The sequence below is a fragment of the Myxine glutinosa genome, chromosome 5, assembly GCF_964187855.1.
Source record: "Myxine glutinosa chromosome 5, kmMyxGlut1.1, whole genome shotgun sequence".
In the NCBI taxonomy this organism is placed as follows: Eukaryota; Metazoa; Chordata; class Myxini; order Myxiniformes; family Myxinidae; genus Myxine; species Myxine glutinosa.
In genome coordinates this window covers 6,143,913-6,288,091 of record NC_136265.1, presented here as the reverse complement: position 1 = coordinate 6,288,091, position 144,179 = coordinate 6,143,913, and the positions used below count along the sequence as shown (strand labels likewise).

The window sequence follows — 144,179 nt, the reverse complement described above, 5'->3', positions numbered from 1 at the left end:
CCAACAAGGACATCATGTGATATCAATGTAATTATACATGACCAACAAGGACATCATGTGATATCAATGTAATTATACATGAAGAACAAGGACATCATGTGATATCAATGTAATTATACATGAAGAACAAGGACATCATGTGATATCAATGTAATTATACATGAAGAACAAGGACATCATGTGATATCAATGTAATTATACATGAAGAACAAGGACATCATGTGATATCAATGTAATTATACATGAAGAACAAGGACATCATGTGATATCAATGTAATTATACATGACCAACAAGGACATCATGTGATATCAATGTAATTATACATGAAGAACAAGGACATCATGTGATATCAATGTAATTATACATGAAGAACAAGGACATCATGAGATATCAATTTAATTATACATGACCAACAAGGACATCATGTGATATCAATGTAATTATACATGAAGAACAAGGACATCATGTGATATCAATGTAATTATACATGAAGAACAAGGACATCATGAGATATCAATTTAATTATACATGACCAACAAGGACATCATGTGATATCAATGTAATTATACATGAAGAACAAGGACATCATGTGATATCAATGTAATTATACATGAAGAACAAGGACATCATGTGATATCAATGTAATTATACATGAAGAACAAGGACATCATGTGATATCAATGTAATTATACATGAAGAACAAGGACATCATGAGATATCAATGTAATTATACATGAAGAACAAGGACATCATGTGATATCAATGTAATTATACATGAAGAACAAGGACATCATGAGATATCAATTTAATTATACATGAAGAACAAGGACATCATGTGATATCAATGTAATTATACATGAAGAACAAGGACATCATGTGATATCAATGTAATTATACATGAAGAACAAGGACATCATGTGATATCAATGTAATTATACATGAAGAACAAGGACATCATGAGATATCAATTTAATTATACATGACCAACAAGGACATCATGTGATATCAATGTAATTATACATGAAGAACAAGGACATCATGTGATATCAATTTAATTATACATGAAGAACAAGGACATCATGTGATATCAATGTAATTATACATGAAGAACAAGGACATCATGTGATATCAATGTAATTATACATGAAGAACAAGGACATCATGAGATATCAATTTAATTATACATGACCAACAAGGACATCATGTGATATCAATGTAATTATACATGAAGAACAAGGACATCATGTGATATCAATGTAATTATACATGAAGAACAAGGACATCATGAGATATCAATTTAATTATACATGACCAACAAGGACATCATGTGATATCAATGTAATTATACATGAAGAACAAGGACATCATGTGATATCAATGTAATTATACATGAAGAACAAGGACATCATGAGATATCAATTTAATTATACATGACCAACAAGGACATCATGTGATATCAATGTAATTATACATGAAGAACAAGGACATCATGTGATATCAATTTAATTATACATGACCAACAAGGACATCATGTGATATCAATGTAATTATACATGACCAACAAGGACATCATGTGATATCAATGTAATTATACATGAAGAACAAGGACATCATGTGATATCAATGTAATTATACATGAAGAACAAGGACATCATGAGATATCAATTTAATTATACATGAAGAACAAGGACATCATGTGATATCAATGTAATTATACATGACCAACAAGGACATCATGTGATATCAATGTAATTATACATGACCAACAAGGACATCATGTGATATCAATGTAATTATACATGACCAACAAGGACATCATGTGATATCAATGTAATTATACATGAAGAACAAGGACATCATGTGATATCAATGTAATTATACATGGAGAACAAGGACATCATGAGATATCAATTTAATTATACATGAAGAACAAGGACATCATGTGATATCAATGTAATTATACATGAAGAACAAGGACATCATGTGATATCAATGTAATTATACATGACGAACAAGGACATCATGTGATATCAATGTAATTATACATGACGAACAAGGACATCATGACATATCAATGTAATTATACATGATTGACAAGGACATCATGACATATCAATGTAATTATACATGAAGAACAAGGACATCATGACATATCAATGTAATTATACATGAATAACAAGGACATCATGAGATATCAATGTAATTTTACATGAATAACAAGGACATCATGAGATATCAATGTAATTATACATGAAGAACAAGGACATCATGAGATATCAATGTAATTACACATGAATAACAAGGACATCATGACATATCAATGTAATTATACATGAAGAACAAGGACATAATAACATATCAATGTAATTACACATGAATAACAAGGACATCATGACATATCAATGTAATTATACATGAAGAACAAGGACATCATGACATATCAATGTAATTATACATGAAGAACAAGGACATCATGTGATATCAATGTAATTATACATGAAGAACAAGGACATCATGAGATATCAATGTATTTTTACATGATTGACAAGGACATCATGAGATGTCAATGTTATTATAAATGAAGAACAAGGACATCATGAGATATCAATGTAATTTTACATGAGTGACAAGGACATCATGAGATATCAATGTATTTTTCCATGATTGACAAGGACATCATGAGATATCAATGTATTTTTACATGATTGACAAGGACATCATGAGATATCAATGTATTTTTACATGATTGACAAGGACATCATGAGATATCAATGTATTTTTACATGATTGACAAGGACATCATGAGATATCAATGTATTTTTCCATGATTGACAAGGACATCATGAGATGTCAATGTATTTTTACATGATTGACAAGGACATCATGAGATATCAATGTATTTTTACATGATTGACAAGGACATCATGAGATATCAATGTATTTTTACATGATTGACAAGGACATCATGGGATATCAATGTATTTTTACATGATTGACAAGGACATCATGAGATATCAATGTATTTTTACATGATTGACAAGGACATCATGGGATATCAATGTATTTTTCCATAATTGACAAGGACATCATGAGACATCAATGTATTTTTCCATGATTGACAAGGACATCATGAGACATCAATGTATTTTTCCATGATTGACAAGGACATCATGAGATATGAATGTATTTTTCCATGATTGACAAGGACATCATGAGATATGAATGTATTTTTACATGATTGACAAGGACATCATGAGATATCAATGTATTTTTCCATGATTGACAAGGACATCATGAGATATCAATGTATTTTTTACATGATTGACAAGGACATCATGAGATATCAATGTATTTTTTTTATATGAAGAACAAGGACATCATGAGATATCAATGTATTTTTACATGATTGACAAGGACATCATGAGATATCAATGTATTTTTACATGATTGACAAGGACATCATGAGATATCAATGTATTTTTACATGATTGACAAGGACATCATGAGATATCAATATTTTTTACATGATTGACAAGGACATCATGAGATATCAATGTATTTTTTTTTATATGAAGAACAAGGACATCATGAGATATCAATGTATTTTTCCATGATTGACAAGGACATCATGAGACATCAATGTATTTTTCCATGATTGACAAGGGTATCATGAGATATCAGTGTATTTTTACATGATTGACAAGGACATCATGAGATATCAATGTATTTTTCCATGATTGACAAGGACATCATGAGATATGAATGTATTTTTCCATGATTGACAAGGACATCATGAGATATGAATGTATTTTTCCATGATTGACAAGGACATCATGAGATATGAATGTATTTTTCCATGATTGACAAGGACATCATGAGATATGAATGTATTTTTTTAACATGATTGACAAGGACATCATGAGACATCAATGTATTTTTCCATGATTGATAAGGACATCATGAGATATGAATGTATTTTTCCATGATTGACAAGGACATCATGAGACATCAATGTATTTTCCCATGATTGACAAGGACATCATGAGATATCAATGTATTTTTCCATGATTGACAAGGACATCATGAGATGTCAATGTATTTTTCCATGATTGACAAGGACATCATGAGATATCAATGTATTTTTATATGAAGAACAAGGACATCATGAGATATCAATGTATTTTTCCATGATTGACAAGGACATCATGAGATATCAATGTATTTTTCCATGATTGACAAGGACATCATGAGATGTCAATGTATTTTTCCATGATTGACAAGGACATCATGAGATATCAATGTATTTTTCCATGATTGACAAGGACATCATGAGATGTCAATGTATTTTTCCATGATTGACAAGGACATCATGAGATATCAATGTATTTTTACATGATTGACAAGGACATCATGAGATATCAATGTATTTTTATATGAAGAACAAGGACATCATGAGATATCAATGTATTTTTCCATGATTGACAAGGACATCATGAGATATCAATGTATTTTTATATGAAGAACAAGGACATCATGAGATATCAATGTATTTTTCCATGATTGACAAGGACATCATGAGATGTCAATGTATTTTTCCATGATTGACAAGGACATCATGAGATATCAATGTATTTTTCCATGATTGACAAGGACATCATGAGATGTCAATGTATTTTTCCATGATTGACAAGGACATCATGAGATATCAATGTATTTTTACATGATTGACAAGGACATCATGAGATATCAATGTATTTTTATATGAAGAACAAGGACATCATGAGATATCAATGTATTTTTCCATGATTGACAAGGACATCATGAGATATGAATGTAATTTTTTTTACATGATTGACAAGGACATCATGAGATATCAATGTATTTTTACATGATTGACAAGGACATCATGAGATATCAATGTATTTTTATATGAAGAACAAGGACATCATGAGATATGAATGTAATTTTTTTTACATGATTGACAAGGACATCATGAGATATCAATGTATTTTTCCATGATTTACAAGGACATCATGAGATGTCAATGTATTTTTCCATGATTGACAAGGACATCATGAGATGTCAATGTATTTGTCCATGATTGACAAGGACATCATGAGATATCAATGTATTTTTCCATGATTGACAAGGACATCATGAGATGTCAATCATGGAAAAATACATTGACAAGGACATCATGAGATATCAATGTATTTTTCCATGATTTACAAGGACATCATGAGATGTCAATGTATTTTTCCATGATTGACAAGGACATCATGAGATATCAATGTATTTTTCCATGATTGACAAGGACATCATGAGATATCAATGTATTTTTCCATGATTGACAAGGACATCATGAGATATCAATGTATTTTTACATGATTGACAAGGACATCATGAGATATCAATGTATTTTTACATGATTGACAAGGACATCATGGGATATCAATGTATTTTTACATGATTGACAAGGACATCATGAGATATCAATGTATTTTTACATGATTGACAAGGACATCATGGGATATCAATGTATTTTTCCATAATTGACAAGGACATCATGAGACATCAATGTATTTTTCCATGATTGACAAGGACATCATGAGACATCAATGTATTTTTCCATGATTGACAAGGACATCATGAGATATGAATGTATTTTTCCATGATTGACAAGGACATCATGAGATATGAATGTATTTTTACATGATTGACAAGGACATCATGAGATATCAATGTATTTTTCCATGATTGACAAGGACATCATGAGATATCAATGTATTTTTTACATGATTGACAAGGACATCATGAGATATCAATGTATTTTTTTTATATGAAGAACAAGGACATCATGAGATATCAATGTATTTTTACATGATTGACAAGGACATCATGAGATATCAATGTATTTTTACATGATTGACAAGGACATCATGAGATATCAATGTATTTTTACATGATTGACAAGGACATCATGAGATATCAATATTTTTTACATGATTGACAAGGACATCATGAGATATCAATGTATTTTTTTTTATATGAAGAACAAGGACATCATGAGATATCAATGTATTTTTCCATGATTGACAAGGACATCATGAGACATCAATGTATTTTTCCATGATTGACAAGGGTATCATGAGATATCAGTGTATTTTTACATGATTGACAAGGACATCATGAGATATCAATGTATTTTTCCATGATTGACAAGGACATCATGAGATATGAATGTATTTTTCCATGATTGACAAGGACATCATGAGATATGAATGTATTTTTCCATGATTGACAAGGACATCATGAGATATGAATGTATTTTTCCATGATTGACAAGGACATCATGAGATATGAATGTATTTTTTTAACATGATTGACAAGGACATCATGAGACATCAATGTATTTTTCCATGATTGATAAGGACATCATGAGATATGAATGTATTTTTCCATGATTGACAAGGACATCATGAGACATCAATGTATTTTCCCATGATTGACAAGGACATCATGAGATATCAATGTATTTTTCCATGATTGACAAGGACATCATGAGATGTCAATGTATTTTTCCATGATTGACAAGGACATCATGAGATATCAATGTATTTTTATATGAAGAACAAGGACATCATGAGATATCAATGTATTTTTCCATGATTGACAAGGACATCATGAGATATCAATGTATTTTTCCATGATTGACAAGGACATCATGAGATGTCAATGTATTTTTCCATGATTGACAAGGACATCATGAGATATCAATGTATTTTTCCATGATTGACAAGGACATCATGAGATGTCAATGTATTTTTCCATGATTGACAAGGACATCATGAGATATCAATGTATTTTTACATGATTGACAAGGACATCATGAGATATCAATGTATTTTTATATGAAGAACAAGGACATCATGAGATATCAATGTATTTTTCCATGATTGACAAGGACATCATGAGATATCAATGTATTTTTATATGAAGAACAAGGACATCATGAGATATCAATGTATTTTTCCATGATTGACAAGGACATCATGAGATGTCAATGTATTTTTCCATGATTGACAAGGACATCATGAGATATCAATGTATTTTTCCATGATTGACAAGGACATCATGAGATGTCAATGTATTTTTCCATGATTGACAAGGACATCATGAGATATCAATGTATTTTTACATGATTGACAAGGACATCATGAGATATCAATGTATTTTTATATGAAGAACAAGGACATCATGAGATATCAATGTATTTTTCCATGATTGACAAGGACATCATGAGATATGAATGTAATTTTTTTTACATGATTGACAAGGACATCATGAGATATCAATGTATTTTTACATGATTGACAAGGACATCATGAGATATCAATGTATTTTTCCATGATTTACAAGGACATCATGAGATGTCAATGTATTTTTCCATGATTGACAAGGACATCATGAGATGTCAATGTATTTGTCCATGATTGACAAGGACATCATGAGATATCAATGTATTTTTCCATGATTGACAAGGACATCATGAGATGTCAATCATGGAAAAATACATTGACAAGGACATCATGAGATATCAATGTATTTTTCCATGATTTACAAGGACATCATGAGATGTCAATGTATTTTTCCATGATTGACAAGGACATCATGAGATGTCAATGTATTTTTCCATGATTGACAAGGACATCATGAGATATCAATGTATTTTTCCATGATTGACAAGGACATCATGAGATGTCAATGTATTTTTCCATGATTGACAAGGACATCATGAGATGTCAATGTATTTTTCCATGATTGACAAGGACATCATGAGATATCAATGTATTTTTCCATGATTGACAAGGACATCATGAGATGTCAATGTATTTTTCCATGATTGACAAGGACATCATGAGATATCAATGTATTTTTCCATGATTGACAAGGACATCATGAGATGTCAATGTATTTTTCCATGATTGACAAGGACATCATGAGATATCAATGTATTTTTCCATGATGGACAAGGACATCATGAGATGTCAATGTATTTTTCCATGATTGACAAGGACATCATGAGATATCAATGTATTTTTTTAAATATGAAGAACAAGGACATCATGAGATATCAATGTATTTTTCCATGATTTACAAGGACATCATGAGATGTCAATGTATTTTTCCATGATTGACAAGGACATCATGAGATGTCAATGTATTTTTCCATGATTGACAAGGACATCATGAGATATCAATGTATTTTTCCATGATTGACAAGGACATCATGAGATGTCAATGTATTTTTCCATGATTTACAAGGACATCATGAGATATCAATGTATTTTTCCATGATTTACAAGGACATCATGAGATATCAATGTATTTTTCCATGATTTACAAGGACATCATGAGATGTCAATGTATTTTTCCATGATTGACAAGGACATCATGAGATGTCAATGTATTTTTCCATGATTGACAAGGACATCATGAGATATCAATGTATTTTTCCATGATTGACAAGGACATCATGAGATGTCAATGTATTTTTCCATGATTGACAAGGACATCATGAGATATCAATGTATTTTTCCATGATTGACAAGGACATCATGAGATGTCAATGTATTTTTCCATGATTGACAAGGACATCATGAGATATCAATGTATTTTTCCATGATGGACAAGGACATCATGAGATGTCAATGTATTTTTCCATGATTGACAAGGACATCATGAGATATCAATGTATTTTTTTAAATATGAAGAACAAGGACATCATGAGATATCAATGTATTTTTCCATGATTGACAAGGACATCATGAGATATCAATGTATTTTTATATGAAGAACAAGGACATCATGAGATATCAATGTATTTTTTCCATGATTGACAAGGACATCATGAGATGTCAATGTTTTTTTCCATGATTGACAAGGGCATCATGAGATATCAATGTATTTTTCCATGATTGACAAGGACATCATGAGATATCAATGTATTTTTCCATGATTGACAAGGACATCATGAGATATCAATGTATTTTTCCATGATTGACAAGGACATCATGAGATATCAATGTATTTTTCCATGATTGACAAGGACATCATGAGATATCAATGTATTTTTATATGAAGAACAAGGACATCATGAGATGTCAATGTATTTTTCCATGATTGACAAGGACATCATGAGATATCAATGTATTTTTCCATGATTGACAAGGACATCATGAGATATCAATGTATTTTTCCATGATTGACAAGGACATCATGAGATATCAATGTATTTTTATATGAAGAACAAGGACATCATGAGATGTCAATGTATTTTTCCATGATTGACAAGGTCGCAAGATCACAAATGAACATGGTGAATAAGACTTTAAAATGGATTCATGGTATAATGAAGGAAGTTCTCGGTTGGGAACAACAAACCCAAACCCACAGAGGTGATTCTTCTCGAGGTTAGTCAGCAGATGTTCGGCCATGTTGAGTAATCTTGAGGAGAGACCTTCTGCTCGGTCTTCTTGACCTATGTGATTGTACGGTTGAGCATTACCTTGACCTGTCAGGTTACCAGCTGGATTTCAATAACTTGCTTTACTTTGTCGATGGTGGCATGTTCATGCCCACATGGCTGAACCCGCAATGTTTTTTTCCCAGCAGATGGCCAAAGACCCCTGGACCGTCTCTACGCCTCGCACACCGAATCGAAATGGCGTAAAAAGCGCAAAATGTAGCTCGGATTCGAACCCGGAACTTCGAACCCATAACATCCTGATCCCGCTATCGCCCCATAAAGAATCCTTTGTGATGTGAACCAGGGGACATGGCTGATGAGAAATGAAGGCTAATGTTTCGCATGTCCATGACTCACTGCGCCATTGCCGGCCCTTTCGTTCCAGCAGCTCCAAGAACAGGCCCCCTGGGACCTCGGAGGGGCCGACTCCGGAGGCCGTGGGCTTATCCGGGGGGCCGGGTACGTGTAACGCGATGCCACGCCATGTCCCAGTTTGATTCCTGTTGAGGGCAGCATTCCGACATGAAATCAGGACATGCTGCGGATCATGCGTGGAGCCATGGCTCACGAGGACGAGTGAAGCTGCATTTGCACCTGGATGCTCATACCCAGGGTTCTAGTTTTGTGATTACCTTGTGGAGATAATGGTCCACATAGACCACGGGATGGATTTTGGTGAAGAGGAAACCCATAAACAGGTGGCCATGTCTAATCTCCTTTCTCTTTAAACTCAAACTTTTGTTTCTCATATTTTATATTTCACTTTCACCTTTCCACCTCCTTTCTCAAAGTCACACTTTGTTTGCTGGACTTTGAGGTGCCATTTGGGCCTAGCAGAGAGCGCAAAGTCCAAACTGACCACTCGGTATGTAAAAGGTTGTGATACCTAAGATTGAACTCACTTCTGAGGATGTCCCGGAACAAAGGTATCTGCTTCACCTCAATTTTGTACACATAGTCGTGTTAGATTGCGATGAAACCAAGGGAATGTCTCCAAATTGTAACACACAATAACATCTTCGGTGTTAACACCTGATGATCAACTTTTGGTTTTAAGGAATAAGTTTCAGGGACCTGAGAGAACTTGAAGTTGACCTTGAACCTGTGACCACTCAGGTGACAATGGGGGTGTCCCAGTGGATGTCACACAAGAATGTAAATGGTTTGGTTAAGTTGGTTGTCACTTCGGTTGAGACAAACATTGCTGAAAGTTGTCTGCCATCTCAGAAAGTTGTCTGCCATCTCAGAAAGTTGTCTGCCATCTCAGAAAGTTGTCTGCCATCTCAGAAAGTTGTCTGCCATCTCAGAAAGTTGTCTACCATCTCAGAAAGTTGTCTACCATCTCATAAAGTTGTCTGCCATCTCAGAAAGTTGTCTGCCATCTCAGAAAGTTGTCTGCCATCTCAGAAAGTTGTCTGCCATCTCAGAAAGTTGTCTGCCATCTCAGAAAGTTGTCTGCCATCTCAGAAAGTTGTCTACCATCTCAGAAAGTTGTCTGCCATCTCAGAAAGTTGTCTGCCATCTCAGAAAGTTGTCTGCCATCTCAGAAAGTTGTCTGCCATCTCAGAAAGTTGTCTGCCATCTCAGAAAGTTGTCTGCCATCTCAGAAAGTTGTCTGCCATCTCAGCCACTCATTCGGTGATCCATCTTGCACCGATGATGCTGCACGTGTACCTGACCAAGGCAACGCAGGCCTCCGCTTCGGCCCGTCTGTCCTGCGGTGCCTGGTTTGTCCGTCGACGTCGATTGCCGACCGGTCCGAGGATCCTTGTGGAATGAAACATGACGGTTCTGGACTAAATGAGTTCAAAATAAATTAAAAGTAGAATTTCCATTTTGAGACGAGTTTACGGAATAGCGCCCTCTCGTGGTTGAGTTTGTCGTTACACCACAATGGTGTTTTTAATTGTTTTTATTGACCATGACTTACCTGATAACCTGAGTACCTGGAAATATTAAACTTTTATCATATGTAAAATATTGCACATACATGTTTCTTTGTGCAAGTCCTCTATGAACTGGCTGTCTTCCTGATGATGACATGAACCTCACCCTTCTCTCCACCAACCCTCCCCAATCACCCCCTCTCTCTCTCATCCTCTCCCTCCCCGCATGTGCAAAACAAACTGATTGTAAAATTTCCAGCTCCTCTTCTCATTGGCTGTCCCCCCAGTGTGCGGCTCTGTGATTGGTCACTGCTGGCAAGCAATCCTCTCGGCGGGAGTATAAAAGAGGTCAATTTGCGTGGTGGCTTCACATCGAGGTCTTGTCACCGGAGTGCAACCAAGGCCATAAACTCCTCTCCAAGGACCTTTCTGAAGACCATCACGGGCAATCCACATGAGGATCTTCGATCGTCTCAACAATTGCATCCTCAATCCACCACTTGCCCATTGAAGCAACTACCAACACCACCTGCCGCCAGGTGAGCTGACACCACCAAGCCCTCCCCAAGTGTGTGAGCAATTCTCTGGTTGGTTGAACCACATATTTCCTTCCCGAGGGATGATGCTGTGATCTTTAGCGGGATTAGTGGACCCATGTACATCTCAGATGATTGTACAAGGGACATCTGGCTTGATGATTCCCAATTGGAAATGACATGTACATGTACAAGCAAGTACCACGTGTTTGAAAACTAATTAATTGATGTTGTATACAATGGAATCACATATTATAACTATTATATTTATATTCCCATGTGCATTGTTTGTTGGATATTTGCAGGATGACCCACAGGTACGCACACCCATCTCTAAGCCGTTTACCTTGGGTTCGAATCCCGACCCAGCTATAAACTGCCATCCTGGTGATATCTCTTGATGTCAAACAGGTATCCCGTCTACCGGCATTAGTTCGTTGACATTAAAGGTCCCACGGTGTGCTTTACCGAGAATAGGCGAGTTATCGCCGGCACCCTGATCAAATTGCTAGTTCCGGCTCCATATAACTGTTTATTCGAGCATCAGGCCTCGCCAGCTGATTCGTTAAAACACTTGGGCCCAATTCTTCCAGCCAGCCCCACAAGAAGGTGGGAAGATTTGTGGCCGGTAAACTAGTAGTTGAAGATTATTTATTTCAATATTATTGTTTTTTATACAAAGTCGAGGCTCGTGGAAGAGCTGTAACACAGAATGGACAGAACATAGGGGAAATGGGGGTGTGGGGGTGAGCAGTGTCTGCATTTTGAGAGTTTCAGCAGTGGAGGTGAGCCGTGTCTGCATTTTGAGAGTTTCTGGAGTGGAGGTGAGCAGTGTCTGCATTTTGAGAGTTTCAGCAGTGGAGGTAAGCCATGTCTGCATTTTGAGAGTTTCTGGAGTGGAGGTGAGCAGTGTCTGCATTTTGAGAGTTTCAGGAGTGGAGGTGAGCAGTGTCTGCATTTTGAGAGTTTTCGGAGCGGAGGTGAGCCTTGTCTGCATTTTGAGAGTTTCAGGAGCGGAGGTGAGCAGTATGTGCATTTTGAGAGTTTCTGGAGTGGAGGTGAGCCGTGTCTGCATTTTGAGAGTTTCTGGAGTGGAGGTGAGCCTTGTCTGCATTTTGAGAGTTTCAGGAGCGGAGGTGAGCAGTGTGTGCATTTTGAGAGTTTCTGGAGTGGAGGTGAGCCGTGTGTGCATTTTGAGAGTTTCTGGAGTGGAGGTGAGCAGTGTCTGCATTTTGAGAGTTTCAGGAGCGGAGGTGAGCAGTGTGTGCATTTTGAGAGTTTCAGGAGCGGAGGTGAGCAGTGTCTGCATTTTGAGAGTTTCTGGAGTGGAGGTGAGCCGTGTCTGCATTTTGAGAGTTTCAGGAGTGGAGGTGAGCCGTGTGTGCATTTTGAGAGTTTCAGGAGTGGAGGTGAGCAGTGTGTGCATTTTGAGAGTTTCTGGAGTGGAGGTGAGCAGTGTCTGCATTTTGAGAGTTTCAGGAGTGGAGGTGAGCAGTGTCTGCATTTTGAGAGTTTCTGGAGTGGAGGTGAGCCGTGTCTGCATTTTGAGAGTTTCAGGAGTGGAGGTGAGCCGTGTGTGCATTTTGAGAGTTTCAGGAGTGGAGGTGAGCAGTGTCTGCATTTTGAGAGTTTCAGGAGCGGAGGTGAGCAGTGTCTGCATTTTGAGAGTTTCTGGAGTGGAGGTGAGCCGTGTCTGCATTTGGAGAGTTTCTGGAGCGGAGGTGAGCCGTGTCTGCATTTGGAGAGTTTCTGGAGCGGAGGTGAGCCGTGTCTGCATTTGGAGAGTTTCAGGAGCGGAGGTGAGCAGTGTCTGCATTTTAAGAGTTTCTGGAGTGGAGGTGAGCCGTGTCTGCATTTGGAGAGTTTCAGGAGCGGAGGTGAGCCGTGTCTGCATTTGGAGAGTTTCAGGAGCGGAGGTGAGCACTGAGCAGTGTCTGCATTTTGAGAGTTTCTGGAGCGGAGGTGAGCCGTGTCTGCATTTGGAGAGTTTCAGGAGCGGAGGTGAGCAGTGTCTGCATTTTGAGAGTTTCAGGAGCGGAGGTGAGCCGTGTCTGCATTTTGAGAGTTTCATGAGCGGAGGTGAGCAGTGTCTGCATGTTGAGGGTTTCACCAGAAGGGGTTGACGGTGGACCGACCATGGACACTTATCAGGGTTGTTTCAGCCTTGCACCATAATGGAAGTTTGTAGTCGGTTATTGTCCCATCATATGTAGAATCGACCAAGCGGCTGAAAAGGTCCTCGATGTGCCTTGAACCTTGTTTTAAAGAACACGCTTTAACATTGATGTAAATAACACCTGGAGGAGACTTGAGATCAAACGACTGACCAAATACACCACTGGAGTATCAGGAGGAATCCAAACAGATAAAGATGGAGTCATCAGGAGGCAATGTTAGCACAGGTAAACACCTATTAATGGATATATATTCATGAATTTAGTGCGTGGATGATGTGATAAAAGAGTGAAATGATGTGAGATGGGGGGTGGGGTGGGTGTTGTGAGAAATTGTCAGATGGTGGTTTGAGGGTGAGGAGGTGAGAGGGTGGTTTGAGGTTGAAGTGGTGAAACATTGTGAGATGGTGGTTTGAGGTTGAGGAAGTGAAACAGTGTGAGATGGTGGTTTAAGGGTGAGGAGGTGAAACATTGTGAGATGGTGGTTTGAAGTTGAGGAGGTGAGAGGGTGGTTTGAGGTTGAGGTGGTAAGATGGTGGTTTTAGGGTGAGGTGGTGGTTTTAGGGTGAGGTGGTGAGATTGTGGTTTGAGGGTGATGTGGTGGTTTTAGGGTGAGGTGGTGAGATTGTGGTTTGAAGGTGATGTCGTGGTTTTAGGGTGAGGTGGTGAGATTGTGGTTTGAGGGTGATGTGCTGGTTTTAGGGTGAGGTGGTGAGATTGTGGTTTGAGGGTGACGTGGTGGTTTTAGGGTGAGGTCGTGAGATTGTGGTTTGAGGGTGATGTGGTGGTTTTAGGGTGAGTAGGTGAGATTGTGGTTTGAGGGTGATGTGGTGGTTTTAGGGTGAGGTGGTGAGATTGTGGTTTGAGGGTGACGTGGTGGTTTTAGGGTGAGGTAGTGAGATTGTGGTTTGAAGGTGATGTGGTGGTTTTAGGGTGAGGTGGTGAGATTGTGGTTTGAGGGTGACGTGGTGGTTTTAGGGTGAGTAGGTGAGATTGTGGTTTGAAGGTGATGTGGTGGTTTTAGGGTGAGGTCGTGAGATTGTGGTTTGAGGGTGATATGGTGGTTTTAGGGTGAGGTGGTGAGATTGTGGTTTGAGGGTGTCGTGGTGGTTTTAGGGTGAGGTGGTGAGATTGTGGTTTGAGGGTGATGTGGTGGTTTTAGGGTGAGTAGGTGAGATTGTGGTTTGAGGGTGATGTGGTGGTTTTAGGGTGAGGTGGTGAGATTGTGGTTTGAGGGTGACGTGGTGGTTTTAGGGTGAGGTGGTGAGATTGTGGTTTGAGGGTGATGTGGTGGTTTTAGGGTGAGGTGGTGAGATTGTGGTTTGAGGGTGACGTGGTGGTTTTAGGGTGAGGTGGTGAGATTGTGGTTTGAAGGTGAGGTGGTGGTTTTAGGGTGAGGTGGTGAGATTGTGGTCTGAGGGTGACGTGGTGGTTTTAGGGTGAGGTGGTGAGATTGTGGTTTGAGGGTGACGTGGTGGTTTTAGGGTGAGGTGGTGAGATTGTGGTTTGAGGGTGATGTGGTGGTTTTAGGGTGAGGTGGTGAGATTGTGGTTTGAGGGTGACGTGGTGGTTTTAGGGTGAGGTGGTGAGATTGTGGTTTGAGGATGATGTGGTGGTTTTAGGGTGAGGTGGTGAGATTGTGGTTTGAGGGTGACGTGGTGGTTTTAGGGTGAGGTGGTGAGATTGTGGTTTGAAGGTGAGATGGTATTTGAAGGAGATGTGATGATGTGATTTAAGTATGATGACGTGTGAGTGAAAACTTGAAAGATGTGTGAAGGTACAAGGTAGGAATGATGTAAAGGTGAAGGGTGTGTGCGCGGGAATATAATCCATGCTTTAAAATCTTTCCTTATAAGAACAATTTGTTTGGCGACACGTCACATGACAGCAGGGACAATATTCGAGTCCGATATCCATTGCTCCGGATCGACTTCAAACTCCAATTGCAGCTAAAATAATCCATCGCTCCAGATCGGGTCCAATGTCCAAGCCCAGACAGAGCTGATGGACAATCCATCGCTCCAGATCGGGTCCAATGTCCAAGCCCAGACAGAGCTGATGGACAATCCATCGCTCCAGATCGGGTCCAATGTCCAAGCCCAGACAGAGCTGATGGACAATCCATCGCTCCAGATCGGGTCCAATGTCCAAGCCCAGATACAGCCCATGGACAATCCATCGCTCCAGATCGAGTCCAATGTCCAAGCCCAGACAGAGCTGATGGACAATCCATTGCTCTCGATCGGGTCCAATGTCCAAGCCCAGATACAGCTCATGGACAATTCATCGCTCCAGATCGAGTCCAATGTCCAAGCCCAGACAGAGTTCATGGACAATCCATCGCTCCAGATCGGGTCCAATGTCCAAGCCCAGATACAGCTCATGGACAATCCATCGCTCCAGATCGAGTCCAATGTCCAAGCCCAGACAGAGCTGATGAACAATCCATCGCTCTCGATCGGGTCCAATGTCCAAGCCCAGATACAGCTCATGGACAATCCATCGCTCCAGATCGAGTCCAATGTCCAAGCCCAGACAGAGCTCATGGACAATCCATCGCTCCAGGCCTATCCAAGCTCCTCCTCCCCCTATTCCCTCCACACCCATTGTTTGTCCAAGTCTCCCTCCATTTTGTCCTTCAACTCTGCTGTTGGTGTTTCCCTCCCTCTGCATTGCTTCTTTTTGTTCGGTTGTATCCCGATCCATTCAGTGTTCTATCCATTCCATGAGTCTTGATTTTTTTTTTTTTTTTTTTTAATACGGAATCGAGGCTCATGAAAGAGCGAACATTTATTTCACAAACAAATCAACCAGACAAACAAAATATATAAAAAGAGGGAGCGGAAGACAAGATGGGGAGAGAAGGGGAAGCACACAAACACAACATTTGAGAGCAGGGACATCGGGAGATGTTTTGGAGGGAGAGGGCTTGGGGGGCGGAGGCGTGGGAAGGGAGGGGGGGGGGTGGGAGAAATATAAAACACAAGGACACCAAGGACTTCCAGGACAGAAGTCGGTATTTCAAAAAAGTGGATTTGGGGTGAAATTAGCGGGGGTAGAAAAGATGAAGGTTTTGGATGGGGGAAGATAAGAGATGGTGGTGAACAGCTGTTTTAAAGACCTGGAGGGAGGAGTGGGATTGAAGAGAGTGAGGGAGTTTGTTCCAGAGGCGGGAGAAAAGAGGAATGAAGGAGTGAAGGTGAGCAGAAAGTCTTGATTTTGGCAGTTTAACCATATGGTTGCAGGCAGATCTTGTGCGACCTGTAGGAATATTTGTGGGACAGAGCCCAGAGAGAGCTGGGGGACCAAGGCCGGAGAGGAGTCGGTAGAAGACGGAAAGACCACCAACCTGCCTGCGGTGAGTGAGTGAGAGGCCCTTGGAGTTAGCTTCATCGCGGGAGATTCCAATGATTCTGAAAGCTTTGGTTTCCACAGCGTGAAGACGAGCTAGGTGTGAGGCAGGAGCCCCAGCCCAGAGGGGGGAACAGTATTCCATTGAGCTGTGCATGAAAGCCTTGTATGTGGTGAGGAGCTCAGGTGTGCCAAGGAAGGACTTCGCACGACGGAGGATGCCCAGTCGGCGACTCGCTTTGGAGGCCAGCTTGGAAATGTGGTTTTCCCAGGAAAGATCACGGCAGATGGTGAGACCCAAAAGCTCGACAGAACTTCTTGGAGACGATTGTTCAGATTGTGGATGGGAGGGTTGTCCAGTCGGTGTTTTCGGAGAGACATAGTGAGAGTGTGAGATTTGTCAGGATCTGACAAATTTTGAGGAGATTTGCGGCCGATTCTCGATGTAATAAAGAAACACAGCACGCGGACATTGATGGCCATTTCTGCCCATGGTTTTTACAACACGCCGGTCCAGTTTCATGTTTAAAAACCTTGTGTGTGTGAGGATCGTGGTGGAGGGTCAGAGCACACCACAAACACCACTTGTTATGTCGAATATACTCTCATACTTTAGGAAACACTGCGGCATTCTCACACTTACAAATCCACGTTTGCGAGTGAGAGCAGCAATAATGTTGTGGTTTAAAATGGCGACTGAATCTTTCTTTGAGGAAAAACAATTTTAGTGTAAAACATCATTGTTTACAAAACGTATTTCTTCAACAATGCAATTATCGAGGCTCATAAAAGGGCAGAACAACAGGTGGTATTGGATCAACAAATAGTGTGGGAGAACAACAAACGAATGGGTGGCTGGGGCAATAGGGTATCAGTGGGTATACCTGAATGGTAGTAGGGTGGGGGAATAGGGTATCAGTGGGTATACCTGAATGGTGGTAGGGTGGGGCAATAGGGTATCAGTGGGTATACCTGAATGGTAGTAGAGTGGGGGAATCGGGTATCAGTGGGTGTAGCTGAATGGTGGTAGCGTGGGGGAATCGGGTATCAGTGGGTGTAGCTGAATGGTGGTAGCGTGGGGGAATCGGGTATCAGTGGGTGCAGCTGAATGGTAGTCGAGTGGGAGAATCGGGTATCAGTGGGTGCAGCTGAATGGTGGTAGAGTGTGGGAATAGGGTATCAGTGGATGGAGCTGAATGGTAGTAGAGTGGGGGAATCGGGTATCAGTGGGTGTAGCTGAATGGTGGTAGCGTGGGGGAATCGGGTATCAGTGGGTGCAGCTGAATGGTAGTCGAGTGGGAGAATCGGGTATCAGTGGGTGCAGCTGAATGGTGGTAGAGTGTGGGAATAGGGTATCAGTGGATGGAGCTGAATGGTAGTAGAGTGGGGGAATCGGGTATCAGTGGGTGTAGCTGAATGGTGGTAGGGTGGGGGAATAGGGTATCAGTGGGTGCAGCTGAATGGTAGTAGAGTGGGGGAATCGGGTATCAGTGGGTGCAGCTGAATGGTGGTAGAGTGTGGGAATAGGGTATCAGTGGGTGCAGCTGAATGGTAGTAGAGTGGGGGAATCGGGTATCAGTGGGTGTAGCTGAATGGTGGTAGGGTGGGGGAATAGGGTATCAGTGGGTGCAGCTGAATGGTGGTAGGGTGGGGGAATAGGGTATCAGTGGGTGCAGCTGAATGGTAGTAGAGTGGGGGAATCGGGTATCAGTGGGTGTAGCTGAATGGTGGTAGGGTGGGGGAATAGGGTATCAGTGGGTGTAGCTGAATGGTGGTAGCGTGGGGGAATCGGGTATCAGTGGGTGTAGCTGAATGGTGGTAGCGTGGGGGAATCGGGTATCAGTGGGTGCAGCTGAATGGTAGTCGAGTGGGAGAATCGGGTATCAGTGGGTGCAGCTGAATGGTGGTAGAGTGGGGGAATAGGGTATCAGTGGGTGGAGCTGAATGGTAGTCGAGTGGGGCAATAGGGTATCAGTGGGTGTAGTGACACTCAGTAGTGGAATTGGGAGAGACCATGAGGTGATGGTGAGCAGCAGACTTGAAATCCTGGAGGGAAGAGCTCAAGACAACAGACTCACAAACCCTGTAGGTCAATAAAGAGGGGTTTGAAAGGATGGAGGTAAGTGGAGTATTGGGGAGGATAACGTGTGACCTGGAGTGGCAGGTGTGGGGTGAAATGAGGTGTGCAGCAAGAGCAAGACTACAATAGAGCAGGTACCGGTAATGGCAGTTAAAGTTGTTGTGATTAAATTATACAGACGTGACTACTTTTTATCCTCACTTGTGAATGGATGCAGTAGTGTTGTCATGTGTCTCTCCTGGTCTCCAGAAACGCATGATCAATGGAGGTGTTGGACCCTTTCTGCATGGCCACGCATCTCGAGGAGCAGACCCTTACCTCGGCTCCTCTTCCCACTCACGAATTCTTCGAAAACTTCGATGCCAGATTCGTCATGATGGGGGCGGCCGCGGCCGCAGTTGTTGCGCGAGTTGGAGATCTCGAACACAACGAGCATGAGGATGACGATGAGGACGATGAAGAGGAAGAGGATTCCCAGGATGACCACGTGCTCGCTCCTCCCAGTCACCATACCCCTGGTGCAGGAGGTCGTTGTCTGGCGTGGGCTTGTAAGGCCTGTAAGCGTAAGGCGAGCTCGGCGGAGAGGCGAAGGGCAGCCACTCTGAGGGAAAGGAGGCGGTTGAGGAGGGTGAACGAAGCTTTTGAGGCGCTCAAGAGGTGCTGCTCCGGAAACCCTCACCAGAGGCTGGCAAAGGTGTGACTGGGGGATTGAGATCATTGAATTGAGATGAGGTGGGAGGAAACCCCATCAATGGGAGGAGAGAGGAAACAAAATGGGGGAACAGTGGAAGGTTGATGAGGTAGGAGGAAAGCCCATCAATGGGAGGCGAGCGGAAATAAAATGGGGAAACAGTGGAAGGTTGATGAGGTAGGAGGGAAGCTCATCAATGGGAGGAGAGAGGAAAGAAAATGGGGGAACAGTGGAAGGTTGATGAGGTAGGAGGAAAGCCCATCAATGGGAGGAGAGAGGAAAGAAAATGGGGGAATAGTGGAAGGTTGATGAGGTGGGAGGAAAGCCCATCAATGGGAGGAGAGAGGAAACAAAAAGGGAGAACAGTGGAAGGTTGATGAGGTAGGAGGAAAGCCCATCAATGGGAGGAGAGAGGAAACAAAAAGGGAGAACAATGGAGGGTTGATGAGGTGGGAGGAAACCCCATCAATGGGAGGAGAGAGGAAACAAAATGGGGGAACAGTGGAAGGTTGATGAGGAGGAGGGAACCCCATCAATGGGAGGAGAGAGGAAACAAAATGGGGGAACAGTGGAAGGTTGATGAGGTAGGAGGAAACCCCATCAATGGGAGGAGAGAGGAAACAAAATGGGAGAACAATGGAAGGTTGATGAGGTAGGAGGAAAGCCCATCAATGGGAGGAGAGAGGAAACAAAATGGGGGAACAGTGGAAGGTTGATGAGGTGGGAGGAAAGCCCATCAATGGGAGGAGAGAGGAAACAAAAAGGGAGAACAATGGAAGGTTGATGAGGTGGGAGGAAACCCCATCAATGGGAGGAGAGAGGAAACAAAAAGGGAGAACAGTGGAAGGTTGATGAGGTAGGAGGAAAGCCCATCAATGGGAGGAGAGAGGAAACAAAAAGGGAGAACAATGGAAGGTTGATGAGGTGGGAGGAAACCCCATCAATGGGAGGAGAGAGGAAACAAAAAGGGAGAACAGTGGAAGGTTGATGAGGTGGGAGGAAACCCCATCAATGGGAGGAGAGAGGAAACAAAAAGGGAGAACAGTGGAAGGTTGATGAGGTAGGAGGAAAGCCCACCAATGGGAGGAGAGAGGAAACAAAAAGGGAGAACAGTGGAAGGTTGATGAGGTAGGAGGAAAGCCCATCAATGGGAGGAGAGAGGAAACAAAATGGGGGAACAGTGGAAGGTTGATGAGGAGGAGGGAACCCCATCAATGGGAGGAGAGAGGAAACAAAATGGGGGAACAGTGGAAGGTTGATGAGGTAGGAGGAAACCCCATCAATGGGAGGAGAGAGGAAACAAAATGGGAGAACAGTGGAAGGTTGATGAGGTAGGAGGAAAGCCCATCAATGGGAGGAGAGAGGAAACAAAATGGGGGAACAGTGGAAGGTTGATGAGGTGGGAGGAAAGCCCATCAATGGGAGGAGAGAGGAAACAAAAAGGGAGAACAATGGAGGGTTGATGAGGTGGGAGGAAACCCCATCAATGGGAGGAGAGAGGAAACAAAATGGGGGAACAGTGGAAGGTTGATGAGGAGGAGGGAACCCCATCAATGGGAGGAGAGAGGAAACAAAATGGGGGAACAGTGGAAGGTTGATGAGGTAGGAGGAAACCCCATCAATGGGAGGAGAGAGGAAACAAAATGGGAGAACAGTGGAAGGTTGATGAGGTAGGAGGAAAGCCCATCAATGGGAGGAGAGAGGAAACAAAATGGGGGAACAGTGGAAGGTTGATGAGGTGGGAGGAAAGCCCATCAATGGGAGGAGAGAGGAAACAAAAAGGGAGAACAATGGAAGGTTGATGAGGTGGGAGGAAACCCCATCAATGGGAGGAGAGAGGAAACAAAAAGGGAGAACAGTGGAAGGTTGATGAGGTAGGAGGAAAGCCCATCAATGGGAGGAGAGAGGAAACAAAAAGGGAGAACAATGGAAGGTTGATGAGGTGGGAGGAAACCCCATCAATGGGAGGAGAGAGGAAACAAAAAGGGAGAACAGTGGAAGGTTGATGAGGTGGGAGGAAACCCCATCAATGGGAGGAGAGAGGAAACAAAAAGGGAGAACAGTGGAAGGTTGATGAGGTAGGAGGAAAGCCCATCAATGGGAGGAGAGAGGAAACAAAAAGGGAGAACAGTGGAAGGTTGATGAGGTAGGAGGAAAGCCCATCAATGGGAGGAGAGAGGAAACAAAAAGGGAGAACAATGGAAGGTTGATGAGGTGGGAGGAAACCCCATCAATGGGAGGAGAGAGGAAACAAAAAGGGAGAACAGTGGAAGGTTGATGAGGTAGGAGGAAAGCCCATCAATGGGAGGAGAGAGGAAACAAAAAGGGAGAACAGTGGAAGGTTGATGAGGTAGGAGGAAAGCCCATCAATGGGAGGAGAGAGGAAACAAAAAGGGAGAACAGTGGAAGGTTGATGAGGTGGGAGGAAACCCCATCAATGGGAGGAGAGAGGAAACAAAAAGGGAGAACAGTGGAAGGTTGATGAGGTAGGAGGAAAGCCCATCAATGGGAGGAGAGAGGAAACAAAAAGGGAGAACAGTGGAAGGTTGATGAGGTGGGAGGAAACCCCATCAATGGGAGGAGAGAGGAAACAAAAAGGGAGAACAATGGAAGGTTGATGAGGTGGGAGGAAACCCCATCAATGGGAGGAGAGAGGAAACAAAAAGGGAGAACAATGGAAGGTTGATGAGGTGGGAGGAAACCCCATCAATGGGAGGAGAGAGGAAACAAAAAGGGAGAACAGTGGAAGGTTGATGAGGTGGGAGGAAACCCCATCAATGGGAGGAGAGAGGTAACAAAAAGGGAGAACAGTGGAAGGTTGATGAGGTGGGAGGAAACCCCATCAATGGGAGGAGAGAGGAAACAAAAAGGGAGAACAGTGGAAGGTTGATGAGGTAGGAGGAAAGCCCATCAATGGGAGGAGAGAGGAAACAAAATGGGGGAACAGTGGAAGGTTGATGAGGTGGGAGGAAAGCCCATCAATGGGAGGAGAGAGGAAACAAAAAGGGAGAACAATGGAGGATTGATGAGGTGGGAGGAAACCCCATCAATGGGAGGAGAGAGGAAACAAAATGGGGGAACAGTGGAAGGTTGATGAGGAGGAGGGAACCCCATCAATGGGAGGAGAGAGGAAACAAAATGGGGGAACAGTGGAAGGTTGATGAGGTAGGAGGAAACCCCATCAATGGGAGGAGAGAGGAAACAAAATGGGAGAACAGTGGAAGGTTGATGAGGTAGGAGGAAAGCCCATCAATGGGAGGAGAGAGGAAACAAAATGGGGGAACAGTGGAAGGTTGATGAGGTGGGAGGAAAGCCCATCAATGGGAGGAGAGAGGAAACAAAAAGGGAGAACAATGGAAGGTTGATGAGGTGGGAGGAAACCCCATCAATGGGAGGAGAGAGGAAACAAAAAGGGAGAACAGTGGAAGGTTGATGAGGTAGGAGGAAAGCCCATCAATGGGAGGAGAGAGGAAACAAAAAGGGAGAACAATGGAAGGTTGATGAGGTGGGAGGAAACCCCATCAATGGGAGGAGAGAGGAAACAAAAAGGGAGAACAGTGGAAGGTTGATGAGGTGGGAGGAAACCCCATCAATGGGAGGAGAGAGGAAACAAAAAGGGAGAACAGTGGAAGGTTGATGAGGTAGGAGGAAAGCCCATCAATGGGAGGAGAGAGGAAACAAAAAGGGAGAACAGTGGAAGGTTGATGAGGTAGGAGGAAAGCCCATCAATGGGAGGAGAGAGGAAACAAAAAGGGAGAACAATGGAAGGTTGATGAGGTGGGAGGAAACCCCATCAATGGGAGGAGAGAGGAAACAAAAAGGGAGAACAGTGGAAGGTTGATGAGGTAGGAGGAAAGCCCATCAATGGGAGGAGAGAGGAAACAAAAAGGGAGAACAGTGGAAGGTTGATGAGGTGGGAGGAAACCCCATCAATGGGAGGAGAGAGGAAACAAAAAGGGAGAACAGTGGAAGGTTGATGAGGTAGGAGGAAAGCCCATCAATGGGAGGAGAGAGGAAACAAAAAGGGAGAACAGTGGAAGGTTGATGAGGTGGGAGGAAACCCCATCAATGGGAGGAGAGAGGAAACAAAAAGGGAGAACAATGGAAGGTTGATGAGGTGGGAGGAAACCCCATCAATGGGAGGAGAGAGGAAACAAAAAGGGAGAACAGTGGAAGGTTGATGAGGTGGGAGGAAACCCCATCAATGGGAGGAGAGAGGAAACAAAAAGGGAGAACAATGGAAGGTTGATGAGGTGGGAGGAAACCCCATCAATGGGAGGAGAGAGGAAACAAAAAGGGAGAACAGTGGAAGGTTGATGAGGTGGGAGGAAACCCCATCAATGGGAGGAGAGAGGAAACAAAAAGGGAGAACAGTGGAAGGTTGATGAGGTGGGAGGAAAGCCCATCAATGGGAGGAGAGAGGAAACAAAAAGGGAGAACAGTGGAAGGTTGATGAGGTGGGAGGAAACCCCATCAATGGGAGGAGAGAGGAAACAAAAAGGGAGAACAATGGAAGGTTGATGAGGTGGGAGGAAACCCCATCAATGGGAGGAGAGAGGAAACAAAAAGGGAGAACAGTGGAAGGTTGATGAGGTGGGAGGAAACCCCATCAATGGGAGGAGAGAGGAAACAAAAAGGGAGAACAGTGGAAGGTTGATGAGGTAGGAGGAAAGCCCATCAATGGGAGGAGAGAGGAAACAAAAAGGGAGAACAGTGGAAGGTTGATGAGGTGGGAGGAAACCCCATCAATGGGAGGAGAGAGGAAACAAAAAGGGAGAACAGTGGAAGGTTGATGAGGTGGGAGGAAACCCCATCAATGGGAGGAGAGAGGAAACAAAAAGGGAGAACAGTGGAAGGTTGATGAGGTGGGAGGAAACCCCATCAATGGGAGGAGAGAGGAAACAAAAAGGGAGAACAGTGGAAGGTTGATGAGGTAGGAGGAAAGCCCATCAATGGGAGGAGAGAGGAAACAAAAAGGGAGAACAGTGGAAGGTTGATGAGGTGGGAGGAAAGCCCATCAATGGGAGGAGAGAGGAAACAAAAAGGGAGAACAGTGGAAGGTTGATGAGGTGGGAGGAAAGCCCATCAATGGGAGGAGAGAGGAAACAAAATGGGGGAACAGTGGAAGGTTGATGAGGTGGGAGGAAAGCCCATCAATGGGAGGAGAGAGGAAACAAAATGGGGGAACAGTGGAAGGTTGATGAGGTAGGAGGAAAGCCCATCAATGGGAGGAGAGAGGAAACAAAAAGGGAGAACAGTGAAAGTTGGATGAGGTAGGAGGAAAGCCCATCAATGGGAGGAGAGAGGAAACAAAAAGGGAGAACAGTGGAAGGTTGATGAGGTGGGAGGAAACCCCATCAATGGGAGGAGAGAGGAAACAAAAAGGGAGAACATGGGAAGGTTGATGAGGTAGGAGGAAAGCCCATCAATGGGAGGAGAGAGGAAACAAAAAGGGAGAACAGTGGAAGGTTGATGAGGTGGGAGGAAACCCCATCAATGGGAGGAGAGAGGAAACAAAAAGGGAGAACAGTGGAAGGTTGATGAGGTGGGAGGAAAGCCCATCAATGGGAGGAGAGAGGAAACAAAAAGGGAGAACAGTGGAAGTTGGATGAGGTAGGAGGAAAGCCCATCAATGGGAGGAGAGAGGAAACAAAAAGGGAGAACAGGGGAAGGTTGATGAGGTAGGAGGAAAGCCCATCAATGGGAGGAGAGAGGAAACAAAAAGGGAGAACAGTGGAAGGTTGATGAGGTAGGAGGAAAGCCCATCAATGGGAGGAGAGAGGAAACAAAAAGGGAGAACAGTGGAAGGTTGATGAGGTAGGAGGAAAGCCCATCAATGGGAGGAGAGAGGAAACAAAAAGGGAGAACAGGGGAAGGTTGATGAGGTGGGAGGAAAGCCCATCAATGGGAGGAGAGAGGAAACAAAATGGGGGAACAGTGGAAGGTTGATGAGGTGGGAGGAAAGCCCATCAATGGGAGGAGAGAGGAAACAAAAAGGGAGAACAGGGGAAGGTTGATGAGGTGGGAGGAAACCCCATCAATGGGAGGAGAGAGGAAACAAAATGGGGGAACAGTGGAAGGTTGATGAGGTAGGAGGAAACCCCATCAATGGGAGGAGAGAGGAAACAAAATGGGGGAACAGTGGAAGGTTGATGAGGTAGGAGGAAACCCCATCAATGGGAGGAGAGAGGAAACAAAAAGGGAGAACAGTGGAAGGTTGATGAGGTCGGAGGAAAGCCCATCAATGGGAGGAGAGAGGAAACAAAATGGAGGGAACAGTGGAAGGTTGATGAGGTGGGAGGAAAGCCCATCAATGGGAGGAGAGAGGAAACAAAAAGGGAGAACAGGGGAAGGTTGATGAGGTAGGAGGAAAGCCCATCAATGGGAGGAGAGAGGAAACAAAATGGGGGAACAGTGGAAGGTTGATGAGGTGGGAGGAAATCCCATCAACGGGAGGAGAGAGGAAACAAAATGGGAGAACAGGGGAAGGTTGATGAGGTAGGAGGAAAGCCCATCAATGGGAGGCGAGAGGAAACAAAATAGGGGAACAGTGGAAGGTTGATGAGGTAGGAGGGAAGCCCATCAATGGGAGGAGAGAGGAAACAAAGGAGGGAAACCCCATCAATGGGAGGAGAGAGGAAACAAAAAGGGAGAACAGTGGAAGGTTGATGAGGTGGGAGGAAACCCCATCAACGGGAGGAGAGAGGAAACAAAATGGGAGAACAGTGGAAGGTTGATGAGGTAGGAGGGAAGCCCATCAATGGGAGGAGAGAGGAAACAAAATGGGGGAACAGTGGAAGGTTGATGAGGTAGGAGGGAAGCCCATCAATGGGAGGAGAGAGGAAACAAAATGGGGGAACAGTGGAAGGTTGATGAGGTGGGAGGAAACCCCATCAATGGGAGGAGAGAGGAAACAAAATGGGGGAACAGTGGAAGGTTGATGAGGTAGGAGGAAACCCCATCAATGGGAGGAGAGAGGAAACAAAATGGGGGACCAGTGGAAGGTTGATGAGGAGGAGGGAACCCCATCAATGGGAGGAGAGAGGAAACAAAATGGGGGAACAGTGGAAGGTTGATGAGGTAGGAGGGAAGCCCATCAATGGGAGGAGAGAGGAAACAAAATGGGGGAACAGTGGAAGGTTGATGAGGTAGGAGGAAACCCCATCAATGGGAGGAGAGAGGAAACAAAAAGGGAGAACAGGGGAAGGTTGATGAGGTAGGAGGGAAGCCCATCAATGGGAGGAGAGAGGAAACAAAATGGGGGACCAGTGGAAGGTTGATGAGGAGGAGGGAACCCCATCAATGGGAGGAGAGAGGAAACAAAATGGGGGAACAGTGGAAGGTTGATGAGGTAGGAGGGAAGCCCATCAATGGGAGGAGAGAGGAAACAAAATGGGGGAACAGTGGAAGGTTGATGAGGTAGGAGGAAACCCCATCAATGGGAGGAGAGAGGAAACAAAAAGGGAGAACAGGGGAAGGTTGATGAGGTAGGAGGGAAGCCCATCAATGGGAGGAGAGAGGAAACAAAATGGGGGAACAGTGGAAGGTTGATGAGGTGGGAGGAAACCCCATCAATGGGAGGAGAGAGGAAACAAAATGGGGGAACAGTGGAAGGTTGATGAGGTGGGAGGAAACCCCATCAATGGGAGGAGAGAGGAAACAAAATGGGGGAACAGTGGAAGGTTGATGAGGTAGGAGGAAAGCCCATCAATGGGAGGAGAGAGGAAACAAAATGGGGGAACAGTGGAAGGTTGATGAGGAGGAGGGAACCCCATCAATGGGAGGAGAGAGGAAACAAAATGGGGGAACAGTGGAAGGTTGATGAGGTAGGAGGAAACCCCATCAATGGGAGGAGAGAGGAAACAAAATGGGGGAACAGTGGAAGGTTGATGAGGTGGGAGGAAACCCCATCAATGGGAGGAGAGAGGAAACAAAATGGGGGAACAGTGGAAGGTTGATGAGGTAGGAGGAAACCCCATCAATGGGAGGAGAGAGGAAACAAAATGGGGGAACAGTGGAAGGTTGATGAGGTAGGAGGAAACCCCATCAATGGGAGGAGAGAGGAAACAAAATGGGGGAACAGTGGAAGGTTGATGAGGTAGGAGGGAAGACCATCAATGGGAGGAGAGAGGAAACAAAATGGGGGAACAGTGGAAGGTTGATGAGGTAGGAGGAAACCCCATCAATGGGAGGAGAGAGGAAACAAAATGGGGGAACAGTGGAAGGTTGATGAGGTAGGAGGAAACCCCATCAATGGGAGGAGAGAGGAAACAAAATGGGGGAACAGTGGAAGGTTGATGAGGTAGGAGGAAACCCCATCAATGGGAGGAGAGAGGAAACAAAATGGGGGAACAGTGGAAGGTTGATGAGGTAGGAGGGAAGCCCATCAATGGGAGGCGAGAGGAAACAAAATTGGGGAACAGTGGAAGGTTGATGAGGAAACACTGGAGACATGAGACTAATTGATGTTTTGATAGGACGGAAGGGAGCCTGTGGAACAACGAGGTGCAAAATGCCAGTGGGTGGGGGATGAGTATGGAGAGGGAGGGAAGTAAAGAGGTATGAAGAGGAAGAGAGGGGGGGGGTGATGAATATGGTGGGGAATGAGGAGTATGGTGGGGAATGGAGTAAGGGGGAATGATGGGAATGATGAATAAGGTGGGGGATGGAGTAAGGGGGAATGATGAGGGGAATGATGAGGGGGAATGATGAGGGGAATGATGAGTATGGTGGGGAATGGTGTAAGTGGGAATGATGGGAATGATGAATAAGGTGGGAGATGGAGTAAGGGGGAATGACGAGGGGAATGACGAGTATTGTAGAGGATGGAGTGAGGGAGGAATGATGAGGAAGGGGGAATGGTGAGGAAGGGGGAATGGTGAGGAAGGTGGGTGATGGAGTGATGGGGAATGATGAGTATGGTGGGGAATGGAGGATGGAGGAAGGGGGAATGGTGAGTAATGTGGGGGATGGAGTGAGGGGGAATGATGGGAATGATGAATAAGGTGGGGGATGGAGTAAGGGGGAATGATGAGGGGAATGATGAGGGGGAATGATGAGGGGAATGATGAGTATGGTGGGGAATGGTGTAAGTGGGAATGATGGGAATGATGAATAAGGTGGGAGATGGAGTAAGGGGGAATGATGAGGGGAATGACGAGTATTGTAGAGGATGGAGTGAGGGAGGAATGATGAGGAAGGGGGAATGGTGAGGAAGGGGGAATGGTGAGGAAGGTGGGTGATGGAGTGACGGGGAATGATGAGTATGGTGGGGAATGGAGGATGGAGGAAGGGGGAATGGTGAGGAAGGGGGAATGGTGAGTAATGTGGGGGATGGAGTGAGGGGGAATGATGGGAATGATGAATAAGGTGGGAGATGGAGTAAGGGGGAATGATGAGGGGAATGACGAGTATTGTAGAGGATGGAGTGAGGGAGGAATGATGAGTACGGTGGGGGATAGAGGATGGAGGAAGGGGGAATGGTGAGGAAGGGGGAATGGTGAGTCAGGTGGGTGATGGAGTGAGGGGGAATGATGGGAATGATGAATAAGGTGTGGGATTGAGGATGGAGGAAGGGGGAATGGTGAGGAAGGGGGAATGGTGAGTAATGTGGGGGATGGAGTGAGTGCAATGAAGAGGTGAATGATGAGTATTGTAGAGGATGGAGTGAGGGGAATGAGGAGTATGGTGGGGGCTGGATATAATGAGTGTGCGAAGGGAGTATTGAGTAAGGAGTACTGAGTAACAGGATGTGGTACAAAGTGTAAAAACGATGAGCAAGTGAAATAAGTGATGACGTTCCACACTCAGGTATTTATGTGTAAAATAGATTTCCAGGAATTAGAAAGATAAGGAGGGGTCTTGGAAAGGAAACCGGAGAGATTACCGGACACATGCAATGGAGATTAGTTAAGCTTGAGTTCTGAGAGTTATTAATAAATGGTTTATTTTTAACAAATGATAACTTGATTTTTCTTGTTTTATTAACCAATGAAATGATTAAGGTAGTGTTTTATTTGGTGATGAAATGACTAATTTAGTGATTTATTGAGTGATTAAATGACTAATTTAGTGTTTTATTAAGTGATTAAATGACTAATTTAGTGTTTTATTAACTGATGAAATGACTAAGTTAGTGTTTTATTAAGTGATTAAATGACGAATTTAGTGATTTATTAAGTGATTAAATGACGAAGTTAGTGTTTTATTAAGTGATTAAATGACTAATTTAGTGTTTTATTAAGTGATGAAATGACGAAGTTAGTGTTTTATTGAGTGATTAAATGACTAATTTAGTGTTTTATTAAGTGATTAAATGACTAATTTAGTGTTTTATTAAGTGATTAAATGACTAATTTAGTGATTTATTAAGTGATGAAATGACGAAGTTAGTGTTTTATTAAGTGATTAAATGACTAATTTAGTGTTTTATTAAGTGATGAAATGACTAAGTTAGTGTTTTATTAACTGATGAAATGACTAAGTTATTGTTTTATTAAGTGATGAAATGACTAAGTTAGTGTTTTATTAAGTGATGAAATGACTAATTTAGTGATTTATTGAGTGATTAAATGACTAATTTAGTGTTTTATTAAGTGATTAAATGACTAATTTAGTGTTTTATTAAGTGATTAAATGACTAATTTAGTGATTTATTGAGTGATGAAATGACTAATTTAGTGTTTTATTAAGTGATGAAATGACTAATTTAGTGTTTTATTAAGTGATTAAATGACTAATTTAGTGTTTTATTAAGTGATTAAATGACTAATTTAGTGATTTATTAAGTGATGAAATGACGAAGTTAGTGTTTTATTAAGTGATTAAATGACTAATTTAGTGTTTTATTAAGTGATGAAATGACTAAGTTAGTGTTTTATTAACTGATGAAATGACTAAGTTATTGTTTTATTAAGTGATGAAATGACTAAGTTAGTGTTTTATTAAGTGATGAAATGACTAATTTAGTGATTTATTAAGTGATGAAATGACTAAGTTAGTGATTTATTAAGTGATGAAATGACTAATTTAGTGATTTATTGAGTGATTAAATGACTAATTTAGTGATTTATTAAGTGATTAAATGACTAATTTAGTGTTTTATTAAGTGATGAAATGACGAAGTTAGTGTTTTATTGAGTGATTAAATGACTAATTTAGTGTTTTATTAAGTGATTAAATGACTAATTTAGTGTTTTATTAAGTGATTAAATGACTAATTTAGTGTTTTATTAAGTGATTAAATGACTAATTTAGTGATTTATTAAGTGATGAAATGACGAAGTTAGTGTTTTATTAAGTGATTAAATGACTAATTTAGTGTTTTATTAAGTGATGAAATGACTAAGTTAGTGTTTTATTAACTGATGAAATGACTAAGTTATTGTTTTATTAAGTGATGAAATGACTAAGTTAGTGTTTTATTAAGTGATTAAATGACTACGTTATTGTTTTATTAAGTGATGAAATGACTAAGTTATTGTTTTATTAAGTGATGAAATGACTAAGTTAGTGTTTTATTAAGTGATTAAATGACTACGTTATTGTTTTATTAAGTGATGAAATGACTAAGTTAGTGTTTTATTAAGTGCTTAAATGACTAATTTAGTGTTTTATTAAGTGATGAAATGACTAAGTTAGTGTTTTATTAACTGATGAAATGACTAAGTTATTGTTTTATTAAGTGATGAAATGACTAAGTTAGTGTTTTATTAAGTGATTAAATGACTACGTTATTGTTTTATTAAGTGATGAAATGACTAAGTTATTGTTTTATTAAGTGATGAAATGACTAAGTTAGTGTTTTATTAAGTGATTAAATGACTACGTTATTGTTTTATTAAGTGATGAAATGACTAAGTTAGTGTTTTATTAAGTGCTTAAATGACTAATTTAGTGTTTTATTAAGTGATGAAATGACTAAGTTAGTGTTTTATTAACTGATGAAATGACTAAGTTATTGTTTTATTAAGTGATGAAATGACTAAGTTAGTGTTTTATTAAGGAGTGAAAGGACTAATCTCTGTGGTTGTGTCCCAGGTAGAGATTCTGCGGAATGCAATCAGTTACATCGAGGCCTTGCAGGGAGTGTTGAGGGGAAATGGAGGGGTCACTACAGAAGGTCACGTGTTTGAATCATCTGTCTCAAGTCCACGATCCATTTGCTCTGAAAGCTTGGTGAGCTTTTAATACTGAAATTTAACTTATAATGGGGTCTATAGGGTCTTCAGGGTCATAAAGTGTTTTGAGGATCATAAAGGGTCTTCGGGTCATAAGGCTTTTTTCAGGGTCTTAGACCCTTTAGACCCTTCAAAACCAACCCTGAGAGGTTGAAGGGGTCTTAAAGGGTCTTCGTAGTCTTAAGGGTGTAAAGGTTTAAAGGGTATAAAGGGGATTAAAACGTCCATCGTTTAGCAAAGGTTTTAATTCCAAAAGATGTAAGGGTATGTGAAAGGTATGTTCACATTGGCCGTAATTAAGAAAGGTAATTATTAGATGTAGTCCAGGTCTTCTAAAAAGTAATTGATAGATGTACTCAGGTGTCGATCAAGACCTCACAGTTCACCAGTGTTTTTCAGTTTTACATACAGTATGTATGTATGTATGTATCTATGTGTCTATATACAGTATGTATGTATGTATGTATGTATGTATGTACAGTCACGTGAAAAAGTAAGTACACCCCATGTAAAGTTTTGACTTTTTCAACATATTTCAACAAACAGCTATTTGATCTTCAACAATATTGATAGATAAAGGTGATATAATATAACAAATATCATGAAACATTTACATTTTGCAGTCCATTGTATAATTTAAATAAACATAAATGCAAATTTCGCAAGTGGAAAAAGTAAGAACACCCTTGGCTCTAATAGGTGGTATTGCCCCCTTTGGCAGAAACAACCTCAAGTAAGCGTTTCTTATGACTGTCTAACGGTCTCTGACATCGACTGGGAGAAATTTTTGCCCACTCCTCCATGCAGAATTCTTTCAGCTGTGCGATGTTTGAGTAGAGGGGTCAATATATGGTTGAACCTCCAAAAAATTGATACAAAAGGTTTTTCAATGGATTCTGGTACCATTGGGCATGCTAAATAACATACTAAAAATCTAGTAACATCTGACTTCCGGAAAGGGGTCATTTTCAAGATGGCGTCCAAGATGGCCGCCCGGGAGCTTAAAATGGCCATATCTCAATTATTATTCAACCTAGAAAGGTGGTTTTGGTGTCTAACCCTATGTTTTAGGGCCCAAGGAATCCAATTGAATCAATAAAATTACCATCAGTTAATTATTTATTGACAAGTCCAAGATGGCATCCCAAGGTGACATCCTGATCCACTAAAATGGCTCTGTCGAATAGTAGTCAACCTAGAGAGATATTTTCAGTGTGTATACCTAGGTTTAAGGCACCCAGGAAATCATCAAAATTACTTAAATAAGCACAAAGTAATCAGGTAATCCAGTAAGCCAGGTTCACCAGCCCATTAGGCATTTGTTGTCTTACACAGTTAGTCGCTATTCAGCGTCATCCTCCGACTCACCAGCTAATGAACCAAGTGTGTGTTTCAGATTGGAGATAAGAGTGTAATGTGTCGACACCACTGCCACCTGTGACTCCAGTCCACAGTATTCAGTGATCATTACAGACAAAGGTTTGTACAAAGCTTGAGAGGTTATGGCAAGGGACAGACTATTTTACATTGGGGAGGGGGGGGGGGGGGGACTGAAAAATCTGACAAACAATTTATTTTCATCTCAAAAGGAATTAGTATATTATTTGGTACATGTATGCATAAACAAAATCCATATTTTTTAGACATTTCCAAAAGAAATGGTCTCTTGAAGGTCATTCATTGTAAGTGCTCCACTGCCTGCAAGACACTCCGCTGCTCTTGTAGACGATATGGACTACCATGTACGACTGCCTGTGGACCGTGCCAACTTGAAGAATGTGACAATCCACACAAGTTTCTTCCAGAGGAGTCGGAGGATGACGATGAATAGCGACTAACTGTATAAGACAACAAATGCCTAATGGGCTGGTAAACCTGGCTTATTGGATTACCTGATTATTTTGTGCTTATTTAAGTAATTTTTATGATTTCCTGGGTGCCTTAAACCTAGATATTCACACTGAAAATATCTCTCTAGGTTGACTACTATTCGACAGAGCCATTTTAGTGGATCAGGATGTCACCTTGGGATGCCATCTTGGACTTGTCAATAAATAATTAACTGATGGTAATTTTATTGATTCAATTGGATTCCTTGGGCCCTAAAACCTAGGGTTAGACACCAAAACCACCTTTCTAGGTTGAATAATAATTGAGATATGGCCATTTTAAGCTCCCGGTGGCCATCTTGGACGCCATCTTGAAAATGACCCCTTTCCGGAAGTCAGATGTTACTAGATTTTTAGTATGTTATTTAGCATGCCCAATGGTACCAGAATCCATTGAAAAACCTTTTGTATCAATTTTTTGGGGGTTAGGTGAGTTTTTTTCTTATATTGACCCTACTAGAGGGGTTTCTTGCATGCACAGCTCGTTTCAAATCCCCCCACAACATATGGATGGGATTTAGATCCGGGCTTTGAATTGGCCATTCCAGAACCCTCCATTTCTTTCTTTTCAGCCATTTCTTGGTGGATTTACTGGCATGTTTAGGGTCATTGTCATGTTGCAAGGTCCATCTTCGGTTGAGCTTCAACTTACCGACAGATGGCCTCACATTATCCTTAAGCCCCCTCTGGTACAATGAAGAATTCATAGTGGATTCCATGATGGTGAGCTGCCCAGGCCCTGATGCAGCAAAGCTGCCCCAAACCATAATATTTCCACCACCATGCTTTGCAGTTGGTATCAGGTTCTTGTGGTCAAATGCTGTCTTTGGTTTTTGCCAAACATATCTTCTGGTACTGCGGCCAAATAGCTCCACCTTTGACTCATCTGTCCGGAGCACATTGTTCCAGAAGTGCTGGTCTTTGCCTAGGTGTTCATTGGCAAACTTTAGTCTTGCCCTGATGTTCTTTCTGGGCAGCAAAGGTTTCCTCCTGGCACACCTCCCATGTAGTGGTAATTCCCTGCTTGTCGTAAAAGGCGACAAAAAGGGTTGGCGGCAGGAAGAGCATCCGGCCGTAAAACATTGCTTCAAAAAGGGGACCAAAAAACAACAACAACCACGGTCCCCGAAAAAGGCCAACCCTCGCTTTGCGGGGAAAAAATGGCCTCTAAGGGTGGTTTTTACACCTCCCATGTAGATCAAATTTGTGCAGCCTCTTTCTAATGGTGGACTCGTGCACTTTGACATCAACAGTGGCAAGAGCTACCTGTAGGTCCCGTGATAACATTCTGGGGTTCTTAGAGACTTCTTTCAGCATCTTGCGGTCTGCTCTCGGGCTGAACTTGCTGGGGCGGCCTGGCCTGAACAAGTTGGCAGTTGTTTGGAATCTTCTCCACTTGTCGATGATCTTCCGGACATTCGAATGATTGATTTCAAATTGTTTGGAGATCTTTTTAAATCCCTTCCCAGACTCGTAGGCATCTATAACCTTCTTTCTGAAGGCCTCAGAGAGCTCTTTTGATCTGGGCATGGTGACGCCGCACACTTCAACAACAAAGAGCAAACCAAACTAAATGTCTGAGGTTTAAATAAGACAGGTTCCTCCAAGATCCTCTCTAACGATGTTCTAATCATTTGCACCTGAGCTGGTGCACCTGATTCTAATTTTAGGTATTTGAAGTAGTGATAAATGTAGGGGTGAACTTACTTTTTCCACATGCGAAATTAGCATTTATGTTTATTTAAATTATACAATGGACTACAAAATGTAAATGTTTCATGATATTTGTTATATTATATCACCTTTATCTTTCAATATTGTTGAAATGAAGATCAAATAGCTGTATGTTGAAATATGTTGAAAAAGTCAAAACTTTACATGGGGTGTACTTACTTTTTCACGTGACTGTCTAGTGTATATATATATGTGCCAAATAAGGGGTGCAATAATGATGAGGGTAATGAAGAATGCAAAGGGTGGATAAGATGGATACATACACAATTTGGGAACAAAGAGTGTTCCAAGCTGAAGGAAACAGGACTTCATACATTACCATACTGTATGTATCTCCTCGTAATCCCCTAATTTCTCGAGATGTTTAAGTTACTGAAAGGTATAGACAACATCAGTACAGAGGAGTTCTTCAGCAGAATAGACAGTGATCAGACCAGGGGCCATAGCCTGAGAGAAAAGTAGACGAGAGGACGAGAGGGTAAGGGGTCTTTCCCTCAGGGAGTAGTTAATGCATGGAATGGTCTCCCTGGAAAAGTAGTGGCAACAGAAACAGCACATAAGTTTAAGTTGGAATTAGATCGGTGCCTGGAAGTTGGAGTGGTATCCGGATATTGGCAAGTCTTGTCGGTAGTTTGAGCATGGATGGGTGGTTGTGCGCATCTGTGCTGATTGTGACGTCCTCAATGGATTTATCAGCATCATTGAGGACATCACAATCTCTCACACACATCACAATCAGCACAGATGTAGCAATCTAACACCATCATTTATATGAAAACGTACCAATGAAGTTCGTGCAAATGAGATTATAAACGATGGTTAATCAAACCACTTTTGCTTTGTTAATTTCACCACCACGAACCAGAATTTATGAACAAACTCTCAGGATGATTCGATCAGGATTCAACTTGAAATGGGAATATTTTTGCACAATGTGGGATTGCGTTCGACATTGCTCCAATATGTTGGTGTGCTCAATGTACATCATGTGTGTCATGTGTCTTGTGTGTACAGATGGACTTTACAAGTCATGCTTGTGAAATCAGCAGGAAGCACGCTGATGTATCGAAGACCTTTTGCCTCCTTGAAGGTGAGATCATAGCAAAGCTCGTTACTACCTGAAGAAAGGCTTCCTCTCTGAAGTTGTGCTGTTTCAAAAGGGAGTTTCAAGGCTGGTATAGCTATTTGGACTGCATCATCACATAGGAGCTCTCAGTTGAGAAACTTTCCTTATCCGGTTGTGACCTCCTCGCTCAGTCACATGGTGTAAGGGAGGGCGGGTTATTAATAACGCATTGGTACTGCAGTCTGGAGGGGCTAGTGGAACCTATCAATGGTGGGACCTGGGACTGACAGGGAAGAGAGGGGAAGTTCAGCTTGAAGTGTACGCACACACACACCGGACTCAGCTGGTTTTGTGTGCAGTGGAGGGAAGACCAGGAGTACGGGGTAAGGCCGGACCGATACGAGGCTGCTCTGGCCCCGGTCGAGATACCTGACGGCCTACGAGCTGGGTCACGGAGGGTGAAATTCTGGTGGAGGAGGTTGGAAGTGGGGAGTTAAGGTAGGATAGTGTGTTGAAATAGAAAAGGCTGCGGACCCCTTACAGGCAAATCCCTGTCTGTGCAGCTACACCATGCAGCCGGAATGTGTGCTGATAAAAAAAAAGACTACTTCCTCAAATGGGACAAAACATCATTTCATAATGAGGCAAACATCTGCACTGGGGTGAAGAGCTGTGAAGTTGCTACCTGCCACACAACCACCAAAGGTAAAACTCCAGATGAGAAGCTCAAATAAGGAAAGCTGGAACTTGTAGAAAAAAGAAATCATCCTTTATTACAAAATGCATTCCATGCATGAAACTTGGGGGATGAAACGGAAAGGAAAAGTATTATTGGACCAAATGAAGTCGACAAAATTGGCTGGTGAATCAGAGACGTGACCCCGTTGTACGCATTTCAAAGAGTGGTGTCAATGATCCACAAATATCCGAGCAAATATAGAATAGAAGAAATTTAAACTCTGGGCAGACAGCAAATAGCAAGAGAGAGAAGGATCAAGGGAATATTGCTGCGGTGGCACCTGGAGGGGCTGTGCAACAAAGCTGAAGCTCGGACTTAGTACCAGAGGCGGAGACCAGGTACAACAGAAAGAAACGACAACGGCACTTGGTAGAGCGCATACCTCCACCAGGCTGAACAGTTTTTGTTTTGTATCCCACTGATAGGCCGGATCTGCACCTGAACCAAAAGCTAATTGGCTTGTTCTTGTCAACTAACCAACTCATCCAGGTAGTTTTGTCCACAACTTTTGTTAGACAACCCATCCACAACTTTTTGAGATATTGTTACATATCGTTTGTGGCCCTGTCTCTCAATGGTAAAGAATCACTTTAAAAATCATATCTGTAGCAACACAAAAAATCAAAAACAATTCATCCTTGTCGCACACCCAATCCGTCCACCAAGTTTTGTCTAAATCCGTCCAAGACCTTTTGAGATAGCGTATTATACTCGTATATAGTTTTGGGCTCCTTCTCAATGGTGAAGAATCACATAAAATGTTGTATCTGGATCTGGATCTTCACCACATTCAAATCCATTCATCCCTGTCACACCCCCAACCTTTCCACCAAGCTTCATCTGAATCCGTCCATAACTTTCTGAGATAGCGTATTATACTCGTATATAGTTTTGGGCTCCTTCTCAATGGTGAAGAATCACATAAAATGTTGTATCTGGATCTGGATCTTCACCACATTCAAATCCATTCATCCCTGTCACACCCCCAACCTTTCCACCAAGCTTCATCTGAATCCGTCCATAACTTTCTGAGTTATACTGCTCACAGACAAACAAACAAACAAACAAACACGAAAGATGTCGTGCAGAGCATAATACTTGTGAAAACAAATTTGACCTTAATTGGTGGTTGAATTTGATGACCAAATATGCAAGTCCTCTTCAAATTCCAAGTCCACCAATGGAAATTGATGTTTTTACAAATTAGGCCTATTGACCTTTAGACCAAAAAGAATTGGTGGTTGAATTAAATGACATGATATGTCAACCCTGTTCAAATTATAAAGTCATTCCGATGAAAATTGACAATTTTAGAAATGTGGCCTATGTTGACCTATTGACCTTTAGATCAAAATAATTGGTGGTTGAATTAAATGACATGATATGTCAACCCTGTTCAAATTAGAAAGTCATTCGGATGAAAATAGACAATTTTAGAATTTTGGCCTATGTTGACCTTTTGACCTTTAGACCAAAAATAATTGGTGGTTGAATTAAATGACATGATATGTCAACCCTGTTCAAATTAGAAAGTCATTCGGATGAAAATTGACAATTTTATAAATTTGGCCTATGTTGACCTTTTGACCTTTAGACCAAAAATAATTGGTGGTTGAATTAAATGACATGATATGTCAACCCTGTTCAAATTATAAAGTCATTCCGATTAAAATTGACAATTTTAGAAATGTGACCTATGTTGACCTATTGACCTTTCGACCAAAAATAATTGGTGGTTGAATTAAATGACATGATATGTCAACCCTGTTCAAATTATAAAGTCATTCCGATGAAAATTGACAATTTTAGAAATTTGGCCTATGTTGACCTATTGACCTTTAGACCAAAATAATTGGTGGTTGAATTAAATGACATGATATGTCAACCCTGTTCTAATTAGAAAGTCATTCGGGTGAAAATTGACAATTTTAGAAATTTGGCCTATGTTGACCTATTGACCTTTAGACCAAAATAATTGGTGGTTGAATTAAATGACATGATATGTCAACCCTGTTCAAATTAGAAAGTCATTCGGATGAAAATTGACAATTTTAGAAATGTGGCCTATGTTGACCTTTTGACCTTTAGACCAAAAATCATTGGTGGTTGAATTAAATGACATGATATGTCAACCCTGTTCAAATTATAAAGTCATTCCGATGAAAATTGACAATTTTAGAAATGTGGCCTATGTTGACCTATTGACCTTTAGACCAAAATAATTGGTGGTTGAATTAAATGACATGATATGTCAACCCTCTACAAATTAGAAAGTCATTCGGATGAAAATGGACAATTTTAGAAATTTGGCCTTTGTTGACCTATTGACCTTTAGACCAAAAATAATTGGTGGTTGAATTAAATGACATGATATGTCAACCCTGTTCAAATTAGAAAGTCATTCGGATGAAAATGGACAATTTTAGAAATTTGGCCTTTGTTGACCTATTGACCTTTAGACCAAAAATAATTGGTGGTTGAATTCAATGACATGATATGTCAACCCTGTTCAAATTAGAAAGTCATTCGGATGAAAATTGACAATTTTAGAAATTTGACCTACGTTGACCTTTTGACCCCCAAAACAATAGGCGTATTGCTTATGACCAACTCCACCATTTAGTGAAGTTTCGTGAAGATCGGTTTAAAATTTTGACCTGTAGGCCATTGACATACAAATTAGAAATCACTCGTCGAGCAACACTTGGTGAAACAGAACGAGTCAAAACTGTTGCGGCGAATCCTCCACTGTCAGGGCTGGGAAATACGAGGCAAAGAGGGACTCGGGTTACCTGTGAATACCTGTTCAACAAAATCAGACGAAAAATAAGTCTCCATTCCTCAGGCTGTGGTTAAAGAGAGAGTGAATAAATTGTCTTTTCACAACCGTGGCTGATGTGTGTTTGTTTGACGTGTACCAAGCTAACCACAGCAGCACCTTTCGTTTCCGACATTTCAGCCAAAATGTGTTTTAAACGTTATGACGTTGACATTCAAACTTTCAAATTCATACGCTGAAGAAACCTGTTGGTTTTATGTCTGAGATTCCGCAATGGTGAAATTCAACAATGACCGAAAACGCATTTTGTTTTCAGACCCCCATTTGAATTTGACCCTCAACTCTGAGGCCTATGATCAACATTAACATGAAATGTGGCTTGCTCTAGACTATCTAGAGAGAGCAAGTTTGTTCCGATCGGAAAAACATTAGTCAAGTTATGGTGAACATGTTAAATTGTATACAATTAGGTCATGACCTTAAAAATAGGTCAAGGTCAAAAAATTGTCAACCCGCATACTTTATTGCCATTATTGATGTAAAATTTCATTCTCAAAGTCCCAACTGGCTCCGAGATGCAGCTCGGACGTTGGAAGTAGAAGAAAACCTAAATAGTGCTTTGGTACTCCAAGGAGTCTGAGAACCTCTGAGGGCCCATTAAAATTGACGGCGCTAACTGAAGAAACAAACCCTACAACCGGTGTAGGCCTTCCCTACACGGCCTGACAAGAAAACTACAGTGAGGCCAACAGCAGGAGAAAACACTCGCACGCACACGCACACTCGAAAAAACACCCACAAGCACATGCACAGGAGAAAACACCCACAAGCACATGCACGGGAGAAAACACACTCACACACATGCATACTCGAAAAAACACCCACAAGCACATGCACAGGAGAAAACACCCACAAGCACATGCACACTCAAAAAAACACCCACAAGCACATGCACACTCAAAAAAACACCCACAAGCACATGCACAGGAGAAAACACTCGCACGCACATGCACACTCAAAAAAACACCCACAAGCACATGCACACTCAAAAAAACACCCACAAGCACATGCACAGGAGAAAACACTCGCACGCACATGCACACTCAAAAAAACACCCACAAGCACATGCACAGGAGAAAACACCCACAAGCACATGCACAGGAGAAAACACCCACAGGCACATGCACAGGAGAAAACACTCGCAAGCACATGCACACTCTAGAAAACACTCACACGCACATGCACAGGAGAAAATACTCACACGCACATGCACACTCGAGAAAACACTCGCACACACATGCACACTCGAGAAAACACTCGCACGCTCATGCACACTCTAGAAAACACTCGCACGCACATGCACACTCAAGAAAACGCACGCACATGCACACTCGAGAAAACACTCGCACGCACATGCACACTCGAGAAAACACTCACATGCACAGGAGAAAACACTCGCACGCACATACACACTCGATAAAACACTCGCACGCACATGCACACTCGAGAAAACACTTGTACGCACATGCACACTCGAGAAAACACTCCACACGCACATGCACACTCGAGAAAACACTCGCATGTGCACACTCGAGAAAACACTCGCACGCACATGCACACTCGAGAAAACACGCGCACGCACATGCACAGGAGAAAACACTCACATGCACATGCACACACGAGAAAACACTCACACATGCACAGGAGAAAACACTCACATGCACATGCACAGGAGAAAACACTCGCACGCACATGCACACTCGAGAAAACACACACACATGCACACTCGAGAAAACACTTGTACGCACATGCACACTCGAGAAAACACTCCACACGCACATGCACACTCGAGAAAACACTCGCATGTGCACACTCGAGAAAACACTCACACGCACATGCACACACGAGAAAACACTCACACATGCACAGGAGAAAACACTCACATGCACATGCACAGGAGAAAACACTCACACGCACATGCACACACGAGAAAACACTCACACATGCACAGGAGAAAACACTCACATGCACATGCACAGGAGAAAACACTCGCACACACATGCACAGGAGAAAACACTCGCACGCACATGCACAGGAGAAAACACTCGCACGCACATGCACACTCGAGAAAACACTCGCACGCACACACACTCGAGAAAATTGCTCGATAATTCCTTCTTCTCCCAGTTTATTGCTTACATCCGTTGCTATCATTTGATGAGTTTATATTATTATTAGGTTTACTCTCCATGAAATGGAGAGTAACCTATTAATTATTATTCCCAAAATTTTTCTTATTATTCTTCCACCCTATTTTGCATCTCCGAAAACTTTAAAATTAAGTTTCTCAGCATCCGCTGGTCGGATTGACTGGAATTTTTCATCGAATGATCGGCTAGGCACGTAGAATTTTTTAATGCTAATTATGACGTCATAGGTCACGTGGTATGGGCGCCATCTTGGAAAACACCTTCAACTTTGCCCCTCTATATCTCCGAAACGGCTGAATGGAAAAATTTGAGTAATGACTCATTCTAAAGAACTTTGCAATGGGACCAAAAAACGTGTTTATTTAGTATATCAAAAATGCTAACGTTAAGAGGTTAGAATTCGTCAAACACATCGTTGCTCCCATGAAAATGATATTTTTTCCCCAGATCCTTAGTTTAAAAAACTCAGAAAGAATTTTTTTTCGAAGTCACACGTCACATGGTTCGGCCGCCATATTGTTTTTCGTGAAACACACGAAAACCCCTTTTTCTCCAACGGCTGAACAGATCGAGCCCAAACTTGGCATGCAGAGTCGCATACCCACGACGAACAAAAAGTCAGTCTCAGACTATATAAATAATTCTGTCTCTGTATCGCTGTCTCTGTATCGCTGTATCGCTTTTCTATCTAAATCTTTTCTATATGTCTATTTATAAAAATCGCTTTTTCTGCAGTCATTGCACGGATTGACAGGGAATTTTCACCACAGGTGCGCCTGGGCATTAAGAATGTTTTCAGGATAATTATGACGTCACAGGTCACGTGGTACGGCCGCCATCTTGGGAGAACCGAAAAATTTTACATCTCTATATCTCCAAAAGTCCTGCGTAGAAAGGATTGAGACATATCTCATTGTAAAGAACTATCCATTGAGAATAAGCCTTGTGAATGATGATGTCATATGTGCCTCCATTATGACGACATAATTCGACAAGTACAAAACTTCATCCGATCAGGATGAAATTTTTTGAGCACATCAAGGGATAAATTAGTGGAGAAAAAAAAAAAATGATGATGTCACAGGCGGCTCCGTTATGACGTCATAATTCGACAAGTACAAAACTTCATCTGATCAGGATGAAATTTCTTGAGCATCGTCTCGGGATAAATTGATGGAGAAAAAAAAATGATGATGTCATAGGTGCCTCAATTTTGACGTCATAATATGACAAATACAAAACTTCATCCGATCAGGATGAAATTTCTTGAGCATTTATCAAGGGATAAATTGATGGAGAAAAAGAAGAATAATGTGAAAGCGGGGTTGTTATAAAGTGTGTGTGTGTGTGTGTGTGTGTGTGTGTGTGTGTGTGTGTGTGTGTGTGTGTGTGTGTGCGTGTGTGCGTGTATGGGGGGAGGGTGGGTGGGATGTGTGTGTGTGTGTGTATATGTGGGGGGGTGTTGGATGTGTGTGTGGGGATGTGTGTAGGGGGGGGGATGTGCGTGTATGGGCATGGGGGGAGGGGGAGTGCGATGTGTGTGTGTGTGTGGGGGGGGGGGTGGGGGATGTGTGTTTGCGGGGTGCGGGATGTGTGTGTGGGGGGGTGTCTCTGTGTGTGGGGTTGTGTGTGTGTGGGGGTGTGCGTGTTTGTGTGTATGGGGATGTGTGGATGGGTGTGTGTGTGTATCGGGGTTGTATCGAAGGGGGGTTGTATCAAAGCATGTCCAATGAAAGTGGGGTTGTATGAAAGCGGGAAGGCGGAGTTAACCGGTCATCACTGCCAGGAGTTGTAAAGTGGCAGTTTTAGTTATTATTATTATTATTTTTTGGATACACAATTGAGGCTCGTATAAGAGCGAACACATTGAACATGAAAACATGCACAGACACATAAAACATGCAATGAAGGGAGCGGGAGACAAGAGGGGGAGAGAGAGGGAAGCACACAAGCACAACAACAGTAGAGAACAGGGACGTTGGTAGATCTGTGGAAGGGGGAGGGCTGGGGGAGGAGGGAGGAATACATGGTATAAAGCAAATAAACACTTCTAGGAATTTCAGGAAAGAAGTTGGGAATTGAAAGAGGTGGATTTGGGTTGTTTTACCGCGGGATTTTTCAGTCTCGATATGACAATCACCCTGAACGCATCTTCCTGTTTAGGTTCCCTTCGATCCAACAGAACGTCCAGCTTGGACTGTCTGTCCAGCATCGTGGAACGGATCTCCACTAGCCCTCCCACCTCTTCCATCATCTACCAAGCTCTATAACCTCTCGTTCGCTTTCTTGTCCACGTTATCGCATCGTCCTGATGTTCAGCAACTTTCCACACCGGAATAACCAAACAAGAGCTTCGTGTAATCCGCCATTTCAAAACCAGGATCTCCTGGCGTGCTTGAAGAACTGGTTCCACAACTCAACAATCCAGGAATGACCAATGACCGAACTACCTGCATTTAACCACGTGGTAAACTGGCACTGGCCTTGCTTGTGGCTCTGAGGACACAACAGGTAGATAGATGGTCGTAAAGTCTGAAAACATTTCCCTAAAAGAGTTACAAGTGGTTGGAGGAAACGACTTGATCCTGCTTGATGGGGACCAGACCCCAGTGCACGTGGAAACTGTTCGTGATGAAAGGCCTTGGTGTTGTACCTCTGAACATACATGTTGTACCTCTGAACATACATGTTGTACCTCTGAACATACATGTTGTACCATCGTCCAAGTGAAATTTCCCCAATGAAGTCCGATTGTTACCACTGACAGACTTCCGCAGCTGTATAAATGTATAATCTTTGAGTTAAACTTGATAATTTAAATGTGTATATTTTATTACCCATACATGACCTATACCATGATCTATACCATGACCCATACATGACCTATACCATGATCTATACCATGATCCATACCATGGCCCATACATGACCTATACCATGATCTATACCATGACCCATACCATGACCCATACCATGATCTATATCATGATCTATACCATGACCCATACATGGCCCATACATGACCCATACATGACCTATACCATGATCTATATCATAACCCATACCATGACCCATACCATGACCCATACCATGGCCCATACATGACCCATACCATGGCACTTCATTGAACATTTCATTGTAGATTGCACCTCAACAAGCACCTGTATCTCTATCTCTGCTGGAATAAATGATGTCACAATCTGTGGTTGAACGTCACAAAGATCCGGCCTGAGCTCCTGAGCCTCGGTGTCTGCGAGGTGGACGTTTGCGAGGGACACACTGACGCCTTGTCTTCCTCATTAGTCTGATGGTTGCAGAACCAGTGGTTATTTTTGCACCCTGTTGTTCTCCAGTTACAAGCGATGCCCGCGTCACCTGTCTGGAGATAAATGTGGAGCAGCAACCGGATTGAAGGAGTTTGAGCTTGAATAGAAACAGCATTTGAAGCAAAACTTGCATCTCTGGCTTGTGTGTTCTCTCCAAGTGGCCAATGAATGTTTATATATTTCGAGTAAAATGCTGTATATTTGGGCTCGGTGGAATTAAGGAGGGAAGGGGAAGGTTGGGGAGGGGTATATTTATCATTTTTGTTACTGGAATCACCAAGCACAAACACTAACCATCGAAGATGGTCATTTAACATGGAGCCGATGATGGTGGAACCTTGGAACCATCTTTATGATCCTTGAAACTCCAGAAGCAACACGGGTTCTGTTTCTACAAACTGAATGCCCACGGGATGTGGTACATGCGGGACATGGTGGGCATGGTACATACGGGACGTGGGGCACACTAGACATGGTATACACTGGATGTGGTAAGTGCGGGGCATGGTATGTGCGGGACATGGGGCACACTAGGCATGGTACATGCGGGGAATGGTACATGCGGGACATGGTACGTGTGGGACATGGGGTACACGAGACATGGTATACACTGGATGTGGTACGTGCGGGGCATGGTATGTGCGGGACATGGGGCACACTAGACATGGTATACACTGGATGTGGTAAGTGTGGGGCATGGTATGTGCGGGACATGGGGCACACTAGACATGGTACACACTGGATGTGGTACGTGCGGGACATGGTGCACACTAGACATGGTACACACTGGATGTGGTACATATGGGACATGGGGCACACGAGACATGGTACACACTGGATGTGGTACGTGCGGGGCATGGTACGTGTGCGACATGGGTCACACTATACATGGTACACACTGGATGTGGTACGTGCGGGGCATGGTGCACACTAGACGTGGTACGCACTGGATGTGGTACGTGTGAGGTGCACTGGATGTGGTACATGCAGGAGGTGGTACGTGTGGGATGTGGGGATGGCTGGTCGTGATACGAGGACTGAGTGACAGGTACACATGGTGCTGGTTCACCCATTTTGTAGGTCCGATTCTAATTTTGACCGCAGACATGAAAATGTCACCTCCGCCTGGTTAAAAATGTCTTCTGGCCCAATCCCATGGCAGTTTGATTCATCTCGCTTCACCCCCTGGCACGCACGTCTGCCCTTCGCTGACAACAACTTATCACACAACTGGCATCCTGTCTCGTCCTGGTCTTAGCACTATTTTCACAATCTTCGTCGTGATCCTCCTTTTTCTCCTCTGACGTCATAATCCTGTTTCGTGCTTTCCTCTTTATCAAAGTCCTCTTAACCGATGATAAGTCACATTTGCATATCGTAATTAACTTTTATAATTATCAAAAAGTACAATAACTATAAACTTGGAGGAAATGTCAGCTTGTTAAACCATTTTAATAAATTCACTTATATCACCTTGAACGAGCATGTTTATGCAAATGACAAGCAATTCAAGGTGGTTCACAAGAAACAAATGTTAACTTGTTAACAAAATGAAAGAACGTGATGAACATTTAGTCATTCCGACTGGTTGTCTGATCACGTGTTTATTGCGTGATCATGCAAGCATGTTGTCTTTGTGCTGATTGTTAGTAATGGGTTCACTAATCAGATCATAAATTAATAATGGTCTCGCTAAACAGATCATAAATTAATGGGATTCACCAATCAGATCATAAATTAATAATGCACTCGCTAATCAGATCATAAACTAATGGGTTCACCAATCAGATCATAAATTAATAAGGGGCTCGCTTATCAGATCATAAATTAATAATGGTCTCGCTAAACAGATCATAAACTAATAGGATTCACCAATCAGATCATAAATTAATAATGCGCTCGCTAATCAGATCATAAACTAATGGGTTCACCAATCAGATCATAAATTAATAAATGGGCTCGCTAATCAGATCACAAACTAATGGGTTCACCAATCAGATCATAAATTAATAATGTGCTCGCTAATCAGATCATAAATTAATAATGGGCTCGCTAATCAGATCGTAAATTAATAATGGGCTTGCTAATCAGATCGTAAATTAATAATGGGCTCGCTAATCAGATCACAAACTAATGGGTTCACCAATCAGATCATAAATTAATAATGGGCTCGCTAATCAGATCACAAACTAATGGGTTCACCAATCAGATCATAAATTAATAATGGACTCGCTAATCAGATCATAAATTAATAATGGGCTCGCTAATCAGATCGCAAATTAATAATGGGCTTGCTAATCAGATCGTAAATTAATAATGGGCTCGCTAATCAGATCGTAAATTAATAATGGGCTCGCTAATCAGATCATAAACTAATGGGTTCACCAATCAGATCATAAATTAATAATGCACTCGCTAATCAGATCATAAACGAATGGATTCACCAATCGGATCGTAAATTAATAATGGCCTCGCTAATGAGATCGTAAACTAATAATGGGCTCGCTAATCAGATCACAAATTAATAATGGACTCGCTAATCAGATCACAAATTAATAATGGGCTCGCTAATCATATCATAAACTCATGGGTTCACCAATCAGATCATAAATTAATAATGGGCTCGCTAATCAGATCACAAATTAAGAATGGGCTGGCTAATCAGATCGTAAATTAATAATGGACTCGCCAATCAGATCATAAATTAATAATGGCTTCACCAAACAGATCATAAATTAATAATGGGCTCGCTAATCAGATCACAAATTAATAATGGGCTCGCTAATTAGATCATAAATGAATAATGGGCTCGCTAATCAGATCGTAAATTAATAATGGATTCACCAATCAGATCGTAAATTAATAATGGACTCGCTAATCATATCATAAACTTATGGGTTCATTAATCAGATCATAAATTAATAATGGTCTCACTAATCAGATCATAAACTCATGGGTTCACCAATCAGATCATAAATTAATAATGGTCTCGCTAATCAGATTGTAAATTAATAATGGGCTCAGGAATCAGATCCCAAATTAATAATGGGCTCGCTAATCAGATCCCAAATTAATAATGGGCTCGCTAATCAGATCGTAAATTAATAATGGACTCGCTAATCAGATCATAAATTAATAATGGATTCACCAATCAGATCGTAAATTAATAATGGGCTCGCTAATCAGATCGTAAATTAAGAATGGGCTCACTAATGAGATCCCAAATTAATAATGGGCTTGCTAATCAGATCGTAAATTAATAATGGGCTCGCTAATCAGATCATAAATTAACAATGGGCTCGCTAATCAGATCGTAAATTAATAATGGGCTCGCTAATCAGATTGTAAATTAATAATGGACTCGCTAATCAGATCATAAATTAACAATGGGCTCGCTAATCAGATCGTAAATTAATAATGGGCTCGCTAATCAGATTGTAAATTAATAATGGATTCACCAATCAGATCATAAATTAATAATGGACTCGCTAATCAGATCATAAATTAATAATGGGCTTGCTAATCAGATCACAAATTAATAATGGGCTCGCTAATCAGATCGTAAATTAATAATGGGCTCGCTAATCAGATCGTAAATTAATAATGGTCTCACGAATCAGATCATAAATTAATAATGGGCTTGCTAATCAGATCATAAATTAATGGGTTCACCAATCAGATCACAAATTAATAATGTGCTCGCTAATCTGATCATAAACTCATGGGTTCACCAATCAGATCATAAACTAATGGGTTCACCAATCAGATCATAAATTAATAATGCGCTCGCTAATCAGATCATAAACTAATGGGTTCACCAATCAGATCACAAATTAATAATGCGCTCGCTAATCTGATCATAAGCTCATGGGTTCTCTAATCAGATCATAAATTAATAACAGGCTCGCTAATCAGATCATAAACTCATGGGTTCACCAATCAGATCACAAATTAATAATGGGCTCGCTAATCAGATCATAAAGTAATAATGGGATCGCTAATCTATCTTCTATCTATATATATAAAATAAAGTTTTTGTTTGTTTGTTTGTTTGTCTGCACGCGCTAATCTCCTGAACGGTGAAAGATAGGAGGAAACCTCTGAAACAAAAAATGTCTTGACCGGCCCCGGGAAGGTTATAGGCTAGGTGGCGAGGCCGGTCGAGGCCGCTTTGGCAGGGCTGGGCCCATTTTGCAATAAATCTTCTTCTTCTTTCAAAATTCTCTTGAAGTACAACGTATGCACTTAATAGGAATATCTGACTGATTGCAACACATGCTTTCAAAATTCTCTCTTGCGGGGGGTAGGAGGATGTCAGTTGCTGTACATAGAGGCCGGACATGGCGATGTTCGTGCCTTTATTTTATTTCTGCACGTTTTAAAACTAAAATGTGATACGCTCTACAAACTCTTAATCTGAACTGAATTTCAAAATTTAAATAGCGGAATTGAGCTAAACAGCAGTTCCAACTGCCAAACCAGAAAGCATCTGACAATGCAAAGCCCATCCACGTCCGTTTGTATTCAGACAACTTCTTCTTCTTCTTCTTCTTCCATATGCTCAAAATAACAAAAACAGTTTTTTTTTAAAATACAAAATGAAAATTGATTATTTTATGCAGCCTTGACCTTTGAGCTTTAAATCTAAAAATAACAATCTGCTTCTTGCTTTTGATTGGTGAACAAATTGATTGACCCAATATGCAAATTCTTAAAAATTGAGGTCAATCGCATGAAAATTGACGACTTTGTTATGTTGACCTTTGACCTTTTGACAAAATTATTAATTTGTCTTCTCCATATTCTAATAATATAGCTTTGATGAAAATTCAATGACAAAACTCAAATGGTAAAAAGGTAACAGCCTTAACACGGACACTATGGACTCTGCACACACATACGGACACGCACAGACACGCACAGACACGCACACACACACACACACACACACACACACACACACACACACACACACACACACACACACCATTCAAAGACTTATGGGAAGTTACGAGGGGCAGCAATTTGAGATCTTGCCCCGAGCGTCATTTTTCCTCTGCTCCGCTGTACCTGCGATCTCTTTTTAAAATTCCCTCTAGATGATGGACCCAGAATGCATATATATTTGAATATGATTAACCACCACTTGGTGAACGCTATTCAGGCTGCTTTTGCGAGCCATGGTGTTACAATAGACAGAGATTCCTCTCCCCCTTCCCCCCCTCCCCCTTCCCCTGCTCCTTCTGCTACCCTTTCCCCTTCCCCTCCTCTCCTCTCTCCCCCTTCCCTCCCCCTCTCCTCACCCCTTCTCCTTCCCTCCCTCCCACTTCCTTCCCATCTCCCCTCCCTCCCCCTACCCTCCCCTCCCCCCCCCTCTCCTCCTCCTTACCCTTCCCTTTTTTTTGTTTTTGGATACAGAATCGAGGCTCGTGTAAGAGCTAACACATTGAACGTAAAAACATGCAAAGACACACATAAAACATACAATGAAGGGAGCGGGAGACAAGAGGGGGAGAGAGGGAAACACACAGGCACAAGCATAGAAGAGAACAGGGACGTCGGTAGATCTGTGGAAGGGAGAGGGCGAGTGGAGGAGGGTGGAGTCCACAGTATAAAGCAAAAGAACACTTCTAGGAATTTCAGGAAAGAAGTTGGGGATTGAAAGAGGTGGATTTGGGGTGTTTTAACGGGGGTAGAAAAGATCAAGGTTTTGGATGGGGGAAGATAAGAGATGGTGGTGAACAGCTGTTTTAAAGACCTGGAGGGAGGAGAGGGATTGAAGACAGTGAGGGAGTTTGTTCCAGAGGTGGGAGAAAAGAGGAATGAAGGAGGGAAGGGGTGCAGAGAGTCTTGATTTTGGCGGTTTCACCATAAGAGGGTTGCAGGCAGATCTTGTGTGTGCTGCAGGCATATTCGGGGGACAGAGCACAGACAGAGCAGGGGGAGCAAGGGTGGAGAGGGTTCGGTAGAAGACATAAAGACCACCAACCTGCCTGCAGTGAGTGAGAGAAAGGCCCTCAGAATCAGCTTCATCGCGGGAGATTCCAATGATTCTGAAAGCTTTGGTTTCAACCGCGTGAAGACAAGCTAGGCGTGAGGCAGGAGCACCAGCCCAGAGGGGAGAGCAGTATTCCATTGAGCTGTGCATGAAAGCTTTGTATGTGGTGAGGAGCTCAGGTGTGCCAAGGAAGGACTTCGCACGATGGAGGATGCCCAGTCAGCGACTCGCTTTGGAGGCCAGCTTGGAAATGTGGTTTTCTCTTCCCCCTCTCGCTTCCCCCTTCCCCTACTCTTTTCCCTTCCCCTCCCCTCCTCTCTTCCCCTTTCATCCCCCTCTCCTCACTCCTTCCCCTTCCCTCCCTCCCCCTTCCTTCCACTCTCCCCTCCCTCCCCTTCCATCTCTCTCCTCCCCCTCCCCTTCTCCTCCACAACCTCCTCTCCTCCCCTCTCTACCTCCCCCCCCCCCCCCCACCTCTAAATATCTCGGCACCTTTTGACAAATATCTCGTCACCTTTTGACAAATATATCAGGCACCTTTTGACAAATATCTCAGGCACCTTTTGACAAATATCGCGGCACCTTTTGAGGCACCTTTTGACAAATATCTCAGGCACCTTTTGACAAATATCGCGGCACCTTTTGACAAATATCTCAGGCACCTTTTGACAAATATCTCAGGCACCTTTTGACAAATATCTCAGGCACCTTTTGACAAATATCTCAGGCACCTTTTGACAAATATCTCAGGCACCTTTTGACAAATATCTCAGGCACCTTTTGACAAATATCTCAGGCACCTTTTGACAAATATCGCGGCACCTTTTGAGGCACCTTTTGACAAATATCTCAGGCACCTTTTGACAAATATCGCGGCACCTTTTGACAAATATCTCAGGCACCTTTTGACAAATATCTCAGGCACCTTTTGACAAATATCTCAGGCACCTTTTAACAAATATCTCGGAACCTTTTGACAAATATCTCAGGCACCTTTTGACAAATATCTCAGGCACCTTTTGACAAATATCTCAGGCACCTTTTGACAAATATCTCAGGCACCTTTTGACAAATATCTCGGCACCTTTTGACAAATATCTCAGGCACCTTTTGACAAATATCTCGGCACCTTTTGACAAATATCTCAGGCACCTTTTGACAAATATCTCAGGCACCTTTTGACAAATATCTCGGCACCTTTTGACAAATATCTCAGGCACCTTTTGACAAATATCTCAGGCACCTTTTGACAAATATCTCAGGCACCTTTTGACAAATATCTCAGGCACCTTTTGACAAATATCTCAGGCACCTTTTGACAAATATCTCAGGCACCTTTTGACAAATATCTCGGCACCTTTTGACAAATATCTCAGGCACCTTTTGACAAATATCTCGGCACCTTTTGACAAATATCTCAGGCACCTTTTGATAAATATCTCGGCACCTTTTGACAAATATCTCAGGCACCTTTTGACAAATATCTCGGCACCTTTTGACAAATATCTCAGGCACCTTTTGATAAATATCTCAGACACATTTTGACAAATATCTCAGGCAACATTTGACAAATATCTCAGGCACCTTTTGACACATATCTCAGGCACCTTTTGACAAATATCTCGGCACCTTTTGACAAATATCTCGGCACCTTTTGACAAATATCTCAGGCACCTTTTAACAAATATATCAGGCACCTTTTAACAAATATCTCGGCACCTTTTGACACATATCTCAGGCACCTTTTGACAAATATCTCGGCACCTTTTGACAAATATCTCGGCACCTTTTGACAAATATCTCGGCACCTTTTGACAAATATCTCAGGCACCTTTTAACAAATATCTCAGGCACCTTTTGACTAATATCTCAGGCACCTTTTGACAAATATCTCGGCACCTTTTGACAAATATCTCGGCACCTTTTGACAAATATCTCGGCACCTTTTGACAAATATCTCAGGCAACATTTGACAAATATCTCAGGCACCTTTTGACAAATATCTCAGGCACCTTTTGACAAATATCTCGGCACCTTTTGAGGCACCTTTGGACAAATATCTCAGGCACCTTTTGACAAATATCTCAGGCACCTTTTGACAAATATCTCAGGCACCTTTTGACAAACATCTCAGGCACCTTTTGATTAATATCTCAGGCACCTTTTGACAAATATCTCAGGCACCTTTTGATAAATATCTCAGGCACCTTTTGACAAATATATCAGGCACCTTTTGACAAATATCTCGGCACCTTTTGAGGCACCTTTTGACAAATATCTCAGGCACTTTTTAACAAATATCTCAGGCACTTTTTAACAAATATCTCGGCACCTTTTGACAAATATCTCAGGCACCTTTTGACAAATATCTCGGCACCTTTTGAGGCACCTTTTGACAAATATCTCAGGCACCTTTTGACAAATATCGCGGCACCTTTTGACAAATATCTCAGGCACCTTTTGACAAATATCTCGGCACCTTTTGAAGCACCTTTTAACACATATCTCAGGCACCTTTTGACAAATATCTCAGGCACCTTTTGATAAATATCTCGGCAACTTTTGACAAATATCTCAGGCACCTTTTGACAAATATCTCAGGCACCTTTTGACAAATATCTCAGGCACCTTTGGACAAATATCTCAGGCACCTTTTGACAAATATCTCAGGCACCTTTTGACAAATATCTCAGGCACCTTTTGACAATTATCTCAGGCACCTTTTGACAAATATCTCAGGCACCTTTTGACAAATATGTCAGGCACCTTTTGACAAATATCTCAGGCACCTTTGACAAATATCTCAGGCACCTTTGGACAAATATCTCAGGCACCTTTTGACAAATATCTCAGGCACCTTTTGACAAATATCTCAGGCACCTTTTGATAAATATCTCAGGCACCTTTTGACAAATATCTCGGCACCTTTTGATAAATATCTCGGCACCTTTTGGCAAATATCTCGGCACCTTTTGACAAATATCTCGGCACCTTTTGACAAATATCTCAGGCACCTTTTGATAAATATCTCAGGCACCTTTTGACAAATATCTCGGCACCTTTTGACAAATATCTCAGGCACCTTTTGACAAATATGTCGGCACCTTTTGACAAATATCTCAGGCACCTTTTGACAAATATCTCAGGCACCTTTTGATAAATATAGATCTCAGGCACCTTTTGATAAATATAGATCTCAGGCACCTTTTGACAAATATCTCGGCACCTTTTGATCAATATCTCAGGCACCTTTTGACAAATATCTCAAGCACCTTTTGACAAATATCTCAGGCACCTTTTGATAAATATAGATCTCAGGCACCTTTTGACAAATATCTCGGGACCTTTTGACAAATATCTCAGGCACCTTTTGACAAATATCTCGGCACCTTTTGACAAATATCTCAGGCACCTTTTGACAAATATCTCAGGCACCTTTTGACAAATATCTCGGCACCTTTTGACAAATATCTCGGCACCTTTTGACAAATATCTCGGCACCTTTTGACAAATATCTCAGGCAACATTTGACAAATATCTCAGGCACCTTTTGACAAATATCTCAGGCACCTTTTGACAAATATCTCGGCACCTTTTGAGGCACCTTTTGACAAATATCTCGGCACCTTTTGACAAATATCTCGGCACCTTTTGACAAATATCTCGGCACCTTTTGACAAATATCTCAGGCACCTTTTGACAAATATCTCAGGCACCTTTTGACAAATATCTCAGGCACCTTTTGACAAATATCTCAGGCACCTTTTGACAAATATCTCAGGCACCTTTTGACAAACATCTCGGCACCTTTTGACAAATATCTCAGGCACCTTTTGATAAATATCTCAGGCACCTTTTGACAAATATCTCAGGCACCTTTTGACAAATATCTCGGCACCTTTTGACAAATATCTCGGCACCTTTTGACAAACATCTCGGCACCTTTTGACAAATATCTCAGGCACCTTTTGATAAATATCTCAGGCACCTTTTGACAAATATCTCGGCACCTTTTGACAAATATCTCGGCACCTTTTGACAAATATCTCGGCACTTTTTGAGGCACCTTTTGACAAATATATCAGACACCTTTTGAGCTTGAAGGAAATATCTCAGGCGCTCTCATGTCCTGGAAACGAAGACAGTGCAAGGAATTTGTTGTGTTGGATTAGGACGAGGAGAAGCAGAGGAAAGCTGGCAAGGTATTGACATTTATTTGAATGGTGGGCGAGGGATGACGGGTTCAGTAAGAAATGGTGAGGGGTGGAGGGGAGTGTGGGGCGGGGGGGGGGGGGGGAAGAAGGGGAGAAAGAGAGAGGGATAAACAGCTGCACGACCAAATGAGGAGAATGAGAGACCATATCTGTATACCTATAAATATATATATATATATATATATTTAAACCTCATCCTGTGGTTCGAGGAGTCGTCGAAGTGAGTTATATCGTTCAGGTTGGCGAGGTGAACGAGGGAAAGGTAGAGTTAGGCGGGAACGAGACAGCCAAACAGTTAGACCCCGAAGCTTGACAGGTAACAAGGTGCAGCCATGAGTCAGAACTACAGCAATGTCTCCTCCTCGTACCAGCGATACTTTGGAGGAGGACCCAAGATGTCGTACTCCCATCGAGCTTTTTCTGGAGCTAGACCAAGCATGGCAGGTAGTCGTGTTTTTGTCTCAAAAAACCGAATGTTGGGCGGTAGCTCATCCTACCACCTCGGTGGTGGTGGCGGCGGCGGCTCATCCTACCACTTAGGTGGTGGTGGTGGCGGCGGCGGCATGGCAGGTGGAAGTTACAGCTATCAGAGGGTCTCAGGTCTTGGATCCGGAGCTGGTGCTGGGACCGAGCTGGATTTCTCACTCAACGACGCCGTGAACACAAATTTCATGGAGACCCGCAAGACCGAAAAGGCCGAGATGCAAGATCTCAATGATCGCTTCGCTTCGTACATCGACAAGGTAAATAACAACAACAACAACAACAACAACAAAATAAATGATGACATTTGCAATGGAGGAGTGCAAGGAGGCACATTGTGTGTGTGTGTGTATATGTATGTATATGTATGTATATGTATGTATGTATGTGTATATGTGTGTATATATATATATATATATATATATATATATATATATATATATATATATATATATATATATATATATATATACATACATACATATATATGCGCATGTATATATGTATGTACATATGTGTATGTTATATATGTATGTACATATGTGTATGTATATGCATGGATATATGTGTATTTATGTATATGTATGTATGTATGTGAATGTATACGTATGTATATATGTGTATGTATACAGTCACGTGAAAAAGTAAGTACACCCCATGTAAAGTTTTGACTTTTTCAACATATTTCAACATACAGCTATTTGATCTTCATTTCAACAATTTTGATAGATCAAGGTGATATAATATAACAAATATCATGAAACATTTACATTTTGTAGTCCATTGTATCTATCTATAATTCCATTAATCTCTGTGTGTATGTGTGTATGTGTGTTTGTATGTGTGTTTGTATGTGTGTTTGTATGTGTGTATGTTTGTCTGTGACCGCTGTTTCTCGACAACTACCGGTCCGATATACTTGAAACTTGCCAGGTATATTGCTGGGGACCCGAGGATGTGCCTTTTCAAGGTTTCATATTAATCAGACAAGTAGTTACCGAGCTATGGCGATTTCTTTACCAAACACTGCAAGCCGTTCGCTTTGGACCAAACCATTGCATGTAAATAGAGGGGGGGGTTCTGTGGTCGTTGCGAATGGACCAAACCATTCATGTAAATAGAGGGGGGGGGGGTTCTGTGGTCGTTACTGCCACGTGGTTTCAAAGTTTTTTTTTGTTGTTGTTGTTTGCACGCATGTTTTTTTGCACCCACGTACGGGCACGCCATAGCATGTTTACACACACACACCCCTACACAATTTTTTTTTTTTTTTTTTTTTGGCAAGGAACGGGCACCCACGTACGGGCACGTCCTAGCTTATATATAGTACGGGCATGCCCTAGTCTATCTATAATTCCACTAATCTCTGTATGTGTGTTTGTTTGTTTGTTTGTTTGTTTGTCTGTGACCGCTGTTTCTCGACAACTACCGGTCCGATATACTTTAAACTTGCCAGGTATATTGCTGGGGACCCGAGGATGTGCCTTTTCAAGGTTTCATATTAATCGGAGAAGTAGTTACCGAGCTATGGCGATTTCTTTACCAAACACTGCAAGCCGTTCGCTTTGGACCAAACCATTGCATGTAAATAGAGGGGGGGGGGGGGTTCTGTGGTCGTTGCGAATGGACCAAACCATTCATGTAAATAGAGGGGGGGGGGGTTCTGTGGTCGTTACTGCCACGTGGTTTCAAAGTTTTTTTTTGTTGTTGTTGTTTGCACGCATGTTTTTTTGCACCCACGTACGGGCACGCCCTAGGATGTTTACACACACACACCCCTACACAAATTTTTTTTTTTTTTTTTTTTTGGCAAGGAACGGGCACCCACGTACGGGCACGTCCTAGCTTATATATAGTACGGGCATGCCCTAGTAATTTAAATAAACATAAATGCAAATTTAGCATGTGGAAAAAGTAAGTCCACCCCTACATTTATCATTACTTCAAATACCTAAAATTAGAATCAGGTGCACCAGCTCAGGTGCAAATGATTGGAACATCGTTGGAGAAGATCTTGGAGGAACCTGTCTTATTTAAACCTCAGACATTTAGTTTGGTTTGCTCTTTGTTGTTGAAGTGTGCGGCGTCACCATACCTAGATCAAAAGAGCTCTCTGAGGCCTTCAGAAAGAAGGTTATAGATGCCTACGAGTCTGGGAAGGGATTTAAAAAGATCTCCAAACAATTTAAAATCAATCATTCGACTGTCCGGAAGATCATTTACAAGTGGAGAAGATTCCAAACAACTGCCAACTCGTTCAGGCCAGGCCGCCCCAGCAAGTTCAGCCCGAGAGCAGACCGCAAGATGGTGAAAGAAGTCAAACAACCCCAGAATGTCATCACGGGACCTACAGGTAGTACTTGCCACAGTTGATGTCAAAGTGCACGAGTCTACCATTAGAAAGAGGCTGCACAAATTTGATCTACATGGGAGGTGTGCCAGGAGGAAACCTTTGCTGTCCAGTAAAAACATCAGGGCAAGACTAAAGTTTGCCAATGAACACCTCGGCAAAGACCAGCACTCTGGAACAATGTGCTCTGGACAGATGAGTCAAAGGTAGAGCTATTTGGCCACAGTACCAGAAGACATGTTTGGCAAAAACGAAAGATAGCATTTAACCACAAGAACCTGATACCAACTGTAAAGCAAGGTGGTGGAAATATTATGGTTTGGGGCAGCTTTGCTGCATCAGGGCCCGGGCAGCTCTCCATCATATAATCCACTATGAATTATTCATTGTACCAGAGGGGGCTTAAGGATAATGTGAGGCCATCTGTCAGAAAGTTGAAGCTCAACCGAAGGTGGACCTTGCAACATGACAATGACCCTAAACATACCAGTAAATCCACCAAGGAATGGCTGAAAAGAAAGAAATGGAGGGTTCTGGAATGGCCAAGTCAAAGCCCGGATCTAAATCCAATCGAGATGTTGTAGCGGGATTTGAAACTAGATGTGCATGCAAGAAACCCCTCAAACATCGCACAGCTGAAAGAATTCTGCATGGAGGAGTGGGCAAAAATTTCTCCCAGTCGATGTCAGAGACTGGTAGACAGTTATAAGAAATGCCTACTTGAGGTTGTTTCTGCCAAAGGGGGCAATACCACCTATGAGAGCCAAGGGTGTACTTACTTTTTCCACATGATAAATTTGCATTTATGTTTATTTAAATTATACAATGGACTACAAAATGTAAATGTTTCATGATATTTGTTATATAATTTGTTATTATATCACCTTTATCTATCAATATTGTTGAAATGAAGATCAAATAGCTGTACGTTGAAATATGTTGAAAAAGTCAAAACTTTACATGGGGTGTACTTACTTTTTCACATGACTGTACGTATGTATATATGTGTATGTATGTATGTATGTATGTATGTATGTATGTGTATGTATCTGTATGTATGTATGTATGTATATGCATCTGTATGTATACATGAGTATATATGTGAATGTATTGTCATGTCTACCCTGTAGTGAAGACCTCAAGGGGACAGATGACCAAACGAGCTTTAACTCTGAGGCGTCTACCCAACTATGGCGGTACCTTTTGCATGCGCGGGGGGGGGGGGGGGCGGGTCGTCGAAGGCGCATTGGCATAAATGTATCCGCCCCCCCCCCCCAAGGAAAAAAAATTCCATTGATACAGCAAATTGTCCATTTCATCAAGATTACAATTGACAATCTTGATCAAAGCTCGGGTCAACAGGAAGAAAAGTGATGATTTTTCAGATGAAAAATGATGATTTTGGAAGGTTGACCTTGAGTTGACCTTTGACCTATTGCCCTCAAAAATAGTAAATTTCCCTATTTAGTGACTCAATGTGCAAATGCTGTTCAATTTTCAAGTCAATTGCATGAAAATTGAGGATTTTAGAAATTTGGCCTATGTTGACCTTTTGGCCTACGTTGACCTCAAAAACACTAGGTGGTTGAATTCAGTGACCAGATATGCAAGTCCTCTTCAAATTTCAAGTCAATTGGATCCAAATTGAGGATTTTAGAAATTTGGCCTATGTTGACCTTTTGGCCTATGTTGACCTCAAGAATACTTGGTGGTTGAATTCAGTGACCAGATATGCAAGTCCTCTTCAAATTTCAAGTCAATTGGATGAAAATTAAGGATTTTAGAAATTTGGCCTATGTTGACCTTTTGGCCTAAGTTGACCTCAAAAACACTAGGTGGTTGAATTCAGTGACCAGATATGTAAGTCATCTTCAAATTTCAAGTCAATTGGATGAAAATTGAGGATTTTAGAAATTTGGCCTATGTTGACCTTTTGGCCTACGTTGACCTCAAAAACACTAGGTGGTTGAATTCATTGACCAGATATGCAAGTCCTCTTCAAATTTCAAGTCAATTGGATCCAAATTGAGGATTTTAGAAATTTGGCCTATGTTGACCTTTTGGCCTATGTTGACCTCAAGAATACTTGGTGGTTGAATTCAGTGACCAGATATGCAAGTCCTCTTCAAATTTCAAGTCAATTGGATGAAAATTAAGGATTTTAGAAATTTGGCCTATGTTGACCGTTTGGCCTAAGTTGACCTCAAAAACACTAGGTGGTTGAATTCAGTGACCAGATATGCAAGTCATCTTCAAATTTCAAGTCAATTGGATCAAAATTGAGGATTTTAGAAATTTGGCCTATGTTGACCTTTTGGCCTATGTTGACCTCAAAAATACTTGGTGGTTGAATTCAGTGACCAGATATGCAAGTCCTCTTCAAATTAAGTCAATTGGATGAAAATTGAGGATTTTTGAAATTGGGCCTATGTTGACCTTTTGGCCTATGTTGACCTCAAAAACACTAGGTGGTTGAATTCAGTGACCAGATATGCAAGTCCTCTTCAAATTTCAAGTCAATTGGATCAAAATTGAGGATTTTAGAAATTTGGCCTATGTTGACCTTTTGGCCTATGTTGACCTCAAAAATACTTGGTGGTTGAATTCAGTGACCAGATATGCAAGTCCTCTTCAAATTTCAAATCAATTGGATGAAAATTGAGGATTTAAAAAATTTGGCCTATGTTGACCTTTTGGCCTATGTTGACCTCAACATAGGCCAAAAGCGTCACTTCAGCAAAAGTGACTTTGCTGAAGTGGTGGTTGAATTCAGTGACCAGATGTGCAAGTCCTCATCAAATTTCAAGTCAATTGAATGAAAATTGAGGATTTTAGAAATTTAGCAAAGTTGGTGACCTTTGGCTTATGTTGACCTTTTGACCCCAAAAATAAGGCTTCTTGCTTTTGACCAACTCTACCATTTGGTGAAGTTTCGTGAAGATCGGTTGAAAATTGTGACCTGTAGGCCGGTGACAAACAGTCAAACAAACAGACAGACAGAACCACAAACGCAACCGACCAATATACTTGAAAAATCTTCGATTTTGCAAGTAATAAATGTGGTGTGGTGTGTTGGCTGGTACTCAGCTCCAGAGAGAGAGATAGAGATAGAGATAGAGAGAGAGAGAGAGAGAGATAGAGATAGAGATAGAGATAGAGAGAGAGAGAGATAGAGATAGAGAGAGAGAGATAGACTTTGACTTTTGACGTCCTTTTATTCCAAAAATTATAAAGTGCATGGATGTACAGTGTATAAAATCAACAAAGCCAAAAACAAGAGAAAACGATGAAGCGAGGAAACAATACAGATATATGCGTTGATCAGATCAACTTTTACCGAAAACAAATGCAATCTTCTGCAGCAATACTATGAATTGTAGAAATTATGAACAATCAAGAGAAAAATAATACCAACTCGTTTTGGCGGACTTCACAGACACTTTTCAAACACCATTTTTCCACAAATCCATCAATTTCGCCCATGCTCTTGGAAAACTCAAACTCATGTTTTAGCCTTGCAGCACACAGTGCATTGAAAAACGTCATGACCTTGCATTGATGAATGGGCTTACCATTCCGCTTCTCCTTTCTGGACAGGTAAGTAGCAAGCTTTGCTGTAGCTACAAAAAAGCACAACAGTTCATATTCCTTGTTGTGTTGCCGTCTCTTTTTGAGCCCAAAAATAAAGGATCGAAAAGTAAATCTGAAATTCATTTTGAACGACACAAAGTCTAACCATTCAAATAAAGGAAAAAGTCTTTCACAACCAATAAAAAAATGAAAAACATCCTCATTTACAGAACAAAATGGGCAACATGCAGATATTGGGGCAAAATTCCATACATATGTATTACATGGGATGATCCAGTGGGCAAGGCGCCACTGAAGATCACCTGTTCTTTTGTTGATCAGCTTACTATACATTGATTCCCATACAGGTTCATTGGGGGGCCCGGCAGGGAGTAGCCTCTTCCATCGTGCTACTCCATTTAGCGGAGGAATACCAAGAACTTGAGATAACCACCACCTATACAGGCTCTTGCTGCTCTCAGCATGCAATACACTTGTCCCTGTGCTAACAGGTGGAAGTTCCTTGGGAAAGCAGTCAAAAATCAGTTTCGGAAACGGGGACTCGTTGGGGTGTCCAAAAGTATTCCGAGTCCAAAGTTTCTGTAGCTGATGACGTTTTTGAACAACTTTCCTTAAAATCGTTCCAATTGTCCTCTTGGACCGAATCGCCGTCAAGGTTGAAATTTCCTCCACATTCCTCCACCCGACACCGGAGTTTGGCCGAAGGTGCCATACTTTATTTATGCCTGCCTCAATAAAGCGTTGGCACAAATGACGACTCTTGAGAACATCAGGGAAGAGAGGATTGAAGAACAGGGGTTCAACCTCGAACATCCCTGGGGAGTAAGTGTCTGCTTTACGGCTCACGGAAAGTCTTTCCCAGGCACTGAAAAGGCTCTGGTAAAATATGGGGAGCGTTGATGTATTCACGTACTTGAGGTGAGTCAGGAATACTTCGAGACCATAGCCGAGTCTACCCGCCTGCTGTAAAATATGGCAAGCCAAGGCATGGTTTGGCAGGTTTTCACCAAATAGGAGGCGTTGAATGGAGCACAGGCGAAAAGCCATGAGACGGGATCTCACGTGAACAAGGCTCTGACCACCTTCAGATGAAGTAAGGCATATTACACTTGGCCGCAGCCAATGATGGCCTCCCCCAAAAAAGTCCACAAGTTTGGCCTGTATCCTGTCCAGCAGCACTTCTGGTGGTTGCAGGCAAATAAAGCGATGCCACAACGTTGTAGCAACCAAGTTGTTTGCCACTAAGACTCGGCCCTTAAATGAGAGGTGCGGTAGGGCTCTTTTCCACAGGTTCAGCCTCCTGTCTATTTCTCCAGTCACACCTTCCCAATTCCTTTTCTCAAATTGTGTAGAGCCCAGGGACACACCAAGGTAATCAACACCATCTGTTTTCCACTCCAAGTTTTCTGGAAGAGCAGGCAGATGTGTTGAGACAGGTAGGCAGCTATTAAGGTATGGCACCCAAAGAGCTTTGCTTTTCGTCCAATTAACCTTCAGAGATGAAGCCATGAAAAAGGTTCTTAAGGACTTTACAAGAGCAACAATGTCTTGGTGGTTTTTTATAATGACGCAAACATCATCTGCATAGGCCGATATAGTCATTGGTGGGCTTCCAGGAAAACAGGTCAGGCCAGAGATATTCTTTCTCAGTGTGCAAAGAAATGGCTCCATTGCTAACGCAAAAAGCAAACCTGAGACTGGGCAACCCTGCCGTACCCCCCTCTGAACCTTTATGGGGGGAACCAGTTCATTGTTCACCTTAATTACACTGGAGATGTCAGTGTACAATAGAGTTATAAAGGCCCTGAAAATTACCCCAAACCCACATGCTTCAAGAACATGGCACAAGAAAACATGGTCAATGCTGTCAAAGGCTTTTTCAAAGTCTAGAAAACATATTCCAAAATCATTTTGGTCATGGCGAGCATACATTAAATCCCGCACGAAAAAAATGTTGTCGTAAATCGAACGACTGGGGATGCAGAATGTCTGATCAGGTAAAACCAGATCACCAATGACTTTTTTTAAGCGATTTGCCATTGCTTTCGAAAACAATTTATAGTCAGTACACATTATTGAAACCGGTCTCCAATTCTCCATCCGCCGGAGGTCTCCTGACTTTGGAAGAAGACTCACCACTGCTCTCCTTAGGCTTAGTGGCATTACACCTTTTCGCAAGGATTCTTGGATTACAATCAATAGTTCTGGGCCCAAAATGTCCCAAAATTCCATGTAAAACTCAGCTGGCAGGCCATCAATTCCCGGAGCCTTTCCAGATTCCATTCCAACCAGGGCACGCTGTAATTCATCAAGGCTTAAAGGCACATCCAGCTCCAGGCGTTGAGTCTCAGTTAGGGTTGGGAGATGGGAGGTAAAACATTTTATTTTATCCTCATATATATCTTTTTTAGCAAATAGTTCAGAATAATACTTTCTAATAGTGATTTTTACCCCATCAGAACTTGTAATTTCATTCCCACTGGGGTCCTTAACTGATAAAATAAGCTGGGGAGGCTTCGTTTCAGCTTCTAAGTGAAAGAAGGCTTTGCTAGGACTATCTGATACTTTAATGCTTTTTACTCTCAGTCTAACTAGTAGTCCTGCAGCCTTCTCCTGTAATAGTTCCCGGAGTTGGGTCCTTTTTTCAAGGAGCAATTTATAATTTGTCTCATTTTCCTGCTCTGCCATTTTGTTTTGCAGTTTTAGAATTTCGGTTTCCAACCGTGCCAATGTGATTTGATTTTCATGAGTGATGTGGGAATTAAACTGTTGACAAAACAGTCGTATATGAGTTTTCATATTATCCCACCAAAGGTTAGTAGAAGCAAAGAGGGGCTTTTTTCCAACTATTGCTATTGTGATAGAATTTCGTGTATGACTCACAGGACTCCAATGACCGGACTCAGGTTTACAAAAGGTCTTTGTTTATTATTCACTTCATTCCATTTACCAAATAATACCGCATTATTCAATGGCTGAGATTAACTCTTTTCCATGGTCCTTTTCGTTCGGCTGATGTTCCTCCGCCATGGTCCCGTTCGTCAGAGCTCCTCGCAGCAAGTACTCTCGACTCCAGCCGCAGCTCCCGCTTATATGGACCAACTCGACTTAATCCTCTGTCCGCTGAACTCGTAATCTCTTCTCCGCTGACGTTACTGGTCGCCTTCCTGGCGCCAGCTAGCCCCCCCTGTTGTGAGTTCCATTTATCAAACAATAGGGGGGTGCTCCAGCCTGGGGCTGTGACCAGGTGTTTCAAGAGATTATCATGTTCGTGCACATTCCTAACTCATTTACAAACTCGTCCTTCACAGAGTTTGCATGTAAAATGTATTTGCTTTGTTACCAGGTTAATTAATAAGTTACCAGTGCCAATTAATAAGTTACGCTGAGTTACACTTCCACAATTCCCTCATCTTTTTGTTTTTTGTTTATATTAACCATTAATCTAAACATCAATATAAGTAAATAATCAATCACTACAAGTAAACATCATTACAAGTATAAGTAAATAATCAATCACTACAAGTAAACATCATTACAAGTATAAGTAAATAATCAATCACTTTGGTAATCAAATTCCCTTGGGCATACACCGTCATCCTGCAAGAATCACAAAACATTTCGTTGGTCATTGACTCCTTCCATATCGTTCAATCTATTGCATTTGCATCACAAATATATTTTCAAAACAACACTTCACCATCACCAAGATACAACAATTTCACTTCATTTTCAAGTTTTGTAAAGCATCTGCACCATCTGGCAAAAAACGTTTTCCTCCACACAAATGTTGACTTTGTTTGAAAGGAAGGGCTGATCACTTGTGTTTGAATCCTGGTATGAAACATTTTCTCCGAATGTCTTCATAGCTCCTGCACTACTTCGTGTAGGATTTCGCTGTTGTGGTAACATTGCGGAGTCATAGGCTGACCCTGCTCTCCTTGTAGCATTCTTGCCACTTTTTGCTGTAAACCATAGTAATTCCTGAACACGGCCTTCACCCAGTTGTAGTCGACTTGCCTCCTCCCTCATTGTGAGTGGGCAGCAAGTATTGGTGTGACGTTGATTGGCCAGCAAGATGTGGAACAGGGATGCCGGATGCATCCACAATGATGTTGGGACCATGGTGTTCAGGTCATTCATGGTCCTTACCAGGAGCAACCAGCAGAATCGTGCACAGCTGTTGTGACAAGGGCACAGCCGTTTTTTGCAGCTCCATGCTGGTTCCCCGGACGTTGGTGAAGTAATAACATATGTCCCCGCATTTCACAGAGGTTGCAGGTAAAATGTCGTTGTCCTGCAACTTCTGATGTGGTGAATGTTCGAAGGCTTCGAACAAGAGTAAGTGATCGCCTTTCTTTCATATGTTGCAGTGTGATCCAGGCAAATGGTCACATAAATTTCCTTGGTGAAGGTAAGCATTCATCTCCAAGTTACACGGGAGAATGTCTTCATCATTCTTTGAGAAAGAGGGTGTATGCCACGATTAACTTCATTTTTTAGCCACAAATTTTCTTTCTCGACCTTCTTCCCAATTCCGTTAGCAATCCCTCCAAACTGTGATCTCGTCTTATCCTTATGCTCAGTCACATCTGAATCTGCTTTCCGCACACACTGGATCAGATAGGGTACATCTTACCATGAAATCAGCATAATCATGTATATCTTCCGACAGTTTCACATTCAACAATTTGTTGTTTTTTCCTTAACACAAACGTTATATTCATTTATATGCGTCACACAAATAATATTCAATCAGGTATGTATTTTATTACTAATCTAAGAATAGCATTGTATATGATTACAATCACAAACGGGAATATCTAATTCCCAACAACAATTTTCCCAAACCAACAAATTAAGCATAATGTATTATTACCATAATTCCTCTCCACTTTTTCTTTTCCCTCTGTTTTTCTAACAGTGTGTCACTCGTGGTGATATGAGTTCACTGATATTGTAATTGACACAACTCATAACATTGTCGTTATGCCATTATCTTAATTCTACTGTTTATGTCGCCATAAAAGTCTTCCTTTTCTGGTTTCACACTTCTTTCCTCATTTGTCACTTCATGCGTTATCATCGTGTTGTTGGTTACCTTATTCAAACACACCGTCACTAAGGCTTTCAAGCAAGCCACCACTAAAACAATTGCCAATATAACTACTAAACCAACAAACAAGTCTGCTACTCCTTGTATATATTCATACCTATGACATAGTTATATGTCGATGACATTTAACATTATATACCAAACTAACAAGCTTCCTAAAAGGTAAATAAAGAAAATCCCTTAATATGTAACATAATCAGATTATTTGTCTTGCCCTGATCCCCCTATCTCCCGGGGTTGAACTCAATCCCCTGATCATGAGTGTAGTTGTGATACATTTTTCACTCATGTTGTATTAATATCAGCAGGTAATTGTATGTCATGTAGGCAAATAAATGTCACTATCCCAAGTAGGAATATCACATGTTGAAAATGTAATGTTTATCAATGCAAGGGGTGTTAAAATGTAATTCAAATGACTGTAAATCACGACTATCATTTATCTACCACTGAATGTTCTGCTGGGCTGCTAGGTGCAGCCTCATTTTCTGTGGGATCGTCCACCTTAGCCCCATGTCCTTGTTTGCAATGAGGGGCATGAATCCAACTTTCTATTTTGGGTCCATATTTTTTTTTTCTATTCTTATCAATCTCCTATGGTTTATCAATTTGTTCCAAAACACTGCAACCAAAGGTTTTAACCAAAGCTCTACCAAACTATTTCCAATTTGAACTCAAAATGCTAATTAAACAACAATTCAAAGAATTAACTTCAATGGGTCAACAAACTCATTTTATAAACAGATCTCATTTTCCCATCCAATAATTTTCCTTGCCAAATGTCATATTGCAACACTTTAATAAACCTTCGAAAAATGTCTCCCAAATCAATAAATTCCCTTTTTACTTCCCAAATACTCATCTGTAAATTACATATTCAATTACAGTTTTTTCCTATTTGTTCGGCCTAAATGGCCACTGAAGTGGCTGCCAACATGCAGTACCGTTTTTATCTACCAAGCAAGTATTCGTCCGCATAAGATCTCTACCAAAATGTTGTTTGTAAAAACAAATCTGGGATTTCTGATTACATGGATGCACACTCTCAGGACATTTCAGGCTGCTTGTTAACAATCCACTACGATTAATTAATTCCTTTACCCACAATCAAATAATTAGTACAAATTGAGGATATTATCCCTATCACATTCATTTATAGATTCATTATGTTGGATCTAAATTTTCTCCCACTGCTGCAAGGAAGAACAATAGCTCTAATAAGTCTTTGTAATATCTCACTTCATTTACCCAGCATCGAAGAATTTATTTACTATCCATTCCCATCTGTTAACCAGTGACTTTGTTTGAACTCCAAAACTTAATTTGATGAATCCCATGTGTATGGTACCACTTATTGAAACCCCTACTTTTGTAGAAAGTATCCAAGTAAGTGTTTTAATACACCCCCTTAACTGTTGCTCATCCATTTCTATGCACCCAGTGAGTACTACTGACACCAGTATGCCAATATAGGTGTGCGAGATTAACAAATATGTTGCAGGTACATGTAACAGCGCGTTCTGAGTATAAATAACGTAACAGCGCGTTCATGTCTGCCCCTTGGTTTAAGATGCACAATGCATTCCGTTTTAAAACTCACAATAGTTCCAATCAGCAAGATTTTCTTTACTATTTTCCCATATCATCTATGCCTAATACACATCCATACATGCAGCACAATTTATATGCTGATAAAATTCAAGTTTATATATATATATATAAATCCATGAGCAGAGTATTCTGGGAAGTCAGTGTAAGACCTCTCCCAAATTTGGATAATTTTGTACTCCCTCATTTCCTTTTATGAAGCTCATATCCATAAATAGCTGTTATTCTCATATAAATTCTATCAAAAATGGAATCCCAAAATTACTCACAATTTTACTATTAATTAATGGCTGCTCATAACCCAGCACATCAAATTTTTTATATTCCATTTCCCTTGACAAAAGAGATAATGTTCATAATCAAATTATATTTCTATTTTATTTTACGGATTCTCTGGATATTCAATCCCATCCACATATCCCAATCCCATCCACATATAACTATCCATTTCCAGACAGGCACACTGTCGGTGTCAACAATCTTGTAAGATTGATACACAAAAACACACACACACATGCATTATGCATATTTGTTTGCGTTGGAACCATTATTTACAGATCAGATGGGTGTCAATTTTATTTCAATTTCATAAAATTTGTCAATCAAATTCAAAATGCTTATAGACAAATGAACCAAAAGTCCATTCTTAGAAAACCTTTATGATGTCAAATTGAAATTACCCTTTCTGCCTTCACAATAATCTATCCAAATTTTGACTACACACCCATTTGCATGTCAGTCGACCATTGACCTATCAATTGTGCGGAACAATAGTCCGAAATTCCCACCTGATCATCATGTGACTCTTGTCACTTAGTTTCAAAAATTTGCAAAGCAATTGTTCCAACTTTGTAAATTTAAAATTGTGTGCCCAACATAAAAGATCCAATTTCGGCATGTGATCAATTAATTACTAATTTGCTTACAAGCAAAAGAAAAAATGAATAATTCTTGCTCCGAAAACTTTTCAGACCCAAGAATCATTGACAGTTATTCATGTTTGTCCAGTAATCGAATCTGTTGAGGCCAATCATCATTTGGGATTTGCAGCAATGAAGGCCTAATCATTGTCTGAGGTACCGGTACGTACTGGTACCCTTGATCTTGGTTTGCCCCATGACCTTGTCCTCCTGTTGACATACGGACATCTTCTTCTCCAATGTCCCATCTTTCCACACTCGAAACACCGGTTTCTGTCGTTTCCTGGTCTGTGCACCTGTGCATTTGTATTGCTGGGCTGCATCTCTACATTCCTGAGTTGCCACTGCAATCTCTCGTTGTCTCCTGAAACACGAAAAAATTCTCTGTACCGTCCTTTTTTGGGGAGACAACTGGAAATCAGATGGGACAACCGTCACTTTCATTCCTAATTTCGAGGGCAGTTGTGCATTTGTCTCCTGCACTGTATCCTGTATCCTTTTTATTTTAAGTTCTAGATCCGTTATCCGTTCTTGCTGTTCCCGTTGTCTGGATTCACCATCCCAAAGATGGAATGCAAGCCAGTCTACCGTTAGATTCTGTCTCTTCCTGGCTTTCAATATTTGTTCCAATCTTTCCAATCGACTTCGCTCAAATGTACCATCTCTTGGAAACTCCTTATCATGTCCCTTTGTCCACAAATACCAATTCTCGACCTGCCTTATAGCTTCTGCACCATAACGGTCGTACATATGATGTGTACAAGTACCTTTTGGTGGACTCTCTGGTTGTCCTTGTGTATTCTTGCAGGCTCCATTTCCCATTCTGCCTTTTATCAAAGTAGCGTTGGATGTGTTGTAGTTTGTTCCTCTAAAGCTTCACTCGTACCTCCAGGAAGGGTCTCTCCACCTGTTCACACGGTGATTTCCAGAGAATCTCCCTCAGCCGTGGCTTTTGCACAATCCAATCTCACAGATCAGTATTTGCAGATGAGCCGGAGGGTCAGTATGAAATGGGTGAATCCTCAGGTGTCCGCTCTGTTTGACGGGGAAATCACACAATGGTAACCGCACATACATATCTGTATATAAACTCACCACCTTGCTCAATTTTCCCAGGTTGTCTCCACATTGATAATATCTCGCAAAGATATCAAAGCTTCTTTCTTGAGACCGCATTTTCATCAATCAAACAATCAATATATTCAATTCAATTTATTCAGTTCAATTTATGCAATTAAATTCAATCAATTAGATTCAATCAATTAACAATTCAATCAATTATTCAATTTCAATTAATTCATCAATATTCATCAATAAATCAAATTAATCATTTTGAATGACTCCTTGCATAAGCCCTTTCCCCAATGATGTCAGGACAGGTCCATCCATTGACTGAGATCGACTCATCGGTCGTCACCTCTGGTTCGTACCTCATGTCAATTGATGAATCACCGTCCTGTCCTAGGGTCATATCTGACATATTTCCCCATTTTGCCTGGTCTCCACAAATTTTCTTTGCAACCACTAAAGGCAACTCATCCTTCATTCGTGAGACAGCCAAAATGGATGGCAGATATTAAGGTTCATTGGAAAAAAATCTCATCATTTTTTCCTTTAATAGTACCCAAAATCTCTTGGCAATTTAAATTTCGTAAAACTACTGAAATAAGACTGTAAAATTCCTTCAATCATGCTAAATTTTGAAGCTCCATTGCTTGTAACACCCAATTTATCCCATAGGGCTTGAAAGTTCTTTCCCAAGTTCATGCAATCATTCTGCATTTGAACCCTATGATATCATTCATAATAATCATCATGATTTTATAGTCATGGTCATATCATAATCATCTATTTAAAACGAACATTTCCTTTATCACCACAATTATGTGGTATAATCAACAATAGAATAAAACTGTACATAGCAACAGGCTACCTCATGGCCACTCAGTATACCTATTGACAATAAGTCATAACAATATCGAATAATCATTGAACAATTCAAAAATCGCTTCCACTGCTCCAGCCGCAGCATTCGTCATTTTGTTTGCTCATCCGCATGACCAAAACGAAATAAAGGGAGCTCAACCATTACACAGCGCTTTTAATGGCGCATGCCATAGAAACTCAACGCAATTTCGACTCAGCCAGAAAACGAGCAAATTTTGCAGGATGTTAACTGGAATTAGTCGTGAAAATATATCCAAAATACACAAAAAATACACATCCACAAAATAAACAACAAACCCAAACAAACCCAAGGTCGACCCTCTTACACAGTAAATTACATCATTTCAGCATCGTATTGATTGCTGAAATATTCCAGGGTTTATACATACCTTAAAAGAGGTATGCGTGGTGTTGCCCCCTCCCACGTTTATTCCAGGGTTTATACACACCTTAAAAGAGGTATGCGTGGTGTTGCCCCCTCCCACTTTTAATTCCTCATTAAATTCCTCATTAAATTACTTATTAAATTACTTATTAAATTACTCATTAAATTACTCATTAAATTACTCATTAAATTATTCGTTAAATTACTCATTAAATTACTCATTAAATTACTCATTAAATTATTCGTTAAATTACTCATTAAATTACTCATTAAATTACTCATTAAATTACTCATTAAATTACTCAGTAAATTACTCATTAACTTAACTTACATAGTTTCAGCATTGTATTGATTGCTGAAATATTCCAGGGTTTATACACACCTTAAAAGAGGTATGCGTGGTGTTGCCCCCTCCCACTTTTAATTACTCATTACATCGTTTCCATTAAAAAAACATCGCTTCTACTGCTCCAGCCGCAGCATTTGTCACTTTGTCTGCTCATCCGCATGACCAAACCGAAATAAAAGGAGCTCAACCATTACACAGCGCTTTTAATGGCGCATGCCATAGAAACTCAACGCAATTTCGACTCGGCCAGCAAACGAGCAAATTTTGCAGGATGTTAACTGGAATTAGTCGTGAAAATATATCCAGAATACACAAGAAATACACAAAAATACACTCCCACACAAATAAACAACATTTATTCCGTTTAACAGAACAAACATTTCCTCTATCATGACATGCATGTCTTCAAAATTATATGCCCAAGAGAAAAAGTAAAATTAATTAAAACTGCGGGCAGTGATGATCCGGGGACAATACCGCTCCATCCTGATTGGACGAGTGCGTGCTAGAGTCGTTAACAACGACAGTCCAGATCCGATTGTTCAAAATTTAAACTCAATCGATCGAAAAATGAACGCAGGGATGCATTTTAAAGGTGCAGTGGCACTAACTGAGTTGCCACGAATATGGCCACGAAATTGCCAATATGGCCATCACAAAATATTTTCCTTAATCAATTGGCTCATAGCATAACCAATCTGCAAGTATTTCATCCGAAGATGTATCTCTCAGGAATTTTAATTAAATAAGTCATTTATAAATCAACGAGTTAATTTATTAAATGATTAATCAATAAATCAATATTTTCCTTGACAGCCACATCACTTGGTCAGTGTCATGTCCAAATATCAGCTTCCTTACTCAAAAGGTGCCTGAGTTAATGTAATGTAATTAATGTAATTAATAAATGTAATGTAATGTAATGTAACAACAAGTTCCAACAGCAAGTTCCAACAGCAAGTTCGAACAACAAGTTCCAACAGCAAGTTCCAACAACAAGTTCCAACAAGTTCCAACAGCAAGTTCCAACAGCAAGTTCCAACAACAAGTTCCAACAACAAGTTCCAACAGCAAGTTCCAACAGCAAGTTCCAACAACAAGTTCCAACAACAAGTTCCAACAAGTTCCAACAACAAGTTCCAACAGCAAGTTCCAACAACAAGTTCCAACAACAAGTTCCAACAACAAGTTCCAACAAGTTCCAACAGCAAGTTCCAACAACAAGTTCCAACAACAAGTTCCAACAACAAGTTCCAACAACAAGTTCCAACAACAAGTTCCAACAGCAAGTTCCAACAGCAAGTTCCAACAACAAGTTCCAACAGCAAGTTCCAACAACAAGTTCCAACAGCAAGTTCCAACAACAAGTTCCAACAACAAGTTCCAACAACAAGTTCCAACAACAAGTTCCAACAACAAGTTCCAACAGCAAGTTCCAACAGCAAGTTCCAACAGCAAGTTCCAACAACAAGTTCCAACAACAAGTTCCAACAACAAGTTCCAACAACAAGTTCCAACAACAAGTTCCAACAGCAAGTTCCAACAACAAGTTCCAACAACAAGTTCCAACAAGTTCCAACAACAAGTTCCAACAGCAAGTTCCAACAACAAGTTCCAACAACAAGTTCCAACAACAAGTTCCAACAAGTTCCAACAGCAAGTTCCAACAGCAAGTTCCAACAACAAGTTCCAACAACAAGTTCCAACAACAAGTTCCAACAACAAGTTCCAACAACAAGTTCCAACAGCAAGTTCCAACAGCAAGTTCCAACAACAAGTTCCAACAGCAAGTTCCAACAACAAGTTCCAACAGCAAGTTCCAACAACAAGTTCCAACAACAAGTTCCAACAACAAGTTCCAACAGCAAGTTCCAACAGCAAGTTCCAACAACAAGTTCCAACAGCAAGTTCCAACAGCAAGTTCCAACAGCAAGTTCCAACAACAAGTTCCAACAGCAAGTTCCAACAACAAGTTCCAACAACAAGTTCCAACAAGTTCCAACAACAAGTTCCAACAGCAAGTTCCAACAACAAGTTCCAACAGCAAGTTCCAACAACAAGTTCCAACAGCAAGTTCCAACAACAAGTTCCAACAACAAGTTCCAACAACAAGTTCCAACAGCAAGTTCCAACAGCAAGTTCCAACAACAAGTTCCAACAGCAAGTTCCAACAACAAGTTCCAACAGCAAGTTCCAACAACAAGTTCCAACAACAAGTTCCAACAACAAGTTCCAACAACAAGTTCCAACAACACGTTCCAACAGCAAGTTCCAACAGCAAGTTCCAACAACAAGTTCCAACAACAAGTTCCAACAACAAGTTCCAACAACAAGTTCCAACAGCAAGTTCCAACAACAAGTTCCAACAACAAGTTCCAACAAGTTCCAACAACAAGTTCCAACAGCAAGTTCCAACAACAAGTTCCAACAACAAGTTCCAACAACAAGTTCCAACAAGTTCCAACAACAAGTTCCAACAACAAGTTCCAACAACAAGTTCCAACAAGTTCCAACAGCAAGTTCCAACAGCAAGTTCCAACAACAAGTTCCAACAACAAGTTCCAACAAGTTCCAACAGCAAGTTCCAACAACAAGTTCCAACAACAAGTTCCAACAGCAAGTTCCAACAGCAAGTTCCAACAACAAGTTCCAACAGCAAGTTCCAACAACAAGTTCCAACAGCAAGTTCCAACAACAAGTTCCAACAACAAGTTCCAACAACAAGTTCCAACAGCAAGTTCCAACAACAAGTTCCAACAACAAGTTCCAACAAGTTCCAACAACAAGTTCCAACAGCAAGTTCCAACAACAAGTTCCAACAGCAAGTTCCAACAACAAGTTCCAACAGCAAGTTCCAACAACAAGTTCCAACAACAAGTTCCAACAACAAGTTCCAACAGCAAGTTCCAACAGCAAGTTCCAACAACAAGTTCCAACAGCAAGTTCCAACAACAAGTTCCAACAGCAAGTTCCAACAACAAGTTCCAACAACAAGTTCCAACAACAAGTTCCAACAACACGTTCCAACAGCAAGTTCCAACAACAAGTTCCAACAACAAGTTCCAACAACAAGTTCCAACAACAAGTTCCAACAACAAGTTCCAACAACAAGTTCCAACAGCAAGTTCCAACAGCAAGTTCCAACAACAAGTTCCAACAGCAAGTTCCAACAACAAGTTCCAACAGCAAGTTCCAACAACAAGTTCCAACAACAAGTTCCAACAACAAGTTCCAACAACAAGTTCCAACAACACGTTCCAACAGCAAGTTCCAACAGCAAGTTCCAACAACAAGTTCCAACAACAAGTTCCAACAACAAGTTCCAACAACAAGTTCCAACAACAAGTTCCAACAGCAAGTTCCAACAACAAGTTCCAACAACAAGTTCCAACAAGTTCCAACAACAAGTTCCAACAGCAAGTTCCAACAACAAGTTCCAACAACAAGTTCCAACAACAAGTTCCAACAAGTTCCAACAACAAGTTCCAATTATCAAACAATATCAAAATATTAGGACCATCATCAAACCAATGAATGACTCCATCCTTTAATGACTCCATCCAAACCCAGACATTTTGAGTTCCGTAACTTTAATACTTCAAATTTTCCATTCCTTCCCTTCCTTATCCTTCGATGTAGGGATGGGTTCTTTTTAGGATCATGTTGCATCGAGCATTATTTTTCAAACAGTGTGACTATTAAGCCCACGCCAAAACCTCTGACATCCCACCATTAACACCTATTTTAAGCGTGCCGAATCAGTAAGCATCACCCCTTCTATGAGCCTCGACCAGAGGGTGGTTGTCATCCACAAACACTCGTCGCGAGCTGTTCCATTGTCTGTTGATTCCCATTCTGCTGTTTTTGTCTCATAATCAAGATAAATTTGGAACAGCCCTTAAACTAACACCAAGCAGATCAATTTTTATATTTAAATATAAAATCATTTTCTCATTAATTCATAATCATAGAATCATTTAATCCGTGTCACCCATGCTATTTATCTAGCAAATTTCGTCAAAAAAAAACACAACAGCACTGGTTCCGTGTCACCCATGCTATTTATCTAGCAAATTTCGTCAAAAAAAAAATCGAACGAGTTTTAGTTATGGCGGGAAAACTGAAAAAAATTCTCTATTTAAAACGGGTGTACACGATTGTACACGTGTACGGACCTTACCGAACCTTACCGACCCGGCAAACAAATCGCCTCATGGTGCACTTCATGAGCCGACTTGCCCGCAGACCAGAGTAAGGCTCTTAACACCCAGCGTATACCGTACGCATATGCAAGCACACGAATAATAGAATCATTTAAACCGTTCCATCCGTGACTTTTACCTTGGACGGTCGTGACAAAAATACTTTTACACTCCTTGGATTACCTACGGAATGCAAGTCCCACACACCAAATCCTCCATCTTCAGAATTCATATTTCATAATGGACAGATCCCCAAGACGTCATGCTTACATGCTCACCTTGGCGACGTCCACTCGAAATTTCAGCGGTGCCTCCATATTGTGATAGAATTTCGTGTATGACTCACAGGACTCCAATGACCGGACTCAGGTTTACAAAAGGTCTTTGTTTATTATTCACTTCATTCCATTTACCAAATAATACCGCATTATTCAATGGCTGAGATTAACTCTTTTCCATGGTCCTTTTCGTTCGGCTGATGTTCCTCCGCCATGGTCCCGTTCGTCAGAGCTCCTCGCAGCAAGTACTCTCGACTCCAGCCGCAGCTCCCGCTTATATGGACCAACTCGACTTAATCCTCTGTCCGCTGAACTCGTAATCTCTTCTCCGCTGACGTTACTGGTCGCCTTCCTGGCGCCAGCTAGCCCCCCCTGTTGTGAGTTCCATTTATCAAACAATAGGGGGGTGCTCCAGCCTGGGGCTGTGACCAGGTGTTTCAAGAGATTATCATGTTCGTGCACATTCCTAACTCATTTACAAACTCGTCCTTCACAGAGTTTGCATGTAAAATGTATTTGCTTTGTTACCAGGTTAATTAATAAGTTACCAGTGCCAATTAATAAGTTACGCTGAGTTACACTTCCACACTATCCATAGGATGCGAAAGGCTTCCTTAAACAGGGTATCATCCAAAAGGCTTGTATTGAATTTCCAATAGGCGCTCCTCCGTTTGAATTGTGGGAAAGATAGGCCCATCGTGACCATGTGGTGGTCAGAGAAGATGGAAGGGGTAATAGTTGAGGAGGTTACAATATTCCTTAATCGTGGGGTGATGTACCAGCGGTCAAGCCTCGCTAAGGATACTTGGCCATTGGAGCATCGACACCATGTAAACTGCCGGTCATTTGGGTGCATCAATCGCCATACATCCAAAAAAGCCCCACCTGAAAGGAACTGGGAGAGGTCACCATGGGACTCGGGATGTGGTTCCGGTGAATTTCTGTCTATTTTGGGCTCTAGCGTACAATTGAAATCTCCCCCCATGCATATGCACTGATTTGGGTCAAACAAATTTAAATGGTTTATCACTTCAGTAAAGAAGGCTTTACGGTCAGTACTCTCGCTTGGTGCATATACATTAAAAATAATAAGCTTCAGGCTATTGATCACCAATTCTAGGGAGGCAAAACGTCCCCGAATCACCTCCTGAAAGAGGCAAGATTCAGGTACAAGTCCTGGTTTTAGCAAAAACCCCACTCCAGCAGATACAGATGACATATTACTGAAGAAACATTTACCTTTGAACATGCTGCTCCAGTCATGTTCAACCTTCTCAATAATATGAGTTTCTTGCAGTAATATTACATCGACTTGTTTCCTTTTGAATAAACTATTCACTTGGATCTGGCGGACGTGACTGGCCCCACCACCATTTATATTGAGTGTTGCAAGATTAAGCGTCTTCATCACTCATTAGTAAATTTTGTCTGACACTGTGAGTACTCACTCTTTGCCTTTGTTATGATTTTCTTTAGTCGATGAAACTGCGATTTTGTTAGGTTTAGTTCCTCAGATTTTTTTATGACTAGTTTTGCAGCCTGAATAAAGGGAGCCAAATCAGGGAAATGATCCCCAATGATGACATTTCGCTGTCTATACGTTTCATTGAGGAATGAGAGAACAATATGGGGAGGGGTTGGGGGTTGATCTGGCATTAATTGTGATAATGCTGTTACCTCCACCTCCTCTTCCGATTCTGATAAATCAGAAAGTGGTCCAATGGGGTCTGGGTCAATACCGTTTTCTTCTCCTGCTATGCAACCTAGCCTTCCCTTGTCTGGGGGGTCCACGCAGTGCTGTGTTTGGGAAACATCAACACATTGATTACTGATTTCCTCAATTGGCATGAAATCATTATTCCCACATTCCTGTGGATTTATGTTTCCGCCCTTTTCTGCTATATTGGCAGATTTATTATGGATGTCAGCCTGTTCGGCGACATTCGCTTGGATCAATGATGCGCCATTCACGGTATCGTGGCCTGAATTTTTTACATCATTAACGTCGTCTGTGTGACTAATGGAAGCGCGTTGTTTTAGCGGCTGAACCCTGATGCTCTTTTCTGGGTTTTCCTCTTTATTTATTTGGTCCGCGCTTTGCAGAGAGATTCCAGGTGCATCCTGAAGAGTTTTTTCACTAACAGCCTGCAAATCGAGCACAACCTTTTTACCTGCTCCAGATGAGTCACTATCATGCGGAGCCCTTCGTTTACTCGTCCCCACTTTGCTATCAGTGTCCATTTCAACATTTTGCTGAGGAGGAATAAATACGTTCACGCTTGGAACACTGGATTCACCCTCATTAGGAATTTTAGGCGGTGGCAATGCGATAACCTCCCCCCCCACTGGGAATCTCAATTAGTGGAGCAACGTTAACCTCCCTCCCACTGGGAGTATTCATTAGTGGAGCAGCGTTTACCTCCCTCCCACTGGGCGTATTCATTAGCAGAGCATCCTCCTCCTTACAAACTATGGCAGTGTGACCTGTCTTGCCACACCTGACACACGAGGCTTTGGGACAAGAACGTTTTAAATGTCCATACGCTCCACACTGAAAGCATGTTAAGGTGGTGGACGATGTGTATAGCTGGAAATTTGCCTCTTCAAAATTAATTTTGAAAGTGATGTTGAGGCCTGTGTCGTCCCCACGGTCTGGAAGGACCATATACACCTGTCTGCGGAAGCTCATTACGTGCTTAACACGTTCATTCCGACACCCAAGAGGGATTGTTGAAATCCTCGATACCATTTTACCGTACCGTGATAGCACGGTCATTAACTTGTCATTTGGGATAAATGGTGGTACGTTAGAAATAACCACTCTCGTCGCGGGAGTTAATAGCGGCGATGCCATCATAAAGTGACCGCTTTCCGTGGTTATTCCCGCACTTACCACGTCATGGACGAGTTCCTCGTCCGAAATGAACACCACCACTTTCTGGTTCATACGCGAAGCTGCACGTATATTTTCATCCCCAACAATGCTGCCCACAGCGAGGATGATGTCCTCGACAGGGACTCCATCCGGAGGCACGCACACAAACGCGTGCTTCCTGGTTAAGCCTTCAAAGTCATCGCGACGAGAGCGTGCATTCGCCATTCCGGCGTAAATCCCCCCCCCCTCCCCCCGCTTGTCCGAGCCGGACAAGAGGGTATCAAACCTAAATAAACGAACTAAAGTAAAAAATAAACGTGCATTATAAGCACAGAAATGGCTTACAACGCGCCGTCAACGCCAGTAGGCCGCACCCAAAATGGGCCCGCTCTCAATCCTCTCTCTCTCGGAGGCAAAGGTGTAGAACAGATGAAAACAAATGCCAAGGCACACAGGATGGAAAAGGAGAGGGAGGGGGGCAGGGGAGGGCAGGAGAGGGGGGAAACCTCACGACGGACTCACCAAAACACAGAGCAGTTGCTCACAGCCGCCATGACGCTACACCCAACGCACCGACGACCGATAGGTGGCGCCAGAGAGAGAGAGAGAGAGAGAGAGATAGAGAGAGAGAGAGAGAGAGAGACTTTGACTTTTAAGTCCTTTTATTATAAAATTACAAAAACAAGCATCAACCAGAATAAACCAAAAAACAGTTTTCAAAAGAATACAACCAAAGTCATAGAAAGAAAGTCAAATAAAAAGAGAAACAATCAATGTAAATGAACTACATTCCAAAACAATAGATTCCAAAGACAAGGAAACACCTACATGTAAATCTCTAATACATTTTCATTTACCCCACATATTTTTCCCACACACCATGTCTCAACAAAATCCCTAATGTTTGCATTTCTGCTATAATACTGAAATTCCAGTTTCAACCGAGTTGTGACCAGGGATTGGAAATGCATAATCACATTGCATTGCTCGGGTGGCTTGCCCTTGACTTTCGCTTTCCGCGACAAATAGATGGCAAGTTTAGCCTCTGACAAGAAATAATTTTAAAACATTAACAATTTTCCCTTTGCTGAAGTGACCCCAAGGCCAAAAATAAACAACCGGAGAGAAAAAGGAACACTAACTTGACCAAACACATTTTTCAGTAAAAGAAAAAGAGGACACAATCGTATGCAATCAACATACCCATGAAACAAATCTTCGAAATTATTACAAAAGGGACAGGTCACTGATACCATAGCATCCAGACGGTTTACAAAAGTGTTTGTCTGCAATACCCCGTGAGCCAGTCTCCATTGCAAATCACCCGACCTTTTTGATACGGGTGTACCATACATTGATTTCCATTCAGGTTCAGAAGGGGGGCCATTAGGTAAAAGAGCTTTCCATCTCATAACTCCTGCTGCAGATGTGTTTACATTAATCAAAGAAAGACAGAACTGGTAAATAGATTTACTCTCAAGACTACTAAATAAACGAGAGCCAGTACTGACTGGGGAAGAAGTAGAACCCGTGAAAGCAACAAGTAAGTTAGGAAGCGAAGGATTATGGGATGCCCATTTTACCCCAGTACTCCACTGCAACCCAAGTCTGAAGGATGTACAAATGACTTCTACAAGTACCTGACCTGCAGCTCTCAATGATCGGGTACCAGTAACCTCGGCGACTTCCTTGGCAGATCTCCAACCACAATTGGATGAGTCACGAAGATGCCAGACATTTCTGATGCCACCTGAAATGAAGTTTTGGGCAAAACACCGGCTCTTGGGAACCTGGGGAAAGAGTGGGTTGAGGAATAGAGGTTCTCCCGCAAACATTTTAACCTCATAGGACTCCTTTTGGCGGCTTACCACTACGGCTTGCCAAGCATTCAACAAGCTCAGGTAGAACAGAGGAAGGTGGGACACATCAACTTTTTGGGATTCGATCAAAAAAGTCTCAAGGCCGTAGCCGAGCATTCCAGCTTGCCTCAGTATTCGTTGTGCCACAGGGCGCCAGGGTAGTTTTTCAGCATTGAGCAGACGTTGTATTGACTTCAGCCAAAACGCCATCAGCTGACACTTTAGCTCAATGAGCCCTTGGCCACCAAGAGACACCGGGCAGCAAAGTACGTCCATCCACAACCAGTGGTAACCTCCCCAAAAGAAATTTACCAGTGTCTGTTGAATAGCTTTAAGCAAGCCTTCTGGTGGCTGCAAACAAATACATGTATGCCACAGGGCAGAGGCGACCAAGGTGTTAATAATCAGTATTCGGCCTCTAAAGGACATTTGTGGAAGGAACCTTTTCCATTTGTTGAGCCGCTTGGTTGCCTGTTCTACCACTCCTTCCCAGTTAATATGGGAGTACTGATTGGGTCCAAGATAAACACCTAGGTATTTAACCCCTTCTCTTGTCCAACTTATATCTTTTAGAAGAGACTGAGGGGGGGTGGCGGGAAGCCTACCGGATGTACCGTGAGCTGAGGACACCCACAGAGCTTTGCTCTTTTGCCAATTGCACCGCAAACGTGAAGCAAGGTAAAACCTGTGTAAGGACTCAACAAGAATAGTTAGGTCCTTATCATTCTTAATTATTACACAGACATCATCAGCATATGCTGATACCATGATGTGGTTCTCTTCTGCAGAAAGCACAAAGCCGGAAAGAGAGGCTCTCAGACTTATGAGTAGTGGCTCAAGAGAAAGGCTAAACAGCAACCCTGACAAAAGACAGCCTTGCCGAACACCCCTCTGAACCTGAATGGGTGGACAAAGACGATTATTTACTTTGCACAAACTAAATATGTTGTGGTATAACAATTTCACAAAGCCTATAAACTTTTTACCAAAACCAAACTTTTGCAGAACATGGAACATGTAAGTGTGGTCAATGCTATCAAAAGCCTTTTCAATGTCTAGGAAAATCAACCCAAGCCCCTCTTCCTCCTTAAGGCCACAGTCAATCAAGTCTCTAATTACAAAGACATTATCAGAGATTGATCTTCCCGGGATGCTGTAACTCTGATCAGGATGGACAACAGTGCCAATAACAACCTTTAGCCGATTGGCCAACAATTTGGAAAAAAAGTTTGTAGTCAGAGCAAAGTAATGAGATGGGGCGCCAGTTCTCTATCCGATGGAGATCACCACCTTTTGGGAGAAGGCATACAACTGCTCTTCCACAGCTGAGGGGTAGTATGCCAGAGCGTAGGCTTTCTTGTAGCACCAGCAGTACTTCTGGACCTAAAATGTCCCAAAACGCTGCAAATAATTCCACTGGAAGGCCGTCGATCCCAGGGGCTTTTCCGTGTTCAAAGCTACGCAGAGCTGTGCTTAGCTCCTCCATAGTAAACGGCTCTTCAAGACCTTGACACTGGTCACAACTCAACGAAGGCAGATAATTCGTCATATCATCAACCATATCTTTACACACAGCTTTCTCCGCAAATAAGCCAGAAAAAAACCTTTTCACAAGCATCTTAACATCACTTTCATTTTGTGTAATATTCCCCTTAGCATCTAGCAAGGAAAACATTTGCCTTTGGGACTTCTTAACCCCTTCTAACTGGAAAAAACTTTTGTTTGGGGTGTCAGAGAACTTCACATTTTGGATTCTGAGTCTAACTGACATCCCCATTACTTTTTCATGAATCAGTTCTCTTAAATAAGCTTTTTTCTCCAATAATAACTGAAGTTTCCTGCCATTTTGAGACTTAGCCAAGTCTTCCTCTAAGTGTAAAATTTCAGTTTCTAAGAGCGAAACAGCAATCTTACTCTTGCTTGTGGAAAGGGACTTAAAATATTGACAAAAGACGCGAATCTGGGCTTTCACGTTATCCCACCATAACTGAACAGAAGAGTAACAAGGTTTTCTTTGGATGAGTGTTTCCCAAAAACTACGAAAAGCATCCTTAAAACAGCAATCCTCCAACAAGCTGGTCTTGAAAGTCCAATACGCACTTTTACGAATTGACTGAGAAAAGGATAGACAAAGTACAACCAGGTGGTGATCAGAGAAAGTAGAAGGGAAATGATTACAAGACACGAGTACGTTTCTAAAAGTGGAATTAATATACCATCTATCAAGCCTTGCAAGTGTTATTAACCCACCAGCACAACGGCACCATGTGTACCGAGATGTTGTAGGGTGCTGTATGCGCCATGCGTCAAGTAGACCAAGTGATGAAAAACAATTCAATAAATCTTATGAGATTCTGGATGTGGTTCTGGTGTATTTCTATCTAAATTAGGTTCAAAGGTGCAATTGAAATCTCCTCCAATACAGATACAATGATCAAAGGCTACTGTGTGAAGGTAATTGGCCAGACGTGTGAAAAAATCTTTACGAGCTAAGCTGCTACTCGGAGCATACATTGAGTAGGGTGAGGTGAAACCCTTGATAGACCAACTCTAAGGATGCTAAGTGTCCAATAACTATTTCATTAAAATTACAAGAGTCAGGAACAAACCCCGGACGAAGCAAGAAAGCAATTCGCACAGAAACAGAGGCCAGATTGCTAAAGAAGCACTGCCCAGTATTAAGGCGAAGCCAGTCAGGCTGTGAAGTCTCTGTTATGTGTGTTTCCTGCAATAAACATATATCGATATATGTTTCTGAAACAATAGGTTTTTAACTTGGAGCTGACGTAAATGGTTAGCACCACCCCCATTCAAGTTTAAGGTGCCAAACAGCACTTCCTTCCTTTTCATGCCTTATCAAGGGGGGTTTAGCTGCTGTTGAGACAGTTCCAACCTTGCTTTTGTAATGAATTTCCTCAGTCGATGAATTTGTGCTTTTGTTGCTTCAAAATCTTTAGAATTTCTAACTATACACTTTGCAGTCTGCATGAAGGAAAGCAAGTCAGGAAAATGTTTTTGAATCATGACATTTCGCTGCCTAAATGTCTCATTTAGAAAGGTCACAATCACCTCGGGGGGTATTTGTAACTGCTCAGATGACAACTGTGACGGCTCAGTCACCTCCATGTCATCATCTGAAGCAGACAGCCCAGATAGCATTCCACCAGGTTCGTAAATTGCAGTTTGGACCTTTACCAACTCGTTTATGGACTGGTCTTGGGGCTGGGGGGGGGGGGGGGGCCTACTTCGACATGAGATGGGGCTGTTGCACCACCTTCTTGTACAACTATGTCAGGCACCTCCATCGGGGCCACACAACCTGTATTCTGATCATTTGTTGCAATGGGAATATTGGGAAGGATTGACGCACTATTTTGTTGAGGCTCAGGTAGTGGTGGTGATGATGATGGTGATGTCTCCTGACATTCAACCAATGTCTCATCAATAATAATAGACCCTTCATTTGTACAAATATTTGATGGAACCGTACCACCTTGTGCACTGTGGATTACAATTCCATCATTGGAAGGTAATCCATCTTTTTTCTCACTACTTTGAGGTTCCTCAGCGACTGCACCACTCGTATCCAGTACAACTACTTTGGGGACACTAGTGGAGCCACGAGGAGTGGAGGCTCTACGTTTTTTTGCCACAGTCACAAAGCCCTCCTCACTCTGTAAGAACACAGTGTCAGTGGAAACATTTGAGACACTAGGTGTCACCTCCTCCACCACACGAGGTAGTGGGTTGTTAACCGTTTTACAATCTTGATCAACGTGGCCTGATTCCCCACACGTTGAACAAGCAGCTTTCGGACAAAATCTTTTTAAATGCCCAAAAGCCCCACAAAGAAAACATGTTAAGGTCGCTGATGAAGCGTACATTTGATAATCACGGTCATCAATTTTAATCTTAAATGAAATCTTTAAACCCGTATCATCCCCACGGTCTGGAAGAACCATGTGAAGCTGCCGTCGAAAGCTCATCACGTGCTTCGCTTTTTCAAGGCGGCACCCGAGGGGGATCATCGAGATTCTCGAAACGATTGTACCATATCGAGACAAAACAGACACGAGTTTTTCATTGGACACGAAGGGAGGACAATTTGAAACGATTGTTTTCATTGCAGGGACATCCATCGGGGAGGCCATAACAAAGTGACCACTCTCTGTGGTTAACCCAGAACTCACGACATCATGAACTAGATGCTCATCCGCAACGAAGACCACAACCTTCTGGTTCATACGTGACGCATCACGTACATGTTCGATTCCGATAACCTCTCCAACCGCCAAGACGATCTCTTCGGTCGGAATCCCTTCAGGAGGGACACAAACCAGAGCATGTTTGCGGGTTAACGATTCGAACGCAGCGTCTTGCTGCGAACGAGTCGTCGCCATAACTAAAACAAAAGAACTCCGTTTTACCCGAACAACTCGGGTTGAAGAAATTAAAAAGAAAAAAAGGAAAGGTAGTAATAATTAAACCAAACGAAAGAAAATAAATATGATTTAAAGTGAAACGTCGATACTCCGGCAAAATGCCGGATTAAACGCCAAAGAGAAAAAAACCAAAACCAACATTTTATCGTGATAACCAACGCCCAGAACAGGGAAAGGCCTACCGCCAATGCCTCCAAAAAGCAGCTCTCTCTCTCTCTCTCTCTTGTCTCAACAAAGAGAGGAAACCACGGGGAAAAACTCCACAAACGCGTACAAGACACAAAGGGAGCGAAATGGGGATGGGAAAGACGCCAACACAGCACCGTACTCACAGCTCAGCGAACACAGCCGCCATGACGCCACACCCAACGCACCGACAGCCGACAGGTGGCGACAGAGAGAGAGAGAGAGAGAGAGAGAGACAGAGACAGAGACAGAGACAGAGACAGAGAGAGAGAGAGAGAGAGAGAGAGAGAGAGAGAGAGAGAGAGAGAGAGAGAGAGAGAGAAAGAGAAAGAGAAAGAGATAGATATGCGTCCGTCTTCACCAACACCCGGAACAGAGAGAGAGAGAGTGAATGCCAATGCGACTGCCTTTTACCGTGCGAGGAACAGGGAGAGAATGTGACTGCTTGTACCCAGAGCCCGGACCAAGAGAGAGCGAGAGGGAGAGAGAAAATGGTGGTGTTTTCCCTTTTTTCTCCGACCATCTTGTATGTTCTCTCTGACGTCACCCGCGCTCCAATCACCGAGCGCCGTCAAATCGTCCCAAGCATTCGTCCTTCTGGGCATGGCCTCATGGCCACACTTGGTGCCCATAGATAAGTTTCGGCTGGGTGGTGTCGTAGTGTCTGGGTACCGTTGGCGATTATGTTATTCTAATCATGGGCCGGTCACATGGCTAGCTGAGTGTGCTTTATAAGAACGAAGGAACAAACCACAATACAAGGGCAATTACACACTGGGAATTTATCCATCGGCTCTAACTAATTACCAAAGCTCCACCCCTCGCATGGAGACACATAACGTTTACACGGACATCCGGTACTAACTTAAATACATCGAGGTGGCTTCACGGCATACGAAGCACGCAACTCAATACAATTCTACCTCGACTACGGTATTTCATTACCTACCCCCATAAATGTAACAGTATACATGTCTATGTATGTATGTGTATGTACGCACATGTATGCGTATGTATATGCATGTATATCAAAGGGAGGTGCAAAGCACCCCTCCCTTTTCTAAGGGATCGTTTCTCTGTATGCAGCTTTTACATACAACAACAACAACATGCATTTTAAGGCCATTTTCCCTGCTAGAGCGGGGGTTAGCCTTGCGGTCCCCATGACAATCTTCTCCATTTTGCCCTATTTTCTGCATCTCTCCTTGTTAACCCCCTTGCCCGCATTTCTTCTTCCACCATCTTTAGCCAAGTCTTTCTCGGTCTTCCCCATCCTCTACTTCCTTCTACATCAATTTCCATCACTCTTCTCAACCAGTCACTTTCATCCTTCCTCAACACATGACCAAACCATCTCAGCCTGTTCCTCTTCAGAGCATCAATCACAGGCAATATTCCCATCATCTTTCGCAATTCATCATTTGTCCTCCTCTCTCTCAACGATACTCTGCACATCCATCGAACCATTCGCATTTCCACCCTTTCCAGCCTTCGTTGCTGCTCTACGTTCATTACCCATGTCTCGCTCCCATAAATCATAACACTTCTCACACATGCAGCATACACCTTTCCCTTCAGCTTCAGCGACACTCTCCTCCTCATCAGCACGCCACTCAGTTCCCGAAACTTCTTCCATGCACATCTCACTCGAGCAACCGTTGCCGAGTCTGATCCACCTTCTCCATTCAGCATGTCTCCGAGGTAGCAAAATGTTTTCATACCTTCCAGCTTCACGCCGTCTCCAAGATCCAACTCAACATTTCCTCCATCTGCAGCTCACTCTGTGCACACCTTACATTTGAATGTAGCTGCCACACTGGTAAATGACCCTCTCAGACCACTACATTTTTGATGAACCCACTCAGCGCACATTGTACACTGAATGGAGTTCACTCCGACACCCTTCCTGCACACAGCACACGGCCACTTCCCAGTTCTTTCCACCTCACCACATGCTTTACCACTTGCCATCACCTTCGTCTTTCCGATATTCACCTTCAGACCTTCTGTCTCCATACATTCCTTCCACTTGTTCATCTTTTCCTTCAGTCCATTCATACTTTCCGCAATCAACACCAGATCATCTGCATACAACAACTCCCACGGTAAACGCTCCTTTACGTTCTGAGCCAGCACCTCCATCACAGCTACAAATAGTAGTGGACTTAGTACCGACCCCTGATGCACTCCCACCTTCACCTCAAACTCACCACTGTTCCCGTCCTTCGTCCTTACAGCTGTGCGTGCTCTTTTGTACATTGCCATAACTACTCTGATCAACCATTCCTCCACTCCTAACTTCCTCAATGCCCATGTCAATACTTTGCATGGAACCCTATCGAATGCTTTCTCCAGATCAACAAACCCAAAAAACAACTTCTTCCTCTTCTCCATGTACTTCTCCTGCAACTGCCTCACAATGAAAAGCGCATCTGTCGTTCCTCTTCCTGGCATAAATCCAAACTGCATTTCGTCGATCTTCACTTTCTTCCTTATCCTCCTCTCCAACACCCTTTCCAATACCTTCATTCCATGCTCCATGGGGCATTCCATGCATTCCATGAAGCATTCCATGCTTCATTCCATGCTTTCCAATACCAGCTTTTACATGGGGACTGAAAATACGTTTCTCGGCTTCTACTGGACGAAATTGGATGCAAATTTCAGAAGTAAATGCTTTGTACCTTGAGGTCATATGTTCCAAATTTCAGCAACGTCTGTTTATGCATTCTTGAGTTTTATTTAGAAAACCCTCGAAATCACGTTGTTGTCTGTCCGTCCGCCCAAAATGTGTTAGTGCTCATATCTCAAAGGCGATACATTGAAACTAGCTAAAACTTGAAATATACAGTCACGTGAAAAAGTAAGTACACCCCATGTAAAGTTTTGACTTTTTCAACATATTTCAACATACAGCTAGTTGATCTTCATTTCAACAATATTGAAAGATAAAGGTGATATAATATAACAAATATCATGAAACATTTACATTTTGTCGTCCATTGTATAATTTAAATAAACATAAATGCAAATTTCGCATGTGGAAAAAGTAAGTACACCCCGACATTTATCACTACTTCAAATACCTAAAATTAGAATCAGGTGCACCAGCTCAGGTGAAAATGATTAGAACATCGTTAGAGAGGATCTTGGAGGAACCTGTCTTATTTAAACCTCAGACATTTAGTTTGGTTTGCTCTTTGTTGTTGAAGTGTGCGGCGTCACAATGCCTAGATCAAAAGAGCTCTCTGAGGCCTTCGGAAAGAAGGTTATAGATGCCTACGAGTCTGGGAAGGGATTTAAAAAGATCTACAAACAATTTGAAATCAATCATTCGACTGTCTGGAAGATCATCTACAAGTGGAGAAGAATCCAAACAACTGCCAACTTGTTCAGGCCAGGCCGCCCCAGAAAGTTCAGCCCGAGAACACACCGCAAGATGCTGAAAGAAGTCTCTAAGAACCCCAGAATGTCATCACGGAACCTACAGGTAGCTCTTGCCACTGTTGATGTCAAAGTGCACGAGTCTACCATTAGAAAGAGGCTGCACAAATTTGATCTACATGGGTGGTGTGCCAGGAGGAAACCTTTGCTGTCCAGAAAGAACATCAGGACAAGACTAAAGTTTGCCAATGAACACCTCGGTAAAGACCAGCACTTCTGGAACAATGTGCTCTGGACAGATGAGTCAAAGGTCGAGCTATTTGGCCACAGTACCAGAAGACATGTTTGGCGAAAACCAAAGACAGCATTTAACCACAAGAACCTGATACCAACTGTAAAGCATGGTGGTGGAAATATTATGGTTTGGGGCAGCTTTGCTGCATCAGGGCCTGGGCAGCTCACCATCATATAATCCACTATGAATTCTTCATTGTGCCAGAGGGTGCTTGAGGATAATGTGAGGCCATCTGTCGGAAAGTTGAAGCTCAACCGAAGGTGCACCTTTCAACATGACAATGACCCTAAACATACCAGTAAATCCACCAAGGAATGGCTGAAAATAAAGAAATGGAGGGTTCTGGAATGGCCAAGTCAAAGCCCGGATCTAAATCCCATCGAGATGTTGTGGGGGGATTTGAAACGAGCTGTGCATGCAAGAAACCCCTCAAACATCGCACAGCTGAAAGAATTCTCCATGGAGGATTGGGCAAAAAAAATTCCTAGTCGATGTCAGAGACTGGTAGACAGTTATAAGAAACGCCTACTTGAGGTTGTTTCTGCCAAAGGGGGCAATACCACCTATTAGAGCCAAGGGTGTACTTACTTTTTCCACATGCGAAATTTGCATTTATGTTTATTTAAATTATACAATGGACTACAAAATGTAAATGTTTCATGATATTTGTTATGTTATATCACCTTTATCTATCAATATTGTTGAAATGAAGATCAAATAGCTGTATGTTGAAATATGTTGAAAAAGTCAAAACTTTACATGGGGTGTACTTCCTTTTTCATGTGACTGTAGATCGGCCAATAGGTCTAGTTCATTGCTTTCGAAACAAATTCCGCCAAAGTGCTATAGTTTTTGCTTTTAAATTAAATATATATGAATATATATACATAAATAAATATATATGTGTATGTATAATTGTATATGTATGTATGTATGTATATATATGTGTGTGTACATCCACACACTGGGAGTAATTGTTAGAATTCAAATGGGAGGCATTTTTATGCTTGTACAACTCAAGAACTGAACACCGTAATAACTATTGATATCATGGGCACATAAATGCAATAACATCCATCCACAAATGACCATTGTGGCAAAGATAATCCATCATAATGTTTTCCCATAGGTCCGGTTCCTGGAATCTCAGAACAAAATGCTGACGGCCGAGTTGGACCGTCTGAGGGGACAAGGACCCAGTCGGCTCAACGAAATCGTCGAGGCTGAGTTGAGGGAGCTCAGGATCAAGGTGGAAACGTTTGGAGGAGACAAGACTAGACTGGAGATTGAGAGGGACAACCTTGCCGAGGACAATGAAAGACTACGTCAAAGGTGGTATCTCTATGGTCCTGGTTTAATATGGAGTGCTTCCAATCTGGTTCAATATGGAGTGTCTGTATCATTGGAGTGTGTACACACACACGTGTACACTCAAAATGTTGGGGGATTTCTACATTTAAACTGGACTTTCTTTGGGCATGGTGTTGGTGGTCGGTTATTTGGTGAACACATAGACAATGTGGTGTCTCTCATCCCTCTCCCACACTCCTTCCTTTCTAACCCCCACTACCATGTACCACCCCCAATTACCAACTCCATCTCCTCAAGTCTTTCAATGTTTATGTGTGCACTCGTGAGGGCTCATGAGTGAGTCAATGGAATAAGTGGGTGAGTCAATGGAGCGAGTGGGTGAGTCAATGGAGTGAGTGGGTGAGTCAATGGAGTGAGTGGGTGAGTCAATGGAGTGAGTGGGTGAGTCATGGAGTGAGTGGGTGAGTCATGGAGTGAGTGGGTGAGTCAATGGAGTGAGTGAGTGAGTCATGGAGTGAATGGGTGAGTCAATGGAGTGAGTGAGTGAGTCAATGGAGTGAGTGGGTGAGTCAATGGAGTGAGTGGGTGAGTCAATGGATTGAGTGGGTGAGTCAATGGAGTGAGTGGGTGAGTCAATGGAGTGAGTGGGTGAGTCAACGGAGTGAGTAGGTGAGTCAATGGCGTGAGTGGGTTGAGTCAATGGAGTGAGTGGGTGAGTCAATGGAATTAATTAGTGAGTGAGTCAATGGAATGAGAGAGTGAAGCGAAGACCCCATTCAATCTAATATTGTTACCTTCACCAGAGGAGATGGTATTGCATTTGGGTCTGTTTGTTTGTTGCTTGATCGAAGATTATTCAAGTATGTTGGTTGGTCTTGTGCGTTATTACTTGGCATTTTTTTTGACAAGTATGTTGATCACTCCAGTGTGTGTGTGTGTGTGTGTGTGTGTGTGTGTGTGTGTGTGTGTGTGTGTGTGTGTGTTTGTCTGTCCGCTCACTTATACTTGCCCACAGGTCACAATCTTAAACCGATCTTCACGAAACTTCACCAAATGGTAGCGTTCGTGGTCCGACAAAATCCAATATATTTTTGAGGTCAAAAGGTCAACATCGGCCAAAGGTCAAACACTTTCTTTCAAATCTCTAAAATCCTCAATTTTCATCCGATTGACTTGAAATTTGAATGGTATTTACATATCTGCTAACTGAATTCAACCACCAACTATATTTTAGGTCAATATAGGCCAAAAGGTCAACAAAGGCCAAATTTCTAAAATCCTCAATTTTCATCTGATTGACTTGAAATTTTAAGAGGATTTGCATGTATGGTTACTAAATTCAACCACCAAGTATTTTGAGGTCAACATAGGCGAAAAGGTCAACATAGGCGAAAAGGTCAACATAGGCCAATTTTCTAAAATCCTCGATTTTCATCCGATTAACTTGAAATTTGAAGAGGATTTGCATATCTGCTAACTGAATTCAACCACCAATTATTTTTGAGGTCATAATAGGCCAACAACTTATTTCAGAGATTTTTCAAGAATCGTGCTCTGCATGACATATTTCTTGTTTGTTTGTTTGTTTGTCTGTTTGTCTGTGTGTTTGTCTGCGGAAAACGTATTGTTTTTTTCTGCAGCCGTTGATACGATTGACACGAAATTTTCACCATAGGAGAGCTTCATCCTGCATAATTGATTAATGATAATTGTGACGTCATAGGTCACGTGGTATGGGCACCATCGATGCACAGTTTTACAAATGTCATCTCACACCATTGCTGTATGTTGTGTGAAAATGGTGACGTCATAGGTCACGTGGTTTGGCAGCGAACTTGGATAGAAAAACGAACCTTATGCGAAACAACAGGAAACAAACACCATAGAAAATACACCACACAAACATGTCCTGGCGAGGGTGTGCAATCCCCGATTGCTGTTTCTTTTTGTTGTGGAACTCGTGTTGACGATTCACCAGAACCAGACATACAACCACCGGCGGAGTTTGGGGGTGGGGGGGGGGGGGGGGGTGACGACAACATTGATATCTCTAAATACAGGAATAAACTGTATTTGTAATTTCACGTACACTGGAACTACACTAACAAACGGTAATTTTGGAAGTCAAACCTAGATATCCATTATTAATATTAAGCCCTTGCCCCCCAAATAGAGAAGTCATGTAAACTTAAATAAACTTCAATAAACTTCAACACAGTCAATAAACTACGCCGATGGGTACAACATTGATATCTCTCTATTTGTGGTGTGCACAGATTGGACGAGGAGACACAGCGAAGGATTGATGCAGAAAAAAGTCTAACGGCTTTCAGAAAGGTTTGAATTTTCTACCTTTTCCTCCAAAACTCACATTATTTTGTTAACTTTTACCTGCATCATATACCTGGGATTCTTCATACAATAGTCACATGAGATTATTTTGCCTTAAAAACAAATTCCAGTTTAAAACCTCATTTACTCTTAGGAAAGATTGTCATCTTAGGAAAGATTGTAATCTTAGGACTGATTCTTAGTAAAGATTGTCATCTTAGAAATGATTCTTAGGAAAGATTGTCATCTTAGGAATGATTCTTAGGAAAGATTGTCATCTTAGGAAAGATTGTCATCTAAGGAAAGATTGTCATCTTAGGAATGATTCTTCGGAAAGATTGTCATCTTCGGAAAAATTGTCATCTTAAAAATGATTCTTACGAAAGATTGTCATCTTAGGAAAGATTGTAATCTTAGGAATGATTCTTCGGAAAGATTGTCATCTTCGGAAAAATTGTCATCTTAAAAATGATTCTTAGGAAAGATTGTCATCTTTGGAAAGATTGTCATCTTAGGAATGATTCTTAGGAAAGATTGTCATCTTCGGAAGGATTGTCATCTTAGGAAGGATTGTCATCTTAGGAATGATTCTTAGGAAAGATTGTCATCTTAGGAAAGATTGTCATCTTAGGAATGATTCTTCGGAAAGATTGTCATCTTAGGAAAGATTGTCATCTTAGGAATGATTGTCATCTTAGGAATGATTCTTAGGAAAGATTGTCATCTTCGGAAGGATTGTCATCTTAGGAAGGATTGTCATCTTAGGAATGATTCTTAGGAAAGATTGTCATCTTAGGAAAGATTGTCATCTTAGGAATGATTCTTCGGAAAGATTGTCATCTTAGGAAGGATTGTCATCTTAGGAAGGATTGTCATCTTAGGAATGATTCTTAGGAAAGATTGTCATCTTAGGAAAGTATGTCATCTTAGGAAGGATTGTAATCTTAGGAATGATTCTTAGGAAAGATTGTCATCTTTGGAAACATTGTCATCTTAGGAAGGATTGTCATCTTAGGAAAGATTCTTAGGAAAGATTGTCATCTTAGGAATGATTCTTAGGAAAGATTGTCATCTTAGGAAAGATTGTAATCTTAGGAATGATTCTTAGGAAAGATTGTCATCTTAGGAAAGATTGTCATCTTAGGAAGGATTGTAATCTTAGGAATGATTCATCGGAAAGATTGTCATCTTAGGAAAGATTGTCATCTTAGGAAGGATTGTAATCTTAGGAATGATTATTCGGAAAGATTGTCATCTTAAGAAAGATTGTCATCTTAGGAATGATTCTTAGGAAAGATTGTCATCTTAGGAAAGATTGTCATCTTAGGAATGATTCTTAGGAAAGATTGTCATCTTAGGAAGGATTGTAATCTTAGGAATGATTCTTAGGAAAGATTGTCATCTTTGGAAAGATTGTCATCTTAGGAAGGATTGTAATCTTAGGAATGATTCTTAGGAAGGATTGTCATCTTAGGAATGATTCTTAGGAAAGATTGTCCTCTTTGGAAAGATTGTCATCTTAGGAAGGATTGTAATCTTAGGAATGATTCTTAGGAAGGATTGTCATCTTAGGAATGATTCTTAGGAAAGATTGTCCTCTTTGGAAGGATTGTCATCTTAGGAAGGATTGTCATCTTAGGAATGATTCTTAGGAAGGATTGTCATCTTAGGAATGATTCTTAGGAAAGATTGTCATCTTAGGAAAGATTGTCATCTTCGGAAGGATTGTAATCTTAGGAATGATTCTTAGGAAGGATTGTCATCTTAGGAAGGATTGTCATCTTCGGAAGGATTGTAATCTTAGGAATGATTCTTCGGAAAGATTGTCATCTTTGGAAAGATTGTCATCTTCGGAAGGATTGTAATCTTAGGAATGATTCTTAGGAAGGATTGTCATCTTAGGAAGGATTGTCATCTTAGGAATGATTCTCAGGAAAGATTGTCATCTTTGGAAAGATTGTCATCTTAGGAAGGATTGTCATCTTAGGAATGATTCTTAGGAAGGATTGTCATCTTCGGAATGATTCTTCGGAAAGATTGTCATCTTCGGAAAAATTGTCATCTTAAAAATGATTCTTACGAAAGATTGTCATCTTAGGAAAGATTGTCATCTTAGGAAAGATTGTAATCTTAGGAATGATTCTTCGGAAAGATTGTCATCTTCGGAAAAATTGTCATCTTAAAAATGATTCTTAGGAAAGATTGTCATCTTTGGAAAGATTGTCATCTTAGGAATGATTCTTAGGAAAGATTGTCATCTTCGGAAGGATTGTCATCTTAGGAAGGATTGTCATCTTAGGAATGATTCTTAGGAAAGATTGTCATCTTAGGAAAGATTGTCATCTTAGGAATGATTCTTCGGAAAGATTGTCATCTTAGGAAGGATTGTCATCTTAGGAAGGATTGTCATCTTAGGAATGATTCTTAGGAAAGATTGTCATCTTAGGAAAGTATGTCATCTTAGGAAGGATTGTAATCTTAGGAATGATTCTTAGGAAAGATTGTCATCTTTGGAAACATTGTCATCTTAGGAAGGATTGTCATCTTAGGAAAGATTCTTAGGAAAGATTGTCATCTTAGGAATGATTCTTAGGAAAGATTGTCATCTTAGGAAAGATTGTAATCTTAGGAATGATTCTTAGGAAAGATTGTCATCTTAGGAAAGATTGTCATCTTAGGAAGGATTGTAATCTTAGGAATGATTCATCGGAAAGATTGTCATCTTAGGAAAGATTGTCATCTTAGGAAGGATTGTAATCTTAGGAATGATTATTCGGAAAGATTGTCATCTTAAGAAAGATTGTCATCTTAGGAATGATTCTTAGGAAAGATTGTCATCTTAGGAAAGATTGTCATCTTAGGAATGATTCTTAGGAAAGATTGTCATCTTAGGAAGGATTGTAATCTTAGGAATGATTCTTAGGAAAGATTGTCATCTTTGGAAAGATTGTCATCTTAGGAAGGATTGTAATCTTAGGAATGATTCTTAGGAAGGATTGTCATCTTAGGAATGATTCTTAGGAAAGATTGTCCTCTTTGGAAAGATTGTCATCTTAGGAAGGATTGTCATCTTAGGAATGATTCTTAGGAAGGATTGTCATCTTAGGAATGATTCTTAGGAAAGATTGTCATCTTAGGAAAGATTGTCATCTTAGGAAAGATTCTAATCTTAGGAATTATTCTTCGGAAAGATTGTCATCTTTGGAAAGATTGTCATCTTCGGAAGGATTGTAATCTTAGGAATGATTCTTAGGAAGGATTGTCATCTTAGGAAGGATTGTCATCTTAGGAATGATTCTCAGGAAAGATTGTCATCTTTGGAAAGATTGTCATCTTAGGAAGGATTGTCATCTTAGGAATGATTCTTAGGAAGGATTGTCATCTTCGGAATGATTCTTAGGAAAGATTGTCATCTTAGGAAAGATTGTCATCTGAGGAAAGATTGTAATCTTAGGAATGATTCTTCGGAAAGATTGTCATCTAAGGAAAGATTGTCATCTTAGGAAGGATTGTAATCTTAGGAATGATTCATCGGAAAGTTTGTCATCTGAGGAAAGATTGTCATCTTCGGAAGGATTGTAATCTTAGGAATGATTCTTCGGAAAGATTGTCATCTTAGGAAAGATTGTCATCTTAGGAAGGATTGTCATCTTAGGAATGATTCTTAGGAAAGATTTTCATCTTCGGAAAGGTTGTAATCTTAGGAATGATTCTTAGGAAAGATTGTCATCTTTGGAAATATTGTCATCTTCGGAAAGATTGTAATCTTAGGAATGATTCTTTGGAAAGATTGTCATCTTAGGAATGATTCTTCGGAAGGATTGTCATCTTAGGAATGATTCTTAGGAAAGATTGTCATCTTAGGAAAGATTGTCATCTTAGGAAAGATTGTAATCTTAGGAATGATTCTTTGGAAAGATTGTCATCTTAGGAAGGATTGTCATCTTAGGAATGATTCTTTGGAAAGATTGTCATCTTTGGAAAGATTGTCATCTTAGGAAGGATAGTCATCTTAGGAATGATTCTTAGGAAGGATTGTCATCTTAGGAATGATTCTTAGGAAAGATTGTCATCTTTGGAAAGATTGTCATCTTAGGAATGATTCTTAGGAAAGATTGTCATCTTCGGAAGGATTGTCATCTTAGGAAGGATTGTCATCTTAGGAATGATTCTTAGGAAAGATTGTCATCTTAGGAAAGATTGTCATCTTAGGAATGATTCTTCGGAAAGATTGTCATCTTAGGAAAGATTGTCGTCTTAGGAAGGATTGTAATCTTAGGAATGATTCTTCGGAAAGATTGTCATCTTAGGAAAGATTGTCATCTTAGGAAGGATTGTAATCTCAGGAATGATTCATCGGAAAGATTGTCATCTTAGAAAAGATTGTCATCTTAGGCAGGATTGTAATCTTAGGAATGATTCTTCGGAAAGATTGTCATCTTAGGAAAGATTGTCATCTTAGGAAGGATTGTCATCTTAGGAATGATTCTTAGGAAAGATTGTCATCTTAGGAAAGTATGTCATCTTAGGAAGGATTGTAATCTTAGGAATGATTCTTAGGAAAGATTGTCATCTTTGGAAACATTGTCATCTTAGGAAGGATTGTCATCTTAGGAAAGATTCTTAGGAAAGATTGTCATCTTAGGAATGATTCTTAGGAAAGATTGTCATCTTAGGAAAGATTGTCATCTTAGGAAAGATTGTAATCTTAGGAATGATTCTTAGGAAAGATTGTCATCTTAGGAAAGATTGTCATCTTAGGAAGGATTGTAATCTTAGGAATGATTCATCGGAAAGATTGTCATCTTAGGAAAGATTGTCATCTTAGGAAGGATTGTAATCTTAGGAATGATTCTTCGGAAAGATTGTCATCTTAAGAAAGATTGTCATCTTAGGAATGATTCTTAGGAAAGATTGTCATCTTAGGAATGATTCTTAGGAAAGATTGTCATCTTAGGAAGGATTGTAATCTTAGGAATGATTCTTAGGAAAGATTGTCATCTTTGGAAAGATTGTCATCTTAGGAAGGATTGTAATCTTAGGAATGATTCTTAGGAAGGATTGTCATCTTAGGAATGATTCTTAGGAAAGATTGTCCTCTTTGGAAAGATTGTCATCTTAGGAAGGATTGTCATCTTAGGAATGATTCTTAGGAAGGATTGTCATCTTAGGAATGATTCTTAGGAAAGATTGTCATCTTAGGAAAGATTGTCATCTTAGGAAAGATTCTAATCTTAGGAATTATTCTTCGGAAAGATTGTCATCTTTGGAAAGATTGTCATCTTCGGAAGGATTGTAATCTTAGGAATGATTCTTAGGAAGGATTGTCATCTTAGGAAGGATTGTCATCTTAGGAATGATTCTCAGGAAAGATTGTCATCTTTGGAAAGATTGTCATCTTAGGAAGGATTGTCATCTTAGGAATGATTCTTAGGAAGGATTGTCATCTTCGGAATGATTCTTAGGAAAGATTGTCATCTTAGGAAAGATTGTCATCTGAGGAAAGATTGTAATCTTAGGAATGATTCTTCGGAAAGATTGTCATCTAAGGAAAGATTGTCATCTTAGGAAGGATTGTAATCTTAGGAATGATTCATCGGAAAGTTTGTCATCTGAGGAAAGATTGTCATCTTCGGAAGGATTGTAATCTTAGGAATGATTCTTCGGAAAGGTTGTCATCTTAGGGAAGATTGTCATCTTAGGAAGGATTGTCATCTTAGGAATGATTCTTAGGAAAGATTTTCATCTTCGGAAAGGTTGTAATCTTAGGAATGATTCTTAGGAAAGATTGTCATCTTAGGAATGATTCTTCGGAAGGATTGTCATCTTTGGAAATATTGTCATCTTCGGAAAGATTGTAATCTTAGGAATGATTCTTTGGAAAGATTGTCATCTTAGGAATGATTCTTCGGAAGGATTGTCATCTTAGGAATGATTCTTAGGAAAGATTGTCATCTTAGGAAAGATTGTCATCTTAGGAAAGATTGTAATCTTAGGAATGATTCTTTGGAAAGATTGTCATCTTAGGAAGGATTGTCATCTTAGGAATGATTCTTTGGAAAGATTGTCATCTTTGGAAAGATTGTCATCTTAGGAAGGATAGTCATCTTAGGAATGATTCTTAGGAAAGATTGTCATCTTAGGAAAGATTGTAATCTTAGGAATGATTCTTTGGAAAGATTGTCATCTTAGGAAGGATTGTCATCTTAGGAATGATTCTTTGGAAAGATTGTCATCTTAGGAAATATTGTCATCTTAGGAAAGATTGTAATCTTAGGAATGATTCTTCGGAAAGATTGTCATCTTAGGAAAGATTGTCATCTTAGGAATGATTCTTAGGAAGGATTGTCATCTTCGGAATGATTCTTAGGAAAGATTGTCATCTTAGGAAAGATTGTCATCTGAGGAAAGATTGTAATCTTAGGAATGATTCTTCGGAAAGATTGTCATCTAAGGAAAGATTGTCATCTTAGGAAGGATTGTAATCTTAGGAATGATTCATCGGAAAGTTTGTCATCTGAGGAAAGATTGTCATCTTCGGAAGGATTGTAATCTTAGGAATGATTCTTCGGAAAGGTTGTCATCTTAGGGAAGATTGTCATCTTAGGAAGGATTGTCATCTTAGGAATGATTCTTAGGAAAGATTTTCATCTTCGGAAAGGTTGTAATCTTAGGAATGATTCTTAGGAAAGATTGTCATCTTTGGAAATATTGTCATCTTCGGAAAGATTGTAATCTTAGGAATGATTCTTTGGAAAGATTGTCATCTTAGGAATGATTCTTCGGAAGGATTGTCATCTTAGGAATGATTCTTAGGAAAGATTGTCATCTTAGGAAAGATTGTCATCTTAGGAAAGATTGTAATCTTAGGAATGATTCTTTGGAAAGATTGTCATCTTAGGAAGGATTGTCATCTTAGGAATGATTCTTTGGAAAGATTGTCATCTTTGGAAAGATTGTCATCTTAGGAAGGATAGTCATCTTAGGAATGATTCTTAGGAAAGATTGTCATCTTAGGAAAGATTGTAATCTTAGGAATGATTCTTTGGAAAGATTGTCATCTTAGGAAGGATTGTCATCTTAGGAATGATTCTTTGGAAAGATTGTCATCTTAGGAAGGATTGTCATCTTAGGAATGATTCTTTGGAAAGATTGTCATCTTAGGAAATATTGTCATCTTAGGAAAGATTATAATCTTAGGAAATATTGTCATCTTAGGAAAGATTGTAATCTTAGGAATGATTCTTCGGAAAGATTGTCATCTTAGGAAAGATTGTCATCTTAGGAAGGATTGTAATCTTAGGAATGATTCTTAGGAAGGATTGTCATCGTAGGAATGATTCTCAGGAAAATAATTCTTACGTTAGAAATGAGTCTTAGGAAAAGGGATTCTCACCTGTGGAATGATTCTCAGGAATGACTCTTAAGAAGGATTCTAATCTGCACATCTTCCTATCACTCCCACCTTAATGTCACAATCATAATTTCCTTATTAAGGATACATCAAGTGATGCGAAGTAATGAGGTTTTTTTCCTGTTTTATAAGATGCATTATAATTTTAAAGCCTTTCTTCTGCTTCTCACAATCCAGACTTGATCTGCTTAACAGAAACTTTCCTCCTTCAAGATGTCTCTGATTCCTCAATATCTCTCCCTGGTTACTCCCTCCTCCGGTATGATAGACCTGAGCCTCGTCCTGGTGGTGGGGTGTCTATCTTTATCAAAAACTCTCTTCCTCACTCTCCTTGCACTGCCCTCTCTCCACCTCACCCCCAGGAATACCTCTGGCTATGGCTTGCCCTTCACTCCCACCTTTTGTTCATGTGTTGTACCCTCCACCAAACAGTGATGACTCCATTTATATCTCGCTGTCTGACAACATGGACCAACTTCTATCAACTCATCCCAACTCTCTCTTCCTCATATGTGGCGACTTCAACTGTCATCATGCCAGCTGGCTGGGTGTGGGTTCCTCTCTCACCAGCCATGGCACCTCAGCAAAGGACTTCTGCGACTCACTGGGACTGACACAATCTGTCAATTTCCCGACCCGGATCTCAGTCAACGGAGCATCTTCTCTTCTAGACTTGGTTATGACTAACTTCCCTGAAAATGTCTGCTGCTCTTCTTCTGCTCCAATCGGCTCATCTGATCATGTGCTTGTCAAAGTGGACATCTCTCTGACCATTCTCAGAGAGCCTCCTCAGCGCCGACGAGTCTGGCTTTTCACTGAGGCTGACTGGCACGGTCTGCAAGCAGCCATCAATCATCTGGAATGGTCTCCCATCTCTACTGCCTCCGACATCAACTCATCCTGGGAATTCTTCCAAAGTAAATTGCTCTTTCTCATGCACAGATTTATCCCATCTCATCTTCAGTTGTCATACCCTTCCTCCCGTCCATCTCTTACCCCCGCGGTTACACATTGTCCCACTGTCCCAGCCTCTCGGGGACACTGCTTATCGCGCATGCGATCAAGACTGTTCTCCTTTGTCATCGCGTCTTTACGTACCCCGAGAGCCGGGGAATAGCTCACGAAAGTTTGCTGACCTTCTATAGTATACCCTCGATTCTCTTCGCGCAGGCGCAAACGCGCGAGCGGAAGTAGTCCACGCCGTCCGTGTCATAGGTTATGTTTTGACCGCACTATTTCCCGCGGTTGCAGTATTACTGTATACGACTCGAGAGTTTTTCTTCTCCACCGCGCTGTTTCACGGCATTTTTATTCAACAACAAAGACATGCATCTTGATCGCGATATGATGCTCGGTTATCTCAATCTTGCTCCCGTAGCCTTCTTCATTGCCCATGTTCGTTTGCAGTATCTTCAGAGACAATTTTTGGCAACATAATTTAGGCGACGATGCATACAGAGACTGCGTACAATCTTGAGACGCGATATGCTATCTATCTATGCTATATGCATCGATATGCTATCTATCTATGCTATATGCGTCGATGTGCTATATATATCTATGCTATATGCGTCGATATGCTATATATCTATGCTATATGCGTCGATGTGCTATATATCTATGCTATATGCGTCGATATGCTATCTATCTATGCTATATGCGTCGATGTGCTATATATCTATGCTATATGCGTCGATGTGCTATATATCTATGCTATATGCGTCGATATGCTATCTATCTATGCTATATGCGTCGATATGCTATATATCTATGCTATATGCATCGATGTGATATCTATCTATGCTATATGCGTCGATGTGCTATCTATCAATGCTATATGCATCGATATGCTATATATCTATGCTATATGCATCGATGTGATATCTATCTATGCTATATGCGTCGATATGCTATATATCTATGCTATATGCGTCGATATGCTATCTATCTATGCTATATGCGTCGATATGCTATCTATCTATGCTATATGCGTCGATATGCTATCTATCTATGCTATATGCGTCGATATGCTATCTATCTATGCTATATGCATCGATATGCTATCTATCTATGCTATATGCATCGATATGCTATCTATCTATGCTATATGCGTCGATGTGCTATCTATCTATGCTATATGCGTCGATATGCTATATATCTATGCTATATGCGTCGATGTGCTATCTATCTATGCTATATGCGTCGATATGCTATATATCTATGCTATATGCATCGATGTGATATCTATCTATGCTATATGCGTCGATATGCTATCTATCTATGCTATATGCATAGATATGCCATCTATCTATGCTATATGCGTCGATGTGCTATCTATCTATGCTATATGCGTCGATATGCTATCTATCTATGCCATATGCATCGATATGCTATCTATCTATGCTATATGCATCGATGTGATATCTATCTATGCTTTCTGCATCGATGTGATATCTATCTATACTATATGCGTCGATGTGCTATCTATCAATGCTATATGCATCGATATGCTATATATCTATGCTATATGCATCGATGTGATATCTATCTATGCTATATGCGTCGATATGCTATATATCTATGCTATATGCATCGATGTGATATCTATCTATGCTATATGCGTCGATATGCTATCTATCTATGCTATATGCATAGATATGCCATCTATCTATGCTATATGCGTCGATGTGCTATCTATCTATGCTATATGCGTCGATATGCTATCTATCTATGCTATATGCATAGATATGCCATCTATCTATGCTATATGCGTCGATGTGCTATCTATCTATGCTATATGCGTCGATATGTTATCTATCTATGCCATATGCATCGATATGCTATCTATCTATGCTATATGCATCGATGTGATATCTATCTATGCTTTCTGCATCGATGTGATATCTATCTATGCTATATGCGTCGATGTGCTATCTATCAATGCTATATGCATCGATATGCTATATATCTATGCTATATGCATCGATGTGATATCTATCTATGCTATATGCGTCGATATGCTATATATCTATGCTATATGCGTCGATATGCTATCTATCTATGCTATATGCGTCGATATGCTATCTATCTATGCTATATGCGTCGATATGCTATCTATCTATGCTATATGCGTCGATATGCTATCTATCTATGCTATATGCGTCGATGTGATATCTATCTATGCTATATGCATCGATGTGCTATCTATCTATGCTATATGCGTCGATGTGCTATCTATCTATGCTATATGCGTCGATATGCTATCTATCTATGCTATATGCATCGATGTGATATCTATCTATGCTATATGCGTCGATATGCTATCTATCTATGCTATATGCGTCGATATGCGATATATCTATGCTATATGCTTTGATATGCTATGTATCTATGCTATATGCGTCAATATGCTATCGATCTATGCGATATGCGTCGATATGCTATCTATCTATGCTGTATGCATCGATGTGCTATCTATCCATGCTATATGCGTCGATATGCTATCTATCTATCTATGCTATATGCGTCGATATGCTATCTATCTATCTATCTATGCTATATGCGTCAATATGCTATATATCTATCTATGCTATATGCGTCGATATGCTATCTATCTATCTATGCTATATGCGTCGATATGCTATCTATCTATCTATGCTATATGCGTCGATATGCTATCTATCTATCTATGCTATATGCGTCGATATGCTATATATCTATCTATGCTATATGCGTCGATATGCTATATATCTATGCTATATGCGTCGATATGCTATCTATCTATCTATGCTATATGCGTCGATATGCTATATATCTATCTATGCTATATGCGTCGATATGCTATATATCTATGCTATATGCGTCAATATGCTATATATCTATGCTATATGCGTCGATATGCTATATATCTATGCTATATGTGTCGATCTGCTATATATCTATCTATGCTATATGCGTCGATATGCTATCTATCTATGCTATATGCGTCGATATGCTATCTATCTATCTATGCTATATGCGTCGATATGCTATATATCTATGCTATATGCGTCGATATGCTATATATCTATGCTATATGCGTCGATATGCTATATATCTATGCTATATGCGTCGATATGCTATATATCTATCTATGCTATATGCGTCGATATGCTATCTATCTATGCTATATGCGTCGATATGCTATCTATCTATCTATGCTATATGCGTCGATATGCTATATATCTATCTATGCTATATGCGTCGATATGCTATCTATCTATCTATGCTATATGTGTCGATATGCTATATATCTATGCTATATGCGTCGATATGCTATATATCTATGCTATATGCGTCGATATGCTATATATCTATCGATGCTATATGCGTCGATATGCTATCTATCGATGCTATATGCGTCGATATGCTATCTATCTATCTATGCTATATGCGTCGATATGCTATCTATCTATCTATGCTATATGCGTCGATATGCTATCTATCTATCTATGCTATATGCGTCGATATGCTATCTATCTATCTATGCTATATGCGTCGATATGCTATATATCTATGCTATATGCATCGATATGCTATCTATCTATGCTATATGCGTCGATATGCTATATATCTATGCTATATGCGTCGATATGCTATATATCTATGCTATATGCGTCGATATGCTATATATCTATGCTATATGCGTTGATATGCTATCTATCTATGTTATATGCGTCGATATGCTATCTATCTATGCTATATGCGTCGATATGCTATCTATCTATCTATGCTATATGCGTCGATATGCTATCTATCTATGCTATATGCATCGATATGCTATATATCTATGCTATATGCGTCGATATGCTATATATCTATGCTATATGCGTCGATATGCTATATATCTATGCTATATGCATCGATATGCTATATATCTATGCTATATGCATCGATATGCTATATATCTATGCTATATGCGTCGATATGCTATATATCTATGCTATATGCGTCGATATGCTATGTATCTATGCTATATGCGTCGATATGCTATATATCTATGCTATATGCGTCGATATGCTATATATCTATGCTATATGCATCGATATGCTATATATCTATGCTATATGCGTCGATATGCTATATATCTATGCTATATGCGTCGATATGCTATATATCTATGCTATATGCGTCGATATGCTATATATCTATGCTATATGCGTCGATATGCTATATATCTATGCTATATGCATCGATATGCTATATATCTATGCTATATGCGTCGATATGCTATGTCGATATGCTATATATCTATGCTATATGCGTCGATATGCTATATATCTATGCTATATGCGTCGATATGCTATGTCGATATGCTATATATCTATGCTATATGCGTCGATATGCTATATATCTATGCTATATGCGTCGATATGCTATGTCGATATGCTATATATCTATGCTATATGCGTCGATATTCTTTCCGCTATCCTGTGCATTTTCCTCATTCTGTTCTGAATAGTCGGTGCAGATCTCTGAAATCGGGCTTCCGCCAAAGGCTTTCCGATGGTCGTATGAACGACCAAGTTGCGCACAGACCCATCGGGTTTGCCTCGTATCTCCGACGATGACCACATTTCCAGTAACATTTCCACTTCGGCCTTCTCCGACGGACGACCCTTTTCTTCATCTATAGTATCTTCAGACTGGGCTCTGCTTTTTGTTTTAGCTTTCGGCATTTTACTTTGAAAACTTTGAGAAATCGAGAATGTAAGACGCACGTATCGCTCAAATCAAGTGCAGCAAAACACGTGTATGACGTCACCAGGTTACGGTCGATCCGGCAGCGCCATGTTTCGCCTTCTGAAACCGGAAAGAGCTGAAAACCCGGAAGTAGTATTTGCTGCAAAGCTCATACTTGCGCGCACGTCCGGTGGATTAATGTGCGGTTTACCCCCTGTGGACATCTTTCTCCCCGTGAGCCGAGGAGTACCCTAGGTACCTCCCTTTACGCCGGGGAATGATTACCCTGCACTCGGGGACGTGTAAACGCAGCCTTAGTCTCTCTTACTCTTAGTCTCTCTTACTCTTAGTCTCTCTTACTCTTAGTCTCTCTTACTCTTCGACTCTCTTACTCTTAGTCTCTCTTACTCTTAGTCTCTCTTACTCTTAGTCTCTCTTACTCTTAGTCTCTCTTACTCTTAGTCTCTCTTACTCTTCGACTCTCTTACTCTTAGTCTCTCTTACTCTTCGACTCTCTTACTCTTAGTCTCTCTTACTCTTAGTCTCTCTTACTCTTAGTCTCTCTTACTCTTAGTCTCTCTTACTCTTAGTCTCTCTTACTCTTCGACTCTCTTACTCTTAGTCTCTCTTACTCTTAGTCTCTCTTACTCTTAGTCTCTCTTACTCTTCGACTCTCTTACTCTTAGTCTCTCTTACTCTTCGTCTCTCTTACTCTTCGACTCTCTTACTCTTAGTCTCTCTTACTCTTAGTCTCTCTTACTCTTAGTCTCTCTTACTCTTCGACTCTCTTACTCTTAGTCTCTCTTACTCTTCGACTCTCTTACTCTTAGTCTCTCTTACTCTTAGTCTCTCTTACTCTTCGACTCTCTTACCCTTAGTCTCTCTTACTCGTAGTCTCTCTTACCCTTAGTCTCTCTTACTCTTCGACTCTCTTACTCTAAGTCTCTCTTACTCGTAGTCTCTCTTACTCGTAGTCTCTCTTACTCTTCGACTCTCTTACTCTTAGTCTCTCTTACTCTTAGTCTCTCTTACCCTTAGTCTCTCTTACCCTTAGTCTCTCTTACTCTTCGACTCTCTTACTCTTAGTCTCTCTTACTCTTAGTCTCTCTTACTCTTAGTCTCTCTTACCCTTAGTCTCTCTTACTCTTAGTCTCTCTTACTCTTAGTCTCTCTTACTCTTAGTCTCTCTTACCCTTAGTCTCTCTTACCCTTAGTCTCTCTTACTCTTCGACTCTCTTACTCTTCGACTCTCTTACTCTTAGTCTCTCTTACTCTTAGTCTCTCTTACCCTTAGTCTCTCTTACTCTTAGTCTCTCTTACTCTTAGTCTCTCTTACCCTTAGTCTCTCTTACTCTTAGTCTCTCTTACTCTTCGACTCTCTTACTCTTAGTCTCTCTTACTCTTAGTCTCTCTTACTCTTAGTCTCTCTTACCCTTAGTCTCTCTTACCCTTAGTCTCTCTTACTCTTCGACTCTCTTACTCTTAGTCTCTCTTACTCTTAGTCTCTCTTACTCGTAGTCTCTCTTACTCTTAGTCTCTCTTACTCTTCGACTCTCTTACTCTTAGTCTCTCTTACTCTTCGACTCTCTTACTCTTCGACTCTCTTACCCTTAGTCTCTCTTACTCGTAGTCTCTCTTACCCTTAGTCTCTCTTACTCTTCGACTCTCTTACTCTAAGTCTCTCTTACTCGTAGTCTCTCTTACTCGTAGTCTCTCTTACTCTTAGTCTCTCTTACTCTTCGACTCTCTTACTCTTAGTCTCTCTTACTCTTAGTCTCTCTTACTCTTAGTCTCTCTTACTCTTAGTCTCTCTTACCCTTAGTCTCTCTTACCCTTAGTCTCTCTTACTCTTCGACTCTCTTACTCTTAGTCTCTCTTACTCTTAGTCTCTCTTACTCTTAGTCTCTCTTACCCTTAGTCTCTCTTACCCTTAGTCTCTCTTACTCTTCGACTCTCTTACTCTTAGTCTCTCTTACTCTTAGTCTCTCTTACTCTTAGTCTCTCTTACTCTTAGTCTCTCTTACTCTTAGTCTCTCTTACTCTTAGTCTCTCTTACCCTTAGTCTCTCTTACCCTTAGTCTCTCTTACTCTTCGACTCTCTTACTCTTCGACTCTCTTACTCTTAGTCTCTCTTACTCTTAGTCTCTCTTACCCTTAGTCTCTCTTACTCTTAGTCTCTCTTACTCTTAGTCTCTCTTACCCTTAGTCTCTCTTACTCTTAGTCTCTCTTACTCTTCGACTCTCTTACTCTTAGTCTCTCTTACTCTTAGTCTCTCTTACTCTTAGTCTCTCTTACCCTTAGTCTCTCTTACCCTTAGTCTCTCTTACTCTTCGACTCTCTTACTCTTAGTCTCTCTTACTCTTAGTCTCTCTTACTCTTAGTCTCTCTTACCCTTAGTCTCTCTTACCCTTAGTCTCTCTTACTCTTAGACTCTCTTACTCTTAGTCTCTCTTACTCTTAGTCTCTCTTACCCTTAGTCTCTCTTACTCTTAGTCTCTCTTACTCTTCGACTCTCTTACTCTTAGTCTCTCTTACTCTTAGTCTCTCTTACTCTTAGTCTCTCTTACTCTTAGTCTCTCTTACCCTTAGTCTCTCTTACCCTTAGTCTCTCTTACTCTTCGACTCTCTTACTCTTAGTCTCTCTTACTCTTAGTCTCTCTTACTCGTAGTCTCTCTTACTCTTAGTCTCTCTTACTCTTCGACTCTCTTACTCTTAGTCTCTCTTACTCTTCGACTCTCTTACTCTTCGACTCTCTTACTCTTAGTCTCTCTTACTCTTAGTCTCTCTTACTCTTCGACTCTCTTACTCTTCGACTCTCTTACTCTTAGTCTCTCTTACTCGTAGTCTCTCTTACTCTTAGTCTCTCTTACTCTTAGTCTCTCTTACTGTTAGTCTCTCTTACTCTTTGTCTCTCTTACACTTAGTCTCTCTTACTGTTAGTCTCTCTTACTCTTAGTCTCTCTTACTCTTAGTCTCTCTTACCCTTCATCTCTCTTACTCTTAGTCTCTCTTACTCTTAGTCTCTCTTACTCTTAGTCTCTCTTACTCTCTCCTTATTCACTTAGTCTCTCTTACTCTCTCCTTACTCTTAGGCACTCTTACTCGCTCCTTATTCGCTTAGTCACTCTTATTCTCTCTTACTCTCTCCTCACTCTTTACTTATTCTCTCAGTCTCTCCTTACTCTCTCCTTACTCTTAGTCTCCTCCTCTCTCCTTATTTGCTTCGTCTCTCTTACTCTCTCCTTACTCTTAGTCTCCTCCTCTCTCCTTATTTGCTTCGTCTCTCTTACCCTCTCCTTCGTCACTTAGTCTCGCTTTTTCTCTCTTACTCTCTCCTTACTCTTTACTTATTCTCTTCGTCTCTCCTTACTATCTCCTTGCTCTTAGTCTCTTTCTCTCTCCTTATTCGCTTAGTCCCTCTTACTCTCTCCTTATTCACTTCGTCTCTCTTATTCTCTCTTACTCTCTCCTTACCCTTTACTTATTCTCTTAGTCTCTCCCTACTCTCTCCTTATTCTCTTAGTCTCTCTTACTCTCTCCTTACTCTTCGTCTCTCTTACTCTCTCCTTATTCGCTTAGTCTCTCTTACTCTCTCCTTATTCTTTTAGTCTCTCTTACTCTCCCCTTAATCTTAGTCTCTCTTACACTCTCCTTACTCTTAGTCTCTATTTTTTTTTTTTTTTGTATACTGAATCGAGGCTCGTGAAAGAGCTAACATTTATTTCACAAACAAATCAACCAGACAAACAAAATATACAAAAAGAGGGAGCGGAAGACAAGATGGGGAGAGAAGGGGAAGTCTCCTTACTTACTCTCTCCTTACTGTTACGGGGTCCTCCCCTATCCCCTGGTCTCGGTAAACCTCCCAACCCCGAGAGGGTCCCCGGCAGAAAGATATGTTATCCTTGGTTGAAATCAATCAATAATGAAACCCTCAATGAAACCATCAAATGAAACAATCAAATCAATAATGAAACCACACCAAGGGTTATGAACAAACAATAATATATTATAAATCACACCGGAATCACGACACAAATAATAATAGCAATTCACCCTACAATCACTATCTTAAGATGGTACCACCTTATCTAGTCCTTTATCCCAAACTCACGGCACTCCCCCAATGTCTCTGTACCCCTCCAAGGCGAAGTCGATTCGCTCCAGCGATCGTTGGATCAATGTCCGATCAAAATCAATTGAGGCGTGGACGATCGAAGCAACCCAGAGGTCACGTGGTCCAACACCCAGCAAAATAGCGGTGGAATGGAAAACCTCCCAAAGATGCGCTCCGACGTACACGTTTGCGGTTCAATCAGCGAGTCTCCTTATAATCCTACAAACGCCACTTTCTGGCACAGCTGTCCCCGGCAACCCACCGGGGAATAATGCCCGGCCGACGCGACAAAAACCTCCTTCACTGAAGGCAGCGTGCGTGGCGAAATGGCAGACGGCTTTCACTCAGGCCGGGGCTTCGAGGCAAGGATACTCCGGACCCTCAATGCAGATACCCGACTACGCAGGCTCCACAGCACTCCGGCGATATCACCTATTGCAGGAACTTCCTTTCAAGGACTCAAAGTCCACTCGCGACGTTCGCTCAACCACGCTCCATACAGAGCTTCAAGGCACGTCCTTCCCTGTCCTTACGTCTTCCTCTTCCTCGCTTTTTTCTCTTTTTTTTTTTTCTTTTTTTTTGTATACTGAATCGAGGCTCGTGAAAGAGCTAACATTTATTTCACAAACAAATCTTCCGGGTCACGATCCGATTTCCTGTCTCAGTTTTACCATGAGCGCTTTTAACCCTTTTAACCACAATAACCATTCCCTTAAACAACAACACCCATAATACTTAGAACCCACAATAATAATAATAACAGCAATAATAATAATAAGTGCCGAAGCCGTAACATTACTCTTACTCTCTCTTACTCTCTCCTTACTCTGTCTCTCTTACGCCATCCTCACACTTTATGTTATTATTCGTTTTTTGGGGTCACTCAATTTTTTTGGGTGCGTGTGCGTGCGTCCAACTCTTTGTGCGTCCCACCCCTCCCTCCTCAACTTCATAACCCCTCTCCCACCCTGCCAACTACATTTCTTCTCACACGAAGGGGTTCTTAATGAAAAAAAAGCTAACATAGTAATTATAATAGCATTAATTGTATATTGTAGAGTTAACTATTTTTGACAGTGCTGAGTTGCACTTCACTACGCTGAACCACAACATGTGAGCGTGGGATTCCAAACGGTTTAGTTTCCAGAGAGAGAGAGAGAGACACAAACAGCTGTAGGTGTAGTGTTACTGTTGGTATGGTAACGAATTGTACCATATCAACTTAGTGACAATTGAATGTGCCTTATTGAGCCTATCCCATTACTCTACTATATTATCAAAAGTATTGGGACAGTGAGGAAACATGTAGGATGACTGATGTACAACCATTTATTCGTTTTATGATAATGTGTCTACATCAGGAAGACTTTGTCCCATATGTCAGGAGATATGGCATCACTCCATTTAATATTATACCATTCCTGCTTCACATCAAGCGTAGGTTCAGTGGTGGGTCATGTTCTGGTCTTGTCCTTCGCGTGGTGTCCCGAAGTGGTAGGATCGCAGGCTTTATGTCAGGCCTCTCTTCTAGCCATTTTACACAGGCCACATAAAGACAGAAATAGGTAGGTGTCATCTATATTTACAATGGAATCAGATGGACAGCAGTGGGAGGGCAGAGGGAATGCCAAGACTGTGGAAGAAAATTCTGCAGTTGGTAGAGGAAAAGCCAGAGGTCGACTTCAACTACGCCTATGGACTGTAAACTCACTTTCATATAGATACAGGGTGTCCCATAAGTCTGGAACCATAGGGCAAAATGATGAAAACGGCTTGTTTTGAAATGAAAAAAAGGATGAAAACTGCTTGTTTCGAAGTGAAACAAACTGATGGAGACGACTCGTTTTGAAACAAAACAAAATGATTAAAACGGCCCGTTTTGAAATTAAACAAAATGATGAAAACTGCTTGTTTTGAAACAAAACAAAAAAATTAAAACGGCTTGTTTTGAAATGAAACAAAATGATGAAAACTGCTTGTTTTGAAATAAAACAAAATGATGAAAATGGCTTGTTTTGAAATAAAACAAAATAATTAAAACGGCTTGTTTGGAAACAAAACAAAATCATGAAAACGGCTTGTTTGGAAACAAAACAAAATGATTAAAACGGCCCGTTTTGAAATCAAACAAAATGATGAAAACGGCTGTTTTGAAATAAAACAAAATGATGAAAACTGCTTGTTTTGAAATAAAACAAAATGATGAAAACTGCTTGTTTTGAAACAAAACAAAAAAATTAAAACGGCTTGTTTTGAAATGAAACAAAATGATGAAAACTGCTTGTTTTGAAATAAAACAAAATGATGAAAATGGCTTGTTTTGAAATAAAACAAAATAATTAAAACGGCTTGTTTGGAAACAAAACAAAATCATGAAAACGGCTTGTTTGGAAACAAAACAAAATGATTAAAACGGCCCGTTTTGAAATCAAACAAAATGATGAAAACGGCTGTTTTGAAATAAAACAAAATGATGAAAACTGCTTGTTTTGAAATAAAACAAAATAATTAAAACGGCTTGTTTGGAAACAAAACAAAATCATGAAAACGGCTTGTTTGGAAACAAAACAAAATGATTAAAACGGCCCGTTTTGAAATCAAACAAAATGATGAAAACGGCTTGTTTTGAAATAAAACAAAATGAAGAAAACTGCTTGTTTTGAAATAAAACAAAATGATGAAAATGGCTTGTTTTGAAATAAAACAAAATAATTAAAACGGCTTGTTTTGAAACAAAACAATATGATGAAAACGGCTCGTTTTGAAATGAAACAAAACGATGGAGACGGCTTGTTTTGAAAAGAAACAAAATGATGAAAACGGCTCGTTTTGAAATGAAACAAAATGATGAAAACGGCTTGTTTTGAAATAAAACAAAATCATGAAAACGGCTCGTTTTGAAACAAAACAAAATGATGAAAACGGCTTGTTTTGAAATGAAACAAAACGATGGAGACGGCTTGTTTTGAAAAGAAACAAAATGATGAAAACGGCTTGTTTTGAAAAGAAACAAAATAATTAAAACGGCTTGTTTGGAAACAAAACAAAATAATTAAAACGGCTTGTTTGGAACCAAAACAAAATGATTAAAACGGCCCGTTTTGAAATCAAACAAAATGATGAAAACGGCTGTTTTGAAATAAAACAAAATGATGAAAACTGCTTGTTTTGAAATAAAACAAAATGATTAAAACGGCTTGTTTGGAAACAAAACAAAATCATGAAAACGGCTTGTTTGGAAACAAAACAAAATGATGAAAACGGCCCGTTTTGAAATCAAACAAAATGATGAAAACTGCTTGTTTTGAAATAAAACAAAATGAAGAAAACTGCTTGTTTTGAAATAAAACAAAATGATGAAAATGGCTTGTTTTGAAATAAAACAAAATAATTAAAACGGCTTGTTTTGAAACAAAACAATATGATGAAAACGGCTCGTTTTGAAATGAAACAAAACGATGGAGACGGCTTGTTTTGAAATGAAACAAAATGATGAAAACGGCTCGTTTTGAAATGAAACAAAATGATGAAAACGGCTTGTTTTGAAATAAAACAAAATCATGAAAACGGCTCGTTTTGAAACAAAACAATATGATGAAAACGGCTCGTTTTGAAATGAAACAAAACGATGGAGACGGCTTGTTTTGAAAAGAAACAAAATGATGAAAACGGCTTGTTTTGAAAAGAAACAAAATAATTAAAACGGCTTGTTTGGAAACAAAACAAAATAATTAAAACGGCTTGTTTGGAACCAAAACAAAATGATTAAAACGGCCCGTTTTGAAATCAAACAAAATGATGAAAACGGCTTGTTTTGAAATAAAACAAAATGATGAAAACTGCTTGTTTTGAAATAAAACAAAATGATGAAAATGGCTTGTTTTGAAATAAAACAAAATAATTAAAACGGCTTGTTTTGAAACAAAACAATATGATGAAAACGGCTCGTTTTGAAATGAAACAAAACGATGGAGACGGCTTGTTTTGAAATGAAACAAAACGATGGAGACGGCTTGTTTTGAAAAGCAACAAAATAATTAAAACGGCTTGTTTGGAAACAAAACAAAATAATTAAAACGGCTTGTTTGGAAACAAAACAAAATGATTAAAACGGCCCGTTTTGAAATCAAACAAAATGATGAAAACGGCTTGTTTTGAAATAAAACAAAATGATGAAAACTGCTTGTTTTGAAATAAAACAAAATGATGAAAATGGCTTGTTTTGAAATGAAACAAAATTATGAAAACGGCTCGTTTTGAAATGAAAATCACTTATTTTGCTCTATGGTTCCAGAATTATGGGACACTGTATATTATAACTTATGGGGCTATATATATCTATATATATATATATATATATATATATATATATATATATATATATATATATATATATATATATACTATTTATACACTACATGACCAAAAGTATGTGGACACCCAAACATCACACATCTCATTCCAAATTAATGGGCATTAATATGGAGTTGGTGGTCCCCTTTGCTGCTATAACAGCCTCCACTCTTCTGGGAAGGCTTTCCACTTTTTTGCTGCAGGGATTTGCTTCCATTCAGCCACAAGGGCATTAGCGAGGTCGGGCACTGATGTTGGGCGATTAGGCCTGGCTCGCTGTCGGCGTTCCAATTCTTCCCAAAGGTGTTCGATGGGGTTGAGGTCAGGGCTCTGTTCAGGCCAGTCAAGTCCTTGGTGAAATTCTCATGGCAAAACAGGAAAGGGCCTTCCCCGAACTTAGAAGCACACAATCGTCTAGAATGTCATTGTATGCTGTGGCGTTAAGATTTCCCTTCACTGGAACTTAGTGGCCTAGCCCGAACCATGAAAAATAGCCCAAGACCATTATTCCTCCTCCACCAAACTTTACTATTGGCACTATGCATTCGGGCAGGTAGCGTTCTCCTGGCATCTGCCAAACCCAGATTCGTCCTTCGGACTGCCAGATGGTGAAGCATGATTCATCACTCCAGAGAATGCGTTTCCACTGCTCCAGAGTCCAATGGCGGCGAGCTTTACACCACTCCAGGCACTACAGTTGACGTTTGGCATTGCGCATGGTGTTCTTAGGCTTGTGTGTGGCTGCTCGGCCATGGAAACCCATAACATGAAGCTCCCGACAAACAGTAGTTGTGCTGACGTTGCTTCCAGATGCAGTTTGGAACTCGGTAGTGAGTGTTGCAACCGAGGACAGACGATTTTTACGCGCTACGCGCTTAAGCACTCGGCGGTCCCTTTCTGTGAGCTTGTGTGGCCTACCACTTCGTGGCTGAGCTGTTGTTTCTCATAGACGTTTCAACTTCACAATAACAGCACTTACAGTTGACCTGGGCAGCTCTAGCAGGGCAGAAATTTGACGAACTGACTTGTTGGAAAGGTGGCATCCTTTGACGGTGCCACGTTGAAAGTCACTGAGCTCTTCAGTCGGGCCTGTTCTACTGCCAATGTTTGTCGATGGAGATTGCATGGCTGTGTGCTTGATTATATATACCTGTCAGCAATGGGTGTGGCTGAAACAGCCGAATCAACTCATTAGAAGGGGTGTCCGCATACTTTTAGTCATGTAGTGTGTATATATATATATATATATACACACACACACACACACACACACACACACACACACACACACACACACTGTTACACCTCCGATGTTGTTGAGGCAGTACGGCACGGTTTGCATCCCATAACAGCCGAAACTGCATGATCTGTGAGCAGTAATGTCCGTGTGCCACATGGGGACATTACCTCTGCATTACTGCCACAGTGCCACACCAACCAGGAGCTGGTTTTGTGGGAAGGTATTAACAGTAAACGATAATAAGACCATTCCAACCCGATAAATTCATCATGGCATAAAACGATCCCTTGCTTGTGACCTTTAATCCTCGGTCTTTAAAATAGACTCGAGTGTGTGCTCTTCAGATAGACTCGAGTTGGCTCTCCGGGCAGGATGCGAAGCAGTAAGCAGGCGCTCATGTCATTTAATGCCATGATGCATATTTCAGGTCATGAGGGCCTTCGTGTTAATTAAATCCATTATTGAGGATATCTTGGGCTTACAGAGTACTTTACGAGGTTTACAAAAAGCTTGCTTTGTCTACTTTCTGACTAATATGAAAAGAAATGATGTAGTTACGGAATGAATGAGCGATGAAATTTTGGGTTTTGTCCACAGGATGTTGACGATGCGACCCTTGCACGTGTGGACCTCGAGCGGCGCATTGAGGCTCTCCATGAGGAGATAGCTTTCCTGAAAAAGCTCCATGAGGATGTGAGTTCTGTGCTTCTCATATTCGGTTAGCCTTATTCATTCACTATAATTTATCATTCATTCATTAAATAATTTACTCGTTCGTTCTGTTATTCACTTATTCATTACAAATTCAACGTTGCTTAAAGGATTCCATCAATGTTGGATGTCTTACATACAATGATATTCACAGAGCGTACATGGATATGGTATTCGAAATAGATGTGATCAACATTTCTGAAAATTTACTCCACATTGTGTAAATTTGCTCGATTATGGAGAAAACTTCATAATCTTATAAATAAAAGTCATTGTGTGTGTGTGTGTGTGTGTGTGTGTGTGTGTGTGTGTGTGTGTGTGTGTGTGTGTGTGTGTGTCTGTGAAACACCAATCAAGCCCAAACTCCTGGGCCAATTGACACCAAACTTGAGACATAGACCAAATTTGACCTCCTGTTGAATGGTTTTTTAAAGGAGGTTTTGTGATTTAAATGGTTTGAATTATGACTACATGCCCTAGCTGGTTTGAGGGGTACATGCCCTAGCTGGTTTGAGGGGTACATGCCCTAGCTGGTTTGAGGGGTACATGCCCTAGCTGGTTTGAGGGGTACATGCCCTAGCTGGTTTGAGGGGTACATGCCCTAGCTGGTTTGAGGGGTACATGCCCTAGCTGGTTTGAGGGGTACATGCCCTAGCTGGTTTGAGGGGTACATGCCCTAGCTGGTTTGAGGGGTACATGCCCTAGCTGGTTTGAGGGGTACATGCCCTAGCTGGTTTGAGGGGTACATGCCCGAGCTGGTTTGAGGGGTACATGCCCGAGCTGGTTTGAGGGGTACATGCCCTAGCTGGTTTGAGGGGTACATGCCCTAGCTGGTTTGAGGGGTACATGCCCTAGCTGGTTTGAGTGGTACATGCCCTAGCTGGGTTGAGGGGTACATGCCCTAGCTGGTTTGAGGGGTACATGCCCTAGCTGGTTTGAGTGGTACATGCCCTAGCTGGTTTGAGGGGTACATGCCCTAGCTGGTTTGAGGGGTACATGCCCTAGCTGGGTTGAGGGGTACATGCCCTAGCTGGTTTGAGTGGTACATGCCCTAGCTGGTTTGAGGGGTACATGCCCTAGCTGGTTTGAGGGGTACATGCCCTAGCTGGTTTGAGGGGTACCTGCCCTAGCTGGTTTGAGGGGTACATGCCCTAGCTGGTTTGAGGGGTACCTGCCCTAGCTGGTTTGAGGGGTACATGCCCTAGCTGGTTTGAGGGGTACCTGCCCTAGCTGGTTTGAGTGGTACATGCCCTAGCTGGTTTGAGGGGTACATGCCCTAGCTGGTTTGAGGGGTACATGCCCGAGCTGGTTTGAGGGGTACATGCCCTAGCTGGTTTGAGGGGTACATGCCCTAGCTGGTTTGAGGGGTACATGCCCTAGCTGGTTTGAGTGGTACATGCCCTAGCTGGGTTGAGGGGTACATGCCCTAGCTGGTTTGAGGGGTACATGCCCTAGCTGGTTTGAGTGGTACATGCCCTAGCTGGTTTGAGGGGTACATGCCCTAGCTGGTTTGAGGGGTACATGCCCTAGCTGGGTTGAGGGGTACATGCCCTAGCTGGTTTGAGTGGTACATGCCCTAGCTGGTTTGAGGGGTACATGCCCTAGCTGGTTTGAGGGGTACATGCCCTAGCTGGTTTGAGGGGTACCTGCCCTAGCTGGTTTGAGGGGTACATGCCCTAGCTGGTTTGAGGGGTACCTGCCCTAGCTGGTTTGAGGGGTACATGCCCTAGCTGGTTTGAGGGGTACCTGCCCTAGCTGGTTTGAGTGGTACATGCCCTAGCTGGGTTGAGGGGTACATGCCCTAGCTGGGTTGAGGGGTACATGCCCTAGCTGTTTGAGGGGTACCTGCCCTAGCTGGTTTGAGGGGTACATGCCCTAGCTGGTTTGAGGGGTACATGCCCTAGCTGGTTTGAGGGGTACATGCCCTAGCTGGTTTGAGGGGTACATGCCCTAGCTGGTTTGAGGGGTACATGCCCAAGGACATGAGCCGGGGATTTACCAGCCTCCGGCCAACCCAACAGGGGCAAGGCATTGATGGTTGTGGGTGTTGGAGAGGGTGGGGGAGGGGGGTTGGGGAATTGTGGAGTATAGGGTTCAATGGTTGTTGGTCTTGTCTTACCGCTCCTCGCTTCCTCTCCCCCCCCCCCCCCCACCCCAACCCCCACTCCAGCCCAGCCGCTATCCCACCCACACTCTGGTGATTCTCGTGCCCCCCCCTCCCCAGCAACCATCCTACTCCCACCCCCCTCCCCCTAGCCCTCCAACTCTCCTACCCCCTCCCCCTTCTGCCTCCAGCCCTCCAACTCTTCTACCCCCCAGCCTTCCAGCTCTCCTATCCCCTGCCCCCAACTCTCCTACTCCCAGCCCCCCAACTTTCCTACGCCCCCCCCCCCCACCATCACCTCGACAACTCGACAACTCTTCTACCCCCCTGCCCCTGGTAAATCCTCCTCCCCCCCCCTGTCCCCTCGTTCCTCTGCTAGTATTTCAATAAGATTGAATATTTTAGAAAGAAGGAAATTAATTTATTTACTGTATCAGGAAGATGTAAACGAGCTCGACCTGTAATTGGTGTTCCCGTCGGAGCACGTGGCTCATGGTGATGGATCTCAGGTTCAAATTCCCTGTTAATTTGTTCATAGTCTAAAAATGTCCTTTGAATTCAGCTAAAATTCAGCTACAAGAAGGGCACTCAGTAGAGAGCATACCTCCACCAGGCTCAGGTGTTTACGTTTAGTATCTCACTGACAGACCCGATCTGGATCTGGACCTGAACCAAAAGCAAAACGGCTTCTTCTTGTCACTTACGCAACTCATCCACCAAGTTTTGAGATGTCGTTCTCCCTATCGTTTTTGGCCCAATCACTCAATGGTGAATGAACAATCACTTAAAAAATTCTCTGATCCGGATACGGATTCAGATCTTCACCCAAATCGAATCAATTCGTCATTGTCACATACCCAACCTGTCCACCAAATTTCGTCCGAATCAGTGAACAACTTTTTGAGATATCTTGTTCACAGACAAACAAACAAACTGACAGACAGGGGTGAAAACATAACCTCCATACACCTGATGGTGATTGGTGGCGGAGGTAACAATGTCTCCTAACGTTCTTATTCGTCATGTGCTTATATGAAAAAGGTACTCTAAGAGTATCCCATAAGCTTACCTCACTGTAGAATAATAACTACATGGCCTAAGGTTGTTCGACATGTATGAAGGGTCAAGTTACCAGACGCGGTGGTGTAATGGTGGAGAGTTTCCTCTGAGTGGGCGATCTGTGGTCAAAACCCCGTCTGTGTCTGTGAGATCTGTGGTTCAAACCCTGTCTGTCTGTGAGATCTGTGGTTCAAACCCTGTCTATGTCTGTGAGATCTGTGGTTCAAACCCCGTCTGTGTCTGTGAGATCTGTGGTCAAAACCCCATCTGTGTCTGTAAGATCTGTGGTTCAAACCCTGTCTGTGTCTGTGAGATCTGTGGTCAAAACCCTGTCTGTGTCTGTGAGATCTGTGGTTCAAACCCTGTCTGTGTCTGTGAGATCTGTGGTAAAAACCCTGTCTGTGTCTGTGAGATCTGTGGTTCAAACCCTGTCTGTGTCTGTGAGATCTACGGTTCAGACCCTGTCTGTGTCTGTGAGATCTGTGGTTCAAACCCCATCTGAGTCTGTGAGATCTGTGGTTCAAACCCCATCTGAGTCTGTGAGATCTGTGGTTCAAACCCCATCTGAGTCTATGAGATCTGTGGTTCAAACCCCATCTGAGTCTGTGAGATCTATGGTTCAAACCACATCTGAGTCTGTGAGATCTGTGGTTCAAACCCCATCTGAGTCTGTGAGATCTGTGGTTCAAACCCCATCTGAGTCTGTGAGATCTGTGGTTCAAACCCCATCTGAGTCTGTGAGATCTGTGGTTCAAACCCCATCGGAGTCTGTGAGATCTGTGGTTCAAACCCCATCGGAGTCTGTGAGATCTGTGGTTCAACCCCCATCTGTGTCTGTGAGATCTATGGTTCAAACTCCATCTGAGTCTGTGAGATCTGTGGTTCAAACCCCATCTGTGTCTGTGAGATCTATGGTTCAAACCCCATCTGAGTCTGTGAGATCTATGGTTCAACCCCCATCTGAGTCTGTGAGATCTGTGGTTCAAACCCCATCGGAGTCTGTGAGATCTGTGGTTCAAACCCCATATGTGTCTGTGAGATCTGTGGTTCAAACCCCATCTGAGTCTGTGAGATCTATGGTTCAAACCCCATCTGAGTCTGTGAGATCTGTGGTTCAAACCCTGTCTGTGTCTGTGAGATCTGTGGTTCAAACCCCATCTGAGTCTGTGAGATCTGTGGTTCAAACCCCATCTGAGTCTGTGAGAGCTGTGGTTCAAGCCCCATCTGAGTCTGTGAGATCTGTGGTTCAAACCCCATCTGAGTCTGTGAGATCTGTGGTTCAAACCCCATCTGTGTCTGTGAGATCTGTGGTTCAAACCCCATCGGAGTCTATGAGATCTGTGGTTCAAACCCCATCTGAGTCTGTGAGATCTGTGGTTCAAACCCCCATCGGAGTCTGTGAGATCTGTGGTTCAAACCCCATCGGAGTCTGTGAGATCTGTGGTTCAAACCCCATCGGAGTCTGTGGTTCAAACCCTCATCTGAGTCTGTGAGATCTGTGGTTCAAACCCCATCTGAGTCTTTGAGATCTGTGGTTCAAACCCTGTCTGTGGCTGTGAGATCTATGGTTCAAACCCCATCTGAGTCTGTGAGATATGTGGTTCAAACCCCGTCGGAGTCTGTGAGATCTGTGGTTCAAACCCCATCTTAGTCTGTGAGATCTGTGGTTCAAACCCCATCGGAGTCTGTGAGATCTGTGGTTCAAACCCCATCTGAGTCTGTGAGATCTGTGGTTCAAACCCCATCTGAGTCTGAGATCTGTGGTCCAAACCCCATCTGAGTCTGTGAGATCTGTGGTTCAAACCCCATCTGAGTCAGTGAGATCTGTGGTTCAAACCCCATCTGAGTCTGTGAGATCTGTGGTTCAAACCCCATCTGAGTCTGAGATCTGTGGTCCAAACCCCATCTGAGTCTGTGAGATCTGTGGTTCAAACCCCATCTGAGTCAGTGAGATCTGTGGTTCAAACCCCATCTGAGTCTGTGAGATCTGTGGTTCAAACCCATCTGAGTCTGTGAGATCTGTGGTTCAAACCCCATCTGAGTCTGTGAGATCTGTGGTTCAATCCCCATCTGAATCTGAGATCTGTGGTTCAAACCCCATCTGAGTCTGTGAGATCTGTGGTTCAAACTCCATCTGAGTCCCCCTTTAACAATGGTACGTGTTGCGTCCTTGATGGATGCTCAGCATTTAGAGGATAGAGCATGTGCAGCTCCCTTGATGGATGCTCAGCATTTTGGGGACAGAGCACGTGCTGCTTCCTTGATGGATGCTCAGCATTTTGGGGATAGAGCACGTGCTACTCCCTTGATGGATGCTCAGCATTTTGGGGATAGAGCACGTGCTGCTTCCTTGATGGATGCTCAGCATTTAGAGGATAGAGGACGTGCTGCGTCCTTGATTGATTCTCAGCATTTAGAGGATAGAGCACGTGCTACTCCCTTGATTGATTCTCAGCATTTAGAGGACAGAGGACATGCTGCTTCCTTGGTTGATGCTCAGCATTTCGGGGATAGAGCACGTGCTGCTCTCTTGATGGATGCTCAGCATTTAGAGGATAGAGCATGTGCTGCTTCCTTGATTGATTCTCAGCATTTAGAGGATAGAGCACGTGCTGCTTCCTTGATGGATGTTCAGCATTTAGAGGATAGAGCACGTGCTGCTTCCTTGATGGATGCTCAGCATTTAGAGGATAGAGTACGTGTTGCGTCCTTGATGGATGCTCAGCATTTCGAGGATAGAGCACGTGCTGCTTCCTTGATTGATTCTCAGCATTTAGAGGATAGAGCACGTGCTGCTTCCTTGATGGATGTTCAGCATTTAGAGGATAGAGCGCGTGCTGCTTCCTTGATGGATGCTCAGCATTTAGAGGATAGAGTACGAGTTGCGTCCTTGATGGATGCTCAGCATTTAGAGGATAGAGCACGTGCTGCGTCCTTGATTGATTCTCAGCATTTAGAGGATAGAGCACGTGCTGCTTCCTTGATGGATGTTCAGCATTTAGAGGATAGAGCACGTGCTGCTTCCTTGATTGATTCTCAGCATTTAGAGGATAGAGCACATGCTGCTCGCTTGATTGATTCTCAGCATTTAGAGGATAGAGCACGTGTTGCTTCCTTGATTGATTCTCAGCATATCGAGGATAGAGGACGTGCTGCTTCCTTGGTTGATTCTCAGCATTTTGGGGATAGAGCACGTGTTGCTCCTGATTGATGTTCAGCATTTAGAGGATAGAGCACGTGCTGCTCCCTTGATTGATTCTCAGCATTTAGAGGATAGAGGACGTGCTGCTTCCTTGATGGATGCTCAGCATTTAGAGGACAGAGGACGTGCTGCTTCCTTGGTTGATGCTCAGCATTTAGGGGATAGAGCACGTGCTGCTTCCTTGATTGATTCTCAACATTTAGAGGATAGAGGACGTGCTGCTTCCTTGATTGATTCTCAGCATTTAGAGGATAGAGCACGTGCTGCTCCCTTGATTGATTCTCAGCATTTAGAGGATAGAGCACGTGCTGCTTCCTTGATTGATTCTCAGCATGTAGAGGATAGAGCACGTGCTGCTTCCTTGTTGGATGTTCAGCATTTAGAGGATAGAGCACGTGCTGCTTCCTTGACTGATTCTCAGCATTTAGAGGATAGAGCACGTGCTGCTTCCTTGGTTGATGCTCAGCATTTAGGGGATAGAGCACGTGCTGCTTCCTTGATGGATGCTCAGCATTTAGAGGATAGAGGACATGCTGCTTCCTTGATGGATGCTCAGCATTTAGAGGATAGAGGACGTGCGGCTTCCTTGATGGATGCACAGCATTTAGAGGATAGAGGACGTGCTGCTTCCTTGGTTGATGCTCAGCATTTAGGGGATAGAGCACGTGCGGCTTCCTTGATGGATGCTCAGCATTTAGAGGATAGAGCACGGCCAAACCCCCTGGAGACAGCATCAACGAGGAGGAAGAGATCCCCCCTCAATTGCTCTGCTGAGTGCGGAAAGAGAGAGAAGTGACGTCACCAGTAACCAAAGTGCCCTGGCCCAAGCTTACTGGCTGTTTGTCTGGAGTCCAGTACACTGTTGTCCCATGTACTTGTCTGCATGTCTATGTGTGATTTGTGTTGCAGCTCCTCCAAGAGTCTTAGATCCTGGAGACAAAAAATATAATCTCCAGTGGATGGAGTTAGACATTTACCATGGATGGAGTTGGGTATGTGCACGTGACCAAGTTTTTATTTGGACATTATTTGTTAGTGTGTGGGGAAAATGGAATCCACATTTGTCGTGATAAAAATATTGTTCACTGAACACCATGAGCTACCCACATCATTCCACCTTGACATCTGCCATACCTCTTACCACAACTAAACATGACCCCAAACTACAACCCTCTTCCATCATTTCATTCGTGACCCATGATGGCCACCAGCTCAATGTAGATGATCGCACAACTTCTCGTTTCTTTCCTCCAGGAGTTGGGGGAGATGCGAAGCCTGACCCACGAACCGATGCTGGCGCTGGAAGCACAGCCCGAGGCGGCAGGTGCCGACCTGGCCGCAGCCCTGAGGGAGGTCCGCACCCAGTTTGAAGGGCTCGCCACCCGCAACATGCATGAGGCTGAGGAGTGGTACAAGATGAAGGTAATGCTCTGCAGAGTGCGGTCGGCACCACTCAATCGTAGCATTTGAAAACTTTCATGAAGCAATAATCAGTTATCAAATATAGTTCAGGGTTATCGATAGAAGAGGGTCATCAGTCGTTTTTAAAACTAGGGGGCCCGTTGGTCCAATGGACCAAATTTTCATTGATCTTCACCACCTTGTACATAGTATACCTGCCTGCTGGACTCGGGGATTATTTTGGGTCCTCGTAGTCTTTTGGGTATTTTGGGTCAATGGGGTCTTTTGTGTTGTTCGGGACTTTTGGGTCTTTGGGATTTTTTGGGTCCTCTTGGCCTTTTGGTTCCTCAGGGACTTTTTGGTCATCTGAGTCTTTTGGGTCCTCGGGGCCTTTGAGTCCTGTGGGTCTTTTGGGTCCTCAGGGATGTTTTGGTCATCTGGGTCTTTTGGGTTCTCAGGGACTTTTGGGTCATTTGGGTGTTTTGGGTCATCAGGGACTTTTGGGTCCTCATAGTCTTTTGGGTCATTGGGGGCTGTTTGGGTCTTTTGGTCACTGGAGTCTTTTGTGTTGTTGGGGACTTTTGGGTCTTTGGGATTTTTTGGGTCCTCTTGGCCTAATGGTTCCTCAGGGACTTTTTGGTCAGCTGTCTTTTAGGTCCTCAGTGATGTTTGGGTCATCTGGGTCTTTTGGATAATTTGGGTCTTTTGGGTCCTCAAGGACTTTTGGGTCTTCGGGATCTTCGGGTCAGTCTAAAGCGTTAAAAGCTACATTTCAATAGTACGTAATTAATTAATAGACTACGTAATGAATAGACACAAAAAGTATGACACACACACACAGACAACTCATCCATTTATAGTAGAAACAACAAGAATGCTTATTGATTTGAGCTTAGACAATGTCATGAGACCTCTTCTCTCCACATCCCTAAGTTTACAGACCTGTCGGAAGCGGCGACCAAGCACAGTGACGCTCTCAAGCAATCTCGCCAAGAGGTCATGGAGCTGAGACATCAGATACAAACGTCTGGCCTGGACGCCGAGTCACTGAGAGGAGCTGTGAGTAAAAAGACTGGACAAGCCCATCATTAACATGGCGTCCTTATGGAGGAAGGAGCGGACACCATTGTACACATTTACTCATGAGCACACAGGACATGAGGATACGGAATGAGTAACACATAGCAGATGGCTGCAACACCTGTACACGTTCTACATGACACACAAAATCACATGTATCTTTGTTTCCGATGACCTTGACCGAGGGTCCGTAACCATGAGGGTGTCGCTTTGTGCTTGACCTCTGCTTAACTTGACCCTCATGGATGCGTGAGCAGAACGAAGGTCTGCAGAAGCAACTTCGCAACCAAGAGGAAAGGCATAACGCCGAGCTGACCGAGAGAGACGACATGGTGGCCCACCTGCAGGCCGAGCTGTCCCGAATCAAGGACGAAATGTCACGGCAACTTCGCCACTACCAGGAGTTGCTCAACGTGAAACTGGCGCTGGACGTGGAGATCGCGACGTACCGCAAGCTCCTCGAGGGAGAGGAGACACGGTCAGTGGTTTGGTGTGCATTACCGTCGGTCCAATTGGAAAACTGACAAGGGCTTCAGCATCATTGTCTAACTTGTTTCTATTGGTCGACAAGCGAGGTCACCCAATCAGGATCGGGTTATTTATACTTTAGTAAAAACCATCAAGAACATTGATGTTTTAAAGCTGCAGCAAAAAATTACCCAAGAGTGCACAACGGAAATGATGGGTCAAATAGCCTCATTTCTTTGTTTCAGGTCGGTCAGTTTCTTGATTTTTGAGATGTATAAACACACATACATACAGACAATTGCTTTGCGGAGGTGCGAGGGGTTAAGCTTGCGACCTGAACCTGAACCTGCGTACCCCCAGCACGTCTGCAAAATTTGGTGGATATTGGCCGAGCGGTTAATTTTCTATGATTTTAAAACCTACACACTCGTACATACAGAAAAAATTACTGGGCTGAAGGAGCACGGGCTCCAGCATGAGACGGACAAAATGACGGGCAAGACACAAACTCTTCCGAGAAGATGTTTATTCTCAAAACCAACTCGGGAACAATGAAACTCTGAAAAGCCCGTTTATCGGGCTGCCTTATAAAGCACAACCACAACCAGAAACCGAAAGCGAAAGCCACGCCTCTCAGGCGAGGCGTGCTTCGGTGGTCACGTGATCAACAGGTGTAGCTGATTATACCCGCACGCGCGGCACGCTTTGGTGGTCACGTGACCAGCCACTCTGGCGCCGTGGTTCCCCGCCGGTGACGTCACCGGCTGGAACAAGGAGATTCTGATGCAGGTCTCGCTTGGGGGACCCATGGGTCACTACACACGCCCCCCCAGAATGGACTTGATCCAGGAAGGTCAACCTGAGGGGGGTCCGGATGACCCGACCGAAACGACCCCTGGCCAGTCGCGGGGGGGGGGGGGCGGGTGTGGTGGCGGGTGGTCGGACGGGGGGTGCAGGCAGGGGGGGGTCCAGTGTGGTGGCGGGTGGTCGGACGGGGGGTGCAGGACGGGGGGCGGCCGAGGGGCCGGGCAAGTCCTCGGGGGAGGCTGCCGAGGTTCCTCGCGGGCCTCCCGAGGTTGCAGTTCGCGGGTGCAGTGCCAAGAAGGCTCGAGCGGTGCACGCGAAAAGTGGGTGAGCCAACCGAGGGGCTGGTCAAGGCCTCGGGGGAGGCTGCCGAGGTTCCTCGCGGGCCTCCCGAGGATGCGGGGCTGGTCAAGGCCTCGGGGGATGCAGTGGACGGGGGGTGGCCGAGGGGCTGGGCAAGTCCTCGGGGGAGGCTGCCGAGGTTCCTCGCGGGCCTCCCGAGGTTGCAGTTCGCGGGTGCAGTGCCGAGAAGGCTCGAGCGGTGCACGCGAAAAGCGGGTGGGCCAACCGAGGGGCTGATCCAGGCCTCGGCAGCCTCCCCCGAGGTCTTGTTGGTTTTGATTTTGTTCCTGAGTTGGTTCCCGAGTTGGTTTTGAGAATAAACATCTTCTCGGAAGAGTTTGTGTCTTGCCCGTCATTTTGTCCGTCTCATGCTGGAGCCCATGCTCCTTCACTGGTGACCCCGAATTTGCAACACGCGATGGACACCGCAGTGTCCCTCAAGCTGCCCACCTTCTGGGAAGCACATGCCGCCATCTGGTTCGCGCAGGCGGACTCCCAGTTCGCCCTGCGTGGCATCACGTCGGGGTCACCAGTGAAGGAGCACGGGCTCCAGCATGAGATGGACAAAATGACGGGCAAGACACAAACTCTTCCGAGAAGATGTTTATTCTCAAAACCAACTCGGGAACACTGAAACTCTGAAAAGCCCGTTTATCGGGCTGCCTTATAAAGCACAACCAGAAACTGAAACCGAAACCGAAAGCCACGCCTCTCAGGCGAGGCGTGCTTCGGTGGTCACGTGATCAACAGGTGTAGCTGATTATACCCGCATGCGCGGCACGCTTTGGCGGTCACGTGACCAGCCACTCTGGCGCCGTGGTTCCCCGCCGGTGACGTCACCGGCTGGAGCAAGGAGATTCTGATGCAGGTCTCGCTTGGGGGACCCATGGGTCGCTACAGGGCCATAAAAAAACATATTATATTGTTACGGTTTTGGCGAAGCCCGTTCCCTTACCAAGGGGAGATTAAGCCCCTTTTTCTCCTTGGGTCTTCGAACTGCGAGACTGAGTCGCCACTTCCGGTCAGACGCAGGAAAGGGTCTCGGGACAATTTTCGCACGTACCTAAGTACCCACGCCACCGCGGAAGCTGGGATCGAGTCTCGCACGAACCACGCATAATTGAGTACACCCGAGCGGATGGCGTACCACGTGGTCCGTGCTGTTACCTTGCTATTGGAACCCGATCAGAGCGATATAATTCTTACCACGCTAAGTCAATGATGGAAGGGACGAAACGGTCGAATCAAAGGAAGAACAGGTTTAATTATTATTTACACAATGTACACTGGCAGAAGAAGAGAGACACAGGGCAGTCTTAAGCAGGCTTACTTATCTGCCCGGACAATGGGCCCACTCACACTCACAGGGGGATGAAGGAAAAAATGTTCATGCGCTGAACGCGCCGGCTTTGGTCGTCCAGGAACAGCTCACCCGGCGTGGCCCTCTGGCGGTCACAGCACGCGTCCCGGCGAAGGCAGGCGGGAGAATCCTCGCGGCGCGTATCTCGACAAAGCAGGCAGGAGGAAATATACGCATCTCTGGCCCGGTACAGCTGTCTTTTACAGCGCGATTAATACAACTGCCGTCAAACTGAGCGCTCCGAACTCATAACTCGTAACTCAGCGCTTTCACTCTCGTAACGCAATGGAGGATCTGACTCCAGCTCAACACAGCGCTTTCCCTCTCATAACTGAACACAGCGCTTTCACTTTCGCATGGGCTTGCCTCCTAACTCATCCGCCTACCTTCTCATAACATGGCGCTCCGAACCGACTCTCATAACTGAGGTGGGGGCTCCGGGCACAGGGTTATATTGGCCCCGCCCTAGCCCGTATCGAATGTTCCAAGCCCCGCCTTTTGCCGCAGTGGTAAGTCACTCCCCTCGAGCCCTGATTGGCGGCTCGTGCTTACCGGTCAATCCCACTCCTCCTGCCCCGCCTTCCTTCGCCTTGATCGACTTGTTCTGGCCTGCCTCGTGGTATTTCGCGCCAAAACCAAAAGCATGGAGGCATCGTAAAGGAACTAATTCCCATTATTCTACTCAACGCAAAACTACACACAGGAAAGGTCTACGCTTACATTTACTATGAAATAACTGAGCTTTAAACGAGGCTATGTGTTGTAGTGTAACTAAACTAGGAGGGGAAATTAACCTTTATTATAAAAACACAAAACCGCAACAATATGTATATGTATATATATATATATATATATATTGTTATGGTTTTTAGAACCTTCACTAGTAAATTTTAGTAAATATTTTCCTTATAAATGTTCCCCTGTAAATATCCCCATCAATTGGCTTGTTAAAGATCGCACCCTAGTTAGTCCATGTACAACACGTAGCGAACCATAGGACCTCTCCATAGTTTTTTCATTATTATGTGTTTCAGTTAAGGATCTGTTCCCAATAGTTGAATCTGCGTTGCATTCATCAAATAAGATAGGCCCCTTTCAATTTCCCCAATCGCCTCACCCGCGTCTCCGCAAAGTAACGGTTGAGCAGCATTCGCTGCTCCTTGCCTTGATGCGGTTGTTGGCCCCAAACCGCCATTAGCCATGCGGTCAAGCCGAGGAAGGAGGGGGCAGAGCCGCCAGAACAAGGTGTGGCACGTCGACTCGTCATCGGAGGTGGAGTCAGCAAGCCCTTACCGACCAACCAGGGCTGGCGAGGTACCATCGCGGGCATGGCTCTATGAAGCACGCATTGATTCCAACACGCTTAATATAAGCGCGAGCGCGAAGCCTTTTTACGGAGACAAACGAGAATCGACTTGGGTTGGAGACGGCGCGTGGTGAGGTCTGGCTGAGAGAGAGAGACGAAGCTGCACGGAGCCCCTTTGACAAGCTGCTTCGTAAAGCCCTACCGCGTGAACGAATACGTGAAACTGCCGCTGGCTGTTCACTTCCAGCCCGGAGCGTGGACCTGGAGCAGACCTCCTTGCTGTGCCTCTGTCCGAATCTTCCAGCCCTGCTGTCCCACCTGGACCCTTCTCCTTCTTCCAGTCATTCCTGCCTGCCATTCCCTGTCGTGTGAGTCTGTTTGTTGTCTTGGGGAATAATATAAGACTGCTTAAGGCTGCCCTGTGTCTTCTTCTTCTTCTGTATATTACTTTTGTTTCTTCTTTAGGTCTTTGGTTTTGTACATAATTAATAAATTACACCTGTTCCTTCTTATTCTTTGGGTTTTCTTCTCATCCGGTCGCTTTAGTGTTTTCCCTGATTGAATACCTGTGGCGCGATTTTGGCCAAACGCTCGGAGTCGGGTTAGTTCGTTGTTAATGGCTCGAGCTGTGGATTGCTAAACCGCTCGGCAAATACCATCTTGTCCGTGGTTTGAGCGGTACTTGTCTCCCTGTTTTGCGGAGGGATTGGTAAAGGTATTTGGGAGAACACCTTGACCAATAATCCTGACCAATTTCACCCCGCAAAAGAGCGTTATAAGTACCAGGACTAGAGACGGCCAGCTTAACAGGCCAAGGGGATTAACCCCCCCCCCCCCCCTTTGCTAAGGGGAGTGCCGTCTCTGAGATCCGTAACAATATATATATATATATATATATATATATATATATATATATATATATATATATATATATATATATATATATACATACATATATACATACGTACATACATACATACACATACATACATATACAGTGCCTATCGAAAGTCTACACCCCATTTCAAAGTTTTCACCTTTTGTTTCTTGTAGCCTGAAATTAAAATGCATTAAATCAGACTTTTTCCATCTTTATTTACTCATCATATAAACCCACAACTTCCGAGTGAAAAACAAATTCTACAAATTTCAGAGAATTAATAAAAAAAAAATACAAAACTAGAATATCTCGGTTGGATAAGTGTCCACCCCCCCCCCACCCCCCCCCCCCCCTTAAAATAGCAATTGTAAATTAGATCAGGTGTAACCAATTACCTTCAAAATCACATACCAAGTTAATTGGCCTCTACCTGTGTTAAATTGTAGTGATTCTGATTATTTCAGAATAAAATCAGCTGTTCCTGTTGATTTCCTCTGCTGGGTCATGCATTTCACAGCAAAGACTCAACCATAAGCACCAAGGAGCTTTCACAAGATCTCTGGGATAAAGTTGTGGAAAGGCACAGATCAGGGGATGGGTATAAACATATTTCAAAGACCTCCAATATCCCTAGGAGCACAGTGAAGACAATTATTAAGAAGTGGAAGGTGTATGGTACCTCCAAGACCCTGCCTAAACCAGGCCATTCCTCCAAACTGGATGACTAAGCAAGGATGAGACTGACAAGAGAGGCCACCAAGAGGCCAATTGCAACTTTGAAAGAGCTACAGGCCTTTATGGAAAAGACTGGTCACTGTGTGCATGTGACAACAATATCCCAAGCACTCCACAAGTCTGGCCTCCACAGTAGGATAGCAAGAAGGAAGTCGTTACTCAAGAAATCCCACCTTGAGTCCCGTTTGAGGTATGCAAAAACCACTACGGAGATTCTGAAGCCATGTGGCAAAAAAGTTTTGTGGTCGGACAAACAAAGATGGAACTTTTTGGCCTAAATGCTAAACGTTACATTTGGTGCAAACCCAACACAGCACATCACATCACCCAAAGAACACCATCCCTATTGTAAAGCATGATGGTGGCAGCATCATGTTATGGGGATGTTTCTCATCAGCAGGGACTGGGGCACTTGCCAGGATTAAAGGGAAAATGGATGGAGCAAAGTATAGAAATATCCTAGAGTAAACCTGCTGCCCTCTGCAAGAAAGCTGAAATTGGGACGGAAGTTCATCTTTCAGCATAACATCGACCCGCAGCACACAGCCAAAGCTACACTGGAGCGGCTAAGGAACAACAAGATAAATGTCCTTGAATGGCCCAGTCAGAGCCCTGACCTAAATGCAATCGAAAATCTGTGCAATGACTTGAAGATTTCTGTCCATCAACGCTTCGCACGCAACATCAATGCTCCGCAGACAGCGAAATGTAAGTAACTTGACTGAACTTGAACAGTTTTGTAAAGAAGAATGGGCAAATATTGCCCAATCAAGGTGTGCAAATTTTGAGGAGACCCATCCCAACTGACTCACAGGTGTAATTGCTGTCAAGGGTGCTTCTACCAAGTATTAACTCAGGGTAGACACTTATCCAACCAAGATATTCTAGTTTTGTATTTTTAATTAATTTTCTGAAATTTGTAGAATTTGTTTTTCACTTGGAAGTTGTGGGTTACGATGTGTAAATAAAGATGGAAAAGTCTGATTTAATGTAATTTAATTCCAGGTTAAAAGGTAACAAAAGGTGAAAATTGCAATGGGGATGTAGACTTTTTATAGGCACTGTATATATATATATATATATATATATATATATATATATACATATATATATATATATATATATATATATATATATATATATATACATATATATATATACATATATATATATATATATATATATATATATATATATATATATATATATATATATATATATATATATATATATATATACGTATGCACATGCCCTTCATCTCCTACAAACTCTTCACCTGTTTAATTTGACAAAGGAAAAGAGAAAGGGTAATTCACCTGAACTGTTTGCCTCCTCACCAGGATTGTGGTTCCGATGCAACACTACTCTGGTCTCCATTACCATGGTGAGTACACCTGTGTCTGTGTGTGATGAAGGTGGAGGGGAGGGAGGGGGTTGGGGGGGTTGGTTCAGACCACATTATTCTTGTTGTTTCCACTTGATGCAGAAGAAGAGGAGATACAAAACTCCAGATCATGATCGAGGGGCTAATTCCCATGCGATCACCTGCGGAACATGTAATTCAGCAACAAACAAAAAAGAATGCTCATCTGTTCAATCAATGTTTACAATTCTCAAATAAACCAGAACCTAGGTTATGTTTCCTCCATCTCTTTTCTCCATCTATCTCTTTCCAGGTGCCAGCTTAGATGACCATGAGACTGAGGTTCATGCAAAGAAGACTGTGGTGATAAAGACGATTGAGACAAAGGATGGAGAGGTTTGTGGTCCAGTAAATGTAATCCATTGCTGGTGTTGCTAAACCACAGTTTAACCTTAAAGGTCACCATAGCGCACCTGTCTTTGACCTATACTGGGTTCGATTCCTGACAGGACGATAAACCATCGACCTGTCACTTCGCAGGTAGTTCTATCGTTGAGATGCAGTCACTTAGACCGACATGAAGACCCTAGCAATCTTGAGTGGATGTTACACGTCCCTTGGTGGGCTTTTGGAATGAGTCGATGATCTTCACCGGCATCCTCACCAAATTCCAGATTCCTGTCCTCATCTACTCGGTAGAGCGCATAGTCTCACCTCGCGTGTTCATCCTGAACAAAACTACCATCGTTAACTGAACACGCTACTATTATGGCCCATACACCCGCATTATCCATGTGACATACATTCCCATTATCCGTAGCTTTATTGATTGATTGTTGGGATATTCAGGCTAAATTGAGTCAGTGAAGATTAACAAGACAAAAATCCAACGCTAGTCCCCATGGCTAGACGATCGATCGTATGTATGAAGTTTTGCATCGATCCGTTAAGCGGTTCTCGAGGAGAACATTTTTTTAACGTTTTAATTTTTGATCCAATATGGCCGCCAGACCACGTGACCGATGATGTCATAAATGTCATTCGACACTCGCATCGGGTCGGTGCAGCAGGCCGTAGCACGAGGGGGTGCTCAGATAAAAAATAATTTAAAAAATAATAATAAAGGATGACATTGCTAATTGAGGTGTCAGTACCCAATGATTTTAGCCTAAATAACACGGAAATGACCAAGTACTAGGACCTGAAAAACGATGTGAAGAGAACCTGGAAACCGAGGAGTGTCGGAAGTGGAGTGATGAAGCAGAACCTCGTTGGGATTTTGAAAGTGATACCAGGAAATATTACAACAAACAATTTACCAGTCTGGGGTTCAATGGCGATCCTTTAAAGATGCCTCGGAACAAATACGAGAACAGAATGGTCACAACTTATGTCTTCGGAACATAATCTATTAAGAAGAAGGGAGATATACTTTGCGCTCCGGGAGAACCTTTTGGGCTACCACCTTATGACATATGCTTAACGACATTATAACCAACTCAAGGTCATGCAACCACCCAAACATACTCTAAAGACGTTTTCTATGGACACTTGCATCCATTGTTGCCTCAATGTCCAATGTTGCCTCAATGTCCAATGCTGCCCCAATGTCCAATGTTGCCCATATTCCATCCAATGTTGCTTCAATGTCCAATGTTGCCTCAATGTCCAATGCTGCCCAAATTCCATCCAATGTTGCCTCAATGTCCAATGTTGCCCAAATTCCATCCAATGTTGCTTCAATGTCCAATGCTGCCCCAATGTCCAATGCTGCACAAATTCCATCCAATGTTGCCTCAATGTCCAATGTTGCCCAAATTCCATCCATTATTGCCTCAATGTCCAATGTTGCCTCAATGTCCAATGTTGCCCCAATGTCCAATGCTGCCCCAATGTCCAATGTTGCCCAAATTCCATCCATTGTTGCCTCAATGTCCAATGTTGCCTCAATGTCCAATGCTGCCCCAATGTCCAATGTTGCCCAAATTCCATCCATTATTGCCTCAATGTTCAATGTTGCCTCAATGTCCAATGCTGCCCCAATGTCCAATGCTGACCAAATTCCATCTATTGTTGCCTCAATGTCCAATGCTGCCCCAATGTCCAATGTTGCCCAAATTCCATCCATTATTGCCTCAATGTCCAATGTTGCCTCAATGTCCAATGTTGCCCCAATGTCCAATGCTGCCCAAATTCCATCTATTGTTGCCTCAATGTCCAATGCTGCCCCAATGTCCAATGCTGCCTAAATTCCATCCAATGTTGCTTCAATATCCAATGTTGCCCAATTTCCATCCAATGTTGCCGAACTTCCATCCAATGTTGCCCAACTTCCATCCAATGTTGCCCAACTTCCATCCAATGTTGCTTCAATATCCAATGTTGCCCAACTTCCATCGAATGTTGGCCAACGTCCATCCAATTCTGCCCCAATGTCCAATGTTGCCGAACTTCCATCCAATGTTGCCGAACTTCCATCCAATGTTGCCCAACTTCCCTCCAATTTTGCCTCAATGTCCAATGTTGCCCAACTTCCATCTAATGTTGCCCAAACTCCATCCAATGTTGCTGAACCTCCATCCAATGTTGCCCACCTTCCGTCCAATGTTGCCCAACTTCCGTCCAATGTTGCCCAACTTCCGTCCAATGTTGCCCAACTTCCGTCCAATGTTGCCCAACTTTCGTCCAAATGTTGCCCAACTTCCGTCCAATGTTGCCCAACTTCCGTCCAATGTTTCCCCAACTTCCGTCCAATGTTGCCCAACTTCCTTCCAATGTTGCCTCAATGTCCAATGTTGCCTCAATGTCCAATGTTGCCTCAATGTCCAATGTTGCCTCAATGTCCAATGTTGCCCAACTTCCATCCAATGTTGCCCAACCTCCATCCAATGTTGCTGAACCTCCATCCAATGTTGCCCAACTTCCGTCCAATGTTGCCCAACTTTCGTCCAGTGTTGCCCAACTTCCGTCCAATGTTGCCCAACTTCCGTCCAATGTTGCCCAACTTCCGCCCAATGTTGCCCAACTTCCGTCCAATGTTGCCCAACTTCCGCCCAATGTTGCCCAACTTCCGTCCAATGTTGCCCAACTTCCGCCGAATGTTGCCCAACTTTCGCCCTATGTTGCCCAACTTCCGTCCAATGTTGCCCAACTTCCATCCAATGGTCCATTTAATAATCATCTGATGGAGACCAGGTGGAGTTAAAAAAAATGTAAAATGAAGTTTTGAAAGAAGTTGACAGATAATGAAGATTTTTTATATTATTGAGATTGAACGATTTGTCTGCAAAGAAACCCCCAAAATATTTATCTCAGATCTTCGATTGACAGACAATTTGATTTGCGGATTTTTACGGGATGTTTGGGGCCTTGTTGTTGATGTTGTGCACACTGTGACCAAGTGATTGTGTTCCACAGGTCGTCAGCGAGAAAACTCAACACCACGAGGAGACGTTGTAAGTTAAAGTAGTGAGTGGACCGACCATAAGAGAAGGGATGTTTCTCTCGTTGACCTCCGCCCTGGATGTGCCACTGAACTCGAACCTCTCCAAACCTTCTTGTCCCCAAACCCAAAGCTGTACGGATCACAAGCAAAATGCACTTGTTTGTTCGGTCATTTGTCCTGTATTTGAACAGATTCTGAAATAAAACGAGTGCTGAAAAAAAATCCAACGGTGCAACTTGTTTATTAACAACCATACAGGATGGGTTATGGGATTTCATAGGACGGGAGGGTCAAAGAGCAACAAGTTAATACATTAGTGGTTTCAGAATAGTCCTTTCACTCAGAGTAGTAAATATATGGAATGGTCTCCCTGGAAAGGTAGTCTCAGAAGAAAGGGTAGATGCGTGTAAATAGGTATGTATACATGTTTGGGATAGAGTGGTACAGGGATATTGGCAGGAATGTTCAATAGCTGGATAAGGATAGCTCTCCCACCCTCCTCTCTCCTTCTCCCCTTTTTATTTCTCTCTCTCTCCCACCTCTTTCTCTCTGCCCGCTCTCTGGTAGGGGGGCTGAGAGTCTGGATGGACGGGAGTGGGCTGGGAGGAGGGAGGGGGTGGGGTGAGAAGAGAGAGTGGGTGGGATGGGAGGATATTCGGGGGTGGGGTGAGGGAGGGATGGGAAGAGGTGGGAGTCTGGAGGGAGGGGAAGGAATGGGAGTCTGGAGGGAGGAGGAGGAAGGGAAGAGGTGCAGTGGGAATCTAGAGGGAGGGGAAAAGGTGGGGGCATGGATGGAAGGGGGTGGGGAGGGAGGAGAGAGTGGGTGGGATGGGAGGATTTTCGGGGGTGGGGTGAGAGGAGGGATGGGAAGAGGTGGGAGTCTGGAGGGAGGGGAAGGAATGGGAGTCTGGAGGGAGGAGGAGGAAGGGAAGAGGTGCAGTGGGAATCTAGAGGGATGGGAAAAGGTGGGGGCATGGATGGAAGGGGGTGGGGAGGGAGGAGAGAGTGGGTGGGGACTGCGGAGGGAGGAGAGAGTGGGTGGGGTGGGAGTATGGAGGGGGTGGGGTGGGAGTCTGGAGGGGGGTGGGAGGAGGAGGAAGGGTAAGAGGGAGGAGGGACTCTGCGTTGCCCAGCAACGTTGGGTACCATTGCCAGTATCTGATCTTTAAAGCTCTTTCCAACCACTGACTCTGACGTTCGGTACCTTCCAGGTGTAGTAGAAGGCTGAAATTTGGCGTGCCGATGGACATCGAAGCCGGTACACAGGAAAAAATCACAGAACCGTTGGAAAGCGTCCCACAATGCAAATTTCCATTAAAAAAAATGTAAACGAGTACGTAAAAAAACATAAATAAACAAGATAGTAAAAAAACAAGATAGTATTCATAGAATACTTACCCTGCGCAGTCAACTTGTTGTGAGCCAACTTTTCTGTTTTTTAACATTTTTTTTCAAACATCCAATATGGCTGCCAGACCATGTGAGCAATGACATCAGAAATTTATATTCTCTAATATTATAATTGTTGCATAGATCACGCTCAATACATTTATAACTGATCAGACAAAGCGTTGTCCCTGTCAAATTATGACGTCATAATTATGGCACCAATGACGTCATCGTTAACAACACCTATTCCCCATATGGAGTTATTTCCAATGAGCCATGTTTCAATTTTTTCCATGCAGCGGTTTTGTAGATATAGAGGTGCAACATTTTTCAATTTTCCCAAGATGGCACCTGTACCACATGACCTATGACGTCATGATTATCATTAAAATATTCCACAGGAGGAGGCGCTCCTATGGTGAAAATTTAGTGACCATCAGGCCAATAGTTGCTGAGAAAAAAAATTCCCAATGATCGGATAAGTGTTGTACTTGTCGATTTATGACGTCATAATTAAGGCACCGATGAAATCATCATTAACATATACTAGGACGTGCCCGTACGTGGGTGCCCGTTCCTTGGTGCGGCCCAGCATCTAGTCGAGACCCAGTCACCCAGGCCGATCACCCATTCCGACCCCAAATTCCTCATCGACGATAACTAAACAATATATTATATGAATCGCACCGTACATACCTCCTTCTAGATCTTGTTCTTGTCTTGATATACTCACTCAGGCTCACTCTATCACGACTGAGTCCTCCCAGCTCCTCCAAATGGCGCCCGCTACGCCTCGAATTCACATCGGCCACGCCTACGCAACAACGTGTTCTGTGATTGGCTGGCCTACCCCGCAACCTGTTCTGTGATTAGTTTGGTAAATAAATCGCCATAGCTCGGTAACTACTTCTCCGATTAATATGAAACCTTGAAAAGGCACATCCTCAGGTCCCCAGCAATATACCTGGCAAGTTTCAAGTATATCGGACCCGTGGTTGTCGAGAAACAGCGGTCACAGACAAACACACAGACACACACACATACACACACACATACACACACACATACACACACACAGAGATTACTGGAATTATAGATAGATTATTCCCCAAGGGGAGTACTTGACAATGAGCCATGTTTAAATTTCTTCCATGGAGCGATTTCGGAGATATAGAGGTGCAACCTTTTTCGATTTTTTCCAAGATGGTGTCTGTACCACGTGACTTATGACGTTATAATTAGCATTAAAAAATTCTACAGGAGGAGCCGCACATATTCTTAAAATTCCGTGTCCATCGGACTAACAGTTGCAGAGGAATTTTTGTTTTATTCATACTGATCAGATCAAGCGTTGTACTTGTCGAATTATGACATCATAATTAAGGCACTGGTGACATCACCATCAACATATCTTATTCCCCATGGTGAGTACTTGACAATGAGCCATGTTTCAATTTTTTCCATTGAGCGGTTTGGGAAATATAGAGGTGTAACGTTTTTCCAAGATGGCGTCCGTACCACGTGACATATGACGTCATAATTATGAATAAAAAAATAACTGCAGTAAAGCACTTCCTATAGCCATGAATGAGCTTCCTACACCTCTCTACTGGCAGTTTGGCCCACTCTTCTTGTGCAAACTGCTCCAGTTCTCCCAAATTTGAAGGGTGCCTTCTCCCAACTGCTGTTTTCAGATCTCCCCACAGGTGTTCAATGGGATTTAGATCTGGACTCATTGCTGGCCACTTCAGAACAGTCCAGCGTTTTGTCTTGAACCATTCCTGGGTGCAGGTCACCACATACTGGCTGTCCCAGAGTCAACAGGGAGAGGCGGCCAGGGTGCATGCCTGGGCGGTCACCACATCGAGCCCTTATTGGCCGTCCGTGGTGCCGCCACCAAAGCGCGATCTACAACACCTCCCCCTTGTGGTCCTCATGATGCACCATGGCAGGTGCCCAGGAGTAACCACCTGGGACCCCCAGAGGTCTCAACTCCCTGTGGGGTCTGGGTCGTACCACAACACCCATGGTTGGAACCTACGTCCAAAATCTCGCCAGCGCAGCTCCCCAGCTGCCCGGCCTAATCCAATTTTCAAGTGGGGCAATTTCCCACGAGGCCGACCCCAATGACCTCTCCTGATCCGAATTCCGCAGCCCAGGGACCAACTCCCTCCGAGGCTGTGCCAAATTAAAATCCCATTTAAATTTGAATTTAATTTTTAAAATTCCGGCCTGGCGTGCCCAACTGCGGCTCCTGGTTACATCCCCTTCTTTGGGCTTTTCTGCCGCTCCCTGCAGCTGTTCCAAATTCACTAAGGGGATCCCATTTTCTACTGAGGCTCTATTTCCCAGCTCCCCCATGTCCAAATCCAGCCCGGGGCCAAAACACCCCCATCTCCCCTCGCTGGGTATTTAATTTCGGAACCTCCTGTCCCGAAGATACTCCATGGCACTCACTGATGAAGCTCGGAAAATTTGATGAAGATCCGTTCGGCGATAAAAATGGCGACACAGAAACAGACACAGACACAAAAACCATCTCTTATGGTAAGTATAGTGTAGATATAACAAAATAAAAAACATCTCATATAGTAAATATACTGTAGAGTGTAGATATAACAAAATGAAAAGCCAAAATTATGGGAACACATGCACAACCTCGCAATGGAATTTCTCCAAGAAATTGCAGGAAATCATTCCAACACAGAATGCTTTTCAGCAATTTATTGGACATGTTTTGCATGAAAGGTGGTCAAACCAAACATTGAAATTTCGTTCATTGACTTTGTGGAAAGGTCTGGCAGGATGGCATAGGCCACAGAGGTACGCACACTAGCCTGTAATAGTCCATGAGCCTGACCAGATTTGACTACCAAATAGAGTGGCAAGAAACCACTGTGTTTTTCAGTTAGCCAAGTACCTGGAATGCCTAACAAAATGTGATGGACGTCTGGGATCCACCGCTACACACCTTTTTTGCGGCCATTTTCCCAGATGGCAGCCATTTGTAACATATCTCAGAAAGTGGGGTGTAACTTTTAATTGGTTGATCTTATGCAAATGATAAAAATTTGTTCAGCATTGAATTTGGCATATTACAATGATATTGTTACAGACACGACTTTGATGTTAAGGTGGGCCGAGCGGAATGGCCGTCGTGTCCGCACAAATTACCCGACTATACTCGACGTTGACGAAGTCGCGCTACGCTGGCTCAATAAGAAAAAGAAGACACCCGGCTGGGTTATAATGACACAATACGACACCAGGGGTTCAGTTCTCAAGACCTCCGGAGGAGGTTATATTAAGGCGGAAGGTTAGATTACAACTACAAGAGGGACAGCATAGAAAGACAGGCACTTAGACACACTCTTATATTAACCCTAGACAGACGACAGATAAACGGGACAACGCTGACTCACACGGGGTTTGATGGCTAGGAAAGGCAGATAGCGATGGCTCAAGGTGCACTCTTGGCTCAAAGCAGGGTACACGGTTCGGTCCAGAGATGCGGGGAGGTCTCGTCGCAGCGCTCAGAGGTGACGTTCTTTCTCAGGCCTCTCCAAACTCAGGCGCATCTGTTTCAGCGCTCGCAGGTCCGTCTTTCTCCAGCTGGGGGCGAATCTGACGTCACATCCGGCGCGTGGCCGCGTATATCCGGCGGGGAGTGACACGCCCTCGGCTCGTTAGCTCCGCCTCGTGGAATCGGCACGTTGCTTCTCATTGGGTGCGTGCGGGGGGGGTAACTGGCTCCGCCCCCGACGAGGAGCTGACAGCCAGCCCCTTCGGGGTAACCCCGTGGAGCGCATGGTCTGGAGCTAATCGAGCCGGTGTGAGGACGCATCCTCCCCCGCTCCGCCGCCATCCCCTCTGTTGTTGTTGTAATTGTTGTTGTAGTTGTTGTTATTGTTGTTGTTTGGGGAAGAAGATGGGAGGAGGTATGGGAAAGGTCCTAAACTCACTACTGATGCCATATAATCACATTCTGGTGCAACGAAGAGTCATAATTAATGGAAACGAGGCCTTAACTGACATAGATTAAGAATAACTAGGAAGATGTCCGAAAGTTGGCTACGTGTGGTGCGGTGGACCTGGGCACGACATTTAATGGGGGAATAAGGGGAAGGTCGGCTCTACTGATTGTTATTTACATGCAATGGGACTAGGGAATGGGGGATTGGGGAAAGTTGGGGAGTATTGGAGAAAATAGGGGAATATTTACAAGCGGATATGGAGGCCAAATTCCATATTCGCAACATTGCACCCTTCTCTACCCTCGGGGCGTCCCGACCCGATAAATTTTTACCTACTTTAGTGTGGCACGCAATGTAGTCCCCTCTACTATTAACTCTACCCTGAGTGCGACAGTTTTACAGATATTCACAAATGAGTAAATATGTCCCCCTGCGACGTTGCACCCTTCTCCTCACAGAAACACACCCACAGGATAACCGAATCCGGAAAGAATTCGCAAACTACACATACATCCGGTAGGGAGCATTATTTACAAGATTACGCTGATATCTACACTACGATCCAGGACCTGTCTTTGGAGGAACACATGCAGATGTTATGCATAGGGAGAGCGCGCTTGCCAACATCGATACACCAACCCACGAGTGCTCTGTGGCCGACGGCCTTTAATAACGTGCAGAGCACCCTTCCCGAGCATCAACAGCACCACCCCACCACCAATCGGTGCAGTCACCATTGTTCATTGGAATAAAAATAAATTCGACAACCCCTAACCCTGCAGGTGTCTCTTGCTCTTCTTGTGGTGCACTTGGTGTTAGTTAACAGTGGTTCACCTTTATGGCATAGGTGCCACGTTGACCCATAGGTCCATCCCCGGGTGGTGCTTGGCCGCAAACGAACTGCGGTCCATTGTGGGTGGCCACAAACATTGCGGTCCATATGGTGTATCGATCCCGGCAGCAAACAGCGAAAGTGCAGGCCCACAACTGCGCAGCCAGCACCTCTCTTTCCTCTCTCTCTACCCCAAAGCCAGATCCTCGGAGGTGGGAGACAAAAGAAGCAGACAAGTGAGTAAGGTGGTAAGGGCGCAAAAGTGCACGCAATATAAGGTAATGCACACTGGGGGCACATGGGAACCAGGTGAGACAGGTACGTTCCTATCGTACGCCCCCCCCCCCCCACCAGGTAACCTACATGGCCCCTCCCTTACCCCTTACTGTATCCACACAACACAACACTACCCATAAACATCTACTTTACAAATCAACAAACATCCCTACTGTCTTCCCCGTTCCTCCCATATACCAAATTCGTCTTCTCTCCCTCCTAACCAATCAAATTTGCCATTTTCAACTCTCATCAAAATTTGCCATTTTCAACTCAACATCAAAATTTGCCATTACCAATTCATCAT

The 144,179-nt window shown here is 42.3% G+C and overlaps 3 protein-coding genes across 3 annotated transcripts; all 3 read left to right on the top strand.

The window, feature by feature from the left end:
* Positions 1-11,776: 11,776 nt before the first annotated feature.
* Positions 11,777-46,300, top strand: LOC137428008 (myoblast determination protein 1 homolog). The gene is made up of 5 exons (XM_068117901.2): positions 11,777-11,955; positions 19,807-20,251; positions 32,288-32,425; positions 37,065-37,140; positions 45,008-46,300. The coding sequence occupies exons 2-5, from the start codon at positions 19,820-19,822 to the stop codon at positions 45,112-45,114; spliced, it is 753 nt and encodes a 250-aa protein (XP_067974002.2). The 5' UTR covers positions 11,777-11,955; positions 19,807-19,819; the 3' UTR covers positions 45,115-46,300.
* Positions 46,301-56,450: 10,150 nt separating this feature from the next.
* LOC137428009 (desmin) lies at positions 56,451-137,623 on the top strand. Its single transcript, XM_068117902.2, has 10 exons — positions 56,451-57,125; positions 91,782-91,984; positions 94,240-94,300; positions 117,739-117,834; positions 125,472-125,639; positions 126,552-126,677; positions 126,956-127,176; positions 133,934-133,977; positions 134,270-134,352; positions 137,374-137,623. The coding sequence occupies exons 1-10, from the start codon at positions 56,715-56,717 to the stop codon at positions 137,413-137,415; spliced, it is 1,455 nt and encodes a 484-aa protein (XP_067974003.2). The 5' UTR covers positions 56,451-56,714; the 3' UTR covers positions 137,416-137,623.
* Positions 60,406-77,143, top strand: LOC144892190 (uncharacterized). Its single transcript, XM_078777470.1, has 3 exons — positions 60,406-60,411; positions 74,643-75,503; positions 75,928-77,143. Exons 1-3 carry the CDS (start codon positions 60,406-60,408, stop codon positions 76,663-76,665), a joined length of 1,605 nt encoding a protein of 534 aa, XP_078633596.1. The 3' UTR covers positions 76,666-77,143.
* Positions 137,624-144,179: the final 6,556 nt, after the last annotated feature.

Coding starts and splice junctions, on each gene's coding strand:
- LOC137428008 (XM_068117901.2), top strand. CDS start 19,820: ATGGAGGTGTTGGACCCTTTCTGCATGGCCACGCATCTCGAGGAGCAG. Junction 20,252..32,287: donor CTCACCAGAGGCTGGCAAAG/GTGTGACTGGGG, acceptor GTTGTGTCCCAG/GTAGAGATTCTGCGGAATGC. Junction 32,426..37,064: donor CCATTTGCTCTGAAAGCTTG/GTGAGCTTTTAA, acceptor TTGTGTGTACAG/ATGGACTTTACAAGTCATGC.
- LOC137428009 (XM_068117902.2), top strand. CDS start 56,715: ATGAGTCAGAACTACAGCAATGTCTCCTCCTCGTACCAGCGATACTTT. Junction 57,126..91,781: donor TCGCTTCGTACATCGACAAG/GTAAATAACAAC, acceptor GTTTTCCCATAG/GTCCGGTTCCTGGAATCTCA. Junction 133,978..134,269: donor CTCTGGTCTCCATTACCATG/GTGAGTACACCT, acceptor ATCTCTTTCCAG/GTGCCAGCTTAGATGACCAT.
- LOC144892190 (XM_078777470.1), top strand. Junction 75,504..75,927: donor ACAACAAGTTCCAACAACAA/GTTCCAACAAGT, acceptor AAGTTCCAACAG/CAAGTTCCAACAACAAGTTC.